General features: G+C 38.1%; 6 protein-coding genes and 1 pseudogene across 11 annotated transcripts; 4 read left to right on the forward strand and 3 right to left on the reverse strand.

Moving 5' to 3' along the window:
• Positions 1-2,443: 2,443 nt before the first annotated feature.
• Cep164 (centrosomal protein 164) lies at positions 2,444-32,389 on the reverse strand. 3 transcript variants are annotated; one of them, XM_034977032.2, is made up of 22 exons: positions 32,197-32,389; positions 28,526-28,637; positions 26,993-27,140; positions 24,845-25,301; positions 24,110-24,323; positions 23,245-23,549; positions 22,398-22,587; positions 21,187-22,111; positions 20,624-20,801; positions 19,939-20,096; positions 19,168-19,329; positions 15,250-15,350; positions 14,253-14,430; positions 13,521-13,635; positions 12,875-12,946; positions 12,240-12,309; positions 10,616-10,749; positions 9,856-10,013; positions 8,952-9,089; positions 5,482-5,626; positions 5,061-5,125; positions 2,444-4,521 (listed from the first exon to the last, which is right to left on the reverse strand). In XM_034977032.2, exons 1-22 carry the CDS (start codon positions 32,261-32,263, stop codon positions 4,438-4,440), a joined length of 4,176 nt encoding a protein of 1,391 aa, XP_034832923.1. In that variant the 5' UTR covers positions 32,264-32,389; the 3' UTR covers positions 2,444-4,437. The 3 variants fall into 3 exon arrangements, 2 of the variants coding, with proteins under 2 accessions (XP_034832923.1, XP_069359803.1); XM_069503702.1 differs by lacking the exon at positions 8,952-9,089 and having other exon boundaries at positions 2,445-4,521; XR_011237641.1 differs by lacking the exons at positions 2,444-4,521; positions 5,061-5,125; positions 5,482-5,626; positions 8,952-9,089; positions 12,240-12,309 and having other exon boundaries at positions 9,874-10,013.
• Positions 32,390-32,599: 210 nt separating this feature from the next.
• Positions 32,600-36,251, forward strand: Rpn12 (regulatory particle non-ATPase 12). The gene is made up of 5 exons (XM_034977036.2): positions 32,600-32,814; positions 32,950-33,125; positions 34,253-34,460; positions 35,378-35,548; positions 36,050-36,251. Exons 1-5 carry the CDS (start codon positions 32,707-32,709, stop codon positions 36,191-36,193), a joined length of 807 nt encoding a protein of 268 aa, XP_034832927.1. The 5' UTR covers positions 32,600-32,706; the 3' UTR covers positions 36,194-36,251.
• Positions 36,252-38,396: 2,145 nt separating this feature from the next.
• Positions 38,397-58,451, reverse strand: LOC117989794 (nuclear RNA export factor 1-like; annotated as a pseudogene).
• smid (nuclear valosin-containing protein-like smid) lies at positions 39,225-42,441 on the forward strand. The gene has a single exon (XM_034977035.2). It carries the CDS (start codon positions 39,335-39,337, stop codon positions 41,924-41,926), a length of 2,592 nt encoding a protein of 863 aa, XP_034832926.1. The 5' UTR covers positions 39,225-39,334; the 3' UTR covers positions 41,927-42,441.
• Positions 58,452-60,453: 2,002 nt separating the features above from the next.
• On the forward strand, positions 60,454-70,100 carry LOC117989641 (insulin-like growth factor 1 receptor). 3 transcript variants are annotated; one of them, XM_034977033.2, is made up of 8 exons: positions 60,454-60,483; positions 61,722-61,930; positions 63,443-63,671; positions 64,396-64,536; positions 64,903-65,108; positions 67,076-67,222; positions 67,827-67,989; positions 68,136-70,100. In XM_034977033.2, exons 2-8 carry the CDS (start codon positions 61,905-61,907, stop codon positions 69,990-69,992), a joined length of 2,769 nt encoding a protein of 922 aa, XP_034832924.1. In that variant the 5' UTR covers positions 60,454-60,483; positions 61,722-61,904; the 3' UTR covers positions 69,993-70,100. The 3 variants fall into 3 exon arrangements, with proteins under 3 accessions (XP_034832924.1, XP_069359965.1, XP_069359966.1); XM_069503864.1 differs by having other exon boundaries at positions 60,462-60,483; positions 61,759-61,930; XM_069503865.1 differs by lacking the exon at positions 61,722-61,930 and having other exon boundaries at positions 60,462-60,483.
• Positions 70,101-79,436: 9,336 nt separating this feature from the next.
• On the forward strand, positions 79,437-85,666 carry LOC117989795 (odorant receptor 4-like). Its single transcript, XM_069503941.1, has 9 exons — positions 79,437-79,651; positions 80,009-80,066; positions 80,777-80,929; positions 82,309-82,516; positions 83,416-83,512; positions 83,940-84,044; positions 84,235-84,323; positions 84,804-84,870; positions 85,398-85,666. Exons 1-9 carry the CDS (start codon positions 79,469-79,471, stop codon positions 85,452-85,454), a joined length of 1,017 nt encoding a protein of 338 aa, XP_069360042.1. The 5' UTR covers positions 79,437-79,468; the 3' UTR covers positions 85,455-85,666.
• A 22,228-nt stretch (positions 85,667-107,894) lies between these two features.
• LOC117989399 (uncharacterized) lies at positions 107,895-126,259 on the reverse strand. Of its 2 annotated transcripts, none has more exons than XM_034976755.2 (2): positions 126,209-126,259; positions 107,895-110,108 (listed from the first exon to the last, which is right to left on the reverse strand). In XM_034976755.2, exon 2 carries the CDS (start codon positions 110,103-110,105, stop codon positions 108,729-108,731), a length of 1,377 nt encoding a protein of 458 aa, XP_034832646.1. In that variant the 5' UTR covers positions 110,106-110,108; positions 126,209-126,259; the 3' UTR covers positions 107,895-108,728. The 2 variants fall into 2 exon arrangements, with proteins under 2 accessions (XP_034832646.1, XP_034832647.1); XM_034976756.2 differs by lacking the exon at positions 126,209-126,259 and adding an exon at positions 112,522-112,580.
• Positions 126,260-144,179: the final 17,920 nt, after the last annotated feature.

Raw genomic sequence — 144,179 nt, forward strand, 5'->3', positions numbered from 1 at the left:
GTGTGCGTTATTAAGAGTGTAGGTAAATAACGACGCTTATTTCAAAATCTAAAAATAACAAATTTGGAATATTAGATTTTTTGTATAAATGTGTGCGTACGAAGTACGGAAGTGCGCAATCCAAATTAATTTTAGTGGGATTTATGAATAATAGGTATGTTTACGAACTACGATTATTATCACAGTACCTTTCTTTCCTTCGCACTAACAATTTTCCTATACCTCACGATTATACAGACTAGCCGAAACCCAGGGGATGAACACAGGTGTACTTTCTATTCCCTCACTCTCATAATCCAATGGGACGGCAATTTGACACGACCAGAGAGAAATCAGGCGCAGGACAAGCAGCTAGCTTTACGTCCTCTCTGAGGTACTTACATAGCACTGCCAGCTTCCCAACTCCGTGGAGTTTTTAAACCCAATCAGCCCCCCGATTGTGTCAAAAAAACGTATTCATCGTTATCGTAATCGTCAACAAATTCTGCCTTTTGATTGGGTGTGAAAAAATGTAAACAGCGAATAAACCAATCAAAGAGCAGAATTTTTTGCCGATTACGATGAATACGTTTTTCTTACACAATCGAGGGGCAGTTTTGGTCCAATCCCGGAAGCCATGAGTCGGACTTTATGATCCTCAGACAAAGCCAAAGAGGCATTCAATAAATTCGAATCTTTAAGTATAGGAAATTGTTAGCCGATACAAGCTCGTAACAATAGTTCAGTCTACTTGATTAAGGGTTAAACCTAAAACATTCATTCTAAAGGACTAGAAATATTGAGATATTTTAGGCTAAGATCTAAACAGCGCACTTTGACTTTACTCTGAGTTACTTTGAGTTAATACGAGACGGTTTTTTGTCTCTTACGTATACCTCGTTTTAACTTCAAAGTCCAATGTATGACAGGCGGTTAAAATTGCGTAACGTTAAACTTTGACTGACAATAAAAGCAAAACGGGTTGTTAACTGGAATAGATATTGACCTACAGTACGTGGCAGAAAATAATATACATCGACCTTTAGAATGAGATTTCAGATTTCATGTGACGATTTCTCGGTCTCAACGACATAAACAATGCTCTACAAAACCGCTATCGACCCTTATAAAGATCTAAGGGTCGATTTACATTACTTTCTTCCGCGTACTGTACCTTAAATTATGGAGGTATGAATCCAGACTTGCACAACCCACTTTGCTTTTTATTGGTGGTCAAAGTTTAACAGTAACCGAAACGTAGCTTTACTTGCAACTGGCCTCTTATGCTCCGGCTACATTAACAGGAAACGCCGTTGATAAACGCGTTAATGGCCGTTAACCGTAGGTGTAACCACGACCTCACGCGATAATTTGACAACGGCATTAACATTGCCGTTTAGCGTTAGACGATTTTAACGCCAGTTCAATTGGCATTAGACGTTAACCGTGTGGCCACTCAGTTTAACGCGTTGATTATCAGCGGAATTATCGTGATAATTATGGCGTTGTTGGGTATTGATGTTAACGTTAATGTGGCCCGAGTATTAAAGTTAAAACGAAACAGATTTCTGAAAGAGACATAGATACATCTGTCTCGTTTTAACTCAAAGTAAAGTCAAAGTACCGTCTATATTATTATTTTCTCAGCCGTAGTATTAACACATAGTAGGTACATAAATATAAATAAGCATTTACATAATTGTTTAAAGGACCCAGAGTTCTAGGCTTTAGTACTAAAAATTGTTTTAAAAATGTATTATATTATGATATATCAGACATTCAAACTGTCAGACACCACAACTTAAATATATTGTATATTTATATAATAACACATTTATTAGATTTTCAACAAAATCTGAACCTTAATCGATAAAGAATTAAGAAATAATGACTATTATCACCATACACCACTAAATACAGACGAATTTGAATTACATAATATTATCATAATTATCAATTATCATAATTAAGCTAAGAAATCACGAGTTGACTAGTTTCAAACCTCCACACACATTAATTTTTAGAAACACTTCATTTGTATCCTAGAAATACTTCATTTATTTTTCTAGAAATGCTATAGTATAATTTGCGATACGATACGATACAATCAGTCAATTGACTAAGTACAATTTACTAACGGACTAGTTTCGATAGACATTTCGAGAAACATCTGGATTATCTCGCAAGAGATTCCTTTCACTACAACCTTATTAGTTACAATCGCAACCGTTGTGATTGGCTGAATTTATGCCTATACTTGTTGCAACATGCATTGTAACCAATAGTGAGCGAGCATCAACCAATCAAAGGTGATTGCGATTGTGACATTATAGCTGTCATTTTACCGTAATTGAGCACCTGCAGCTCGATTGCGGTAGAATGACTGCTACAATATCACGATTGCAATCACCATTGCAATCGTGATTGGTTTGGCAGATTGGTTGATGCTCGCTCACTATTGGCTACAATGTATTGTTGCAACAAGTACATATAAGCAAAAATTCAGTCAATCACAACAATTGCAAAAGTAATAGTGCTTGATGCAGGTTTTACGGAATAGACCTACTGATAAACTAACATTTTAGTGACTAAAGTAAAGCTGGCTTCAGACAACCGACAACAGTACCAAATACCTTGTACACAAAACATAGAACTTGGAACTATAGGTAAAGCGCCGGAAACTTGGCCTCCCTTTTTTGGCCTGTTTTTAACTACGACATGGAAATCCTTATTTTATTTTATCTGATTGAGTAATGTTTAAATTTATGATTTCGTAAATGTAATGAACTAGAATAATTTTAATGTGATTGTAATATTCTTTAACCATTTGCACACCAGGATCTGGTAGAATGTGTCAGGCAACTCAACTGATGTAACACCTACATGTACCCACATTCCAGCGAATAAACGTTTATTTATTTATTATTTATTTATTTATCCCTGATAGTTTGCGGGGCAAGGGGCGGGTGATGCGCGCGGCTATACACGATTCAACGTAATGACTTTTTTCTTGAGATCTAGGTAAGTCTTAAGATTAAATTCACCTTTAACACTTTTTTAATGGAATATATTTATTCGTAGTTTAAATGTTTTTATACAGTTTATTTAACATGTGTTAGAACGAATTAATTAGATAGATTAATGATATCGTGTGTATCAGTCGCTAGAATAATATCACTTGCGAACTAGCGGTCACTACGTCAGTCACTGCCGGCGAACAACAGCGGCAGACTAACTGATTGGTTGAGCGCGCTCCCGCCCCGCGTCCCGCAGTCGATCAGAAGGGTTAAGCTTACAGCGGTTTACCTAATGGCAATGACCTGGGCGAAGCGCCATGTTGCAACTTCAGTTTGAACTAAATTTACTTGTTTTGCGCGCACTATACATCTCCTGCCAATTTTATGTACAGCAAGGTATCATGAATTTTACTGTATCATTTTATCAACAAGTTATTTAAAAAGTTTTAAAAAACCCCGACTGCGGTTTTCACTGCATTATTTTCAGCCCGCACATAAGAGCGCATAAAATACGCCATTTTGAAACTCGCGACATGAAGACGAATCTAATGACGTATCATTTATCAAAATAGTTCGAGCCGTTGAGTAGTTACGAGAGGGCATAGGAAATGCAGCTGTTTACATAACCCATCTTCGCCGCAGTCGGATAAAAAGTAGTGAATCAGACACTTAAAGGTACAAAGAAACTAGAAGTCGTGGCGTGTCGTACTGCGTCAGAAATAATCGGACACAGGACCTGGCGCACTCCTATTGGTCGGAGAACTTATCGACCATTGGATTAATCGATTATTATCTATCCGGCTGGAACTACACATAACATATTTCTGAATTCATACAGGGTGTCAGCAGAACACTAGCAAAAACAAAGGCAGGTGATAGCACTGTTAAAAACTGATAAGATACGACAAAAAACGCGTTTTTTTTTTGGAAATCCTGTATTTTTTTGAAGTTCGCAATGAATCACTCCTATTATAAATGCGAAAGTGTGTTTGTTTGTTGGTTTGTCTTTCAATCACGTCGCAACGGAGCAACAGATCGACGTGATTTTTTGCATGGGTAGTCAAAGACCAGGAGAGTGACATAGGCTACTTTTTATCTCGGAAAATGAAAGAGTTCCCACGGGATTTTTAAAAACCTAAATCCACGTGGACGAAGTCGGGGCCATCAGCTAGTTGCAAATAAAACCTGACTGACACTAAAGGTCAACGAACGTTGCGTAGATAAGTGCTGCAGGGTCAATACCGCGTCGTAGGCGGGGCATTAACCCTGAGTTTTGCACGCTAAAAATACTAAATTACAAAAACTACAAGTATAAGGCAAATGGTTATTGGTATTGGATTGTGTTTATGTAGTATAATAATAGCGCTGAGTTTTTCCTAGCGTTCTAATTACACTCTGTATTTATAATATACAATACTGAATGATATTCGTATCGTAATGATTATGGAGCAGTTTGTAGCCAGGCGCGTAATCCTTTAGCTCTCTCCGCCACACCGTCTGAGTTGTCCTGCATCACGGGCTCTGGCTGTAAAGTTTCATTTCGGTATAACTCATGCCAATAAAGAAACGAAACGAAAATGGCGGCGTTTATTATTCCCTCTATCTACGTGATCAAATCAGAAATGAGGAGATCCGTAGAAGAACTAGAGTAACCGACATAGCTCAACGGGTTGCGAAGTTGAAGTGGCAATGGGCAGGGCACATAGTTCGTACAACCGATAGACGTTGGGGTCCCAAGGTGCTGGAATGGCGACCTCGCACCGGAAGACGCAGCGTTGGAAGACCCCCCACTAGGTGGACGGACGACATCAGACAAGTCGCAGGGAGCCGCTGGATCCAGGCGGCGCAATACCGTGGCGTGTGGAAGTCCCTACAAGAGAACTACGTCCAGCAGTGGACGTCTATTGGTCCATATCATTGGACGATGATGATGATGATGATGATGATGATGATGATGATGATGATGATGACGATGATGATGATGATTATTCCCTCTCAGTTACACACCATAGGTGTATATAGTGTGAGTGAGATAGAACGATTAAAAATAAAGCTGATACTTACAGCGGATAGTGTCATTCTGGTCTGGGAAGTCGTGGGCATATTACAGGAACTAGTTTCCGGTGAAACTGAAACAAAAAGAAATTGCCCATATGAGTGAGCGAGACAGAGTACTGCTTCGCTTCTATCTGTGAATAAGCTTTGAGGTGTCGTATAGATGCGATTTAGGTCGTCATGTCGTAGGTGGCACATCACAGCCTTAGGGTTCCGTACCTCAAAAGAAAAAAATAAACCCTTATACGATCACTTCGTTGTCTATTTGTCTGCCTGTCAAGAGTCAAGACCCGTCTTAGGAATCAAAACCTTAAGGGTACTTCCCGTTGACCTATCGAAGCGAGCGAAGCACCGCGCCGCCGGCTTCTGCTTCACTACCCAACGACGCTTCATTCGTCGATGCTTCCTGGTTGACAATTGATATACACACCCGTGTTAAGTCTCCTGGCGTCCAGGGCTCGCCAAATGTCCCGCACATCTGCGTGCAAGGCGCGAAGCGAGCGAAGCACCGCACCACCAGCCTCCACTTCATTCCCCGCTTCGCTACCCGAGGATGCTTCGCTAGTCGTCACCTCCTGGAATTGATAAAATATGACGTAAATTCGAGAAAGACTGCAATGTTAGAGCGTTTACAAACTCTGCGGTGCGATGACGCATCGCAATAGGCTACTTGACTCATATCTAATTTCGTCCAATAAATGATCATTTATTATAGTATTTTGCTTAAGACAGCGAAATATATCAATAACAATTATTAAAAACGCAGGATGGATATATAAATCCAATTTAAAAAAATACAATTTTCATTTTTATTTGAAACGCAGAAAACGCTGTCAGCCATGATGTGACGTCATTAAATATGTAAACAAAGAAATGTCATCCCTATGTCACGCGTGGACTAACGTAGTATCCATATATTATATAAAATTTAAAGTCCGTAAAAGTTTGTCAGGACTTTAAATTATCTACTTTTTTACATTCTCGGATGATACAATAACGATAATTACTATATTTTTCATGTAAACTAGTATAGAAGTCATGTTTATTAAACTTTGGGAGGTTATGCTGTTGTATACAAATGCATGACGTCAGAGCACAGATAATCTATCGGCCAAACATGGCCGACAGTGTTTTCACCTGTCTAAGAAAAATATATTTTTAAATTAAAGTTTTACGGTTTTTAGGGCGCAAAAAAATATAGTGTTAATTTTTTTGATCTAATAGGACAAATATTAACCATTTAAGACCTACTTAAAAAAAGTGTCAACTAGCCTATTACGACGTTGCATCATAGTGGAATAACGCAACGCAAAAAAACGCATTCGGAATTGTTCGACAACACGTTAACTAGTTCATCAAGTGAAATATGGACAGCACTATACGTGTCCTACTTCGGAAAAAAGCAGAAAGCACTGGATACATCCGTTGACTGCAGGACTGAAAAATAGTGCGTCATCGCATCTCATTACGTTTGTGGCAACGTATCGGAAATATCCAGGACGCGTTTTGTGCGTCGCAAATTTTTGTGATGCGTCGTCATACCGCCGTGTTGTGTAAGCGCTCTTAGTAAAGGGATATAAATTGATTTTCTTCCACTTAGTTTTTTTACATTTATTTTGCGTTATGGGCGGAAATTAATTACAAAGATTATTGTTAATTCTCGGTCTTTACATACAAAAACTAGATGATCCTACACATTCGCCACTGTAATCAAGACCAAAGTGATGTGCACTCAACCGTAACAATAAGTACAGTACGCGGTCGAAAGTGATGAACATTTAGAATGACAATTCATCTTTGTAGAGCGTTGTCTCTGTCACTCATACCCATATGACGCTTTTTTCGATCTCAACGAGCGAGACAGTGTTCTACAAATCAGCGGTCCCCTTCTAAAGATCGATGTTCATCACTTTTGGCCGCGTACTGTAGAACTACCTGCGGACTATTTTCATGTTCGAGAACGCAGCTAGTCCGATCGTTGTACCTTGGAACTTGTAAATATATAGTGCTCCGTACAGAAAACTTCGTTACCGCGATTTAAGATCTAAGGCGGAGAAGTTGAAGACCCACTGGCGACATCTAGTTTCTGTATCTGGAGACCGCCACAATAAATAATTACCTATATATAAAGAGAGCATATTTACAAGCTCAAAGCTTAGTAAAAGTCACAAATAAAATAATTTTAAAACAAATTACATATTATCGTCATGGAAGTTGAAACTTGAAACTACGTAATGTCCTTTTTAAAGTATCGTCGAAAGTGGCATTTAGGCATTTGTCCAACAGACTTGGCCAGTCGGCTAATATGTACAGGCTCCTAGCGCACATTTGCCAATTCTCACATGTGGCCAACGCTGACTCGCTTGCATTTTCAGAGGGTTTTTATACAAACGTCGAAGAATTTTGACGCAATACTGAAACAGTTTTACACGCCGCGCCGCGCGGCCCAATATGTACTGGAGCCTTAAGTTAAATTCCTTAGGCTACAGTTATGTTTCATCAGGGGCAGGAATAACCAGTCAGCAAAACTTCCATCTTTTTCAACTTTCGTGACGCGCATTGTAAGCTAAAGTTCTAAAGTTCGACATAGAAAAATGCGACATCCAAAACAAGCAATGAAAAAATAACTGCACAATCTTCCAAAAACATGAGCAAAACAAAAATGTATCAATGAATGGACATGAATAACATCACGAGATAGACAAGAAAAATAAGTACAACGAACCAAAAGCTTAATTTGCTACAATCCGCTGAAACCCCCCGCCCTCCCACTGCATACCGCATGCTGTATGTTGCACCATACAGATTTTTCCTATTTCCACGGATTATAGCAAATTAAGTTTTTGGTTCCTTGTATATCATGGAATTCCACTAAGTAACCCCTGCTACTATACAAGAAAAATAAGAACAGCAATCTTCAAGCCACTCTTTTTGTTGCGGAATACAAAATCTAAAGAAAGAACATGTATGACCATGATTGATGACAATGAAAGCCGAATGAGCGAATAAAGACGAAACATGAGAGCTATAACGGAAAAGGCTGGATTGGATCACCATGCCTAGTTTGTATACGTGAATACGCAAACGTGTCAGAGATATCAGTACTTTTTTACAATAAATTGCTATTGGCTAAGGGTTGGAGCAAGCTAGGGCAAAGTCGAAGCGCATGTAAGCGTCAAATTCTTCACAATAAATGAGAACCTGGTTGTGGGGCTACAAATTGTACGCGAGGATTTCGTCGAATGAAGAAAAGACGATCGTGATTTTGCTGAAACGTATAGCGATTATTGTGTTTACAAGATACTGTGTGCGTATATTACACGCTTTTGGAACACCCTGTCCTAGCAGGTGTGGATGCAGGGAATCGTGCCATTTATAATTTTGGAACTAAAGAAACTCGCTTCAACGTTGTCTTAGCGGATATGGATGCAATTTGGTCACTTGTTTCAGTACCGAGCAAAAAATACCGATACAAACATACCGATTGAGGCTACCTCTGGTGCCATCTAGTGAGATCCTAGCCAATCAGCACAAGCTGCGCGCATTTACGTGAAAGTGCGGCGAAATTGCGGGTAAAAAAAGGGGCTAGGGGGCTACGCCTCGAGGCCCTTCAGCCAATTGGAGAACACTGTCGTCTGTTGTCGATTCACGTGAATGTGCGTGCAATCACTCTTATTTCGATAGATATTTGAGCAGTGCGTTGTAACTTGTAAAGATAGATGTCAATTTATACGCCATGACAATATTTTGGTTGACGCTTCTATGCGCTTCGACTCTGCGCTAGTATACCCTGACTTTAACCTTATTGCTATTAAATACTGATCTTGACAATGTTTTTTTTTTGTTTTAAGTTTACAAAGGCGTATTCACGGCGACAATCAAGCGCACAGTAAAATCCACCTGTATCAAAGGCGGTGGCTGCGCATCGGCGAGCTTGCGCAGCGCGCGCTCGATGTGCCGCAGCCTTATCTCCTTCTCCCCGAGCAGCGCGCGCGCTCGGTGCAACGCGACCTCTAGCTCGGTGGCCTCACGCTCCTCCTATGTATGAGTTACAACTTACGATGTAACGAGTAATAACTTACGATGTAACAAGTTGTAACTTACGATGTAACGAGTTATAACTTACAATGTAAAGAGTTATAACTTATAATGTTGTACTTATAACCTAAAAGTTGCAGCTCCGTAAAACCTAAAGGATCATTTAAATGAAAATATAGTGCAGAAAACCTAACTGTAATTTTTAAAGGCCTCTTCAATGACACCTCACTTGCTATAATTTATCGACAGCTATAATGGTGCGCTTACATGGGCAATTTTTTAAGCAATTGTTGCTCGGCCACACGCATGGATCGATCTGTGGGGTGATTTTCTAACACAGTATCTAACACTGAATGATAGCCAACGAGCTCAATTGACATTGTTTGGTTCTACATTGCTGCTTCACTGAGTGATATTCTAATATCGCAATAATTTTTCGTAGAAAACTTTCAATTAATTAAAAATAAATGTCAATTGAGCTTGTCGGCTGTCATTTAGTGTTAGACACCGAGTAAGCGAATCAGTAGGCTGGAGCAATCTGGAGAAATTATTGTGCATAATATTGCTGAGATTTTCAGGTATTGCAGTAAATTTCTTCATGTGGTCGTGACGTCTTAATTGACTAAATTGCCTGAAATTGCGAAATTTCAATTGCCCGTGTAAGCTTGGCACATCTATTACAGCGTACTTGTATATTATGTCCATTTCACTGGTTGTAGCCTTCTTATCTTCTTTGGCCTAGTTTCAGAGGAAAAGATAAACTTACCGACGGTGCTCTATGCGGCGACAGCGAAGCCCTAGACTCCCTCAGCGCAGCCCTGCGTCGCTTCAGCACTGCCCGCGCGCGACGCATCCCCTCCCGCTCTATTAGCGCGCGGTGACGGACAAACTCTAATTCCGGCGTGTCGGTGGTTGCGACCGCACCTATCGAGGGTAACAGTTTAATTGAACGCATTTTCTGCAAAAAAAGGTCCAACCCACAATCAAATCCAAATTGAGATATTATGAAACCCCCAATTACAATTGGGCGAAATGACAATAAATACAGGATGTAACTAGAACGCTGACAAAAACGAAGTCAGGTGATAGTACTGATAATTACTGATATGATACCACAAATAGAGGTCAACGAACCCGAGTTTTGCACGGTATACATTGCGGGTTTGAAAAATACTAAATCTAAAATAACGAAATAAGGCAAATGGTTATTGGTATTGGATTGTGTTTAATTAGTATAACGATAACGCTAAGTTTTAGCTAGGCGTTATGGTTACACCCTGTATAAAAAAATATTTTATTTCAGACAGCATACTACAAATACTCCATTTTTTCCGAAAAGACTTAAAAGGTAAACAAGCAGCTCTCGCTGATATGCGACGGATCGACGTGATTTTTTGCGTGGTTTTATCCCGGTAAATCAAAGAGTTCCCAGGGGATTTTTGATAATTTAAATCCACGCGGACGAAGTCGCGGGCGTCAGCTAGAGCATTATAATTACAGTCCATAATTCGTGTTTGTGTACTTACCTAATTCGGAAAATGGATATCGTAAACTATAAGCCGGTTGGCATGCCAAGTCCGGGAACTGGTCTTCTAAGTCGTCTAACTTGCGAAGTTGCTGTCTTAGGGACTCTAATGGACTGGACCAACCTTCGCCCCGCCTACAGAAGAACAAACTATGGTCAAACATTGATATACCGGAAAAGTCCAATAAGGATGTGTCCACTAAAGCGGAACGGAGCGGAGTCGTGTTTAACACCAAACAGATTAGTAGGTACACAGAGATGACGTAATAAAATGAACAAGTCATCTAAAGTCCGTACAAAATGGGTTTTTCACGCGCCATTTTACTCTATGTGTCAACTGTCATGTGAAAAGTACGGTTCACCTTTACAATAAGGACTAAAATCGTACTTTTGACTTGCTAGTTGACACATAAAGTCAAAATGGCTCGTGAGAACTAATTTTGTACGCATTGTATCAATAATTTGATATGACCGCTAAACACGAGTTCGTTCAGCTTCGCTTCATAGAACAGCAAGGGTGCTTGTCCGCTAAAGCGCAGCGGAATGGAGATATGTTCAGCAGACCAATATTACATTATTAAGAGATAAGCGTAATAAAATTTTGCCGTCATCTAGCAATAATTTGATTGGTCTGCTGAATATATCTCCGCTCCGCTCGGCTTCAATGGACAGCTACGGTTTCCCAGGATAGCGGTGCCAGTACATAGTGGCCGTACTATGACGGTGAAATGACAGACGTAAAAGACGGAAGATAATAAAATGTGAAACTTTCAGCGTATTGTGTTTGTGTCCTACCGTAGCTTATCGGCCGCCATTTTATTATTTTTGTGTAAACCTGTCTTTAAACTTTATATTATAAACAAGGAGACGGAGGTTTATTCTTGAATCCCAACCAAAATTAAATTTTTCATCCTCACTGCTCATTCATTTTTCACCGCTTTTGAAAAAATCCGTCGTAAAACTGTTCAGCGCCGTAAAGATGGCCGTCATTTGACGTTACAATCGATCACGAGCGATGCTTCATTAGCACCGCTATATGGAGGCACCGCTCTCTTAAGAAACAGAAAAAGAGAAATAGAAAAAATGTGAGAGATATTTGAAAAGGCACTGTGCTGTATTTGAATTTGACAAGTATGTTGCTAACAAAAATTTAGTTTTATTGCCGTCAAATAACGGCCACAATTTGACGGGACCGCTAGAAAGAGCACTTTTGACTCCGATGTCAAAAACGCCCTCTAGGAAACCATGTTATCTTGTTTCAATAGATAAAACTTTAACTTAGTCTTTCGACTTTAAGTACCTCTTTTAGACAAAATTCCCTTTTTTATTTGAGTGCTAGATATGACTTTAACCCACGAGGTAGTCTCGACATTTTTTCATATTTACTATAGAAAATATATTATTGACTTTGCGAAATATTCTTTTTAATTAAATTTTTACTAACCAGAATACCAGAGTTTTACCTAATAATAAGTATATAAATATATTGATAGAAGCACGCATTTTTTTTAATTTATCGAGCGAATTATAGCAAAGAAAGCTTGTAAGATTCCTTGGAAAAAAAGAAGTAGGTAAATGTATAGAATTCGAAAGGAAAAAATGCTCTTATGTATATTTGCACATACTTAGGCGAATAGTTAAGGCGCGACGTGGACGCAGATTTTAATCTTGTAAAACACCTACGTCGGCCGTGACCTGAAAATAATTTGTACCTTTCACACAAATAATCTAAACTACGAATATTAATGTGAAGGAGTTTGTCTGTTTGTGTGTTACCTCTTTACTTGAAAACTGTTGATTCTATAGTATATTTTTTGCATTGATAATAATATAATTAATATCAGCTAAATAGGTCACATACATTCAATATGGCGGATGTTTTAAGATAATAATTAGGCCCGGTCTCCACCTAAGCGAAGCGAAAATGTGTGCGGTCGACCTATCAGATTTAAAAACAAACGTGATAATTTTTTCACGTCATTTATTATTAATCTGATTGGTTGACTGAACACATCTTCACTCCTCTCCGCTTAGGTGGAGTCCGGGCCTTATAGTTATTTAAGAAACTTATTAAGTAAATACAACAAAATAAATCTACGATTTTTTATCTAAATGTTTATCAGTATTTTCTTCTAAATTACTTAATGATTTAATTGTATAGAACCATAACAATCGAAACAATATAGCGTGTGTGACGTCATTATGAAATCAATATGGCGAATTATTAAAAATGGCAATTTGCAATTTTTTTAATACGTACCATTTATTGCCTCTTTTGGCTTTTCATCCGCAGTCGTAGCGTCTGAAGAATCTTGGCAATCGGTTGTGGCACCTGAAAAAAAACCCAATACAGTCCGTACAAACTTTTCAAACCCCTATTTTAATTTCTTAGAGGTTAATTTTTCAAAATCCTTTCTTAGCGGATGTCTACGTCATAACAGTTACCTGCATGCAAACAGCCCGATCCACCAGTAGTTTGAGCTGTGCGTTGACAGATCAGTCAGTCAGTTAGCTTTTCCTTTTATACAGGGTGTAACCAGAATGCTAGCAAAAACTTAGCGTTACTGTTATACTACCTAAACACAATTCCAATAACTATTTGCCTCATTTTGAAGTTTTAGTGATTTGGTATTTTTCAAACCCGCAATATACAGCGTGCAAAACTGGGGAAAAAGCCCCGCCTAGGACGCAGCATTGACTCCGAGTGGCCTACTTACGCAACGTTCGTTAATCGTTGACCTCTAGCATCAGTCAGATGTTTTATTTACAATATATCGTGAACTTTTACAAAATATAGGTTTATTCGGCTTTTTTTTTTGTGGTATCCTGTCATTCATACCTGTCTTCGTTTTTGCTAGCGTTCTGGTTACATCCTGTATATTAAGATATTTAAATTAAAAAGGTACCTGCATCTCTATCTCTCTCTCGCCTTCGCCTGGGCGGTTCTCGGAAGGCGACACTGGTTCTCTTTGATCGAGGCTGCTTCACCGCCGATATCTGTGACGTGTCCGATTGTAAGGTCTGCGCAAATTAATAAATAATAGAACATTACTGTGCAGGCCGGAAATAAAGGCGACCTCCCTGGCGCAGTGGTATAAGCGCTGTGGTCTTGTGAATGGGTTATGTCAGTCAGTCACCTTTTCCTTTTATATACGCTGAAATTTTAGTGGTTGAAAAACTTAAAAAAAATAAAAATGATTTTGTTTTGAAATATTAAAAAAAAAACATTAATTCGAAAGTGTGAGAAACAATAGTAATTCACTAGACGTAACGTGAGTAGTATGTATAGGTAGTACATCCACTCAAACCGCACTGCCATTAAAGTTAAAAAGTTTAGAGCAAAATAAGCTCTCGTGCTTAGTGATACGGCATAAACTAGCCTGTACGCACGCGGTAGTACTATTGGTTCGAGGTCTCATTAAATTTTTGTTATTCTCGATTGTAAATTTGCCATTTTTGACTCTAATAATTATTTATATTTACAAATCGATTGTAATACCATGACAAAACCATTTCGCTTCGGGAAAACAACCATTACAATTTCAGCGTGTATTTATTTACATATGATGAAAATTTTATTTTGTCTGTTTATTAGTGCCAAATTACAATTTTATATTTTTACCAGTTTTTGTACTTACATTATCCCTCCTAAGCTTCCAGTCGTCGTTATTATTGTCCCCAGATTTGGGCGCATTGCTCTCCGAATATGACGTCTCGTTGTCGTTGAACTTGATCGTCAGATTGTTGTTCCTGAGTCTACTGGGCTCGGCTTCCACCACTACGCTGACTGATGTTGTTTCATTCAGTTCTTTACATCTACAACAAAAAATCTATACTTTAATAAAACTGACTGGACGATTACTGGCGCCGATTCTCTTGTCTTTCTCTAAACTAAACTAAATTAACAGGTCTAAATCTAGTGCTATCCTTTTCCGCAAGCAGTATTATGACAGGGATAGCAATAGATTGAGACGTGTCATTTTAGTTTAGTTTAGACATTGTGTACAAGAGAATCGTCCCCAGTATCTGCATCTTTTTCATTTTAATATTGCTAAAAAAGGCCGGAACATGAATTTTACATTTAAAGACTCTAAATTTTAGTGCACGCTACGAATTTAAACTATAGGCTCGCGATTGGCAACTAAAGTTACGAGGTTTGACGGCTCTAAATTAAATTTAAAACTGTCAAACTGTTTTCATATTACATTAGTAAGAAGAGGATGCAAATACTCTAAATTTTAGGTGTACTCAGAATCAGCACCACTGTCCATGAAAATTATGATTTTGATCGGAGAAATAGCCAAAACAACTTTTTTAGGGTTACGCACCTCAAAAGGAAAAAGGAACCCTTATAGGATCACTTTGTTGTCTGTCCGTCTGTCCGTCGTGTGTCAAGAAAACCTATAGGGTACTTCCGGTTGACTCATGAAATTTGGTAGGTAGGTAGGTCTTATAGCACGAGTAAAGGAATAAATCCGAAAACCGTGACTTTGTGGTGACCAAAAAAAATTAAAATGCATTCACGAACAAATCATTAGTATTTTCAACTTATAAGGAATTTTGATTTACGCGTCTGTTAAAATTTATTTGGCTAAAGTCGATCGTAAGGTTTATTTTTATTTCAATGTGTGTTACCTTTCCAAGGACTGGTTGGCTTTGTGAGAATTAGATTTTTCAGTCTCCGAACCGGTTGTCATACTCATCTCGCGTCTTTTGTTACGCCTTTCGATTGACATCTGTAATAACATAGATTTTTTCAACGACGTTGTCCAATCGTGAACGATAAAGTATTGTACAAAAATTACTTTATTACAAACTAGATGGCGCTGCTTTAAATTACATCAAGCTATTACTCATAGCTGAACAGTAGAGTATATTAAATTGAATTTTACCAAATAAATGTCTTCGCCTATACTACGGGTTTTATTCATGGCTCTTCGAGACCGGATGTCAGTGCAGTCTGCGACGACAGTGGCGCCCCCTGGTGGAAGTACTAGCAACAAGTGGTGGTTAAGTGTGTGTAACAGTGTGCGGAAAACTGTAAGTACATTATCTAGTTATAAAGTTTAATGCATGGACTTGTAGAATTTTAAGAGAAAAGTGGTTGAGACGGGGAATCCATGCCCGATTTCGGCTAAGTGTTTCATGTTTCAAACACTTAGCAAAATTTGAAGAATCTGGGACATAGAAGAATATCGATCAACTTTGACATAGAATTTTTTTGAAAAATATTTGATGAATCTCGACTCAGAAATTTAAACATAAACTGAATTTTTAAGAAATTTTACCTTGAAATAATTTCTTGTAAACCACACTTAGAAATTATTATGTACCTACATCGTTACTTAGAACATTCTTCACGTACATAAAAAATGGATTCATTCGTAAGAATACAGGAAAATATTAACAAGAAAATTAACAAAGGATTTTTGAACTTTAAAAAATCTCCGAAAGAGAGAGTGACAGAAGGTTACATAGAAACAAGATTAGAAGTTTTAGAGAAAGAATGGTCAACGTTTTATGAGACAAATCAAAGAATCATGTCGGAATTTGATAGAAAAATTTTCGAAACCTCTGAATACTACTTGAAGGACATTTATAACTTAACAGAAGAATTGTATATGGATTACAAAACTGAACTAAAGGAGCGTCTTTCAAGATTCAGAACGACAAGAGAAGCTAACAAGCTGTGTTCAAACTCATCATGTGATGGTTGTCAGCGCGGTGTCCAACTACCTAAGATTACTATACCAAATTTCTCAGGTAACTATTCTGAGTGGACTACCTTCCGAGATCTCTTTGTGTCGCTCATACACAACAATGAATCGCTTCAGAACGTTGAAAAGCTTCACTACCTTAAGAGCTATATAACCGGTGATGCTGAACAGCTGCTTCGTCATATACCGATTACGCACGAAAACTATGCGATTTGTTGGAACCTTGTAGAACGTAGATATAACAATAAGAGATTTATAACCAACTGTATCTTTAAGCGATTTTTTAGCCAAAAGAACATTACTAACGAATCATCAAACGCAATAAGGGAACTTTTTGATACAACTAACGAATGTATGAATGCTTTAGCAAATGTAGGTATTAACGTTGAAAATTGGGATATCATAATAATTTATGTCTTGTCATTAAAACTAGACAATGAATCCCGTAAGCAATGGGAAGCAAGGGTTTGTAGTTTAACCGATGACTTGCCTACATTAAAACAGTTTCTAGAATTTTTAGAGCATAGATTTAAATCACTTGAATTTTTAAGTAACAAAGTTGTAAAAACTTCTCGGTCACATCATGCTTCCACCAATGTTGATAATGATCAAGCTATTTCTTGTGTTTATTGTTCTAGTACCGAACATAAAATAGGAAATTGTGAACGGTTTTCTAAAGAGAATTTAACTACACGCCGTAATTTTGTCCAAAATTCCCGGTTGTGTTTTAACTGCTTAGGAAAATTCCATTCAGTGACGTCATGCCGTCTACCAACCCGTTGTAGGATTTGTAGAGGTAAGCATCATTCACAAATTCACAGCAGTGCTAACGTGTCAACTGACAATAGAGGGGCTAGCAATCAATCAGTTGACAATAACAATGTTGTTGCTAACAGCTCAACAGATCAAGGCGAGACCAATGTAGAAACCATTACCACTTGTTTTTCTAACACTAACGATCAGGTTTTATTGGCGACAGCCTTAGTAAAGGCTGAAACCATAACAGGGTCAACTATGACGCTGAGGTCCTTATTGGACCAGGGATCACAGGCTTCCTTTATAACGGAGTCTGCAGTTCAAAAACTTGGACTGAAGAGAATAGAAAGTGACAGTGTCATATCTGGAGTAGGGATTACAACACTTGAATCTAAACATGTAGTATATGTAAAATTACAATCTTTACAGGATCCTACCTTTACCATTCGTGTTAAATGTCACGTGCTTAAAGGCTTAACTTCTTTCCAACCTAAAAGAAAATTTGATGTCAAGTTGTGGTCTAATTTAACAAAACTGAAGTTAGCAGATCCAGAATTCAACATACCACGTCAAATTGATATGGTACTCGGAGCTGAAGTCTATTATTCTAGTCTTGAGTAGGAAGTATTATCTTTAATCTTATTGATGTTTGTTTTTTATTTTGTCACATGTTTGTAAATGTTGTATTAACTTATAATTGGCGACTGCACTTAGTAAGTAATATTTTCAGAATTAAGTTTTTTTTTAAATGTATTAGTGTAAGTAGCCGTTAGTTAATTTAATAAATAAAATAAAAATAAAATAAAATTATCAAATCTTAGAAGAGGGCTTGATCAGAGGTACTTCAGGAACACCAATGGCTCAGAATAGCAAACTAGGCTGGATCTTATCTGGAAAGGTCAAAGATCATGATGAAACCAATGATCCTTTAGTCCACTGTAACTCTTTTATCAGCATGCATGCGCAAATTAACAATCAGAAACGATCGAACAACAATAAAAAACAGAGACGTGAAATAAACATAGAAAATAAAACGGGTAAACTTATCTCATTCAAGCCTAGTTTGGGTGGTTCACACTCTAGAGCATTTCGTGATAGCAGAACTTGTGAGTCTTGGTTCAAAAGCCAAGTTCATAACTCCTCTCAGTTCATTCCTCAAACATTGGCAGTTGACACGAAACATGTACCAATACTGACTGCGACTTATTATAACGAAATTCACGGGCTTGGACAATATTACATGTTGTAAGTTTAATACGTAAAGTTGCACAAATAGTTATCGCATCATCTTAATGAATTAGAATGTCAAAGCACTATTGTATCTTATCTATCACTATGTTATTGCGTGTTTTTCACATTTTTTTGTCTAATTATTGAATTTGTAACGAAAGGTTGTGTATTGTTTATCTCGAAATCTTGTTATTTTTAACCGAATTGTTTATAATTTGAAGCATGCATTTGTCAATTTTGTTTATTAATGTACCTTGTAATTACGTTTTTTAAACTCAATGCACTTTACCCTGTTGAGGTTAGGATATCATATCAGGTAAAACTGGTAGTGTTACTTTAATTTAATTTTATTAAGAGACTGAACCTATAATGCTTTATAAACTTGTATAATTTATTCTATATTTAAATTTACCATTTTTTTGTAAAGCATTAGCGCCATCTTATTCTTACTCACTATGATTCTTAACAAATGCAGATTACTTCAGTTTTTTTTATCAATCATACAGTCCATTTTTTGTCGAAGTTGGATCATGGTGGGCGGAATGATGGACATACTGTCCATGGTGGGCGGTATGTCCAATCGTGAACGATAAAGTATTGTACAAAAATTACTTTATTACAAACTAGATGGCGCTGCTTTAAATTACATCAAGCTATTACTCATAGCTGAACAGTAGAGTATATTAAATTGAATTTTACCAAATAAATGTCTTCGCCTATACTACGGGTTTTATTCAGACGTCGAATATAATTGCGGGCGGTACGCGCAGCTGACACTATCCACATTTCTTTAGCGGGCCCGATTCAGCCGATTCATCCAGTGGCTTCTAACCTATTAATGTTGATGTACCTTAACATCGTGCTTCAACCTCGCGTACTTCTCCTTCAAGCACTTGTATTTCTCATTGACACCCCTGTCGTCGTGTATTCTGGCGGCGGCCGCCCTCTCGCCCGCCAAGCGAGCCCTCAACTCTTCCAAATGACACCCATGTTGCGTTCTTAGACGTTCCACCTGAATACAAATCACTTTTTGGATTACTAACAACATTTATTTGTCATATTTGCCATATTGAATCTTTCATGATATCATATAGCCTTTGACATTGGACTCGCTAAGACAAGGCTTACGGTCCATTTTACTTTAACGCTCATGTTCAGAAAATAAATTATATTATGTTATATTATATTATATTATATTATATTATACTAGATGATGCCCGCGACTTAGTCCGCGTGGATTTAGTTTTTTTGAAATCCCGTGGGAACTCTTGAATTTTTCGGGATAAAAAGTAGCCTATGTCCTTCCCGGGATATAAGCTAACTTTGTACCAAACTTCGTCAAAATCGGTTGACCGGTTGGGCCGTGAAAGGCTAGCAGACAGACAGACAGACAGACACACTTTCGCATTTATAATATTAGTATGGATTATATTTTAGTATTTCGACGCTTGAAATGTCATACTGAGCTGGAAACAAGACTCAAGTGATTGGACGATATAAGGAGTTGGACAGGGCAAAATTAAAAGAAGTGGCTTTACATAGATAGATAAACATATTATGATGGCCACCAAATTTATTTCGATTAAAATGATGATGATGATTTATACAATTTAATCCTTACCTCAGCTCTATAGTCGTGTCTCAAATCAGTAACTCTATTAGTGTGCTCTTCCCGCAGCGTTTCCAAAGTAGCTCTGTTCTCTTCTATCATACGCGATCTCTCTCTATTGAGATTCATTTGTAACTGACTGTGCACATCCGTTAAAGCGCGTTCATTGTCTGTGAAAAATTAACGTTAACACTTTCCTTATCATCCAACCAAAAAAAAAAAGACAATATTTAAAAAAAATGTCTTATACAATACGGATCGTTTGATAAAACCTATTAGAGATAACCTACCTATTAGAGATTGGTTGGTGCTCACCAAAGTGTTTTCAATAAATCACGTTAATGCCATTGCACTTTAAATGCCAACTAAAATTTATCAATAGCTAAGCACAATTTTGAAAACATATTATCATTTATTTTAGAAAGGCCTTTGCTGGCGCATAATACTAACTGAATATCAATATCAACAAAAATCTAAATAAAGTAACTACCATTAATAAAATTCGTGTGAAAGCTGATTTGGGACCTTAAAATGAATGGTTGAAGCAAAAGAATCAGATAAAGTATTTAAAGTTAGCAATTCAAAACTATTTAATTTTATGAAATTAATAGAACCGCACCATATTAATTGTAATGCAATTTTAAAACTACAACAATATCATTAAATCTATTCGCTCTCAAATAAACTTTAAACTTACCTATTTCTAATTGTTCCCGTAATTCACTAAACTTTTTGCTATAATCATCTCTCAACTTCGCTAAATTGAGTTCATGTTGCTTTGCAGCCATTTCGGCGTCGCAATGATATTTCCTTTCCAATTCCTTTAATTTATTTTGCAGTTCCTGTCTATGAGATTTGTCTGCTTCTGCGAGCGCCTTAAAAATTCACTACACGTTAGTCATAGATATTATAAAACTCCAGATAGGCAAAGCTCATAAATTCGTGCTTTAAAAAGTGAAGACAAATTCGTACGGTTATCTGTGTGATAGTATGCGCGTAGTAACTACATAGATACTGGTGCAGTGTTCACGCATCTTTGGATAAAACGACACCTAGGAGCATGCTACAAAATATAGCGGTCCATTACCAAATTTATAATAGATGTCGTTGACTTTTAGTCAGTAGTCAGTAAAGTAGTAGGTAATTAGATTTAACAAATGTGCGAAAGGGTAATAAATCTTTCAAGATTTTCAGGAATAAGGTAGATTAAAATTCTAAATATTGAGGTACATTTTAAAAGATATTTATGTTTGAACTTACTTCCTCCATCTCTCGTTGATGCCTCAAAGCCTGCTCAGACAGTCTCACTCTCTTATCATTCAAAAATTTCTCCTCAGCTTCCTTTAGCTCTTCTTGCAACTCTGCCCTCATTCTCTTCTCTTTAGCCGTGAACTCCATGCGAATTAGTTCCAACTCCTTTTGCATTGACAACTCTAATCTTCTCCTTTCGTCTTGCTTATTCCTCTCGATCATTTCTCTTACCCCCATATCAGGGATGAGAGGAGATTTTATAGGTTTCGGAGATTCATCTTGAGTTTCAAACTGGTAAACTACTACTACATTATCAGAACTAGATTTCCCTTGAGATAGTATAACTCCATCTAATCTAGGACTTGTCAATCCTTTTCCTAAACTCGACGCCGAATCCGACGATTTTAAAGGATTAATACCAGGTTTATTTAAAGGTTTAAAAGTAGATAGAGGACTAGACCAATTTTTAGTAAATTCCAATCTAGGAGACCTATCAGAACCTAAACTTGGAGTAGGGGATAATTTAAGTTGTGTTTTAATGTCTTTAGGTATATCTATACTATTAGATCTAGCATTATTTTTATGTTCATCGTCTTTAGATTTTCGGGAATCTTCTGAGTCGGAATGTGTAAATTTGGCTTTGTTTGGCGTGAAGTCTAACTTAGGAACTCTTATTTGAGGTATTGGAATGTCGCGAGATCTTTGTATAGAATCAGTGGCTTTGGAATGTGATTTTTCAGAGTTATCTTCTAGTCTTGGACTTTTTTCTCTTTCGTTGTCTTTTAGTTCTATTATATCTTGTTTGTTAGAGTCGTCTAAGTCATTGAGATCTAGATTAGCGAATTCTCGGTCTGGAGAGTCAATGGATGTTTCCGATTCAATACTTTCCATGAGGTTTATTGATATTTTGCTTTTGAGAGGTATTAATGGTGACCTGAAGAAAATTTCAATATTTGATACAGAAAGCTGCTATTTAGTTGTATTACAAAATATTACAATTCATGACACAACTTACACCTACTCTAATTGACTAAAATGGACTAATAAAAAATATTTCCTTTTCGAAGCAACCACTGGAAAATGTAACGTTGAGGTTGCCTTCTCATTAGTTCAATTAAAATTTTGTGTTCATTCGAATTTAACACCATTAGAGATCGAATTTGTCATTTGAATTTTACTTTAAACACGATTAATAATAATGGTCAAATAAAACATCATACCTTGGTCTACTCCCTTTTTCTGAAGTAGGTTCTTCTAAAGTAAGAGAAGGGGGATCTATATCCGCGCGTCGCACCAAATCGGCTATCTTCTGGAAATTCTTTTGGAATAACTCCGGCTTTATATATTCAGCCGGTGGTGGCTTTATAAGGCGACGACGCGGGGATGTGCCACGGTTTAGACTTTCGCTGTCTAAAAACATAAAAAAACAACATTTTTAGGGTTCCGTGTCTCCAGAGAAAAGGAACCCTTATAGGATCACTTTGTTGTCTGTCTATCTTGTCTGTTCAAGACGTGTCAAGGGAATCAAAACCTAAAGGGTACTTCCCGTTGACCTAGAATCAAGAAATTTGGTAGGTAGCAATGTCTTATAGCACAAGTGAAGGGAAAAATCCGAAAACCGAGAATTTGTGGTTACATTAAAAAAAAACCGGCCAAGTGCGAGTCAGACTCGTGCACCGAGGGTTTCGTACTCAGGTATTTTTTTCGACATTCTGGATAGATCGACAACTATTATGCAGAACATAAATAAAAATCTGTTTTAGAATATGCAGGTAAAATCCTTTCATATGATATCCCACTTGGTATAGTTATCTTACATTGAAAATACTAATGATTTGTTCATGAACACATTTTAATTTACTTTTTGGTGATGTTACCACAAATTCACGGTTTTCGGATTTTTCGTTTACTTGTGCTATAAGAACTACTTACCTACCAAATTCATGATTCTAGGTAACGGGAAGTACCCTATAGGTTTTCTTGACAGACACGACAGACGGACAGACAGACAAGCAATGAAGTGATCCTTTAAGGGTTCCTTGTTTCCTTTTGATCTTAATAACTTACCTAAAGAATCCCTTTCAGAGCCCGATATGCTTTTCACTTCCCTCGGACTATCAATACGGGGAGGCAAAGGCGGTCTCGCAACCAACGGTGACAGCGTATTCAAAGGCATGGGGTGTGTGATGGGTGTGAGTGTGATGTTGGACGTGATAGGTGTGATAGGGGACGGCATGATGGGCGATGAGGGTATGATAGGGGAGGGCATGGTTGGGACGGCGCTGATGATGGAGCTTTGACCGTCGTTTTGCTCTGAGGAACTGTTTGAGCCGGGACTGACTGTTGGTTCGGGAAGGTTTTCTAGTTTGAATCTGAAAACAATTGAAAACAGAATGTAGATTTTATTCCAATTCTCAAGACGTTTTTTCAAAACTTCCATGGGAAATCTTTGATTTCCCAGTATAAGAAGTAAGTCACTCTCCAGGTCTTTAAGTATATCCATGCAAGAAGTCATGACCATCTCCCCATTGCAGCATCATTAAAGGACATGCCAACAAACAAGCTCACTCTCATTTATAATATTAGTAGGTAGATGGCAGACAGACGCTTTTTAGTTTTACAAAATTCTCAAAATGCAAATTGTACCAATATTATAATACCTACCCTACTACTTTTGATTAGAGATTTATGACGAAAAATCGCGTATGAAATCCTGTGCTCTGTAATTTTATCTGTGAGCAGAGCATTATTTGTGAGCAGAATTCCGCTAGATGAAACTTGCATGCCTGAGAGTTCACCATAATGTTTTCAATTGTGCGTGAAGTCTGCCAATCCGCACTTAGCCAGCGTGGTAGACCATGCCCAAACCTCATCCTGAGAGGAGACCCGTGCTCCGCGTAGGCCGGGGATTGGTTGATCATGATATACTAACCTAACACTCTTTTTATCCTCTTCAAAGCTAGGGATTTGTTTAGTCTTCCCAAACACCACGCTTTCGGATTTCCTCTGCAGAGAATCAGATGTTTTCTCTCTAAGTATGCCTTTCGGTGGATCACTTTTGGTAACCGAGTCTAAGTGTAAGGATTTCTCCGTGTCTGGGCTGGGCAGGTTTGAGCGAGATATTTTGAGGAACATACTGCCTTTACCTAAAATCATAACATGGAAATTATGATTATTTTATTTAAATAAACTATTTTAGAAAGAAAATGATCTGAATGGATAATGCATATTCGGAAAATAGTTTTTGTAATTTTCCAGAGCAAATAACTATTTATGTCAATATTCTCATTTTTTTAAATTGATACGAAACACAGCATTCTCTAAATGGTTCTAAATAATTTATTAAAACAATAAATTTATTTCACGAGTTATTAAACGATACTGAAATAAATAAATAAACTTTTTATTTTCAAAAAATACAAGATTCTAGTTATTATTAAGGCATGTCAAATAAAAATCTCTTTAAATTCGATTACTTTTGCTACCTTATATACATTGTCAATGATAAGGGGGAGTTTCCACTGAAACAGAGAGGAGCGGGGTTTCTGACGCATCAGATTATTGAATATTATCACGTATAACAATAACATGATTGGTTTATTGAACACGACCACGCTCCGCTCTGCTGCAGTGGAAACGCGCCCTAAACAGAAAGCAAAGAACATACCAGTCAAAGGCAACCCCTTTTCAATTTTCGCCGAAGCCAGTAAAGGGCTAAAATTCTCTTCTTCGGGACTAGTTAGCACATGCATTTTCAAATCAATTATTTCGGACTGCTGTTTGAACAACATCTTAGGCCTTTCGAACGTCGGTCGACTCAATATATCCCTATCAGATATGTTTCTTACTAGCACCGGTTTTGGGGATATTGGGCTTTCTGTGCTACGTCTTAAAGGCGATATTCGTAGATCACTTAATTTCTTATCTAGCCTGGAAAGTGGTGCTAAAGGTGGTCTGCCCAAAGGAGCTAGGCGTCTATTCCCTGGTAATAAGGTTGCGTTTGTATTGTCTTTTATGTCTGAGGGGTGTTGCTCGCTGTCTGTGCTGAGGTCTTCGTCTTCGCTTTCCACTTTGGTTTCGATTCGTTCGAGGTTTTTGGTGTATTCTTCGGACGTGAGAAGTTCCTGTAAAATGAATGGTGCCTTAGTTAAAGCCTCATATCTTGAAACACCACCAGATGGGCTCTGATCATGACACCCGCTTGGAGGAAGATCTCCCTATTGTTACGATCGAGCCTACAACACGCCGCTCTCGTACTAGTCTCAGTCTCGTTTCTTCTTAAGTAAAGCAGGATTGCAACAAGTTGCCGGCGACTGAATTTCGAACGTCCCAAGGTGCTGGAATGGCGACCTCGCCGAACACGCAGTGTTCCGGTGCGGTTTTTCTTTCTTCTTCTTTCTTCCATCGGTTGATGATGATGATGATGAAATTTGGGACGTGCACGGGTTACGCGTGCGAACGTAAAGACAATAACTCGCAACTGCCGTGTGGTTGCGGAATCGCCACTCGTGGAAAAACGTATGAACGTCTCATCGTGTGCTGCATGTCGTGTGTCTCATTGTTATGTCATCGTGTCTGTATCATGACCTGACATGAGCCCGGCAGTTTTAGATATGTGATATTGATATTTCTGTCCTTATCTGCCCTTAGCCCCTTCGCACACGGCGTCGTAGCATAAGCGTATCGTAATCCGCGCGCGACGATTCGTTTGTGTAACATTGCAGGTCTCGTACGCGTCGTCGTAACGATACGCTTACGATACGACTACGCTTACGACCTGTGTGCGAAGGTGCGTGTTACTCGTACATTCTCGGTCTGTTCTCGGTACTAGCCGGTACGTTGATTGTGAAATGTGATTATCACATTTGAAACTTTTAAAAAATTGTTGTGATTGGATGAATATCATGATATTGTTGCTGCGACATTGAATTTTGGCCAATAGCGAAACAATATTAGCTAGTAAGATATTACAATTTTCAGCGATCATATTTGAAGTATGAAAGTGTTGAGATAATATTGCATAATTCTCTTTTCAGCTCTGATATATTCACTGGCGACTGGCGAGCCGAGAATTTCATAATTGATCTTGTCCCAGATACATAAATTATGATAATTTGCCAGTTAACGACTTTTTAACAAGTTCTGAAGCTTTGAGATTATAACCTGGACTTACAACTCTGAAGCGTTGCTTGCAACTTCACTCGCGTGGATTTAGGGTATTTAGGTAAAATTCGTACGAAGCAATTTGCTTCCTCGTTTCTATTTCGAACCGCTAGGGTATGACATCTCTATCCAGCATCAGTTTTCCCCTCCACCTTTAATATAGGTACTTTCAAGTCAAGAGTGAATAGGCATCTTCTAGGAACGCACGCTCTATCTTAGGCTGCATCAATACTTGCTAGCAGGTCTGATCGCAGCATAGGGCTAGTCTATAAATAAATAAAAAAGTAACGCGTGCTTCTATCCGTCAGTCCTATCAGTGTATCGATCGCGACAAGTGGACATGGCAATCAGGTAAGTACTAAAATATAGATAGTAATAAATATAATCTTGTAAGTTTACAAGATTTTGACTAAGTATGTACCTAGGATAGAATAACATTTTTGTTAGGAATTTTATTTAGAGTTATTTCATACTAAGTATAGTCCGCGCCAGGTTGAAATGACAATCGGGGTATGAGGCGGGGGGGATGCCCCGCACAGGCCACACCGCCCGCGCTTTCTCGCACCGGGTTTGCGCGGGGGCCGTGCGGGTAATGCGGGGGCGTCCCCACCCTGATTGCCATGTCAACTTGTCGCGAATCATAGTTAAGTACCTGCACAGAGGCGCAAGTATCATCTTGCATGGACGCATCGCGGGCCTTCTTCACCAGTTCTCTGTACACGTGGTCAAGCGGATGCTCCCACTGGGTCTTTTTCGTGTCTTCGTTATAGTAGTAGTGGGTTTGCAGTTTCTCGTCGAAACTGGTGACAAAGGGGAAACTGTTAGGCAGTGTACACACCTAACGTCTGTAATAATGAGCCAGAGTGACTTTACATTCACACTGGGGAGTGTGAATATTTTTCTACATGCGCAGTCATATACATACGCATACCATATATATCATATTTATTACGTTTTATTTATTAGTTGATTTTTATATTATAGAGAACACTTTCGTTGTCGGGTCGTGACACTAGGGCTCTGCCTGAAAATCAGCGCTGCAGTAGTCAAATACTGCAGCATCATGCTGAGGCAGTAGCCTTTTCAGCTCAAACAAGACATCATTTTTCTTTTTAGTACTGTCGAGCTCGTAGTTTTAAGCTTACCTAGTTTTAATTTTTTTAATTTGTAACATTTGGTTTGTATGTTTTGCTTTTTTTTTTTTTTGTATTTTCTTGTTTTGTGAGCTGAATAAACTTTTATTTATTTATTTATTTATTTATTTACCAGGGGCGTTACAGATATTCGTATCCGCAAATGCGGAACATTAGCATTGATTCAGACATCGGCATCCGCATCCACATTAATTAATGCGGAGCTTTTACAGATGCAGATTCTTATTTGCACGTGCCTCGCGCGCGTCTTTGCTAGTTGATATCTTCGCTCGCTAACTGACCAATCAAAAAGTGTACTGTGGTACCCAACAGGGGTGCTACGGATATACGCAGCCGTAAATGCAGAACATTCGCATTAATTCAGACATCTGCATTCGCCTCGATACGTCTCGTGTTCACATTGTACTACTTATTTTGCGCGATTGTGACAACACTGCTCTGTTCATTCTTTTCATTATACATATTACATAAGTATAGTAATAATATATGGATGACTAGATGATGCCCGCGACTTCGTCCGCGTGAATTTAGGTTTTTAAAAATCCCGTGGGAACTCTTTGATATTCCAGGATAAGAAGTAGCCTATGTCCTTCCCCGGGATGTAAGCTAACTCTGTACCAAATTTTATCAAAATCGGTTAAACTGTTGGGCCGTGAAAGCTAGCAGATAGACACACTTTCGGATTTCTAATATTAGTATGGATTCGTGATCCGTGTCCCGTCCTACCCAAAAAGCTCGCGTGTTTAACGTCCACGTGAGCTTTAACTAAATACACGCCACCGTTCGTGCGAGTCAATTCACGATAAGATAATATAATCTGGGAAAGATTTTTTACACTACACATTACATTACTTGCCCTAAGAACGCAAAGCTTACATGATTATTTTTTTAACTAAGCGAGCAGGCGGGTCACCTGATGTTAAGTGATTACCGCTGAGTTCACTTACTGTCAAATGCTGAGATTTCAGATATGGATTTTCTTGAAGTGTCGGTAAAAACTAAAAACACTGTCATAAAAATTCTGAACTTACTATGCTTTCCACGGTGCAGGTAGTGCTTGCATGAGGCCATCTCGAGCCAGCGGCAGGAGATGGCTCTCGCTCTCGGGATCAATGCCCAGTTGGCATGCATAATCAGATATTTCTGCAAAAATGTACACAATATGGATATTATTATTAGACCAGCTGATGCTCGCAACTTCATCCGTCTAGAATTAGGTTTTTAAATCCCATGAGAACTCTTCTATTTTCCGGGAAAAAGAAGCCTATCTCACTCTCCAAATCTTTATCTATACCCACGCAAAAAATCACGTCTATCCATCTTATATTATTATTTACTAACTAGCTGACCCGCCCCGGCTTCGCTTGGGTGGAGTATTTCGGACTGGGAGTGTCATCGTGAAGCCGTTGCTTGTTACCTAAAATATCAATTCACTATCAGGAATTCTAAAATCCCCACGATTTAGGACTTTAGTACTTTGCAGCATCAGAATTGAGGAGTTAGGATCCGAAGTTCAATGATGTAGCCTATGCTTGGTACCTAAATTAATTTTGCATCATCCGTAGTTACTGAAACATTATAGTTTAGAAGTGCTGTACCCTACATCATCAGGGTTGAGGAGTTGGGACTTGAAGTCTGAGAATAAAGTCGTTGCTTGGTACCTACAATATGAATTCACTATGAACACTTCCTGAATCTTGATAACTCAGGCGGGCAGTAACCCTGCAGCATCAGGATTAAGGAGTTGAATCCAGAACTTTTTATGTGACCACCACGAAAACTTTTTTTGTTGATTAAAAAAAAAAAATTGCAAATCCGTCCAGAAACCTCGAAAAAATCGATGTAGAAAAAAGAACCACCTCCTTTTTGACAGTCGGTTAAAAACCGATGACCTTGAAATATTTACGGAACAATCTTTAAAATATCCCCTTTCTAACAAAAAAAGAATGAATGAAATCGGACTACGCGTTAATGAATTACAACTCAGTATACATTTTAACTTTCATCCCCTCTCCTACAGGAACCATGCTGAATTTCGGAATAAAAAGTATTTTATATTCTTCCTCATAGTATGACTTCAAATCGTACCAAGTTTCATAGGAATCCATTCAGTAGTTTCAGCGTGATGCGCGGCCGTGATACAGACAGATAGACAGACAGACAGACAGACAGACAGACAGACAGATAGACCGACAGACAGACAGACAAAAATGAAAAAATTACAGTTTTGGGTTCAGTATCGATTATAGATTGCCCTCGAAAAAAAAAATTCAAAATATCTTCAATGTACAGAATTTGACCTGTTACAGTTTTATTATAAGTATTGATTAACACCTAACTGATGATGTGTTACAATGTATCTTTTGAACAACTTGCATGCCACCTTTTTTACACTGATGGTACTATATTACAAGTCTTCACAAAAGTGTCAATGACAATTGTACAAAGTTTCAATTCGATCAGATGAAGAATAGGTAAATAATAAATACATAGGTACAGAACAGAGACAGACCAACATTAACTTTTATAAAATAACTAGCTGATGCACGCAATTTCGGCCACATGGATTTACATTTTTGAATATCTTGCGGGAACTCTTTGGTTTTCCAGGCTAAAAAGTAGCCTATGTGTTAATCCAGGGTATAATCTATCTCCATTCTAAATTTCATCCAAATCCGTTCAGCTGTGTTTTGCGTGATTGAGTAACAAACATCCAAACTTCTCCTCATCTCTGTCTCACTCCAACTTGGACGATTTAACCTATGGACTTGTAACGCGCCTAATATTACGAATAAAAATTTCTGTCACTTTTGGTGCGGGACGAGGAAACACTACATAGACAACTTGACACACTCACTCAACAAAGTTTTGTGTCATTATTAACACACACATATCTAAATCTTCAACACTACTACATTTTACGCACACTAATAAGTTATATACATCAACATACAAAGACATTACGAGTGTAAGACAGTCAAATTGATTTGCGATGCTACCGTATCGATATTTTAAAATATATCGATAGTTTTTCAGAAACAAAAGTAGAAGTTAGAATTTATTACTCGTATTTAATTACTTAAAACCAGTGTTTGGTCAGCGTAGCGTATTCATCGTAGTATTCGATCGCACAATTGTGCCCACTTCATTTTAAAGTGGGCGTCTTTAGGAAATCTGTAAAAAATAAAACGATTATGATAAATTATTACCTGATCCTCATCCTTGAGAAAGGTACACCTTTTAGCTACATATTACCCAGTTCAGAGACACCCTACCCCGTTTCGCGCCTATCACTAAAATTGCGTTGCTTTAATTTATTTTTTTTAAATGTATTAAGTACGTGAAATCACAGAAATCGACCAGTTTTATTACAAGTACAGGTAGCGAAAAAATTGTGGTAATTAATAATAACTATTCTTTACTTGACTTGAAGACGGTAATTTAGTCGTTAATAATAAAGAAAATGTTTTCATCGATATCGATAATCGAACCGCAATCACTATCGTACTACTACGTAATTTCATGCTGTTCACGCGTATTCAAATTTTAACCTAATTTGTATATATCGAGGGTTGCAATTGTTTAGAAAAAACAAAATATAGTCGTGAGGAGTGTGACTCGTTTCTACCGAATTGTTACGTACTCAATTACTGAATCGGTAAAGTTCTCGATTGTTATTTTATTATAATAATTTATGTAATTTAATTTATAGAAAGCGTTTATTACACCAAAAATACTTACTTATGAAATGAAATTCCATCTTTTTGTAAATTTGATGTGTTTGATTTGTTCTTGCACTCACTAACGGCACAATCAGGCATTTTTCACCCAGCGTGTAAGACGTCGTCACACATCGAAAACGATTCTGACAATGACAAAATCGATTCCGCAAACAGTGTTTATAAACGCAGTGGATTAAAAATCCATTACTATTGACAGAGGGGAATAATCATGCGAGGCGCGTCCTTAGGTTAAATCGTCCAAGCACTCCAATCACTTTCACTTCCAATCTATAAATTTACTAGCTGATGCCCGCGACTTCGTCCGCGTGGAATTAGTTTTTTAAAAATCCCGTGGGAACTCTTTGATTTTCCGGATAAAAAGTAGCCTATGTCACTCTCCAGGTCTCTATCTATACCTATGCAAAAAATCATGTCAATCCGTTGCGCCGTTGCGACGTGATTGAAGGACAAACCAACAAACAAACACACTTTTGCATTTATAATAAGGGTACTGATTAGGATAGACTAAGCATTAGCGAAAGATCCTAGGTTGCTTGGTGAGGATTAAATTGTCATATAAAATGGAAAAGCTGTGACTTGAGCTTAAGAATAAACAAAAGTGGCAAGATTATGGTACTCAATAAAAACTTTACTATTTCAAATATACTTCCCATTACTGACACTGATTTTAGCTGGCTATTTTTGCTCCTTAGTTGGATATTATATGTGATGTACGTAAGCGGTCCATAAAGGGTTAGTAAATTCTGTGCTGAAAATTGAATTAGGCCCTAGCCCTGTTTGTATAATAGGGGCAAAGCATACAACTTTATGAATATAAATCTATGACTAAAAATTTTACAGTAAACCAGTAAGTACGTCATGGTTTTTACTGTTAGTGGTTTTCTAGTCCTCATTACATATTTAAATAATTTTTAAGTATAGAAAAAGGTAGTTTCATACAAAATACAAACAATACAAACCCTCCGCGGAAGGCTGGCTGTTTTCATCGAAAATCTCGCGACACACCACCGCAGACGGTGAACTCATATTTTGATCTCATACTTTTTCATTTCACATAAATGCCGCTACTAACGCAGCTGTAATTATTACTAAATGAATTTAAATCCATTATTGAATAATCGACGAAAATCGCGACGTATCCCCATGAAAAGAAAATTTTGACAACTAATTGACATTTCGAACTCAGGGTTACTATATAAAAAAAATGTTTTAAGTGCATTTAACACGTTTAGACTCCACAACCTCCACCCGACTTATCATGAAAAGTTATTCGTCTGTGGCTGTAAGCAAATAATAGTTCTGGCTCAAAAAAGCTAGAGTTCAGAGCCGTAAAACAACATCTACGAGTTATTCTCGCTTTGGTTTGTCTATGATCAAGTGATCAAAATCAATCAAAATAAAGGAAAAATCACAAAAATTGTCGCGTAATTTTAAAAGATTCCTGTAAACACATAAATAATTAAAATAAAATGGCTTCGGTTAAAGATGTTGCTACGCTGTATCAAAATCTCAAAACTGAATGGGCAAAGAAACCACGCAAGCTCGAAAAATGTGGCGAACTTTTGAACAAAATCAAGGTATGATGACTCGTCAAAACTCAAAACAATAATAATTCTTCTAAATTTAACCTAATAAGCTTTTAAAACTAATAATATTCTTATTAGCATTGAGATAAGTACCTAGTAATTAATATCTATTTTATTTATTTTCAGATTGCACTAACGCAGTTAACCTTTTTACCAAGTAATAATACGGTTGCAAACCAGAAGGAATTAATATTAGCACGCGATGTGCTTGAAATTGGTGCCCAGTGGGCTGTGGCTACTAAAGACATGAAGGCTTTTGAGAGATACATGTCCCAGTTGAAATGTTATTACTTTGATTACAAGTAAGTCTGTAAAACTAAAATATCACTATCTTACCTAGTAATTATTTTGAATTTTTGGATCTAATAAAATATACCAATGTAGTTGGCAATGGTGCTAACAATTAGTAGGACTGTCCCAATATCCTAAAGGGACAGTCATATGCTTCTTCAGTGGTTGGGACAAATTCAGTGATAATAATCATTATTTTATGCTATGACTATATAATATATGCTCTTCATCAAACATCAAAGGCAATGGGTCATTTTCATAGGTCAGTTGATACGATACTCCACAAGTATTGCAGTTCTTCTCTAGAGGAAATATTGTTAATAGCACTATTTTTAGACCTACAATAATTCACAGATTTGTGTGAAACCAAAATAGCCCTTGTGTTGGTACAGTCACAAGATATTGCTTTTTATCAAAGACTAGTTCATTCTTGAGGTGAATGATACAGAGGAGTATATACCAAATGGGGTATCATATGAAAGTACTTTACCGGCACATTCTAACACAGATTTTTATTTATTTTTATGCACAATTGTTTTTATTCAAAATATCGAAAAAATACGACTAGTATGGAACCCTCTGAGCATGAGTCTGACTCGCACTTGGCCTGGTTTACAATAATTTACTAAAAATCCTCTGGTTTAGATGTGTTGTCTGTCAGTTAATCAGTGTACTGTTATATTTATTGACTAGCTTATGCTCGCGACTTCGTCCGCGTGGACTACACAAATTTCGAACCCCTATTTCACCCCCTCAGGGGTTGAATTTTCAGAAATCCTTTCTTAGCGGATGCCTACGTCATAATAGCTATCTGCATGCAAAATTTCAGGCAGATCCGTCCAGTAGTTTGAGCTGTGCGTTGATAGATCAGTCAGTCAGTCAGTCAGTCAGTCACCTTTTCCTTTTATATATTTAGATTACTAGCTGCCCCGGCGAACTTCGTACCGCCTAACAGTTGATTCTATTTCAGGCAATTTTTTTAATTTTTCTCTCCATAAGGACCATCCTCGTTCTTCAAGGAATATTATAAAAAAAGAATTAGCGGTTCAGTTTAGCTGTTCTCAAGATTTGCGATCAGCAACACATTTAGCGATTCATTTTTATATATAGAGATAATCAAATATGATTTTACTTTCAGAGAGCACCTCCCAGAATCAGCCTTCATGTACCAGCTGCTGGGTCTAAACCTGCTGTTCCTGTTATCTCAGAACAGAGTAGCAGAGTTCCATACGGAGCTCGAACGTCTGTCCGTAGACGTGATTAGAGTAGATCCCTATGTGAGGCATCCCCTAGCATTGGAACAGTATCTCATGGAGGGGAGCTATAACAAGATTTTCTTGGCTAAGGTACTGAACTTAAAATCCATACCAATACGTATTCTAAATGTGAAAGTGTGTCTTCTTCTTTTCAAGACAAAGTCAAAGTCAAATAATGTAATCAAAATCAGTTCCCTTATTATGAATGCGAAAGTGTCTTTGTTTGTTGGTTTGTCCTTCAATCACGTCGCAACGGATTGACGTGATTTTTTGCATGGGTATAGATATAGAGTAAAGACCTGTAGAGTAACATAGGCTACTTTTTATCCCGGAAAATCAAAGGGTTACCGCCTGTGTTAAGCGCTGTGGTCTTATTAGTGTGAGGTCCCGGGCTCGATTCCTGGCAGGAATTAGAGATTTTATAATTTCTAAATGTCTGGTCTGGTCTGGTGGAAGGCTTCGGCCGTGGCTAGTTACCACCCTACCGGCAAAGCCGTGTCGCCAAGCGATTTAGCGTTCCAGTACGATGCCGTGTAGAAACCAAAGGGGCATGGGTTTGTTAAAAACTGCCACACCCCTTCCAGGTTAGCCCCCATCTTAGACTACATCGTCACTTACCACCAGGTAAGATTGCAGTCAAGGTCTAACTATAGATACTTATATATCATCATCATCATGATCAACCCATCACCGGCTCACTACAGAGCACGGGTCTCCTCTCAGAATGAGAAGGGTTTTGGCCATAGTCTACTGCGCTGGCCATGTGCGGATTGGTAGACTTCACACACCTTTGAGAACATTATGGAGAACTCTCAGGCATGCAGGTTTCCTCACGATGTTTTCTTTCACCGTTACAGCAAGTGATATTTTATTAATTAAAACGCACATAACTCCGAAAAGTTAGAGGTGCGTGCCTGGGATCGAACCCCCGACCTCCGATTAGAAGGTGGACGTCTTAACCACTAGGCTATCACAGCTGCTTATATATAGATTTGATATATTCACAGGACAATGTGCCAGCAGAGAGTTACACCCTGTTCATGGACACCCTACTAGACACAGTGCGAGGGGAAATAGCAGCTTGTATCGAGAAGGCATACTTCTGCATTTCCTGCAACGAGGCCGCCCGCCGGCTCAACCTGCCTTCACAGCAGGCTGTGCTTGAATATGGCAAAAAGGTAACATATTTACAGTACAAGGTTATCTTGGCGCGTGGCGAAAATCGGAACTAACGTTTCCGTCAAGTGTCCCCTTTGTTCTTGTTTGAATATTCTTAGCCTTTGTTCTCTAACAGCGCCCCCCTGTCAATGTCATTCAAGTGCCATGAGAGCCTTGTCGCACTGTAAAGTAACGTTTATCCGTGACTTTGTACATTTTTTGTTTGCAAAAATGTATTACTAAGTTACAGCTAAGCGTTATGCGGGCTTAGATCACACAAGCTATAAAAATAATACACTTGTGACTTGAGCAAATTGTCTATTACTGCACCAACTTACGCCGTGCAATAATGAAATCTATAGAGTGTACTCGGAATTTACTTCGAGTTAAAACAAGACAAGAGTTGTGGCTCTTACACAAATCTGTCTCATTTCAAAGTCAGCAAATTCAAAGTATGCTCTATAAATCGCAGCCTTGGTCTAAGTCACGTGACTTAAGTAACGTATGATGTACTATTGCAGCGCAACTGGACGTTGGGCGCAGACAACTGCTACCATTTCTCAGCCTCCGAGGAAACCAACGCGTCGGCCGCCGACGTGTTCCCCTCGCTGGAACTGGCCGAGCAGACCATAGAATATGCTAGACATCTTGAGATGATTGTGTAGATTGTAGTCTTAATTTAAATATTATATTGAAATTGTATTCTTAAATAAAACATTTTCACTTTTTTCACTTCTCAATTCTCACGCTCGTAAAGTTCTTCTTTCTGCTTGCTGTAAGCGGACTAAAACTGCTTTTCATGCTCTAGTGCTTAAAGTGTTTATAGATAAACAAGAATCTATCTGATGGCATATGGATGCCACAAAAAAATGAAAGTACTGTACGTGGCCAAAAGTAATATACATCCTTTAGATAGTAATTTGTAGAGCACCATCTCGGTCGTTGACACCGACAAAACGTCATATGGGTATGAGTGACAGAGACAACGCTCTACAAAGCCGAAATGTCATTCTAAAGACAGATGTAGGTACATTACTTTCGACCGCGTACCTACTGTATGTAATTTTTATAGTGCCAATAACATTTGATGAGCCAATAAAATTTTTGAATTTGCCGTAATAATGTGCCGTTCTTTCTCACTGCTCTTCCACCTCCATTAAACCGTAGATATATATATTTTTTTTTTATTTTTTTTACGGCCCTGGATAACAGTCCCTTAAGGCCTGAAAAAAACTGTAGTTTTTTTTTTTTTAATTTGTTTTACGGCCCTGGATAACAGTCCTTTAAGGCCTAAAACTGTAGATACTAGATAGAATCCTTAGACTATGCATTAAACAAATTCTCAAAAAGCTGGAATCCAGAACCATAAACTCTTAAGTTAAGAAGAAAAAAACAGTGGAAAAAAATATAAAGCCCTCTACACACGGGGAGGATAAAATATTACGATACACTGGATTTTTAAATCTATCTTCACCTTTGAACTATTAGTTTAAAACGAATTTTTAAGGCGCCACCTCAACAAGTCTGATCTACTATCGTCGACGATAGTATCAATATCGTCCTGTGGATTTAAATATTGGTAACTGGTTTGGTTAAGGTACATTCAAATTAATTATTAGTGACTAGCTTATGCTCGCGACTTTGTCTGCGTGGACTACAAAAATTTCAAACCCCTATTTCACCCCCTTAGGGGTTGAATTTTCAAAAATCCTTTCTTAGCGGATGTCTACGTCATAATAGCTATCTGCATGCCAAATTTCAGCCCGATGCGTCCAGTAGTTTGAGCTGTGCGTTGATAGATCAGTCAGTCAGTCACCTTTTCCTTTTATTAATTATTAGTGACTAGCTTATGCTCGCGACTTTGTCTGCGTGGACTACAAAAATTTCAAACCCCTATTTCACCCCCTTAGGGGTTGAATTTTCAAAAATCCTTTCTTAGCGGATGTCTACGTCATAATAGCTATCTGCATGCCAAATTTCAGCCCGATCCGTCCAGTAGTTTGAGCTGTGCGTTGATAGATCAGTCAGTCAGTCAGTCAGTCAGTCAGTCAGTCAGTCAGTCAGTCACCTTTTCCTTTTATATATTTAGACTAGTAGGTCGATTTCGTAAAAACTGCATTAATCATTACATTTATTACAATTCCTAATAGGTCGATTTCGTAAAAAGTGCATGAATCATTATATTTATTAAAGTTCCAATTGATGTGATTCCATTCCATTCTTGTTGCAACAATGCATTATAGCCAACAGTGAGTAAGCGTCAACCAATCAGAGGTGATTACGATCGTATCATTCTACCGCAATCGTGCATAATAAAATGACAAGTAAAGCGTGAAACAAACTAAAGGACGCGTCTGTGAGCCGTGGCTGACAACCACAACAGATATTTGGAACGCAGCTTGCGAGATATCTGTTGAGCGTCCAAGCGCTCAAGGCTATGTCCGCGACTTACGTCTGACAGTTTGCACAGTTCAATGTACTACGTACTATTCAGAGAAGTCACGGCCATCAGCCGCATCCTATAATGTGCGATGGGCGATTCATTGGAATGATTGTTATTCGAATAACAATCGAACTATCGACTGTTGTTATTATTCGATAATAATCAAATAGGTAATTGAAAAATCGAAAACAATCGTTTGTTTTCGATTGAATGAAATATTGAATAATAGAATGCAATTGCGCAATTCGTTTTAGACCGTGCGCTCAGTATTCGTAGACCTAATAGAAAAAAAAACAATCGATTTTTTAATCGTTTTTTTTTTATAATAATCACCCATCACTAACTCAAAACTAGGTTTACTTATATTCATAGATTCAAAATTGGAACCCCTTTTGTAACAAGAGGAGTTTAAATAAAAGTGACACTGAATTAAAGGCTTTTTATTTCATAAATTACAACCTAGTATTTACAAATTATTCAGGACTGAAATAATTATATTTTTAAAGTCAAGTCGTACTTTAATTTTCACCAAAGATGCAAATTATTTATATATTATTATCGATTTAATACAAAGAACGATAATTCATTAATTTTTGTAAGTTATCTGACTTAAGAAGCTTCACAAAATATTCAAGTGCGTGCTTCATGTGCCAATCTTTTGCTTCCAAACACCTGCAATATTTAAATCTTATTAGTAAAGTGTACAAAAGAACTAAGTACTTACTTACATACTTTTAATAAATAGTAAAGTCAGACATAAAAGCTATATGTAACTTTTTTATATTATAATTGTGATAATATATTATGCTGGTAGTAAATAATTATTGCAATATTATGATGCTGTCAAAACAGTGAATATCTAAAAAATAAAAGTTGAATGATAAATAAAAGCACCTCTCACTCGGCAATTTTTCTAACTCTGTTATTTTCATGAAAATTTCTACAAGTCGCTCTTTAGTGTCATCGTCTGGAGGTGATTCAAATTTAATATCCAATACGTTCTTCTTTGGGACCTGAAATAAAATAAAACAAATTAGGACTAACTTTTTTTAAAATAATAATACTTAATTAGGACCACTTTTTAGCAACCACTCCATGCTCTTGCCAAATTACTTAAATCAGTAAACTTTTCTTGTGCAATTAGTGGGCCTTAATGTATTCTAATGACGTCCTAATAAATTTCTAAAAAGTCGCCACGTCTGTAGGAAGCTTTATTTCAACACCAAAGCAAATACATTTTTAAACATGGCAACGAATCGATTGATTCGAAGACGCCGCTGTCAAACATTGCAATCTGCGACGAAGACAGTGTGAATGTGAAATTATTTTTGATTGTATTACTAGTATAAAACGAGCGTAAAACATGAAGAAACACCAAACAAGGCAAAAATCTTTAAACGATCCGATTATAGTGTCGCGGGTGAAAAACTACCTCGCGGAGAACGTGGATAAAACGTTTGTCGATGTGAGTCAAATGGCGCGTTCTCTGAAAGAGCGGTATCGCGAATACAACAACAAAAGCGACAACGTTTTCTGTCAGATGGTCGAGGGTGCGTACAAAGTGGTGTTGCATAGCTACGGGCTCGACGGCCCCTCCACGTCCGAAGGCTCCGAGGAGGAATCCGACTTGGAGTTATTAGACGAGAACAACAGTGCGATGAACGACCGCTTATTAGCGATGTACAAAAAACGGCCGACGGCCACCCGCCGCGCGACCGACAAGTCGGGCGAGCCTATTGACATACTTAGCAGCGACGAGGATGGCGGCGCAGCGGCCAAGATACCGAAGATCAACGACCAAATAACCATCACTCCACACATACCCAATCGTAATGCCAACAGCACGAGCGTGGAGCGCTCGGCGAAACCGCAACAACACCAAAATACGACCGATAAAAAACGCAAAGTAGAATCAATCAAAAGTGCTATGGCAAAGAAAAAAATGGAATTTGCTGCTGCCAAAAATGTTAAGGTTAGTTTTGAAGACATTGGAGGAATCTCTGAAATTATTACACAGATCTGTGACCTCGTGTTGCACATGAAACACCCTGAAGTTTACACCCAACTGGGTATAAAATGCCCCAGAGGAGCACTATTGCATGGGCCTCCAGGTACAGGAAAAACCTTGCTGGCTCATGCGATAGCTGGCAAACTTCAATTACCGTTAATAGCAGTTCCAGGAACAGAGTTAGTGGGTGGTATGTCTGGGGAATCTGAAGAGCGAATAAGAGAGCTGTTTGAGAGGGCTGTATCTGTGGCCCCTTGCATTCTGTTCATTGATGAAATAGATGCGGTCTGTGGCAATCGAATACATGCTCAAAAAGATATGGAGAAGAGAATGGTTTCTCAGTTACTAGCCAGCTTAGATAGTTTAAGTGAAAACAGTGCCTCTGTGTTAGTACTGGCTGCGACAAACAATCCTGATGTTCTAGACCCCGCCTTGCGAAGAGCTGGGAGGCTCGAACAAGAAATCACTTTAGGAATACCTTCATTGAAAGCTAGGAAAGAAATCCTTTCCATACTATGTAAAAACTTAGCTCTAGCAGACGATGTGGAGATGAACACTCTTGCCCAAATAACACCTGGTTTCGTGGGAGCCGACTTACAAGCACTTGTAAACAAAGCCAGCACATATGCTGTCAAGAGAATATTTGCTGAAATAAGACTACAGAGCAAAGCACTGAGTCCTAGTAAAAGTGAGAAGGACGCAAAAACCAATGATGAAACCAGTACCCTCCCCAATGGAGATAAGGAAAGTGAAGAAAATGTACCCACAGAGCCAAATGCAGATAGTACTGAGGAGAAACCTGTGGAACCAGAGAGCACAGAGCCTGCGACACAAGATGCTAATAATGAAAATGGAATCATCTCTAACCATACAGCCAATGTAGCAGACAAACCAATGGATCCAGTCGATGAAGTCGTGAGTCTTCTGGAAGACACTATGCCTTACTCAGAAGAAGAGCTGGTAGGTCTCGCAATCAGACAAGATGACTTTGTAAAAGCACTGAAAACAACCAAACCTTGTGCAGTCAGAGAAGGTATCGTCACAGTTCCTGATGTGACGTGGGATGATGTTGGATCGTTGAATCAAGTACGCAAGGATTTACAGCTAGCTGTGCTAGCACCTGTTAAATACCCTGAACAACTGAAAAAGCTAGGCCTGGCTGCACCTAGTGGCGTGTTACTCTGTGGTCCACCAGGATGTGGTAAAACATTGCTGGCTAAAGCTGTTGCCAATGAGGCTGGGGTGAACTTCATATCCGTGAAGGGCCCTGAACTACTGAACATGTATGTGGGAGAGAGTGAGCGGGCGGTCCGTACTTGCTTTAGACGCGCGCGGAATTCCGCTCCGTGCGTGATATTTTTCGATGAATTCGACGCGCTGTGTCCGAGACGTAGTTCTCATGATAACAATGGAGCTGCTAGAGTAGTGAACCAGTTGCTGACGGAAATGGACGGCATAGAAAGCCGTGAAGGAGTCTTCGTACTGGCTGCTTCCAACCGACCTGATATTATCGATCCAGCAGTATTACGACCGGGCAGGTTGGACAGGATAATGTATGTGGGGATGCCAGCGACCGAAGACAGATTTGATATACTACAGAAGATAACCAAAGCGGGCACACAACCTCAACTAGGCCCAGATGTAGATTTGCAAGTGATCGCCAACTTGACGGAGGGTTACACTGGTGCGGATTTGTCTGGTTTAGTGAGAGCAGCCGCAACTAGTGCTTTGACGAGTCATATCGCGAACGGTACACTCGAGGACGATATATTTGTAACGTTCGAAGATTTCAGGGCTGCGCTCTCAAAATGTAAGCCATCAGTTTCGGCAAAAGAACAGTTGCACTATGAAAAGTTAAGACTGAAGTACGCTGGCGGCAATGACGAGAAAGAGATGGAAATGGAAATCGAGCCGACAAACGAAGAATCTATGGACACGGTAATATAACTAAGAAATATAGTAATATAAGTTATAGTACTCCATTTTTATCATATCCCATGTAAGTGTGTAAAATGGATAGTGCCAATTTGAATGCAACTATTTTGAGGCATAAAATGATTTACAGTTCTTGAGTTCAAAATACTTTTAGTACACAATCACATTAATGTAAAAGTTTATTTTATTAAAGAAAGATAATATAATTTTGTCTTTTTATTTTGTAGTGAGGTTGGGTGATTGTAGTAGAATAAATGTAAGATAATTATTTTTAAATCACTTGAATGCAGGAAAACTATACTTATTCAAGTAAACAAGTTTTTTTAAAAGCTTTAATGGGAATTATATTATACATACTTATGAGTTATGTTACAGTAAACTAGAATCAATCTTGTAGTATAATGAATTTTTCTTTAAAATGGAATACCTACTATTGTAGATTATTTTGGGAAGCCATTAAACTTATAAGGTTATGCACATTTGAAATTCAATGATGAATAAAATATTTTAATAAAATTGTACTCTATTATTTATCATAGCCCTCATTTAAAAACCTTTTATTTTAATTTTGACATATTGACATTATGTTTATTTGAGTACTTAGATTGACTAATAATTGTACTTTTTATTGCATAACTAGGTACAGTACACAGCCGAAAGTGTTGAACATCAGCCTTTAGAATGACATTTCAGGTTTGTAGAGCGTTGTCTCTGTCACTCGTACCCACATGACGTTTTGTCGGTCTCAACGACCAAGATCTACAAAATATGCCATCTCCTTCTAAAGATCGATCATCTCCTTCTAAAGATCGATGTTCATCACTTTTGGCCGTGTACTGTACCTCTCGTTAGAGAGTAGTATATTCCTTCGTAGGTACTAGGTACCATAGAACAGTCATTTTATACTTCAATATTCTCAATAAAAATTATGGTTTAGGGTTTTTGTAGACAACCTATCAAATTATTTAATTCTATAATGTAGTAACCATTCTTATATTCTATTAAATAAAAGCCAAGATGTGTACAAAGTTTATTCCAAAAGTCTTCTCTTAAACTAGGGAAAATAATAATCGCACACCCCGATCGCAATCGGGGTGTGAGGCACGCCCAGCATAGCGCCCGCATCGGGTTAGCATGGGGGGGCGTCCCCACCCCGATAGTGACTTACTGATAGAATGATAGGATGAGAGGAAAGGCAAATATTAGTTGTTTAATATGGCTAATATAAGTCCCGCAAATTGCTATTACGGATCCATGACTCATTAACATCGAAATGACGTCAGCCGAGACAAAAATATACCATCAGCTCATCAGTCTAGTGCTGACTTCACTAAAATGGAGGCCACAAGCATTAGGAATTTGCGGGACTTATATTCTTTTTCCTGAATCCAGCGGCTCCCTGCGACTCGTCTGATGTCGTCCACCTAGTGGGGGGTCTTCCAGCGCTGCGTCTTCCGGTGCGAGGTCGCCATTCCAGCACCTTGTGACCCCAACGTCTATCGGTTGTACGAACTATGTGCCCTGCCCATTGCCACTTCAGCTTCGCAACCTGTTGAGCTATTTCGGTTACTCTAGTTCTCCTACGGATATCCTCATTTCCGATTTGATCACGTGGAGAAACTCCAAGCATAGCTCTCTACATCGCCCGCTGAGTGACTCTTTCTTCTGAGCCGCTGGATCCAGGAGGCGCAAGACCGTGGCGTGTGGAAGTCCCTACAAGAGACCTATGTCCAGCAGTGGACGTCTATTGGTTGATGATGATGATATTCTTTTTAAGAAAAAAAAATGAAAAACTCACCGAAAGCATCTGGAAGGCCCTTTTGGAAAACTCATGCGTAGGCTTGTCCCAGTACAGCATCTCGTTGTATATTTTGTATTCGCACCCGTTCTTGGTGTGCAAACATATGGTGCGGGTGAACGCGAGCAGTGTTTCGTCTTCGGCCAACGATTCGGCGGTCAGCTTGAGGATGCCGTTTATACGGAGGATTGTTGACGATTCCTGCGCCAAATTGTTGGTTAAATTGGGTGTTTGACTCCAATTTTTTTATTACTTTATAAACTAGGATAAAAATAATGACGTAAGCTGAAAAAACTAATGAAATCGATCAAATAACAAAAAAAGTTATAAGCATTTAAATATTTCTGATTAGACAGAAATAGCGATATAGCATTTTGACGTCACACCTTACTAATGCCATAGTAGCTTCATGCGGTTTCATACAAATTTTCGTTTTGCGAGAAAGGGATAGAAAACCCTCCCACTCCAAATTTAAAATGCCTATAACTTTGTAAATCTTAGTTGGATTTTAATATTTTTTTCAGCGTACGTCATTATTTTTATCCTAATAAATAATAAAGTAATAATATTTATCAATTTCAAAAGTAAGAAAACACCCAATTATTGTTGGTTAAATTAACTAACTTCATCATCATCATCATCATCAACCGATAGACGTCCACAGCTGGACATTAGGTCTCTTGTAGGGACTTCCACACGCTACGGTCTTGCGCCGCCTGAATCCAGCGGCTCCCTGCGACTCGTCTGATGTCATCCGTCCACCTATTGGGGGGTCTTCCGGTACGAGGTCGTCATTCCAGCACCTAACTAACTTAGGCTGAGATTTATAGAGCGCACTTTGACTTTGCTCAGACTAAAGATTGCGTTAAAACGAGACAGATTTATGTGAGAGATATAATATATCGGTCTCCTTTTAACTCTGACTTAAGTCTAAGCAAAGTCAGAGTGCGCTCTATAAATTTCACACTTAGAATAGATTATTATAGACCATAATATGGATTATACAAATTTTATAGCCCTATTTTACCTTTTAGGGGTCGAATTTCCAAAAATCATTTCTTGGCGGATGTCTACGTCATAATAACTATCTGCATGCCAAATTTCAGCCCGATCCGTCTAGTACTCTAGTAGTTTGAGCTGTGCGTTGATAGATGAATCTGTCAGTCACCTTTCTCCTTTTATATACAAAAAAAATTATGCACCTGGTCATAATCGCCTTCCAGCAACACTCGGCTCTTTATTACAAGGAACAACACCCGGTATCACTCACGGTATGGAACATAACATCGATAGTGAAGGTGGCCGGGTCGTGTTGTATGTTGGGCCACTTCTTCAACAGTTTAACGATGCTGCTCGCGCCGTGCACCTCGTCATAATCGCCTTCCAGCAACACTCGGCTCTTTATTACAAGGAACAACACCCGGTATCACTCACGGTATGGAACATAACATCGACAGTGAAGGTGGCCGGGTCGTGTTGTATGTTGGGCCACTTCTTCAACAGTTTAACGATGCTGCTCGCGCCGTGCACCTCGTCATAATCGCCTTCCAGCAACACTCGGCTCTTTATTACAAGGAACAACACCCGGTATCACTCACGGTATGGAACATAACATCGACAGTGAAGGTGGCCGGGTCGTGTTGTATGTTGGGCCACTTCTTCAACAGTTTAACGATGCTGCTCGCGCCGTGCACCTCGTCATAATCGCCTTCCAGCAACACTCGGCTCTTTATTACAAGGAACAACACCCGGTATCACTCACGGTATGGAACATAACATCGACAGTGAAGGTGGCCGGGTCGTGTTGTATGTTGGGCCACTTCTTCAACAGTTTGACGATGCTGCTCGCGCCGTGCACCTCGTCATAATCGCCTTCCAGCAACACTCGGCTCTTTATTACAAGGAACAACACCCGGTATCACTCACGGTATGGAACATAACATCGACAGTGAAGGTGGCCGGGTCGTGTTGTATGTTGGGCCACTTCTTCAACAGTTTGACGATGCTGCTCGCGCCGTGCACCTCGTCATAATCGCCTTCCAGCAACACTCGGCTCTTTATTAGGAGGTTCCGCGCGTCTTTAAACGTTGGGTCGTGACCTGAAATATATTTTTTTGATAAAGAGGCCAGAATAAAGCAGGAGTGTAAAAAGTAGACTTTACCGGTTTTATTTCTGACTTGAGTGATATTGACAAATCCAACATGACAAAAATTACATATTTTAGGCAATAATGGTGCGCTTACATGGGTAATTCTTTAAGCAATTGTTGCCCGGAAACACATATGGATGAATCTGGAGCAATATGGAGCAATTATTTCGCTTAACATTTTTGAAATTTTCAGGTATTGCTGGGTATTGAAGTAAATTGCTTCATATAGTATGGTAATTACCTGGAATTGCGGGATTTCTCGGAAAAAAATGCGGAACTGCCCGTGTAAGCGTAACTTTAGGCATTGATTTTTGATTGAATTGAGCAAAACTTTACTACATACTCACGCATTCTGTTCCTATACGTGATGGTCATAACGGCTTTGTCGGAATACATCGACTGTATATCTTCCCTGTCCTCGCGCGGCAACTCCAGCAAGGGGAAGAATATCTCTAGAAACTTCTCCACGACCACCGCGGCGTCGGGTGGACAGTAGTGTTTTTGGATATTAGGCATGTCACCTTTGAGAACTATTGGTATATCGTCCTGAAAAAAACTGGGCTTAATGGAAAATTCGAGTTAGGCTAGGGAAAATTTCGCACGGAATTCCAGTGTGTAATGTTTCACACATTGAAATATTAGAGCCACGCCATATCTGCATGGACAAAAATATGGGTATTCGAGGTTTAATATGTTTCACCAGCTTATGCTCAGGACTTCATCCGCGTGGACTACACAAGTTTCAAATCTCTTTTTACCCCCTTAGGGGTTGAATTTTCAAAAATCCTTTCTTAGCGGATGTATAGCTGCATGCCAAATTTCAGTCCGATCCGTTCAGTAGTTTGAGCTGTGTATTGCGTGCGTTTATATTGAGAATCGAGGTTGGAACGCCCCGCACAGCCCCCGCGCTAAGCCAGTGCGGGCGATCGCGGATGTGCGGGGCGTCCCTCGCCTCATACGCCGAGTTCCATCTCGATCTGACGCGTACTATACTTACCAGTTCTCTCAAAGTGGGGTATATAGTCTTCATGACAGTGACGTAACGTTCAGGATCCGTGTAGTCAGTGCAGAGCGGGTTGCCTTTTAGATGCAGTTATTTTAGGGGCAGTTGTCTGCTTTTTAAGGAGTTGATGCTGTGATATACTCACCATATTTCACCAAGTCTTCATGACAGTGACGTAACGTTCAAGATCCGTGTAGTCAGTGCAGAGCCGGGGTGCCTTTTAGATGCAGTCGTTTTAGAGGCAATTCTCCGCATTGCAAAGGCTTGATGCTGTGATATACTCACCAGTTCCTTCAAAGTAGGGTATGTTAGTCTTTATGACAGTGGCATAACGTTCAAGATCCGTGTAGTCAGTACAGAGCTGGTTGCCTTCTATATGCAGTCGTTTTAGAGGCAATTCTCCGCATTGCAAAGGCTTGATGCTGTGATATACTCACCAGTTCCCTCAAAGTTGGGTATATGATCTTCATGACAGTGACGTAACGTTCAGGATCCGCGTAGTAAGTGCAGAGCTGGTTGCCTTCTAGATGCAGTCGTTTCAGAGGCAGTTGTCGGCATTTTAAAGCCTTGATGCTGTGATATACTCACCAGTTCCCTCAAAGTGGGGTATATAGTCTTCATGACAGTGACGTAACGTTCAGGATCCGTGTAGTCAGTGCAGAGCGGGTTGCCTTCGAGATGCAGTCGCTTCAGAGGCAGTTGCCGGCATTGCAGCAAAGGCTTTATATTTTCTATACAATTGTGTGAGAGATCCAATGTTCTTAGTCTAGGCGTTGTCGATTCTAAGTTGAAACCTTCGAGTGATCTGGTAAATGAAAATAAAGACAGGTGTGAGTTTGTAGAGGTGTGTCTACGCTAGGCGAACCGAGCACGAGCCGAACACAATTCGTCTAGTGTGGACCGACTTACAAGCCTCGAACGATTGCGCTGCGAGCATTTCGTTCGTGCTCGGCTCTTTCCGCCTGTTGTCGGTTTTTTGACGAACACAAAGGGATTTGCTTCGCGCTCGCAGTGATCGAGGACAATGAACGTTGTAGGTTCGTTCCACACTTGACGCCGCGAACGACGAAGCCGAGAACGGCTCCGCTTGTGCTTCGTTCGTGCTCGGTTCGTCTAGCTTAGACCCACCTTTATGAGTTCAATTGCTCCACTTCTTCAGTTAATATACTTACAGCCGTACTCAGAGTCGCTTAATCGTTACTTACGTTTAGTTAAAACGAGACAGAGCTATATCTCTCACATAAATCTGTCTCGTTTTAACTCAATCTTAAGTAACGATTAGCGACTCTGAGTATGGCTGTTAGACAAAACAATAAAAGAATGGTTCGTCTATCGATTAACGTCGGTTCGTCTAGCGTAGACCCACTTTTATGAGCTCAATTGCTCCACTTCTTCAGTTAATATACTTACAGCCGTACTCAGAGTCGCTTAATCGTTACTTACGTTTAGTTAAAACGAGACAGAGCTATATCTCTCACATAAATCTGTCTCGTTTTAACTCAATCTTAAGTAACGATTAGCGACTCTGAGTATGGCTGTTAGACAAAACAATAAAAAAAGAATGGTTCGTCTATCGATTAACGTTAAAGTTATAATTATCAAAAAGAGACGACACGCAGTCACAACATGTAGTTGTTCGCTAACAGACAAGGAAGTGAAAAGTGTCCATAGACAACTCGAGCTGTCAGAAGCGAGAGTGGCGGTTTGGATATCTATGCACGGTCGGATACGCGTTACACAGGTAGTTTTTTAAAACGACTGCAGCATGTCTAGTGTCTATGACATAATGGATATCTGCATGCCATATTTCAGCCCGATCCATCCAGTAATTTGAGCTGTGCGTCGATAGATCAGTCAGTCAGTCAGTCAGCCACCTTTTCTTTTTATATCCTATTTAGATTTAGATTTAAGAGGATCGGAGTAAAAACACTTGGAACTCACGTAATCTTATTGTGAGACAGATTCAGTTCGGTGAGGTATTCCCAAACCACGTCGCTCTGTATCCGAACTATTTCGTCTTGGTTCCAGGACCGATTCAGCGGGAAGTAAATAAAATGGCTTATATCTGGAAAAAAGCGTCATTATTTATATAGCGTGTGCTCGGTAGCTCCAGCTGGGCCGACGGTTGTGTATTGAAACTTCTATATATACTCCAGATTGCAGAAAACTCCGTTAGTGCGAGTACTGTCAACGGTACATTTTGTTCGGGACTACTTCATGAAATGATATCAATTGAATAGCGCCATCTAGTTATCTAGATATTCAACAGTGGACATCCTCAGTGGATGATGGTGAGACAGAAAACTCATAACTTACCATATTTAAGTGTAAACTCGCTCAAATCCAACACCCGCTCGCCGTCATAGTTCATAGCAATACGTCTCTTGATCACATTCCGCGGGTGGAAATCCAGCTTTTTGAAGGAGATATTGGTGAGGGATATAGAGATCTTTAGTTCCACATCGTCTCTGAGCATCACGAACCCCAACCAATGTATCGTTAGGAGAGCGCCACGACAACGAGTCACGAAGAATTTGCACTCCTTTGAGTTGAACTAAAAAAAACACGAATTGAGAACCCCTTTTTTAGGATAATTTTTATCAAAAACAGGTACCAATCGGCACATGGCCAGCATGGTAGACTATAGCCAAAACCCTTCTCACTCTGAGAGGAGACCCATGCTCTGTAGTGAGCCGGCTAGGTTGATCATGATGTTGATGATCCGGCAGGAAATATTGTACATGGACCTTTAGAAAGAGATGTTGAAACCGACAAAATGTCACAAAGGTATGAGTGACAGAGACAACGTTCTACAAAGTCGAAATCTCATTCTAAAAGTCGATGTATAATATTTCTTGCCGGCTACTGTAGTAATTAAGTCATTACCAATGATGAAATAAAAATGTTAACCGGCATTAGACATGCAACGATTAAAAAGGCTAGAACCCGAAGCTGTGAGAGAGTGCGGTCTTTTTGCGGAAGTGGAAATCATGATCAAGCAAAAATCTATCATTTTTAGAGACTTTTGTTCTTAGTCATGGCTCCCAGTGGATTTCCCAGCTTTTTGTACGAGATATTGGTGAGGGATATAGAGATCTTTAGTTCCACATCCTCTTTGCGCATCACAAACCCCAACCAATGTATAGTTAGCAGCGCACCTCGACAACGAATCACGAAGAATTTGCACGACGCGTTTTTTTTAGTTCAACTCAAAAGAGTTGAACTAAAAAAAACGCGTCGAATGTGATTACCCCTTTTAAGAATTATTTTTTATTCAAGAGGAGCTTGCACTTTTTGATTCCGTAGATGTGGGAAATATTTTGACACACAAGGAATGATGATTAGCTTGAAAGAAAGAAAGAAAGAAAATGCATTTATTTGTTGTTTATCTGTGACACCAATCACAGATAAAAACAAAGTACAAATGTAACATTTTCATATGTGACACCCCAAGTATTGCTTGCAATTACAATAGGCTACTTGACTCATATCTAATTTCGTCCAATAAATGATTATTTATATAGTATTTTGCTTAAAACAACGAAATATATCAATAACAATTATTAAAAACGCAGGATGGATATATAAATCCAATTTAAAAAAATACAATTTTTATTTTTATTTGAAACGCAGAAAACGCTGTCAGCCATGATGTGACGTCATTAAATATGTAAACAAAGAAATGTCATTCCTATGTCACGCGGGGACTAACGTAGTATCCATATATATAAAATTTAGAGTCCTGACTAACTTATATATCAACGCACAGCCTAAACATCTAAACAGCTGGGCCTAGATACATGAAATTTGGTGAGTGTGTTCTTTGTAGGTAAAGAGAAGGTATCCACTAGGAAAGGATTTTTTGAAATTCCACCTCTGAGTGGGTTAAATGGAGGTTTGAAATTTATGAAGTCCACGCGGGCGAAGTCACGAGCATAAGCTAGTTTTTATATATTTCTAAAAACTCATAGTAAACGTAAAAAAATATCGTTTTCTCTTTATAAATTGAATAAGTTATTAAGTAAGACTTACAACAAAGTGATCTTTGCAAAAATAAATTTGGGTTGAAGTCGTTAGTCATATAGGATCCCTTTAAGCAAGTCTTTGCGTGTTACGTATATTTATTTCACTGGGCACTCTAATCCACAACTTTCCTGTGGTCTTTATCGATGCGTTTTTTACATTCTCGGATGATTCAATAACGATAATTACTATATTTTTCATGTAAACTAGTATAGAAGTCATGTTTATTAAACTTTGGTAGGTTATGCTCAGTATATATAATGTACTCTGTGGTTATGCTGTTGTTTACAAATGCATGACGTCAGAGCACAGATAATCTATCGGCCAAACATGGCCGACAGTGTTTTCACCTGTCTAAGAAAAATATTTTTTTAAATTAAAGTTTTACGGTTTTTTAGGGCGCAAAAAAAATATAGTGTTAATTTTTTTGATATAATAGGACAAATATTAACCATTTAAGACCAACTTAAAAAAATTGTCAAGTAGCCTATTGCAAGCAATACTTGTGCATTGTAGAGTCTACATCTCCTGAGGATGCTCAGGTGTCGATGTCTGAGTGAAAGTATGTTCTGAGTGAAAATGATGTGTAGTGTGTTCTAGCACCGGAATTCAGACAAATATGGGCTTCTTTAGAGAACGAATCAGAAGACATGACGTGTCATACACAACGTTAAGGCATTGCATGAACGTTGAATATGACACATGTCGTTTGAATCGTCCTCTAAAGAAGCCCCTATCTTGACTATGAATTCCGGTGTAGAAGATTTGTGTACAGTGCGAGCGACACTTGACGGCAACGTTAGTTGCGATTTTCGCCACGCGCCAAGATAGCCTTGTCGCACTGTAATTATTCTAAGCCGTAGATAGAGTAATAAAGGTAGATGCAGGAACGTTTGCTTTCTCATTCGCACTAAAAAGAGAGCACAGATAAAGTTACTAATGTGATAAACAGAGACGCAGCTAACCTATATTTTGTCCCTTATCGTGTAACTGGTTTTTTTAAAGAATCCATACAAGAAGTTGCAAAACAAACTTTGAGAATTCGTGGCGTAATTGTATTTCTCATGAGTTATTTACTTGTTTCCACATAAAAAACGTTTAATACAAATATTGTTGATCGGTTAATACAAATATTGACTACTAAACAATGGTAATAATTGTCGTGTTATTCATCGTTACGTCGTGCTATCGCTATCGTGGTAGATTCATCCGACTATTCGCAAGCACTTGGAAAAGTTTATACGAATAAAATAAAAAAAAGATTTTCATTTCATTTCATCTCATACGCGGTTACACAGTACTTACATCTACCTATTATTCTATCTACGTTCTAAGCTCACCTCTATGAAAAAAGGAACAAAACTTTTTCCTTTTAAATTGTCGAGCATCATATCCAGTACATCTTCTTTTGTCCAAGATGGCGGGTATCCTTTTACCTAAAATAATTTCCAAATTTCATACTTATTCCAAATACTAGCTGATGCCCGCGACTTCGTCCGCGTGGAATTAGGTATAGCAAAGTGTGAAACGACCGAATAAACTAAAGCGGCACCCCATTGGCTAGGCATCGCGTATCGTTCCTCATGAGTGAGCGAGATGAAATACAGCTGCGTTTTTAACGCTCTAGTATATTTTAGATATTTTGTGTACTTTTCCATAAAAGTGAAAAAAAAAATACTACCCTATTTTTGAACCATCCGAAACTTACCGTGATTATAAAACAAGCATTATCTTTCTCCATAGCGTATATTTCCTCCATTTGCTCTTGTTCCATCATCATGACAGTCTGGAAATACCAAAAAATATAAATTGAAAAGTCAAGACAGTCTTTTTGGCGACTACATGTTTCTTCCACGACTAAACCGGCGGGGTGATTACGTATCTCGCGACAAGCTTGCGACAGGCGTAAATCTCGCGATCATTGCTGTCAAACGTAACACGTAATAGCGGCTAGAGAGAGACAGCAATAGCCACAAAGCAAATTAAGAAGAAGAAGAGAGACAGCAAATGAACTATCGCGTTGCTACTGCTGTCGCGTTGTCAGTAATCACCCCGCCGAAGTCGTCTGTGCTGTTTATTATGATACTAATGATACTAAGGGTGAGATTTATAGAGAGAGACAGATGTATATCTCTCACATAAATCTGTCTCGTTTTAACTCAATCTTAAGTCTGAGCAAAGTCAGAGTGCACTCTATAGATCTCAGTGCATAAATTTTGAGAAAGGACTCATCATATGTTATGCTATATGTGTTAACTGTCATGCCAAAAGTACGATTTAGTATAATGCGTAAAATTTAACTCCTCACACGCCATTTTAATTTTATGTGTCAAAAGTACGATTTTAGTGCTTATTTTAAAGGTGAACCGTACTTTGACATGACAGTTGACCCAATGGCGCGTGAGGAGTCATTTTGACATGTCGATTGACATATAGAGCAGATATGGCGAGTCTTTTCTCAAAATTTACGCATTATATGGATTTTAAACTAAATACAAACCTTGGAAGTTCTAACAGTGACAGTTTTCTTGGCAACTACATGTTTCTTCCACGGCCAAACTGGCAGGAACTTTATGACAGTTTCGTCCGTGCTGTTTACTATTTCCTCGTTGTCATGTACTGGGACATCCTTTTTAATTTCTACCACTTCCCTGCAATCATATATAGACCCTCATATAATCATCCAATGAGGTTGATTCCGTTGTTCACAATGGTACTGATTCTGAGCACAACCTAATTTTACAGTATTCGCATCCTCTTCTTACTAATGTAATATGAAAAGGACATACGCAGTTTGTTAAGTTTTAAATTTAATTTTTAGATGGTAAAACCCGTGATTTTAGCGCACAGGCGCGAGCCTACTGTTTAAATTTGTAGCGTGCACTAAAAATTAGAGTCTTTAAATGTAAAGTTCATTTTCTGCCCCTTTTTAGCATCGTTGAAAAGAAAAGGATGCAGATACTCTAAATTTAGTTTAGAGAAAGACAACGGAATCGGTGCCATTCTCTTAAACCAAACTAAAATGACACGTCTAAATCTAGCGCTTGGCTGCAATCAGACCTGGTGGCAAGTGATGATGCAGCCTAAGATGGAGCGCGCTTGTCTAGAAGATGCCTATTCACACTTGACTTGAAGGTACCCATATTATAATTGGATTACTTAAGGTACTCATATTAATTTAGCCGGATAAAAATAGTATTGTTCTCACCTAACAGCTTGGTCCTTGCTCAAACTGAGATTGATGGTGAGTTTAGGCTTCTTCGGTTGCGCGAGAGGTCCTAGCCTTTCGAAAGCGCTGAGTCGCTTTTGACCTTGATCCATGTCTGGGGATTCTGAGCCTTTACGATCTGGAATTTAAAAAGTTCATCGTTGGCGGACTCCCGACAGAAGCGAAGCTTCACACGTTATTCAGTGAAAGTAATATGGAATGGTGCAATCCGGTTTTATCCGGTCTGGTCTGGTTCTCAAGCCAATCTTTTTTTACGACACTCAAGCCTGAGAAACAGAGCAATGATGAGGTCTATGTTAGAGCGCGCTTGCCTAGAAGACGCCTATTCACTCTTGCCTTGAAGATCAAATTCAGTCGAATGTGGTAGTTTTTGGTCTTCATTTTAGACGCGTGCGTAACCTATCTACAGTAGCCAGTAGAAAATAATGTACATCGACCTTTAGAAAGAGGTTTCGGTTTCGTAGAGCGTTGTCTCTGTCACTCATACCTATGTGAGGTTTTATTTTATTTTATTCGTTTATTAGTAATCAACAGCGATACAGACAATACAATTTTACATAATATCAGACTGAAAATAAGGCCAAATAGGATTACAATTTTGTTTGTCGGTCTCAACGACAGAGACAACGCTCTACGAAACCGCTAACTCTTTCTAAATGTTGGTGTACAATTTTTTTCTGCCACATACTGTACTTCTACTTTACTTATATTTAATACTAGATGATGCCCGCGACTTCGTCCGCGTGGATTTAGGTTTTGTAAAATCCCATGGGAACTCTTTAATTTTACGGGATAAAAAGTGGCCTATATCCCTTCCCCGGGATATAAGCTAACTCTGTACCAAATTTCATCAAAATCGGTTGAACGATTGGGCCGTAAAAAACTAGCAGACAGACAGACAGACACACTATCGCATTTATAATATTAAGTATGGATGGATAGTACGGATTAGTATGTACTAGTATGGATAGTATGGATCATTGATCCTACCTTCTTTATTTGTCGGAGAATACGCTTGGTGTTGGCCCTTGCTGCCTTTGGCTGTTTTGTCCAACATATTTTGTGACTCATATCCAGGGACGGGTTTATCCATCGGTGTTTTTCTATCCCATCTCGACATAGATGCAGGTTTGTCCGAATAATCTAGAAATGTCAAAATTAAAATAGCTTTGTTTTAAGGTGTGCGTATTCCCAGCAGAATAAAGTTGAATTAATTTATCTGCGTTGACGCCTTCGTCCACCATTGGCTCTCCTGTTCGAGAAGCGCTGGTCGCTTCTCTCGCCATAGTACCCTTAACGACGTCATCCGGAGGTCCGCCCATGTGCCAGCTGTAGTAGAACCTATTGGTTTGGCACGTAGCGATGGCAAGAGACCTGATGGTATGACGCTCGTACCGTAAAAGATGGGCAGGTCGCTTGTTTGGGATGCAACGTGTGCAGATACTTTAGCTGCATCCCACATCAGCGCCGAACAGGCCAAGAGGCGCAGATATGAAAACCTCGATGAGATCTTCATATTCGTGCCTTTTGGTTTGGAGACCTTGGGGCTGTGGGGCCCGGGGGCCCGGGGGCTCAAGCTCCAAAGAGGTAATGCTGCCAGCATCTTGGGTACAATATGCCTCGCTGCGGTGGTCTCGATGAGGTTTTAGATTTAATTTAATTTTTTTTAGTTTTAATTTAATGTTGTTTTTTTTTTTAGATTTAAGTTTATTAAATAGAATAATTGTATTAATTTACTGCAGCTTAAATACTACTTATAGTAGATTTTTAGGGTTCTGTACCCCTAAAGGAAAAAGGAACCCTTATAGGATCACTCTGTTGTCTATCTGTCTGTCCGTTGTGTCGGTCGAGAAAACCTATAGGGTACTTCTCGTTGACCTAGAATCATGAAATTTGGTAGATATAGTACGCGACAGGTCGAGACAGCAATAATAAGATAATATACACATTAAACTTTATATTACACTTATAAATTATGTTTTAAATGTATCTTTTTTTTCACCTTTCTGCGGTTCGATGGCGCCAAACTTATTTTGATTAATCAAAAAAGTTTTCGGGACACCTGCTGGGAACTTGTTAGGCCCTGAAAAAAAAATACAATTTACTTATCAGGCTCTATGGAAATCTAAATATGTGTGTATTTGTTTGTATCTTCTTTACACGCTCAAATATAGCGTACACTGACTGCACTCAGCAGGGTTGATAAGAAACAGTTTAAAAAACATTTTTGTTTAAAACTGGATTTAAAACATGTTTGAAACTTTATTTTTAGGGTTCTGTCTGTCTGTCCGTTTGTCGTATCTGTCAAGAAAACATAACCTAAACAATGTTTACGACAAAAATGTATTTTAAACTTTGAAACATCCATACTAATATTATATTATGCGAAACTGTGTGTCTGACTGTCTGTCTGCTAGCTTTCACGGCCCAACAGTTTAACCGATTTTTATGAAATTTGGTATAGAGTTACATACATCCCGGGGAAGGACATATGCTACTTTTTATCCCGGAAAATCAAAGAGTTCCCACGGGATTTTTAGAAACATAAATCCACGCGAACGTGGTTGCGGGCATCACCTAGTGTTTTATATATTACTAGCTTATGCTCGCGACTTCGTCCGCGTGGACTACACAAATTTCAAACCCCTATTTCACCCCCTTAGGAGTTGAATTTTCAAAAATCCTTTCTTAGCGGATGCCTACGTCATAATAGCTATCTGCCAGTGGCGTGCACAGAGTTTGAAGCCAGGGTAGGCATTAGTTAAGCAGGGACCTGTTTACTGGCAGGTCATAATGAAAAATATGCATTGAGCTACAACTGGGGTAAGCAGTGCATTTATGCCTTTATGACCTGCACGCCACTGCTATCTGCATACCAAATTTCAGCCCGATCCGTCCAGTAGTTTGAGCTGTGCGTTGATAGATCAGTCAGTCAGTCACCTTTTCCTTTTATATATTTAGATAAACTGTTTTAAAGATGTTTTCAATCCTGTTTTAAACAAAACTGTTTTTTTATTCAACCCTGGCTTCTTCTTCTTCTTCTTCGCTCTGGGCTGGTTTCCGCACTTAAACGTTTCCGTCTGTTGTGCGTGCATTGCCCCAATCAACCCTGGCTATGACCGTAAAGTGCGTATAAACAACAAGGGCGTAATCACACTATATTTGTAGAACGCGACAAGTCGAGATGACAATCGGTTCACCCACACAACCCCCGCGCTAACTCGGTGCGAGATAACGCGGGTGACGTGCGGGTGTTTGGGGTGTCCCTCCGCCTCATACCGCGATTGCCATCTCGATCTGTCGCGTACTATACCTGTAGTCTTACTATGGGTAATGGGTATGGTTATATTTTACCGTGATCATCGCTAAACATATTGATATGCTCATTCATGTTTTGTCGAATGTTTTCTCTAACCACTGTTTTCTCTAACCACTTCTCTAATATCAGAAGATAAACATTCAAGAAGTTCTTGATTTGCCTTTTTCCTTGATTCCTCTGAAACAGTACATTATGATATGTTGAGTAATCCATAGTTAGCCATAATACTTAACTGTATATTGGTACTGATTCTGAGCACACCTAAATTTTAGAGTGTTCGCGGCCTCTTCTTACTAATGTAATATGAAAAAGACAGATACAGTTTGACCGTTTTAAATTTAATTTAGAGCTGTCAAACCGGGTGACTTTAGCTGCCAGTCGCGAGCCTATTGCTTAAATTTGTAGCGTGCACTAAAATTTAAAGTCTTTAAATGTAAAATTCATGATGAGGGGTAATAGGCTGGAATGGTATGGGCATATAATGCGGAGGGTAGAAAGCCATGTCACTAGAAGAATGTTAAGTATGCATGTGGAAGGAAAAAAGAGGAGAGGACGACCAAAGAAAAGGTGTATGGATTGCGTGAAAGAGGATATGCGTGAAAAAGAGGTGGATAATACGTTGACGAATGACAGGAATGAGTGGAAGAAGAAGACATGTTGTGCCGACCCCACGTAGCGTGGGATAAGGTAAGGAAGAAGAAGAAGAAATGTAAAATTCATGTTCTGTCAAATTTCAGTCTGTCACTCAGTCAGTCACCTTTTCCTTTTATATGTAGGTATATTTAGATTTTTCTAACAAAACAATGCTTGTTTTCATTCATTCATTTCATCCAAATCGCCACTCGCTAGCTGACAATATGAGTATACATAAAAATGATTTAAGGTACCTGGTGTAAGTTGATTTGAGGACTCTGAAAGCCCTCTATTCCTTGTTTGTAGTTTCTTGGCGTACTTTTCTTGCAATTTAGTTTGAAAGCTTTGTTCACTTAGTTTGAATGTGTGTTTGAATGTATTTCTGTAATTTAAGTATATAAACATGAAATTAGTATTTTCATCTATTAATTGAAAACGTTCAATCTCTCCACAATAGCAGCTACCGACAACAAGCCAGCGTTAAAAACTTACGCTAAATTTTGTCTTGGAACTTCAGAAGTTTCAAGTTCATCCACAGTGGTTTCAGTTGCTGTGATTGTATTCCCTTTGGTTGGAGTATTAATAGCTGGGGTATCCGACATTGAACACACGCGTCTGCGATATTTGAGCTTATGAACGTGCTGGACACAGAACGCAATTTATTATTGTTCAATATCACCAAATCAAGCTTTTTTACAATTATTCCACACCAAAACAAAATATAATTTTGAGGGGATATTTGTTATGACAATTGAGCTTGCAATACATGACAGTTTGACATGTGACAGTGACATAATATGACTTGACGTTAGGTACAGATAAAGCTTATAAAACATAGATATTTATTCATCCAAGCGTTGGCCCATAGATTAATATGTTGGCCTTACTGCCATGATGGATGGCACGCACCTTTTTGGAGTTAACTAACTATCATTGGTTATCATGCGCGTTTTGTTATGGTTTTAAAGGTGAAGGAAATATCTTGAGTTTTGGTCTAATGAAGTCTGCCAAAGTCAGTCTGAGAGGAAACCAGTGTTCAGTTGATGTGACCCCTGAGTTGATCATGATGATGATGATGAAGGGTGCCAACTGTTACTAAGTCTCCGCTGGCTGTCCGCCCGTCCATCCGTAATAGGTAGAGATTTTTTTAAATAGGTACCTACCTACCTAGTTACCTACTTAATAGGTATTTTCACAGACTGAAAGTCGCTTATCTAATGGTGCCAAGAATACTGGCTGCATTTCCGCGCTAGACTGCCAGACTGATCCTTTGCGCAAAAATTGAACCAGCCCTTCTGTCACCAGGATATAATCTTATCAAATGTGATCTTAGCATGATTTTGTGCTAGAAGAGGCTAGAAATTAGAAAAACCAATGAGATAGATTAGGTACGTCATTTGTCAACTCGATTCTTCTTCTCGATCTCCACTATTGGAATTTGGAGGTTGGCCGTCATTCGCATCTCATCATAATATAACTGTCTTTCGCCAAACGGCAATAAGTTGAACTACGGTCAAGTTGTCAACTCGATATAATAGGAAAAGACAAATCCAGCTCAACCATGGCTCAACGTTCTAGTACAGCAATTTGGGAGACGAAAAATTCGCTCGCACAAGAAAATCCCCTCCTAACCGTTGTTTTAAAGCATGCACTCAAAACGTCGTACATCCGAGGCACGGGCACGAAATGCAATATTACTTGTTAAGTCCACTTGACCCGCAGGCCTCTTGTACAGGCTGTTTTATTACTACTCGACGACGGGGCTATGATATTTTGTGTAAGAGAACATGAGAAGGACGTAAGATGAGAACAAACTCCAGGTTTTATGATTAAACACGGCTGACAAGGCTTTAAAAAATTAAGGACTGGACTCTACCTAAGCGGAGCGGAGAGATGTGTACAGTCAACCAATCAGATTTTACAAGATGACGTGATAATTTTTTCACGGGACCACCCGAATATGAGGCTGAAACATGATTTTCCGGGATACAAAAGTAGTTAGTACGGGTCTCCGGATGCAAGCTATCTCTGCACCAAATACCTAGATACACCTAGATAATACCCGCGACTCCATTGTCGTGGATTCTGGTTTTTTAACAATTCCATGGGACCTCTTTGATTTCCCTGGGATGCAAGCTAACTCTGTACCCGTCATAACTCATTGCGGTGAGAAGCTAGCAGACAGACATAATACTTACAGTCGCATTTTTAATATTAGTATGAAAGTATGCATTGCTCCTAAATAATAAGATTATCCTGCGCCTTTTTCAGATCACCCCGTGTAAGAATGACCCCTTCAGGTCAAACTCCTAAATTAGGAGCCTATCGAATCTTCATGGGCGTAATTAAATAATTTGCACCAATACCGACTTCAGTCTGTACGGTGGCTTTACTTTGATCGGCCGCAACCGCAAGTACCTAACAATTATATTATTAATAATAATTTTAGTAATTCTGTCGTCAACTCAGTATTTTTCCTTGTACCTAGTGCATATACCTAGTACCATACCTAGTGCCGCGATAATTTACTATTTATACCTACCTGCATTGCATATGCATACGTAAATGTTTAATTTACAAAGCTTGAAAAAAAATCAAATATAGGTATTTTTAGGAGATTAGTGTGCGACCTGCATTGCAAATGCACTTCACTGCAGTTTCTATACAAAGTCGAAATACTTTTCTAACGTAGGTACGTAGGTATGTTTGTGTGGTTGGTTTGTTATTTCACTATAGTAGATTAGTATCTCTACGTGATCAAATCAGAAAAGGGAGATCCGCAGAAGTTTCAGAGAAAACGATAGCTCATCGAGTTGCGAAGCAGAAGTCAAAGTGGCTTTGAGCAGGGCACATATAGACGTTGAGGTCCCAAGGTGCTAGAGTGGCAACCCACATTAGAAAGCCCAGTGTTGGGAGGGCTAAATTATGTGGACGAATGATTTCAAGCCAGTAGGCAGTAGGTACTCTGGGTTCTGGTGATGTACCTACTCAACAATAATAATTATGTTTTGTGGCAAGCGATCCATCAGTGGACCTCTCTCGGTCGAGACTTCGAATTGTTTTGTTCATTGTTGATTCGACGCAACATTTCGAGGAAAACTTACGTCCTCTTATCACCAAAATTTTTTACCATCAGCTGCTGCATAAAGGTGACACGGTGCATAAAAGCTTTGCACCCTTAATATCTACTCGTGTGCCCTTAGTTAGTTTGCACATCTCGACAAACATTAATAGATTTATTGGATCGAAACACTCAAATAATATTATCTCGGGAAAAGATCACGTCTATTTTAGCGTTTAAACTATAGTGAGTGATTTCCATTATACATAATAATATATCACACACACAAAAGGACCCCAGATGGGTTCGAAACTAGTCGGGCTAACGTCGACGAAACACGTGAGTAAAGCTGGTGTGTGATATTATATGAATAAGATCGTCTATTTTACAGTAACGATTTTAATTTTACAAAACTTTTGCTGAGCTGTAGATGTAATACCTATGTACCTACCTACTAACGAACTCAAACCTCAACACATCACAGCTTAGGTCAATAATAATTATTCTACTTTGGCGTAAAATCGTTTCGATTTACTAAATCTCTCAACGTTGTCGTGCAAACTTGCACTAAGAGTACTGGTCTCTCCCAAGCTTGAAAACCAGGAAATATTAAACTAACTTTCTATAGTGCAATGGAAAATTATAGACCTGCAGAAATATGTGTTTTTCAAGTGGAACTTTTTTAAAATATTTTGGTCGGTTCGTTCTGAAGAGGCGTTTTGCTCGAAAGCAGAGGAAGTATAAAAGATTTGACGCCAAGAAACTCAAGGTGACATGGCTAAGGACACGTCGTTGATGTGGTAGGTAATTATTTGCTGCAATAATAGGTACTTAATTATTATTCCGTTGATATGACCTAATTGCGTGGGTCATAGCCTTATCACAATTATAATAACGCAGGTCCTTATAGGTTTTGCTAATGACTTCTATTCTAACACTACGATAAATTAAAATACCTAAAAGCACGGTAATGTTATGATAATATTACCGTGCTAAAAGTCTAGTAATACCCAATAATAATAATTGTATTTTTAGGGTTCCGTACCTCAAAAGGAAAAAAGGAACCCTTATAGGATCACTTTGTTGTCTGTCTCAATGTACTAGCTGTGTGTCTGTCTGCCCGTCGTGTCTGTCAAGAACACCTATATAGGATACTTCCCACAGACCTAAAATCATGAAAAGCAGCTGTAGGTCGGTCTTAAAGAGGAAAAAAATCTGAAAAATGTAAATTTCTGGGTACATCACAAAAAAAGCTAAAACATGTTAACGAAAAAATTAATTTACTAAATCACAAATAGATGTTACAGTCCGTCATTAACTTGCAGTGTTCTACATAAATGTGTTAGGTATATTTTGTACGGTGGTACGGAACCTTCGTGTGCGAGTCTGACTCGAACTTGACCGGTTTTTTAAACTAATCATTAAAATACCTAACTTATATCTGAATAAAACCTAACTTGTATCTGAATAAAAAAAAATACCACCTACCTACCTATAATAGGTTATAAATTAATCGAATTTCTTTAACCTTATAAAATCCTACAGTACCTACTTAGTATAGCAAAACGAAGACGCCTACGTCCAGTCTGTCCGTCTGTACTGTATGTAACAGCCATTTTATTTACCTACCTACTTATTAATTTGGTTTTTTGCTAATTACTCATAGAAACTTTCGATTTTCTGAAAAAAAGGAGCCTGTCCGTCACCGGGATGCAAGCTATGTAGGTACTTACCTTCATTAAAATCGGTTAAATGGATGGGCGGTGAAAAGCTAGCAGACAGACATATTATTTGCTCTGAGAGATAGACGGACCGACCGACAGACAGACAGATAGACAGACACAGACAGGTGGACGTAAGGACGGACGAACAGGCGGACGGACGGGTAGTAATGGATATTGTCTTTGTTTGTCTTTGTCTGGTGGGACTGGAAGGCTTCGGCCGTGGCTAGTTACCACCCTACCGGCACAGCCGTACCGCCAAGCGATTTAGCGTTCCGGTACGATGCCGTGTAGAAACCCAAGGGGCATTAAGGGGGGGTTAGCCCGCTTCCATCTTAGACTGCATCATCACCAGTGGCGTGCAAAGGGTTCCAACCTAGGGTAGGCATTAGTCAGTTAGGTTACCTATTTAGAGGCTGTCATGATGAAAAATGACCATTGAGCCATTTCAACTTGGGTAAGCAGTGCTTTTATGCCTCTATGACCTGCACGCCACTGATCATCACTTACCACCAGGTGAGATTGCAGTCAAAGGCTAACTTGTATCTGAATTTACAAAAAAATGCTATTTTAAACCTTCAATTTTTCTAGGATAATTATCTACAGTACCATGCTCAGTTTCTCCCACGAAGTTAAGAGTACGAGAACGTTCGAACCAGCTGAATATAACGGATTTTGTATTGACATGTTTATACATAGAAAGTCACTATTGTCGAAACTGGAGAACTGTACTATCGTGATTGGCGATCTGAAAATATCACCGCTAGACAGAACAAAACCGGAAGACTTTAAAAATATTACGTTCCCTAAATTAAAAGAGGTAAGTAAGTTTCTTACTTTGTAGGGTAACAACAGAATTCAAAATTACTGAATAGATGGTACTGAAATTTTTAGCTAATTCACAAAATAATTTGAAAACATAAATTACTTACTTATCTCTAGCGTCCAAGTTAGCGTAAATTAAATTATCATGCAAGTAAGTCATAATATCATCATATCATAATATTCGATTTTACAATCGACTATCCAAGAGAGTAGAGTTTGACCTAAATGGCTCCTTTATTATAGGTAGGTAAGTACAGTGAACTGAGATGATGTGTGACTGTGATTTACTAAAATGTTTGTTTCAAAAACCACAGATTTTTCACTAGACTTCACGTTGTCTCCGCGAACAAGTTTGCGCTCCTTTCCCACTTCTTTATCATCATGATCAACCCACTGCCGGCGCACTTCAGAGCACGGGTCTCCTGTCAGAGAGTAGATTTTGGCCATACCATGCTGGCCATGTGCGGATTGGTAGACTTCACACACCTTTGAGAACGTTATGGAGAACTCTTAGGCATGCAGGTTTCCTCAGGAAGTTTCCCTTCACCGATAATAACTCCGAAAAGCTAGAGGTGAGTGCCCAGGATCGAACCCCCGACCTCCTATTAAAAGGTGGACGTCCTAACCACTAGGCTACCACAGCTTTAGCTTTCACTTCTATATACCTTTATTTTCTGAATTCTGTGGTTCAATAAAGAGATTTTTGATTAATTTTTCAGGTGACTGGATTTATGGTTGTTTACCGTGTATTCGGATTGGAGACTCTGGGAAACTTGTTCCCAAATCTAGCCCGGATTCGGGGGAACACTCTTTTATATAACTACGCGTTGGTTATATACGATATGGCGGGACTACGGGAGGTTAGTGGCAAAATATTCTTGAAGATGCTCTGAAAATCATTAATTTCTGTAATACTAGGGAGTAGGAGCCGCCCACTGCCTCGCCCTCGTGGGAATTTAGAAAAATCGGGGCATATTCCTTCCGGCACAAACCTTTGAGAATATTATGGAGAACTCACAGGCATGCAAGTTTCCTCGCGATGTTTTCCTTCACCGTTAGAGCAAGTGATATTTAAATGTCTAAAATGCACAAAACTTCGAAAAGTTAGAAGCGCGTGTCCGGGATTGAATCCCCGATCTCCCGAATATGAGGTGGACGTCTTAACTACTAGGCTACCACGGCATAGTTGCTAAACATCACCTAAAGTTTAATATTCGTCATTCCAGGTGGGGTTGCCTAATCTTCTTAAAATAGACAGGGGCGGAGTTATAATCTGGGGGAATCCCCTAACTTGCTTCGTGGACACGATCGACTGGGATGCCATCGCGCCAAGTTCACGACACGTCCTCAGGATACCCGACAGAGAGGCCCGCTGTAACTTCCCTTGCACCTGCTCCGACATACCGTCTCGGAACCGCTGTTGGAATAATAGGTACGTACTACGTAGGGTACCCAGACCAATGGATGAACACTTAAAATTGACAGGGGCGGAGTAATAATCTGGGAAAATCTCCTAACTTGCTTCGCGGGCACGATCAACTGGGATGCCATCGTGCCAAGTTCCCGACACGTCCTCAGAATATCCGATAGAAAGGCCGGAGTCCCGCTGTAAAATCCCTTGCACCTGCTCCGATCCGATGTACTGTCTCGGAACCGCTGTTGGAATAATAGGTACGTACTACGTAGGGTACCCGGACCAATGGATGAACACTGAACACTTAAAATTGACAGAGGCGGAGTAATAATCTGGGGAGTAATTCACGATGTCACGAATCATTTGCCGAATCCCGATTGACTACTTAAAGAAGCTTAAAACAAAAATAAAATCAATATCATCTCAATGGTAGGTAGGTAGTAGGTAGTAGGTACCTACTAAAACGGTAATTCACTATAGCGTCCAGTGAAGCTAGTGGTATTTTGATTATCCAAATCTCTTTAAAAACAAAAATTCCGATGAATTGAGAACTTCCTCCTTTTTTAAGTCGGTTAAAAATAATGATCTCTTAGTTCTTACTTAAATAAATAGCTTTAGTATGCAACAGGTCACGTAAAGGGAAAAAATCTGAAAATCTGAATTTGTGATTACAATAAAAAAAAAATTAAAATGTGTTCATGAACATGAGTGAGTACCTATGTTCAACTTTCACAGAAAGATTAATACACCAAGTGGGGTATCATATGAAAGGGATTTACGTGTACATTCTAAAGCAGATTTTTATTTATTTTTATGTACAATAGTTTTTGATTTATCGTGGAAAATGTCGAAAAAATACGACTGTAGTGCATAAGTCTGACTCTCATTTGGCCGGTTTTTTTGGGCTAGGTATATCTAATAGACACCATAGGGAGGGTTCGTTTGAGCATATACCTATCTACATCTTTATAGCCGCAACGATTCCTTCTACATCTATGTTTGGCCCCAGTGTGGTGGTAGATACATGGGTGGCACCGCATTCTTAGGAAACCATACTTTTATCTACTTTGATTGATTCTCTTGACTCAACTCTTGTTGAACTCAGTTATTAACCGACTGCAAAAAAAGGAGGAGGTTCTCAATTCGTCGGAATCTTTTTTTTTTTTTTTATGTATGTTCCCCGATTACTCGAAAACGCCTGGACCGATTTTGAAAATTCTTTTTTTGTTTGAAAGGGTATACTTCAAAGTTGGTCCCATTTTAATTTGGTGAAGATTTGATGAACATCTTCGAAGATAGACACTGGAACTCCTCAACGGATAAGAGTAAATTGCTCGCGATCAGTGTAATAGCTTAGTAAACAGTAGATTTTTAACCAGTCATAGCATAATTCCATGGGGCCACTAAAAATTGTAAAATAAATTTTTTTACAAAAAAAATAAAAACCGACTTCGTTACACAAACACTAAAAATTGAAAAATAATTTAATTTATTACCGAATATATTATATATACAAGAGTTAATATAGTTTCATAATAATATTTTTTGGGGTCGGTGCCAATGAGGTGCCATTGTGGAGTCCCATAAAAATATGAAGTCTAGACGATTCGCGCAGCTAAAGCTAATTGGCACCGGCACCAAAAAGTATTATTATGGAACTATATTAACTCTTGTATATATAATATATTCGGTAATAAATGAAATTATTTGAATAAAAACTTTATGATCGTCGACTTATATATTACTTCGTATGGACAGGGTTATTGAACAAACAAAATGGCATCGACTCATTGGTGCTTATGCACCAATACAATTTCAGTGACGTCTGGATTTCAAACGGGTCGTTCATTAGTATCTAAGAGGTGGCGCTGATTTATTTGGTTTCTAAACCGTGAAAAATTTTGTTCGCTTGACCATATCTTATCATTTATATCGATGTTTATGATATTTTACTTGGTATTTTAAAACAACGGTGTTCCTTACAGAAAATGCCAGCGTTTCCTGGAAGGGGCGGAGCGCGAGAATTGCAGCAGCGAGTGCGTCGGGTGTCGCAACACGAATCACAGCAGCTGCTCCCTCTGCCGGAATTACACGTTCCGGGGCGAATGTGTCCCGCGCTGTCCGGGTGGCACGTATGTTTGCTGCAATTTGCTCAAATATTTCTAGACACGCTGTCTCATATTATAATAAGTACAGTTTTGATTGCAAAACAGAAAAAAAAAAATTTCAAGTGAAATTACCGCCGACGAGCCTAAGGGACATCACCCACGGCGACATTTTGTAGCGATTCGCATCGCTACTGTATCGCGTCCCTTTTGTGGCTGTATCGCTACTGAATCGCTGCAAAAAGTCATCGCGGGCGATGGCCCTAAAACACTTCCTTTGTAATGGAATCCACAGATTTCCTTTATAATGGAAACAACGAATAAGGCCGGATTTTCCGAAATTCCCACGTGAATGAAACTGCGGGCGATCGCTAAGTAGTTTGTAATAAGTTGACAGTCGACAGAGGTACTTACTTAGGACTTAATTAAATAAAGACTTAGGTATAATTTATATGTCGCTGCCAGTCCTAAAAGTGTCATAGGGCTATCACCCACGACGACTTTTTGAGCGATACAAGCGACACAGTTGCAAAAAGGTCGCGAAATATAATTTAGGAAGAACTAAGTAATTGTTTACTCTATAACTGTAAAGTTATTTTTGTCTGTTTCAACTTTACATTATTATTTTTAGCTATATATTATCAGCAAGCAATTATTGCCTTACAAAAGACGAATGCTTACATTTGAAACACTGGACTTTGAACGACAAGTGCGTCTCAGAATGTCCTAACAATTACAAAGAGGTAAACAAGAATGGAACTGTCAGCTGTATTCCATGCAAAGATTGCCAAATGGTAAGACAACTTTAGACTTTAGAATAGAATACCTAGATAAATAGATACGTGGCCGGTAAATAGACTCATTTACCGGCCTAGGTGTTCTGGTTTTTAGCGTTGAAAAGCATGCAAGATGCATTATAAAAATTATGTTTTTGTTTCAGACATGTAAAAATCTCAATCTACAGGATTTGTCTACAATTCAGCTTGCAGAAAGATGTGTCTACGTTGAAGGTTATTTGAAAATCCATATCTGGTCTATCCCACAAGTGGTCAATGAACTAAATTATTACTTAAAAAATATTGAAGAGGTGTCAAAGTATATTCTCATCTATGGTTCTATCCAACTAAGTTCCTTGCATTTTCTTTCATCTCTGAAACGGATCAAGGGGGAAGTACTGTATAACGGGAGTTATAGCCTGGTTATGTACGACATGCAGAATCTTCAAACCATGTTTTTGCCAAATGTAACGCAAAATCTCCAAGTAGATAAAGGTTCTTTAAGAGTATACAGAAATAGAATGCTATGTATGAGTGAAATAGACAAGGTGAAAGAAGCATTTCCCGTAGCACCTCGTGAAATTGATGTACCCCCCGGATTAAATGGATATAGTGCAGCTTGTGACGAAGTCTACCCTAATCTAAAGATTGAAGTAAAGAATGAAACCTATGCCATAGCAACATTTTATCCCCTACCCAAAGATAACGTTCATTATGCACTTCTGTATGTGAAAATACCACATGGCATACATTCATCGATGGTGCCAGAATCGTGTAGTGATTCAGAATGGTCTGCTGTTAATATTCCAAACACAGCTGGCAGCACTGTCAAAGTGGAATTATCAGCGCTGAGGCCAGCTACAACCTATGCAGTTTGTATAGAAAAGTATGACCCAACAACTCGACATCTCGCGCGAAGCAATATCACAAATTTTACAACGGCTGTAGGTAAACCAGAACCACCTTTTATATTGGAACTTGTCGCAAAATCATACAATATCATTGTTATCAGATGGGTAAATCATTTGGATTATCGACCTTATATTACTAAATATGAACTAGATGTTGTTCTTGTTGATATCAAAGATCATGACATCACTGTGCGAGATCATTGCATGTGGATGGATGATGATTTGTTTGAAATAGATTATTCAAGACATGCAAAAGTAATGCGTCCGCCGAATAACTATGAAAAAGGATGTGAGTCTACGTGTGGTGTCTTGTCTTCGGTCACTCAAGGAGCCATGGTCGAAGAGTACTTTGACGTATGTAGTGCGATAAATGGCTGTGACCATGAGACTGAACGTCCTAAAAATTCCAGCTCTCGCGGTGTTATTAGGAGTTTGGCTTTAGATTTAGCCAGTCCTAGAAATAATAGCTATCAAGTTGGAGGTTTACTTCCATTCAGAGATTATAGATTTCATATAAGAGCTTGCACAAAAGATGGATGCAGTACATCCGCTAGAGGCGTCGTTAGGACGTTGCGGTTACAAAGTGCTGATAGAGTATCTATTACATTTGCCAGTGCCAATAGATCTGGTTTTATTGACGTGAAATGGGACCCTCCGACACGTACAAATGGACCTTTGCTATCCTATACACTTGAAATTTATTCAAATCAACAAATTTATGATATAAATCATTTGCTACCTCAAACTTGGTGCGTTCTTGGAAATGTAACAAGCCTAAAAGTAAAATCATCTGTTGCCGAGAAGTATTTACTGAGGATATGTTCCACGACACTTGGAAATGCTTACAATTGCAATGATTGGAAGAAAGTGTCGACTTTAACTCAGTATGAATTAGCTTGGTGGTGGAGCGGTCTGTTATTTGGAGTCTTCTTACCCATGTTCTCGTGCATTATAGCCTGGCGTCTGACTGAGAAGTTGAGAGAAACTGAAAATATACCGTTAGTTGATATTACTTCTACCCAGAGACAAGAAACGGAGCCTCCAGCAACTATGTTCTCAGACTTTATGCCAAGTAATTACATTTCGTTGAGCGATTTGCATTTTGAATAATTTTTAAGTACCTAACTAGATTTTATTTATGTTCTTAGGCAATTAAGATAAATTTTAAGAATGGTGTGCAGTGCAAGGAATAAACGGAGATGATATTTAATAAGTGTACACGAATATTTCGTTTGATTGAATAAGTACCTAAATAAAATATGATTTAATATACCCTAGTTAGATTACGCTCAGTCGAATCCAAAAATTACAACAGTAATTTCTGATTTTATGATTTCAAGTATTGTATCTGTAGGGCTTACAGTATCAGCGATACGCACGCACAAGTACGGTTCGCCTTTAAAATAAGGACTAAAATCGTACTTTTGACATGAAAAGGGATGGCCACTCTCCAATACATTGTTTGCCCCAGAAAAAAAAGTTTATGCGTCACGATGAAACTTTTACCTTTGGGTTGGTTTTCCTGTGTAAATTAATAATGAATAGTATTTTTGACCCTAGATAGTGGGGCTTTTACTATATACTAGCTGTAAATAAAATGGCAGTAAACAATAACGGAAATGAAAATACTTCTTTTCCTTTGACACAAAAAGTTAAAATGGCGCGTGAGGAGTTAAATTTTACGCATTATACATTAGAAGTTTTGCTACACATTACACGAAACAAATGAAAATGAACGACCCCACAAAATATTAACATATTTTTGCGCATGTTTGACAAAAGTTTTATCTACATAAAGAATTTCCTGTCTCCGAATCCGCTTAGTGCCCTAATCCGACACTATCTACAGAGATTCAGACGAACGAACGCCCGTTTGACAGTCAACCGAGAAATCACGGTTTATCTCTATTCAGCAGATCGTCCCGAGTTTAATTAAACCTCCGAGCGTTTGCTCCAAACGTTTCCGTATCCGGTTCTCCTGTTTTAATATTGTGGTCGAATATGTTTTTTGGTCACAATATTAAACAGTTTCTTACTTATATATTAGATTTTAATTTGCATACTCCATGCGCATACTTTCTCTACGTGATCAAATCAGAAATGAGGAGATCCGTAGGAGAACTAGCTTTGAGTTGCCGAATGACATGGTTTTTTGAAACTGTTTAAAATATTTGAATGAAATTTTGATTTTGGATAATGATTTACTTTCCACGTTCTAGATTTGTGTCATCCTGGTCCTGTGGGAATAACGGAATAACAAGGTTTTTCGTCATTGGCTCTAACCATTTTGGGAACAATTTTGTATTTAGATAATGTTTTACTGTCCAAGTTTATCTAAATAAGTGTCATCCCTGAGTTCCCACAAGAATTGGGGGATCAAACCAATCAAATCTAAATACATAAGACCAAGATGAAAATTCAGTCATAATATATTCAATGTACCAACAGAGGCTCTAGTTGAAAATAAGTAAGTACTCACTATTAGATGTAGGTACAAACAAAACACTAAGCAAACACCCGGATGCTTAATTAATGCCGGGGGAATACGCTCTGTCGAGATAAGTCCGGATTTTACGGTTGATTGTCAAACGGATGCTCGCAGTCCGGGACACCCGTAAATAATGGTAAACTAGGGTAAGTAAAGCCACATTGATTGTGTTGCTCGGCTTTTTATACACGTGGATATACGTTTTGATGACCTCCCTAGTGAGGGAATTATAGGAGACGTCTATTTCATTTATTTTTTATTTTTATTTTTCATGTACCGAAATTGTAGTTACATAGTAGTAATAAATGTAAGTTACATTGGTAATGCTTATCTCTAAATAGAGATTTCTTGGAGGTATGAAAATGATACTCTGAATCTAGTAAGTTATTTTAACAATATAGCTGACTCTGGTGTTATTTCTCATAACCCCGGCCCGTAGTGATGGAATTTCCAAAAGATTTTGAAATCCTGAATCACACATTATTTTCTTCATTTTAAATGAAAGCCTAAATGCCAATTTTCATTAGTACTTTTAACTTGAAAAATGACGGATTTTTCCGACAAACTTTAAATCTATTTCATCTCTTAGGGCCCGATTTTCCACGAGCTCTTTGGGCATAAACTCCGAACATTCAAATAAACAGTTGGGAGTTTATTTATATGCAAGAATATCTGTGGAGTGGAGATAAGACGCGATTATACGGGCCAGTGTCAAACGGCGTTTGCTGTCTCGAATTTGTGTAGGTAGTATTCCTATTTCCTATTCCTAGAATACCTACTGATAGCTGTTAGAGTTTTAGGCAATAACTCTTATGTACGCTTAGTAAAAGAATTTACTTCTGCCCAACGTTGAAAGTATTTGAGAGTCGATACACTTTTGAATTTTGCGGGCAGACTGTGTCTTCCACCTTAACATGGTTGTCCTAAACAAAAGAATAATCACCTCACTCCACAAATCTGTGTCTCACTCTAATTTTTAGGTTTCAATAAAAATCAATAAATCAACGGTTCAGGATATAGCTACCCGTAATATTACTTTAACACATGGATGGACGGACGGATAGACGGATGAACAGCGGAGACTTAGTAATAGGGCCCCGTCGGCACCCTTCTAGCACGGAACCATGACAGTTCACTATCCAATTTACTCGCTTTTCGGTGCAGTGCAACTATTCTAAATTTTTTACGCCATAATAACTTAGTTCGCAAAGTGAACGTAGCCATGTGCCACATTAATCCTTCTCCAGACTCCGTGTGCACTTCCAGAGAGTTTCCTAAAGATGTATGTGCTCAATTTATATCAAGTATTCACAGTTATACCTACCACTTACTAGCCGACCTTTATTTCTTTTTTTATTATTATTCAGATACAAGTTGGCCCTTGACTACAATCTCACCTGGTGTTAAGTGATAATGCAGTCTAAGATGGAAGCGGGTTAACCTGGAAGGGGTATGGCAGTTTTTATTAAACCCATGCCTCTTTGGTTTTTACATGGCATCGTACCGTAACGCTAATTCGCTTGGCGGCAAGGCTTTGCCAGTAGGGTGCAGTAACTAGCCACGGCCGAAGCCTCCCACCAGACCAAACCAGAAATTTAGAAATTATAAAATTCCAACCCCCTGCCAGGAATCGAACCCGGTACCTCCCACTAATAAGACCACAGTGCTTCCCACTGCGCCAAGGAGGTCGTCAAAAGGTTTTGCTGAGGCAAAAAGCGGGTATGTAGGACTCACTGGCATTGCTAGGATACCCACTAAAAATCCCAGAGGCGCAGTTCGTGTCATGGATGAGATCTCAGGATCCCGGATATCGGATGTGACTGAGATTGTGACATTGAACCTGCACAAGATTGCACCTTTTTTTAAATCCACGCTGGTCTTGAAGATGCCTATTCAGTCTTGACTTGAAGGTACTGCCTAAGGGAAAACTGATGCCGGAAGGGTGTTCCATATCGGTTCGAATTAGAAACGAGGAGGCAAGTCGTTTCGTAGGTAAGTAAGTATCCGTGGAATTTCGACTATGTACGGATGCTTCTTCTCTGTCCTGTCTCTTTCTGCGGAGCGGGTGGGCGTCAGAATCCATCTCTGAGGAGAAGAACCAAATAGAAACTCGGCGGTTGCTTTTTTCAAATGAAAATTATAGTAAGTCTATAATATACTGAAGGTATGGATGGAACTATAAAATAAAGCTAAGTCTTATAGTGGACTGTAGACATCTAATACATTGAGATTATTAAAATTTAGCTGTCAAAGTTTGGTGCTAAGATTGTCATCCCAAACTCACAACGCCTTGGTAAATATCCAAGATTTCGAACTACTTACTATAGGCAATCATGCCTCTTCAGGAAATACTGAATGTGAAAAATATGAATAATATCGATTGTTATGCGCGAGGCGAACCTTAATAGAGCCTGTCGTAAACAGATCCACTTATTACGCTTGTACCTAATATATAGGTTTGTTCAATACTTCCTGTGGTGGTAATTGCGTAATGCACTTGCAATCAGCAATGAAATGAAATGCAATGAAATGATTACGTGAACGCAAAGTTAGTTTCTTATATTTTATTAGCTTATCTATATTTAATGACTACACAAATTTCAAACCCCTATTTCACCCCCTTAGAGATTGATTTTTCAAAAATCCTTTCTTGGCGGATATCTACGTTATAATAGTTATCTGTATGTCAAATTTCAGCCTGATCCGTCCAGTAGTTTGAGCTGTACGTTGATAGGTCAGTCAGTCAGTTTTTCTTTTTACATATTTATTTTTATTTAATTTTATTTAATAGGAAGCCAACGGTATACAAAGAAAACTAATTATGACGACTTATATAAACTTAGGACTATCAATGTATACTCACTTACAGGCTAACTCAACATGCTTAATCTAGAACTTCTACTTAAATAGTAAAACTTAAACTATCTTTGCTTAAAATCTATAATTATTAAATTAATTACTTAATAAGCTAAAAGTACAATAATTCTTACAACTAACAATAAAAACCACAATAATAATTAAGACTAACAATAGTACCCTACAATAATTTCAAAATGAAATTATAATATAACTAGCGACCCGCCCCGGCTTCGCATGGGTGGCAGTGTAGATACTTATGTAGTGTCACTTCTATACAAATATTATAAATACCGCCTCCGTCTCGTTTTGTTGCGCGTATAAATATTTGTTAATTTTCGATGGAAGCTTGATTTCGTCCGACATTTCGTTCAAATATCGTCATATTTCAACAAATTAACACAAACCAATATTAAACTATACCAATAAACCTTTCTCTTGAATCACTCTATCTATTAGTGAAAACCGCATTAAAATCCGTTGCGTAGTTTAAAAGATCTACGCGTTCATACATACCGACAGCGGGAAGCGACTTTATTTTTATACTATGTAGAGAAGTAGGTACGGTGTGTTTGGATCAAAGAGGAGATCTCACGGGATTTATAAATACCCAAATCTACATGTATCTATTTGGTACGAGATCATTAGAGATCATGAGATCATAACGAGTGTGATACGACGTTATATATCACGAAAAACAAAGAGTTCCCACGGGAGTCTTCGGCAACCTGAATCCACGTGGACTAATCTTGGGCATCTATTAGGTATATTTAAGTGCGAAAAGTTGTGGTAGAAATTCGGCACAAAGATGTTAGAAAAGATTTCATCAATTCATGATCCGATTTCCTATTCTAGGGCAACTGCTTCAGTAAGGCGATTGTACTTATTCGTGTTCCAACAATTGTATTGGGGCGGCCGTGTCCGATTTGGGCAGGTAATAATGTAGCAGTGTTTACAGCTCGCCTGAAAGCTCTCTGCTAATGGATGTAAAAGCCGGCTCACTGCCGCTGCCTGATACATACCCAATGTACAATGTAAGAGAAAATAAAACTTACGTCTATTTTTGCGGGCTAATCAGGTATCCTTTCCTTTGTATGGTTCCTTACACGTTCTCTTCCTGGGTTTCTTTCCTACATTAAGAACGTAGCCATCCGTTGTACATATCGAAGGGTGTCAACGGGACCTTATTACTCCGCTGTCCATCCGTCTGTCTGACACCAGTATCTTATGAACCAAAATAGGTAGAGTGTTGTCACAGTGTTATTTCTATTGCCGCTAAAACAACAAATAATAAAAAACCAAGATGGTGAATTTTGAAATGGCCTAATCTAAAGTTTAAACTTGCATGGTGCAAATTTAAACTTTAGATTCTTGTACGATCTTTAGAAGATTATCTTAATAGAGATTATTTTGTAGGATGCATGGTATGGAAACTTTGTACGCGAGTTTGACTCGAACGTATTTTTTTATTACCAAAAACCAAAGTTTCGACAATGCGCACTAATGTGCTTCAGCTAGTCAGCAATTACTACATACGTATGCACGTGAAGCAGGTACCTATTAGATGCTCCTTCATCCCTCTCCCCCCTCTCTTACCCCGCCTAACTTGAGGATAAGTCAAGGCCGTATCATTTCAGAGATCTCAAACAAAAAATTAAGACGAAAAATTACAGACGGGACAAGAGACTGGAGAGAAACAGCATTAACATTCAATCAAATAAACGAAAAATGCTTTATTGCGGGAGCTTTTATGCAATTCTCATTTTGTAAGTAAAAATAAAAAAAAGCTTTAATTAAGTTGAAAGTAAAGTAAACAGCCGGGAAAATTCTCGTTGAAATTTCCTCGCCGATACAGACTACAGAGTGTACTTGAAAGGTCGGTAATAAAATAAAGCGAGGTACGGTCGGCGTACCAGCATCCATCACTGGAATATTTTATTATTTAAAATTATATATATATGTTACCGAAACCATATCCGCACATGGACAGCGTGGTAGACTATGGCCAAAACCCTTCTCATTCTGAGAGGAGACCCGTGCTCTGTAGTGAGCCGGTGATGGGTTGATCATGATGATGTTACCGAAAATGTACCTATATAACTCAGTGATTCCATAGAATACCTAGTCACTTCATGAAATAAATATGCAATCTGTCACCATAACCATGATTATCATGATTTTCAGTTTATCTGTGTTTTATTTTTCATGAATTTCAAATAATAAAAGAAAAAGGTGACTGTCATACTGACTGACTGACTGACTGACTGACTGATCTATCAACGCACAGCTCAAACTACTGGACGAATCGGTCTGAAATTTGGCATGCTATAGATATCCGCTAATAAAGGATTTTTGAAAATTCAACCCCTAAGGGCGTAAAATAGGGGTTGGAAATTTGTGTAGTCCACGCGGCCCGGGCATAAGCTAGTACTTATACCTACCTAATATTCTAAGTGGATGTCTGCGTCATTATAGCTATTTTGCTCTGTGCGTTGATAGATCAGTCATTCATTCAGTCAGTCAGCTTTTCCTTATATATTTAGACCAATAAATAAGAAGCTACCAATAATAAACAAAAGGACGTTATAATATATTTAAATGTACTTATAGTTCCACTTAAGGAAATAATATATTATGATTCCCATCCAGAACCATTTATGGCGGTAAAAATTCCCTTTTTGTTTGTGTTGATGGGCATAAAACTTTCACGGTGACCTAAATAAATACAGTTCTTTGTTCTAGCAAACAAGAAAAATTGTTATTTGCCCAGATAAAGTTGAAGGCATAATGGCCTAAGAGCCAGAGCGTGCCAGACCTTCCTTATTTTATAAAAGCGGAAAGTTTCTTTGTGTATCGTCTTCAACACTGCGAGGAACATTTGTTTAGATGTTTGTTTGGATTATGGGGGCTTTGGGAGATAACAGGTAATCAAGGTGTAAAAATCTTACTAAATTTTTTTTTAAATATTTTCTTCAGAATAGTATTAGAAATCGAGTCATGCATTGCCAGACAAATAGTATGGTGGCACCCCCTGCCAGACACCTTTAAAGTTTAATAAATTATTAACGTTTAAGGGTGTCTTATGTCTAGCGGGGGTTACCACGACACTAAGTGTCTGGCAATACATGACGTGATTTCTAATACTACTCCGAAGAAAATATTATTAAAAAAAGACTTTATACTTTGACGTAAGATTTTTTACATCTTTATTACCTGTTATCTCCCAAGGCCACCATTATCCAAAAGAACATCCAAACAAACGTTCCTCCCAGTGTTGGTGACAATACGCAGAGAAACTTTCAGCTTTTATAAAATAAGGAAGGTCTGGCACGTGCTGGCTCTCTCTCTCTATAAGGAAAAAGCTTAACATATAAACAAAATAAGGGTAAACGCTGAAAGAGGTCAAGGCATAAAGGGTAAAGAGGCGAAAAAATACCTCTCGTGATGTTTGCGTCAGCATCTGCATTTTTTGCGGATGAAGTACGGAAACAAAGGAGAAACGAATAAAAGGAATAGTGAAAGCAGCAAGGCGGAAACTGATTCTAGTATCATTTTGTAACATGTAGATGTACCTATTCTCCGCGACAGGTTGCGATGGCAATCGGGGTATGAGGCGGGGACGCCCCGCACACCCGCACGTCACCCGCACTCGCCCGCCCGTGTGTGGGGCGTTCCCTCCCCGATTGCCATCTCGACCTGTCACGAGCTATCTCGACCTGTCACGTTCTACTCTAGCTGTAAATGGTCTGACTTGGCTGCAAAGTTATTTACTCTTTCAAAGCCTTGTCTCGGAAAATTATGAAAATTTAATGCGAATCATCTTTCTTAATATTGAATTTTTTGAAGAACAAAATATCTTCCGAGATTGTGGTCTGTTAAACCTGCTCATTCGTTCGCCATTTTACTATTTAAAAAAAATGCTGCTCCTCGCGTGAGCCAAATTATAAAACACTGGCTCGAGATCGTCCGTGTAATTTTTGTTACTTTTTATCATTTATATCCATACTAATATTATAAATGCGAAAGTATGTCTGTCTGTCTGTCTGTCTGTCTGCTAGCTTTTCACGGCTTTTATCCTGGAATTTCAAAAACCTAAATCCACGCGGACGAAGTCGCGGGCATCATTTAATAATTATCTAAATGTGTCAAAATAAAAACGAATAAACAGCATGAGTTTTTTCTGGACCTCGATAACATTTTTTTAACAGTGTCCGGACCCGGAGGTCGTAGTATGTTTCACTTTCAATACTGTTTTTATTGTACTTTTTCATACCTTTTCATTTTCAAATCAAATCGTACATAAAAAGGGACACGCCCCGTTAATCTGTTCATTTGCTATTCACAAAGGCTCTATCGGTTTGTAATTTGCGATGATGAAAAACGGCGTGAAAATAACACACACAAAATGGTGGCAGGCTGATTTTTATATAAGCATTCATGTATTTTTTATTAAAACCACGTATGAAATAGAAACATTAGGCAAGAGCAACGTGGTTCCGTACAGATTTTCTATTAGCCCTTTACTTGCTTTGGCTTTGCGGGTAGGTTGGTACGTAACTAGTCATGACTTAGGCTGCTTTTCCACCTATGCTATGCAGCTATACTGAGAAGAGATCGGTCGCATCGTTTTGTAGCTTAGCTTTGACTTCAAAGTTAAGTTATGTAAGCTATGTGATAGCTATATTAATTAAGCTATATATTTTACTAGCTGCCCTGGCGAACTTCGTTCCGCCTAACAGTCGATTCAAATTTTTTAAAAAATTCTCTCCGTAAGAACCATCCTCGTACCTACTTCAAGGAATATTATAAAAAAAGAATTAGCGAAATCGGTTCAGCTGTTCTCGAGATTTGCGATGACCCATTTAGTGATTCATTTTTATATTATAGATATAGCTATCATTTTTAGTTAGCAGATAGTTTAGCTTTAGCTAGCAGATAGTTGTAAATTTAAATATGGACTACTGGTCTGAAATAAAAGATTATTTATTTTATTTATTTATTTTGCTTAGCTCATATTAAATTGGGTGTAAAAGTTACAAAAAGAACAAGAAGAGAAAATGTTATAACTAAGATATGTAAAACAATGGGTAGGTAATTTACGAAGAAACAAAATAAAATGTATTCGAATCCATTCCACCAAACAAACGGATCTCCAAAACGGTTACATAAAATAATAAGGACTCGAATAAAAGGACACGCTGTTTCGCTTCGGAGCGAGCAAACAAATATCGCGATAGAAAAAATGGACGGAATGAAGAATTTTCCTGTCGAATTCACCAGGCCTTTCTCCGTCCCTTTCAATTATTTAAGGAAATGTAAAATTGGATATTTCGATGACAACGTGCCCTTTTGCCAGAAGTACTGGCGCTTCATCATTAAGACCTTGCTAGCATTTTTGAACTTAATCTCTATGTGGATGTACTTGGTTAGCGTTTTTGGGTCACAGATGAATATTTCTGATATCGCATTCATGGCGACTGCTTGCTTGATTGGACTCCAAAGTAAGTTTACGTACCTCAAACGGAAAAAAGGAACCCTTATAGGATCACGTGGTTGTTTGTCTGTCTGACAAGAAGACTTATATGGTACTTCCCGTTGTCAATTCGTCAGATCGGTCACATCAGACCGTGCCGTTTCTGAGGCTTCCGAGCCTCGTCCGTGGTCCTTGGACGAACCCGTCAATCGCCTACGCGTCGGACGCGCCTCGAATGTGACATGGCTCGGGTCCAGCACGGTCTAGCATAAATCACCCTTAAGCATAGACCTATAATACTCCCTTAAGGTGACGCAGTACGATCGACCGAACCTGTTTGCTTTTCACTTGACATTGTATGAGAAAGGTGAGAGGCACGATGATTTTCACCGAAATCAAGGGTTTAGGAAAAGTATTTTTGAGAAAAAACTACTAGCTTTATGTTTACAAAGTATAGTTATTTCAACTAATGAATAAATAAACTATGTCTAATGTTAAATTCCTTTACAATTTTCATACCCCTAATCTTATTTATTAACGCCCAAAGTAGTCATAAATTTTGTATTAAAATAGGAATCTTTTGAGGCTCGTAACTTTAAAACATAATAATTCTTTTAATGTTTCATATATCAATAAACCTAGATAATGACGAGATTAGTCGATATAATACTTAGTTTTGAGCATACAATATCAAATAATGTAGTAATTACCCTCCTACGTTTGTATGAAGAAAGCACCGAACTGAGCCCACTTAAGTAGGTAATCCGTGACAAATCTTGATAAACCTAAAGAAATAGGTACCTACAACAATTTGAAGGTTTCATTATATTGAACTACCGGCGGGGTGATTACGTATCTTGTGACAAGCTTGCGACAGGCGCAAATCTCGCGGTCATTGCTGTCAAACGTCCGGCTAGAGAGAGACAGCAATAGCCACAAAGCAAAATAAGAAGAAGAAGAGAGAAAGCAAATGAACTGTCGCATTGCTATTGCTGTCACGTAGCTGTCGCTACTGCAACGTTTTACGTAATCACCCCGCCGATATACTTAGCAAGTGTTGATAAACTATATTTCTAGGTGTATTAAAAGCAACCGTTCTGTTTCCAAAGAAGAAGGACATCGAAAACCTAATAAGGGGTCTCGCTAGGATGTGGAAAACGGAAAATCTTAGTAACATCCAAATGAAGCAGAAAAACCGTCGTCTAAAGCAAGTGAACATTGGTCTGAGAGGTTATTCATCATTATTATCATCTAACCATCCCTGACTCACTATTTAGAACGGTGGAGTGATTACGTACAAAGTTGCAGTAGCGACAGCAGTAGCATGTTTGATTTTTATTTTTATCTTTATTGAGACACAAGTTCTGACTTGACTGCAAACTCACCTGGTGGTAAGTGATGATGCAGTATATGATGGAAGCGAGCTAACCTGGAAGGGGTATGGTAGTTTTTATTAAACCCATGCCCCTTTTGGTTTCTACACGGCATCGTACCGGAACGTCAAATCGCTTGGCGGCAAGGCTTTGCCGGTAGGGTGTTAACTAGCCACAGCCGAAGCATCCCACTAAGACGAGAAATTTAGAAATTACAAAATTCCAAACCCTTCTATGAATCAAACCCGGAACCTTTCACTAATTAAAGACCACAGCGCTTAGCATTACACTTGGCTGGTTTTTGAGGATTATTATCCTATGGCGATGGGCTTCCAAATCCATTCGCATAACGTACGGAATTCCGATTCTTAATTTATCACATGATGAAAACTTTAAGCTATTGAGAAGCCGAGGCATGAAGACTCGTGGAGGAAACCAAATCGTATAACACTCGTAATAACCAGGCAACGTAACACTGCACCGCACCGGTGCGGTGTAAACTTTTTAAGTTGCGAAGTTGGTTCGAAAAATTCTTTGTTTCAGTTTTTTACTGGGCAACCATGGCTTCACTGGTTCTAAATTTAGGTCTTCAATTGATCTACACCGTAGTCGGGAAAATTCGCCAGCAGGACTTTGATTTTATATTGCCTTTCGGATATGTGTACCCCTTCGATCCCGTCAGGAATTGGGGGCGATACCTAGTGGTGTACTTTTTCCAATGTTACAGCTGTAAGTGTTGAACTTATCATTTTTTTTCTTAGCTTACTCACTGCTGTCATACAGGGTGTAACCAGAACGCTAGCAAAAACTTATTGTTATTGTTATACCACCTAAACACAATCCAATACCAATAACCATTTGCATCATTTTGTAGTTTTAGTGATTTAGTATTTTTCAGACCCGCATTGTATAGCGTGCAAAACTCGGGTCAATGCACCGACTGCAACGCAGCATTGACTCAGACTGGCCTACATACGGAACGTTCGTTGACCTCTAGCGTCAGTCAGATGTTTTGTTTGCAATATATCGTGAAATTTTACAAAATAGGTATCAGACGCCAAGACGGGCCAAATAGGTTTTTTAATTTTCTTTTGCTTTTTTATCGCGTTTTTATAGTATCATAATATCACTGATCATCAGTATTATCACCTGTCTTTGTTTTGCCAGCGTTCTGGTTACACCCTGTACCTATTGGTATTAAAAAATACGGTACCTAAGTATATTGGTATTTTTCAGTTGTTCACTTAACCGACTACTACCTTGGTGCACAATGTTTGGCTGTAACTTTGTGCTCGCAACTTAGTACGGAATTTGCTCTTTTACGAGAAGACATAAAAAATGCTATACCGACGACTAATAAAAACAAAATTACACATGGGACGAAATATGTGAGGAAACATATTACGATCGAATCAATGGTCAAAAATCACCAAGAGTTAATCAAGTAAAATTGTTTTATTAAATTTCATTTCTATACGTTTTTATAATAAGCTTCTCTCAACAAGTTCAAAGTTTTCATAAAACGTAAACTTATTGAAAAATCCTATTACAATGTAAAGGATTATTTAAATGATAAGAAAGTTTGGGAATGAGTTGCTTAACGGCTTTGTGATAGTTCTAATAAGTTTAGTTTATTTTGTAAAGTGTTGATAATAAAAAAATATACCCGGCTGAGTTTGTTGTTGGCTCTTTGGAACCGTTTGGAACCCTCGTAGCTTTAGTTTTTAGTTCGCGTAAAAATTATCACCACTATATTATTATCATCTTACAAATGCAACAACCGAACATCAAAAAGTGAAATTGATTACCTACTAGCTGTCCCGGCGAACTTCGTACCGCCTAACAGTCGATTCTTTAATTTTTTTAATACTTTAAATTTTTTTCTCCGTAAGAACCAACCTCGTAGTTCAAGGAATATTATGAAAAAAGAATTAGCGAAATCAGTTCAGCTGTTCTCGAGATTTGCGATCAGCAACACATTCAGCGATTCATTTTTATATCTAGATTTTAAATAAAACATTTGACTTTGATTTTGACATTCTTTTCCATTATATTCCATGCCGTTTTTTCAAAAATTTTGTCTTCTTATTTTTTGTTAGGGCTTATCTACAAAACGCTGAATCAATTTTGATAAAACCTTTACTGGCAGGTAGATGGGAATCATCCGTTTTGAGATAAATATAAATATTTTACGGCTTAACAAACGTGATTAGTCGGAGTATGCCCGACCATTTTCGAACCAGTCAAAAAATATTTATACCTACTAGTTATACTACTTATAAATTCCATATTTTGGAATAAGCATTAATCTTTACCTTTTGAAATTGCTTATGTTTTTCTTAGACTGGCGGAGTTATTGAATTACATTTTCAATCAAATGGTTTTCATCGACTTGAGTTTCTTTGCTGTCATACTCTGTTTTTTCGCCGTTAGTATATCGGTAAGCAAATTATTTCGAAATTCATCAGACGATCGTACTTAGTCGGGTTTCAGTTTTCAACTTTATCTTGTACTAGCTGATACCCGCGACTTCGTCCGCGTGGAATTAGGTTTTTTGAAAATCCCGTAGGAACTCTTTGATTTTCCGGAATAAAAAGTAGCCTATGTCACTCTCCAGATCTTTATTTATACCCATGCAAAAAATCACGACAATCCGTTGCACCGTTGCGACGTGATTGAAGGACAAACCAACAAACAAACACACTTTCGCATTTATAATAAGGGTACAGTACTGATTTTGAAATTGACATATTTTGCTGACCAATGTGCTGAATTGGTGAGATGGAAAATCTCGCACTAAGCACGCTGGTGCTTATTGTTATGGTTGAGCTATGACACTAATTTTATTTTACTTTGTTTGCTCGAAGGTATCGCACGATGTTATGGATAAGATCACTCATATAACGACTTTACTAACTGTTCTGTCTATGGTTTATATAGTCTGCTACTACGGAGAAATGCTGAAAGAGGAGGTGAGCTATCAAGATGTGATCCAGCAACTTTATCCGCTCGGAGTTAGGTTTTGAAAATCTGGTGGGAACTCTTCGAATATTCGGGATAAAAAGCAGCTTATGTCACTCTCCGGATCTTTACCTACCTACCTATATTTACAGCTTAACAAAACTATCTGACAGTAAGTGATACTTAGTTATAAAATTATAGAGTGCGGCAATAGCAGAATCTGCGTATGAAAACCCATGGTACAAGGGAGGCACGCACTACCAGAAGACCATCGCATTAGTCATCATGAGGTGAGCAAACTAATAACTGTTTTATGAAGTTGGACAGCCGCAGGGAGCCGCTGGATTCAGGCGGCGCAGGACCGTGGCGTGTGGCCCTACAAAATACCTATATCCAGCAGTGGACGTCTGTCAGTTGATAGTGATGATGATGACCACTTTAGTAAAATAATTATAAATACTTCATCATCATCAACAACCGATAGATGTCTACTGGACATAGCTCTCTTGTAGGGACTAAATGCGAAAGTCTGTTTGTTTGGTGGTTTATTGGTTTGTTGGTTTGTCCTAATCACGTCGCAACGGAGTAACGGATCGACGCGATTTGCATGGGTATACATAAAGATCTGGAGAGTACCTAACATAGGCTACTTTTTGTCCCAGGAAATCAAAGAGTTCCCACGGGATTTTTAAAAACCTAAATCCACGCGTACGAAGTCGCGGCCATCAGCTAGTACTTAATATGTACTAAATTAACTTTTTCTATTGCAGAGCTCAACGTCCCTGCCATGTGACATCCTTGAATTATACACCAATAACCCTCAACACGTTTACTAAGGTAAGCTTAAAGGTCTTCGCACATTACACAGACTCGACGTCGACTCTACTCCGACTCGACACACAATACCTAAAACATGAAAATATGGAACGGTGGATTGTTTGCTATGGAGTGGTAAGCTTTATGTCGTGTTCCTTGTGGTGGAATTTTCTATATTGAAGTGTGTAAGTGGTCCATGCATCGTACACTTCTTCCAATTAAATACTTCTTGAAAATTTCACCGTAAGAAACGGTGAGTCGAGTCGGAGTGGAATCTGCGTCGAATCTGTGCAGTGTGCGAAGAGCCTAATTGTAAGTACAGTACGCAGAAGAAAATGTGCATCGGCCTTTAGAATGACATTGGGGCTGATTCTCTTGTTCACAATCTCTAAACTAAACTAAATAAACAGGTCTAAATCTAGGGCTATCCTTTTCCGCAAGCAACATTATGACAGGGATAGCAATAGATTTAGACGTCATTTTAGTTTAGTTTAGAGATTGTGTACAAGAGAATCGGCCCCAATTTCTACCTAATCTATTTATTTCAGGTAGTCAGCACTACATGGTCTTACTTCTCTTTGGCTATGACAATAATGCAGAAATAATTTACCAAAATACTTAGAAGCACGAGAATACACTTTCTATTTTACTATTTACACAATGAAAAATAACTTTTGCAAAATTATACTTTTTTTATTTTTTTTTATTATAATTATATTGAAATGTGTGAAAATGTAAAATTTATTTTTTGCAATATTCAGTCTACACTAATAACGATTGATTAAATTAATTTTGTCACTAAAATGTGTACTTAGGTCTGTTCACATTTATTATTTTGCTTTTATTATATTATTTATCATTGTGTTTGTTAAATAAATGTTTTCTATTATAAGAATAAAATAGAACACCTGCTATATTATTCTTATGTTTATTGTAATATAAATAAAAATAAATAATATACACTAGTTGGGTAGCGACACTGTTAGTGAACAGACTTACTACCTACGGAATTCAATCCGTCTTTTCTCCTGAGCTAATGCGTAATTCGTAGTCACAGAGCTAGTCACTACAAATCCTATTTATCCAATACATTTCCCGCTCGTCGAAGCGGTTGGGGTAAATATTGGACTGCATGCGGAGTGTTTGCCTCTCGTGTTCCGCACTCATTCCCCGACGTCTTCACAAGTTAACACAGGGAATCCTAAACGCATTTATAGAGTGATTTATTCACCTTAATGTGCATTTTGTGGGTAGTAGGTACTTTACAGCTATCAGCTGTGCTATTTCTAGATCTACATTTTTGCTTTCTGTTCATAATAACTCATCTGCTGCATTTCTACAGTCTTTAGAAAGGAGTACTGTGTCATCAACAAATCTTAAGTGTAATGGGTACTTTCCATCGTTTACGTCCCAGTCTATTTTTTTGAAGATTTTCTCGAGTACAGCAATAAAAAGCTCCTAAGCTTAAAGTAACGTATCGACAGTTTACGATGGTCATAATTAATATACTACGGAATTCAATCCATCTTTTCTCCTGAGCTAATGTGTAGTTTGTAGTCACAGAGATAGTCACTACAAATCCTATTTATCCAATACATTTCCCGCTCGTCGAAGCGGTTGGGGTAAATATTGGACTGCATCCAGTGTGTCCAAAGCTCCAAAGTGGCCAGTAGGTAGATACTTTGCAATACATACGCCTGACTTTTTTTGTTTGCTTACTTTAATTGATTAATGACCTTGATGTTGTTTACTGTTCATAATTCTTTAATAAATTTTGTAAGCACAAAAGTGACTTTTAATTTTTCCTCTTCCCACTTCTTAATTAAGCGTGAAATTAGAGCTAAGAGTGGATACATCGACATTCGTCCAAAGGTTTGAGACTGAGTTGGAGTTCGGACCAATGTAAACTCTGGATCCGTTAATTGTGCACTGCTACTGAAACTAGACATCGAGTGGCAAGACAATGTTGTTGCTGCTTGTGTGGTAGTCTAAGTACGAGTTCACCAAATGCATTCGTGAAGTTCGCAGAGCCAACGTGTACAAGGTACCTAGGTACTTGCTGGCTTTTTCGTTTTGAAGTCCACAATTGCAGGGACAAGCCGACTGCCATTGACACACGCCGTTCGACAAATATACTCGTACATAGGCCAAGTGGTTTGCCAAGTGTATTCTGCGAGTTGTTTGGGCCAAGTGAGCATACTATGGTAAAAAGATAATAAAATGTACCTGACAACTCGAATAGTCGGCGAAGACAAAAACACCCAATTTGTACCAACAATATTGCGTCACCAGATTCGATAAAGGAACAAGCGGTAACAGGAAAAAACAATGTAAAATACCCATATCAGTAACCCAATTGATTCCCCTAACTTCCGTCCCGGCTTCATTACATTGGGGTTCACCGTGTCAGGGAATATTTCCATATTCTGCAAGCTTAGGGAACGCGACGTGAAAAGCTTAAAGTATTTTCATTTTCGAGCAAACTTCGCTCCTGATATTGAATTTTTATAAACTTTTTTTTGCTTTTTAATAAATTGGTTGCAGATAATTAATATGTTTTTGATGTATTTCGACTAAGTACATAATGTTTTAATGAGATATTACTTTGTGAATTGGGGAAACTGAATCTAGTCAGTAAAAAAAGTCAAAATCAAAATCAAAATTATTTATTCAAAGTAGGTACTGGGGCCGATTCTCTTGTACACAATCTCTAAACTAAACTAAATTAACAGGTCTAAATTTAGTTCTATCCTTTTCCGCAAGCAACATTATGAAAGGAATAGCAACAGATTTAGATGTGCCATTTTAGTTTAGGTAAGAAATTGTGTACAGCGGAATCAGCCTCAATGTTGTACTCTTTTTAACCGACTTCAAAAAAAGGAGGAGGTTCTCAATTCATCGGAATCTTTTTTGACAGTCAGTTGTTGGATTTGTCGGATGATTACATACTTAGTGGCGATAATTAATTACGTAAACTCAAGACTAAAACTACGAGGGTTCCAAACGCGCCCAGGTGTGAGAAGAGCCCACAACAAACTCAGCCGGGTATTCGTTTTATTATCACCACTTCACAAAATAGACATCGTCTTTTAACTTTATGATGGTGTTGGAATGACGAAGGACTAGACATTTGGTAAATAAGTAAATTAAAATTTTCGTTTTTAATATTTGGATGTCTGGTCTAAAATAATACATTTTTATTTATTCATTTATCAGGAATCGGCCGTCAGAAACAAAAGCGAACATCTTAAACCCCTGCTTCAATTTTCTAACACAACAAATCGAGTTTCCAATACAAATTGTTTACTCGGAACGTTGAGCTTGTCCGACATACATAATCTCTCTAGCAGCTAAGAATCGATAAAGGGAATCTACACAGAATCGGTGTTATTAGAACGCTAGCAAAAACGAAAACAGGTGATAGAACTGATAAGATAGGTACCGAAAGAAAAAACTGGCCAGGTGCGAGTCAGACTCGCACACCGAGAGTTCCGTACTCGCCGGGTATTTTTTTTACATTATGCACGATAAATCAAAAACTATGGGATATCATATGAAATAGCTTTACCTGTATATTCTAAAACAGATTTTATTTATTTTTATGCATAATAGTTTTTGATTTATCGTGCAAAATGTCGAAAAAATACGACTGTAATACGGAACCCTCGGTACGCGAGTCTGACTCGCACTTGGACTGTTTTTGGTAAGTAGAAACATTGCCATGTAATTAATGGAAACACGCCCAAGAGAATCGTTAAATTTGCATAAAACAAAGAAATTGTGATTGTAATAACAGACTTTGGTAACTCATTTGCGAGTCAAACTTTGTTAAAACAATCAATGATTTTAGACAGATATTTATTTTAGGCATTACCATAATATAGTAATTGCCTATTACGTCGTAGGTACTACGTATTATAAAGTTAGGGCACCTTACCTATTGTAATCGTAATCAAGTTATCTTGAAGTACCTAAAGTAAAGTATACTTAACCCACTTTATTTTAGACCAGTGAGATAATATGTATAAAGTTATTATTTTTCTAGGAAATTAACTAAATACCAAGAAAAGTAGCAAAAAAATCTAAATAAGTAGTTACTCCAAAAAAAACTTCACTTTTATGGATATGGATTTTGTTAGTGTAATATGTACGTACTTAGCTTATATCACTCGGACCCTAATCGATTGATAGTGACACCTTGTTAATCAAAAAAAGATTTCGACGAATTGAGAACCTCCTCCTTTTTTTGAAGTCGGTTAAAAATAGGCTCAGTAGTTTAGGCACTACGGTAGAACAAGTAACGTTCCTTTTGGCATTGCCGTACACAGAGGCGTCTCTAGCCTTTGTGGCGCCCGTGTGCAACCAGTACCCTGGCGCCCTCTAGTCTAGTAGGAGCAGGGTCAAAATGGAATACTAACAGTTATATTTTCAAATGGAAATTCGGATGCAAATGGTGCAATTTTAAATGATGATTTTAAGTGATGACGGCGTCGGCCATAACACGAGCGCAGGGTCTTTGAGAGCGCCGGCATCGACGCATCTTTGGAGGTGTCGCATTAGAGAGGGTTCGGCGCCCCCTTAGACCCGGCGCCCGTGTGCGCCGCACACCCTGCACCATAGGTAAAGACGCCTCTGGCCGTACAGTTAGGCAAAAACACATCCACTCGGATTTTTTTAAAGATTTCAAAAATCAAAAACAATTCAATACAGTAACGATATTTTAATAAATAATGTTCCAATATCTAAACTGAAATATTTCAATCGTAGCATAGCTGAAACCCTTGAAAACGTGAAAAGGTTTCAGTTCAGGCCATTATAGGTGCTCGAAGTTGGAAGGATCGGATCCTAGTTTCAAAGTCAATTGACCGGCCCGAGTGGTACAAGACTGAAGGATCCTTGTGGAGCATTTGAACCGTTTCTATTCCGGATTGGACTCTGAAAAATCAGTTCACCGCAATGAAAATAAATTTTTCGATGAATAAAGTTGTAATCTTTTTATTGCCTTCATAAATCTACGGTGTTTTTGATTTCCCGGGGTTTTATGCAAAAACTATACGAGTAAATAGTTTTTGTAGCTAAAATTAAAAGTCCTAACTTGCTTCCGATATTCAAACAGGGTAATGCTTTAATTTAATAATAACATAAAAATTGAATAAGTGCAATTGCATAATCAAAATATTATATCCGGAAAATTATTAATAATGCAGGGTGTAGTAACCAGAATGCTGCGCTGGCAAAAACGGACGGACAAAACTGGATAGTATTGATGATTACTTACCTACTTATATGATACCGCAAAAAAATAAAATAAAATGTTCTGACTGATGCAAGAGGTCAATGAACATTGCATAAGTTGGCTATTCGGAGAAAATTCCGCGTCGTAGGCGGAGCATTGACCCGAGTTTTGGACACTATACATTGCGGGCAGTGATCTAGTATCATAAATCTATGATTGCGGGTTTGAAAAATACTAAACCACTAAAACTACAAAAGGAGGCAAATGGTTATTATGGTATTGGATTGTGTTTAGATAGTAAGGTATAACTATAACGCTAAGTTTTCGCAAGCGCTCTGGTTACATCCTGTATAAAGGTTCATTATAATGTCGCTAAAAACCGACATGCGACATTCTTCACAAAAGGATCCTGGTGGAAGGGGTGACGACCCTCAATAATACACGAGCAAAGGGAGAGATCCCACTATAGAGTTTGTCCCAATTAGGCACCTATTGGAAGAGTTCTATAAATAATCTTGGCCGATTACCTATGCCTCGTCAAATACGACTAGAAATAATAGCAATAATTCTACTCTAGAATTTTTCAGACTTCCCTATAGTAGTTTGCTAATTTATCGAAAGATGCGGGACGTCCAATTCGCTTCATTTTTTATTTTTTATTTTTTATTCACTTTTAACAAAAACGTACTTAATCCATACTTACTAATATTATAAATGCGAAAGTGTGTATGTCTGTCTGTCTGCAAGCCTTTCACGGCCCATCCGTTCAACCGCTTTTGATGTAATTTAATACAGAGATAGCTTGCATCCCGGGGAAGGATATAGGCTACTTTTTATCCCGGAAAATTAAAGAGTTCCCACGGGATTTTTAAAAACCTACCCGGACGAAGTCGCGGACATCTAGTACCTAATATAAATAAGCTAGAATGAAAACGTCTGTAACAGTGAAAAATATCATAATAATATGTGAAGCACTAAAAATTGCTTCCTAGCTCTCTGCTAACACTACAAGGCTAGCTTTAACTTTTATTATAATACTAGCTTATGCTCGCGACTTCGTCCGCGTGGACTACAAAATTTCAAAACCATATTTCACCCCCATAGGAGTTGAATTTTCAAAAATCCTTTCTTAGCGGATGCCTATGTCATAATAGCTATCTGCATGCCAAATTTCAGCCCGATCCGTCCAGTAGTTTGAGCTGTGCGTTGATAGATCAGTCAGTCAGTCAGTCAGTCATTCACCCTTTCCCTTTATATATTAAGATTTTCAAATTAAAAAAAAAAATCTACAACAAAATTAGTATCATGACCGAGTTTATATACCACTTTTCAGTTGTAGTTTTCAAGTGTACATAAATAACTTCTAGCAATAATAATGTGTTTTATATTTTGTACGCTATAAAACACAATTTTATGAAGCTCCTAGACTGCCATAATAAATAATTTAAAATTTTATATCTCCCCGTTCAATTGATACCGTTGGAAATGCAGTATATTGAAAAATTGATCCTACTTTTAGGGTTCCGTACCTCAAAAGGAAAAAAGAAACACTTATAGGATCACTTTGTTGCCTGTCAAGAACACCTATATACAAGAAAACCTATAGGGTACTTCCCGTTGACCTAGAACTATGGATTTGCCATGTAGATAGGTCTTATAGCGCAAGTAAAGGAAAAAATCCAAAAACCGTGAATTCGTGGTTATATCACAAAACAAATTAAAATGTGTTTTAAACTAATAAGAGTATTTTCAACTTTCAAAGTAAGATTACTCTATACCAAGTGGGGTATCATATGAAAGGGCTTATCTTTACTTTCTAAAACAGATTTTTATTTATTTTTATGCATAACTAGCTTATGCTCGCGACGTCTACGGCGACTACACAAATTTCAAACCCCTATTTCGCTCGCTTAGGGGTTGAATTTTCAAAAATCCCTTCTTAGCGGATGCCTACGTCATAATAGCTATCTGCATGCCAAATTTCAGACCGATCCGTCCAGTAGTTTGAGCTGTGCGTTGATAGATCAGTCAGTCAGTCAGTCACCTTTCCCTTTTATATATTTAAAAGAAAAGATAGTTTTTGATTTATCGTACAAAATGTTGAAAAAATACGACTGTATTACGGACCCCTCGGTGCGCAAGTCTGACTCGCACTTGGCCGGTTTTTTTATTGTTTTATTGTTCGACTCAGCGGCTGCACGTTCCTGCTGTTTATTCAGGGTCTACTGAACAGTTAAAATCTGCACATTGTTTGTGGAGATAATAACCGAGATTTATCAGAAATACTGAATTTTTCTTTATGCAATGAACTACTCAATTTTGAACTACGACTTAGCCTTAGTTTTTTAGGTTTCCGTAGTATAATTTTACCATAATAATTATAATTTATTTGTACCAAAAACATTTACAATAAAAAAAAAAGTAAAAGTGGACATAATAATGCATCATTAGACAAAATATCATGATACCTATCTTACCTACTATTTTTTTTTAATAATAATATAAAGAAATGTTGTAGTAGTAGGTTTTTATGACGTCGTCAATACTCCAATGGATGCGATTGGATATTTGTAGTTAGGTAATCATCTTTTTGACCTTCATTTCTTTTACAACGACCTCCCTGGCGCAGTGGTAAGCGCTGTGGTCGTATTAGCGGGAGGTCCTGGGTTCGATTCCTGGTGGGGATTTGGAATTTAATTTCTTAATTTCTGGTCTGGTCTGGTGGGAGGCTTCGGCTGTGGCTAGTTACCACCCTACCGGCAAAGCCGTGCCGCCAAGCGATTTAGCGTTCCGGTACGATGCCGTGTAGAAACCGAAGGGGCATGGGTTTATTAAAAACTGCCATACCCCTTCCAGGTTAGCCCGCTTTCATCTTAGACAGCATCGTCACTTACCACCAGGTGAGATTGCAGTCAAGGGCTAACTTGTATCTCAATAAATAAATAAAAAAAAAACAAGGCAGATAAAAAATATGGCATGGCAGCCGTGTTTTTTTAAAAAATAATAAATTCAATTTGTTTTGTGGCATTGAACATAAATCGTCTTCAAAGGACTTTAGAAAATATTTTATTTATGCAACGTTCTATGGCCGGTAAAATCGATGTTCAATGTTGTAAATAAATTCAATTACTCTGCAAGAGGCAGGAGCTAATAGAGCTTGTCATAAACACTCCCACTTTCCGGTGAAATTGGACTGCAGCTCTCTGCAGTACTCCTCGGATACCACCTAGTTTATGCACAGCTACCTATACCTATATCAATATATATATAAGTCCCACAAATTGCTAATGCGCGTGGCCGCTATTTTAGTGACGTCAGCTCTAGACTGAAGTTTCGAGCTGATGGTATATTTTTATTTCGGCTGACGTCAAAATGACGACATTTCGATGTAAATGAGACATGGTTCCAGCGCAATAGCTATTTGCGGGACTAATTAGGTCTCTATTCTAAGTTCTGGGTCCAAGGGTTCTGGGTGCACGTACTGGGCCTGAGAATAAATTATCTTGAGCCAGTATACAGTTCAATTATGTAGTTCTACGTTGTTAGTAATTAAAGGCTGTATCATATATTTTGTAAGAGCCTGCGACTTCACCCACGTATATTTCGGTGGAAACTCTTTGGATTTCGGGATAAAAAGATAGAAAGATCCGGCTACAGGGTGCATGTACAAATGCTCTGTACTAAATTTCATCAAAATTGGTTAAACGGATGGGCGGTGAAATGCAGACAGAGTACAGAGATACCTATAATAAGTATATTAAGTCTGGATTTTTAGATTGGATTTGCTCACTGGTAGCCTAGGTACTGATTCTGTATAGTATTCGTATCCTCTTCTTACTAAAGTACACAGTTTGACAGTTTTAAATTTAATTTAGAGCTGTCAAACCTCGTGACTTTAGCTGCCAGTCGCGAGCCTATTGTTTAAATTCGTAGCGTGCACTAAAATTTAGAGTCTTTAAATGTATAATTCATGATCCGTCCTATTTTAGCAATATTAAAAAGAAAAAGATGCAGACACTCTAAATTAAGTTTAGAGAAAGACAACAGAATCGGCGCCAGTAGGTAGGTATAGTTAGAAAAGGTATTTGGGTATTATGCTAGGGTTAAAGCTAAGTTGATATCCTGAAAGGCGCAACGTAAGCCGTGTCAAGCCTTCAGATGAAACGAGCGGGATAAGTTGCTTGGCAACGCGCCACTACAGACATACCTCGAATAGAAGTCAAGTAAGCAGGAACTATGAATGCCGAACGGAAACTTTTATGTGTCATGTACATTCGGCCTAAGTAAAGGTGTGCGCCTACTGAAGACTCATACATGCTAACAACCTAATGCTACAAAACTTTTTTCATTTGACGGTAAAATCATCTGGGGTAAAGATGGAAGCGGGCTAACTAGGACGTGGTATGGAAGTTTAATTAAACGCATAGGTTTTCGACAAGCCCTCATACTGGAACCACATGAGTAGACAGGATGACGCATGTAAATTTTTGCCCCTTTATTGACCGATTTTACTTTATAGATCAGTTTTCTTTTGCCCGGATCAAGTTATTTTGGTGATTCTTTTTAGCCTTGGCAGTAAGGTAGGATAGGGTTGTATTTTAATAAACTTTTAACCTCAAAAATTTTGGAACTAAGTACCTACATATTTTAAAGTAATAATCTAAGTATATGAAAGGAAAAGGTGACTGACTGACTGACTGATCTATGGACGCACGCACAGCTCAAACTACTGGATGGATCGAGCTGAAATTTGGCATGCAGATACTTAGCTATTATGACGTAGGCATCCGCTAAGAAGGGATTTTTGAAAATTCAACCCCTAAGCGAGCGAAATAGGGGTTTGAAATTTGTGTAGTCCACGCGGACACAGTCGTAAGCATAAGCTAGTAAGAAGATTATATTAAGTATCTTTTGCTTTAAAGATGAAGAAAAACATCGCGAGGAAACCTGTATGTCTGAATCTGAAACTTATACATATTAAGTATTCTCAAAGATATGTAAAATCTGCCAATCCGCTGACATGACGTTTCTCATTCTGATTGATGATGATGATCATGAAGTTCGTTAAAAGTTACAACCCATCTTATATTTATGGATGTATTATACTAATTGCTAAGTAAGAATACTGAGAGTGATTTTACCTGTGCTGAGTGTATAGTTGTATACATACTCAGTCCTATTACTTACTACAGGTCGCAAGTGTGTGAAGACCCTTAAACAAGATAAAAGTACGAAATGGACATCACAATAAAGAAGTACCAAACGGCAGTGTTCCTGCAAAACGGGAACCGTGCTAGTCGAAAAATTCGATATTGCATCTCTTAGTGAATTGAAACAACAGGGATTTTGTGCGCTCGCATGAAAAATCTTTCATTTCGTACATTTTTTGTGCTCGCTACATCTGTTAGTATAATGCGAAGAGGAAATAATGCTTCCTATTATTCTAGAGTTTCTGTGTGAATATATTTTTATGTTTCTGAGTTTCACTATAATACCTTCCTAATATAAATTTTTTAACTGAAATTATTACACTTACAGAAATTAATACAAGTTGTATTATTATTATTATTATTTATTTATTTATTATTTAATTAGAACGGCCATAAAGCCAATTACACTAATTAAACTACGAGTACAAACTAACATAAACATACTTACAAAAATTGTTAAAATTATAAATTTTAAAAAGCCAAATTATAAATTTTCATAAAAGTGCAAGATATGACCCATGAGGTCAGCCCATTTGTCAGCAAATATGTCACAGCGAGGGGACTCCTTCAGCAGCCCGTTGAGCGCAGCCAAAGTGCGCGGTATGGGTGACCGAGCGCGCTACCGTGCGACTAAACGGACCACAACGGACTAACGAAAAATTTGCGAGCGGTGGCGAAGATAGCTGTAATTAGAGGGTGCATAAACGCAGCAGAGCTTGTTGTGTAGTTCAGAGCTGTCGATCACACCCCTAAGAATCATGCAAATTGTACCAATTTGGTCGCAGTCTCTTCGGGTTTTGAGCGAGTGTATAATATATACAAGTTGTATTACAACTTCGGGAAAGTTTCCGTTCCGTGTGTTACAATATTATATTCTAAAAGTATCTAAACTTATGCCTTTGTGATGTAAGTTACATAAAGACGTAAAGGGTTCACCCTTACGTAATTCCCCAAAAGCGATGACGCAGTTAAGCTAAAGCGTTCATCCGGAAAGAGGTAGGGGTACGGCAGTTATACGAGATCCATTTTCGTAATTGGTTACTATGCGCCGTAACTGATACAGGATAAGCTATACCGACACCGGCTGATTGGAGTTCCATCCATTTGTGCTAATGAGTATGAAAGGTGCAAGGGTGTTTGGTGAGTTCACATAGGTCATGTCTATTCTGGCGAATATAATATACGAGCAATTTCGCAGGCGATAGGCATAGTTTTTGAATTATCCTACAAAATGTCGAAAAGATACGAGTGTAGTACGGAACTCTCGTCACACGAGTAGATATACCCTGGTTGCGCGAGCCTGACTCGCACTTGGCCGGTTTTTTATAAATAGAATGCGTACCTACTAACTTAGTTGAAATTTCTGTTTACCTGATTTGATTAAAATATTCATGCAATATCAAAACGACGCATAGATTAATAATTTCATGCTGAGCATAGTTTGTGATTGAATCTCCGTAGCATAATAGCCATTTGCATGTCTTGAGGTCAAACTTGTGTAGAACTTAGATTATATTACGAGTCGCAGACGAACCCTCTTGGCGTATTAGTTCACTGATTAAGAGATGATTTGTTTGAAGTAGTAGTTTCTCTACAGAAGTTAGCCCTTAACTGTAATCTCACCTGGTGGTAAGTGACGATGCATTCTAAGATGGAAGCGAGCTAACCTGGAAGGGGAATGGCAGTTTTTAATAAACCCATGCCCCGTTGGTTTCTACACGGCATCGTACCGGAACGCTAAATCGCTTTGCAGCATGGCTTTGTCGGTAGGGTGGTAACTAGTCACGTAGCCTCCCATCAGACCAGACCAGAAATTTAGAAATTATAAAATTCCAAATCCCTGCCAGGAATTGAACCCGGGACCTCCCAGTAATAAGACCACAGCGCTTACCACTTACCTTTCCAATTAGCAGAAATTATTATTCGGACAAGAAGCCTAGCACACTGTATCTTAGTCCTCAGTACCTAACTTACCTAAGTCATTGATGTCAGAGGAAACTGTGTAGGTACGTCGTGGTATCTTCAGGCGGGTTGAGCCGGCGTTTGATGGTACCTACTTGAAGCGCTCGGATTTAACCCAGTGAAGCTATAGGCATTGACTTATATGTCGGGGTTGATTCGGTAGTAATCGGAACACAAACGTTGTCTAGCGACGTTGATGGAGTCTGAGCATTATGATACGGTCGGGGTTACCAAGGAGACGTAAGAAAAACAATATGGTTTGAATATGGTAAGAGAAAAGACTTTAGCCTACATAATAACCCTGTAAATGAACGCCCAATAGAAGGAAATAAGACGGTCGTAGAGCTCTGCCGTTATATACCTACCTACTAGGATTATTGAACAAACAAAATGGCACGGACTCATTGGTGCTTATGAACCAATGCAAACTCAGTGACGTCTGGATTTCAAAAGGGTCGTTCTAGTATCTAAGAGGTGGCGCTGATTTATTTGGTTTCTAAACCGTGAAAAATTTTGTTCGCTTGACCATTATTATCTTGTCATTTATATCAATGGCTATAAGAAAGTTTACAAGCATGAAACGCAGCTCTGATTGGATGCTCGGCGTGATTGAATACGGTCGGGTGTTCCAATAAGTTTGCTTAACCTAAAATTTTTACAACTGCAGTGGAATGTTGAATCAGTTTTAAAGGGGTCTCATTGCTCTTCGAATCATACGAGTATATTCCAAATACATTAATTGTGCGTTGTAACGCACACTCTTTAATCTCTTGGTAGATATAAGTAATTATAATTCTTTTTCTGTATGAAGTTTTCATTAAACTTATGCTTCCTACTAAAACTAACTTGGATACAAAAAACTTTCTTAGTTACAAAGCTGAAGTTAGTCAACGGGAAAGTTACATAAAGGAACAAATAACAAAAACAAAAATTAAAGGAAAAAGTGCGAAACTTTGGCTGATACTTAATGATAGAGATTGTCAGGAAAATTTTGGATGAAAAGACAATTGGGTATTTTCCTACTTTTGAATTTGATAAATATTATTACTTTATTATAAACTAGGATAAAAATAATGACGTAGGTACCTACGCTGTAAAAAATATTAAAATCCAACAAATACATAAAATCCAACAAAATAATATACAAAGTTACAGGCATTTTAATTTTGGAGTGAGAGGGTCTGCTATCCCTTTCTCGCAAAACGAAAATTTGTATGAAACCGCACGAAGCTACTATGGCATTAGTAAGGTGTGACGTCAAAATGCTATATCGCTATCTCTGTCTAATCAGAAATATTTAAATGCATATAACTTTTTTTTTAAATCGATTTAATTAGTTTTTTCAGTTTACGTCATTATTTTTATCCTAGTTTATAATAAAGTAATAAAAAAATTGGAGTCAAATACCCAATTCATTTAATGTGCCTATTTATTTATAGGTCACTAGCTGATGCCCGCGACTTCGTCTGCGTGGAATTAGGTTTTTTAAAAATCCCGTGGGAACTCTTTTATTTTCCGGGATAAAAAGCCTATGTCATTCTGCAGGTCTTTATCTATACCCATGCAAAAAATCACGTCAATCCGTTGCACCGTTGCGACGTGATTGAAGGACAAACCAACAAACCAATAAACCAACAAACAAACACACTTTCGCATTTATAATAAGGGTACTAATATCAAATAACTTACTTTCGCCCACAGTTCTATCCACATTGAACATCAATCAAATCTACGTCATCAAAATCTGAATTACGTCATAACTTCCGTAGAGTAAGCGTTGCAGTCAAATACAGTTTATCTAAGTGAAAGCCCTCACCCGTGGCTAGTTACTATTCTGCAGACAACGGCACCGCCAAGCGATTTATCGTTTTGGTAGACAGTAGAGTGTAGACTGCCGTGCAGAAACCAATTAGGGATATTAGATGACCTGCATACAGTCACTGTGGCGTGCAGTTTTAGTCAAGTTATGTAAAAGGTAGGAAGAATACTTCTAGGTTAGTTTCATGGTTTTACTACAGACGCTACAGACTTCGTTGTTATATCCTGTACTGTATATAGAGACTAAGTTAAGAATGTAACGTGTTGTAATAATGGCATCTGACATGCAAATTAAATGACAACCCTTATGCTAAGATGATGTTACTGCATAATATGAGCGTCGTTGCCTTTTAAATTCTGCAGGCGCTTCGTTCTATATACTACTTTAAATATTTTGCAGCAAAGATTTTATAAGACATTGTTTGGAGTCTTTTTAGGTTAATTCTATGGTGGAGGAAAAGTGTGTTGTGATTTTTAATTATTTCTTACCATAAAACATATTTTTCGTGTGATTTTTAAACTTATTGTGGGTTAGTAACCCTTAGTTGCATCTTATTCTACTTTCGAGGTGTGGCTGTCCAAGTCTTTAAGATCCTATATTACGTCAATCCTTTCCTATCCATTGTGATCAACGCCGATTCTAAGAATTGCTCCACCAATTATGTGGCCACCACAGACACACTTTCCCAACTGGAAAACGATTAACTTTCTTAGAGTGTGTGTATATTTTATTTTCAGAATTAGATGCTACAATTATAGCATAACAGTGCTATAACAAAGATATATAAGAGTCGTGGCAGACTTCTGGCATAGTCGTCACATAATGCATCATAATATAAAAAAGTAAAGTAAAAAATTGTGGTTTATTATGCTTTCCGGATCTTCTCAGTAGAATCTGCTTTCCCAACGGCTGATGGAGTCCTGGCATACCATGAGTGGTACAAGTTGTCCCACATGAAATAAATTCATTTCATATCAATAATTTTACTAACTTGTCTCCCAACAAGTTCAAAGTTCTCATGAAACGTAAACTTATTGAAAAATCTTATTACAATGTAAAGGATTTTTAAAATGATAAGAAATCTTGGGAATGAGTTACTTAACGGCTTTGTGATAGTTCTAATAAGTTTAAGTGATTTTGTATAGTGGTGATAGTAAAAAGAATACCCGGCTGAGTTTATTGTGAGCTCTTCTCAGACCAGGCGCATTTGGAACCCTTGTAGCTTTAGTTTTAAGTTTGCGTTATCACCACTATATCGTCATCTTACAAATGCAACAACCGACCATCAAAAAGTGCAATTTATTACCTACTAGATGATGCCCGCGACTTTGTCCACGTGGATCTAGGTTTTTAAAAATCCCGTGGGAACTCTCTGATTTTCCGGGATTTTGAATAAAACATTTGACTTTAACTTAGACTTTGACTAACAAGATGCCTTAAATGGATAAGTTTGATATTATTACTTAATTTGAATTCGAGCCACAGTTTAACTCTGCCAACAACCATAAACTTCGTACAAGCGATATCATAAACCCGAGGCAAACAAACAGTACAGCACATTGAACACGAACTGATAACCTATCGCCCATCAATAATCTAACTTCGTTAACAAGCTACGGCCTCCATTTATCTACAATCCAACAGATTGAGGCTTAAGGTGATTACACATATGTGGACCAATTACATTAGGGTCCCACTAATTTTCGTATCGATCAAAATTATTGCCATAGCCCTAAGAAACTGGCATAAATAGAATTACATATTGTACATTATTTTAAGTATTATTCTAGGATTAATTCATTTTCGCGTTTAATTTTCTAAGTGTACCAATGTCTTGCTATACTAATTTTGCTGTTGTCAATATAAAAGTATTCATTCTAATGTTATAAATGGAAAGTCTGTTTTATCACTCACGCAGTACCAATTTTAAAAATAGACAAACATAGGATACTTTTTATTTCAGAAAATCAAATGATTTTTAAAAGCTAAACCTGCAACATCCGCTTTAGCGTTACATAAAAGTAATTTACTTCGATACAATTTACCTTCTTTCATATTATACATAATATGCCTACCTACATCTTATCAAGAAAGCCAAGTTGCTTGAAACGGGCTCGTTATCTAATATAATCTAATTAAAACATACGGTTATAATGATGGCGCCACAAACATACAGACTATATAATAATGGCAAGATAATTTACCACTGCTCTGTTACGGGTTCTTTGAAATACGTTGATATTATAGTAATAAGTAAATACTTATTGTAATGTAATGTGCTTAACTCTTTACACCAAATAATGCATGCGCAAATATTATTATGGTCTGTGGTTTGCTGATAAATCTGGTTCGCAAAATTGTTTGTGCGATCCGCAAAATGAGGTTTACGGGCTCTACAAAGAATTGAAAGGGAATATGAAGTGGATAATTTATTGCGAGATTGTCATTTATCTCTTTAGCGGCTTTTTTCGATAAGCCGAATTTATGACCCTTTTTTACGGTTGGGCTTGTGTGAACCATATTTTTTGTGGTAAATTATGGAGTAGCCAAGGACGTTGTAATTCGGATTAGAGATACTAGGAGAGTACCTATAAGACATATTATTATACTTAAGACATATCTCGCAGGTTGTTTTCTTTCTTCGTCAATATTAATGGCTGTACTAAATCTTATAGATTGGCATCAAAACTAGATCTGTGATTGAAATATTGGATATCACTTTTAGTATTTCTGAAAAGGAAACGTGTGATCATATTTCAAAAGACTGTTTCTTTGTAATAAAAATACTAAGAGTTATAAAAGTAATCGAAATTAGACATTGATTTTTATGATTTTTTAAATGATAACCATCACATTAATTTTTCTAAGCCCGGAAAATTACAGTCATTAAATTGGAGTGTAAAAATATGTTTTCCACATTTTAATTGTACGAAGAAAACATTATTGTTAAAAAAACCATTTTTCATGCAATATGGAAATAACAGATACACACATTTATGACAAGGGTTATGAATTTTATCGGATCTTTGTAAGAAAAGGGTATCTGTCCGTTTCAGGCTTAGCTTGAAAGTAGTTTAAGATGTTTTCCCAGAAAAAAATCGCACATCCTCGCAATAACTTTAAGATAATTATAATATTATTATGATTATGATTGAAGGGAAGTTATATCCTTCACAGTTTAATAATTATCTTTCTCCATATACACATTTTTCATACAGTTTCTCATACATGAACAGTAACTATACAATCAACGTTAAAAATCCTCAACCATTTAGTAGATTGATTGTTTTTCTTGTTTATTCGATGACTAGTAGGCCTTGACTGCAATTTCACAATTTCACCTGGTGCGTTAAGTGACGATGATTGATGATGCAGTCTACGATGATTGATGATGCAGTCTACGATGATTGATGATGCAGTCTGCAATGAAAGCAGGCTTGCTTAGAAGGGGTAAGACAGGTTAAGTTTCTATGGTACATTTCATGCTGGAACTCTGATCGCCCGGGTACCACGTCTTTGCCGTTAGTATGGTAACTAGCCACTATATTGTAGCGTAAACGCCTAGGTTTGCATCTGTTTGATTGTAATTGTTGTAAGCACTCCTAGCATAAGCTTTATATCGTATATAAGGAAGGAAAGAAATATTTGCTTATAAATATATATGAACTAAATAGCAAAATATCTTGCATACAATTGCTATTTAATTTTAACAGGCGCAATTTTTTTAAAGTTACGTCGATATACATAACTGAACGTTTGATGACTAAGTAGCAGTGGGTTTGTGAAATTTGTTCCAAGTAAACTTAGTAAGCAAATGCGAAACATGAAAACCAATTTAACTTACGACAGTCACACTTTCAATTAATGAGATTAGATTAATAATTTTACTTCAAAGTGGAACACTTTGCAGCTTAATACGTAAGTAAGAAGGTATCACGGGTAGTCTAAACAGTTTACCAAAATTTGACAGTTGTTTGTTTATGAAATGGGAGTTTACTCAAATTAGATTTTCGTGACGAAATGACGTCAGAACTCAGAACTTTGTCTAACAGAATTAGTAGTGTAGGTGGATTAATCATTAGGTAATTTTAATTAATTTCAGATATAGTATAAGAAGAGAAAGAGAGAGAAAGAGTAATAAGAGACAGAACAATACAGCCGTGAATGAACCTGAAAAGATGGCGGGTAGCGTTTTCGCGGTGTAATTTGACATGCAAAATTTAAATGCATTTTTATTGCTCTTATCGATAAACTTTTTATATTTTTTTTGGTAATTTATTATCACTTTTGGATCAAATTAAGACATTTTTCAAAAAAGGGTAAAATACCCTATTCTAATAGTCTATTGGAGAGGTCAGAGGTTCGATCCCGGGCACGAACCTTTAATTTTTTCGGGGCCAAGTGCGTTTTAAGCAATTAGAAATCACTTAAATTGAAGGAAAGCATCGTGAGGAAACCTGCATGCCTGAGAGTTTTCTATAATTTTCTCAAAGTGTGTGAAGTCTGCCAATCCGCTCTTGTACTATGACCAAACTCTTCTCATTCTGAGACCCGTGCTCAGTAGTGAGCCAGCAATGGGTTGATCATGATGAATTAATTTAAATGAATTCTATTTCTGAAAATGTGATGCTCTCGCTGAAGTCCTCTTTGTAACGATAATTAAAGTATTATGTAGGTATTCCTTCCTTAATAATTAATAGCTAAAATTGAATAGTATTACATGATCAATTCCTACAACAAATGATATTATTTAGTACCTACCTAAATGAACCATAGTATTTAACCATAATAATACCGGAATTTGATGGTGCAATTTCGGTTAAATTAGAGCTTAAAATACAGGCTTAGAGATTATCTCTGTACTATAGGAGTATTATTTTCCGTTGTTACTAAATTAATTATTAAAATATGTATAGTACGCGACACGTCGAGATGGCAATCGGGGTGGAGACGCCACGCACACCCGCACAGCCCCCGCGCTAACCTGGTGCGGGATAGCGCGGGTGACGTCCAGGTGTGCGGGGTGTCCCCCCGCCTCATAACCCGTTTGCCATCTCGACCTGTCTCGTACCTACTATCAAGAAGATATAATAGTACTAACGTACTACTCAGGAAAGCGATTTAGTTTAGTACTAGCTTAGGCTCGCTGCTTCGTCCGCGTGGACTGCACAAATTTTAAACCCCTATTTCACCCCTTTTAGAGGTTGAATTTTCAAAAATACTTTCTTAGCGGTTGCCTATGTCACAATAGCTATCTGCATGCCAAATTTCAGACCGATCCGTCCAGTAGTTTGAGCTGTGCGTTGATAGATCAGTCAGTCAGTCAGTCAGTCAGTCACCTTTTCCTTTTATATATATAGATTAGGTACTAGGTAAGTTTTCACTGTTGCAAGAATTCTTTGGAGTTACCTACCTACGGTATGGTATAGAATATGGATAGTAATTATTTATGGATAGGAGTAGTGATTGCCTCTTAAAACTTTGATAGATATACCTCAAACAGTCGAGTTTGATGTTGGTTTGATGTTAGGCGCAACACAACGTTTAAACTAACAAAATATATAGGTAAGTACGAATTTCCACGGTACTAGCCCGTCATTATAGACGGAAAGCTGTTTACGGAAGTGCATCTACATTATCTTGCTACTTGAAAAGGTTCAAAAAGCCTTTCTAAGGTATTTATATTAAAAATTGCATAGGTATTACCCATTTATGTATCCCACAAAATTTCTCCAAGGCCACTTGGGTTTCCACTCGCTCAAAACCCGAAGAGACTGCGACCAAATTGGTACAATTTGCAAGATTCTTAGGGGTGTGATCGACTGCTCTGAACTACACAACAAGCTCTGCTGCGTTTATGCACCCTCTAATTACAGCTATTTCCGCCACCGCTCCAAATTTTTCGTAAGTCCGTTTAGTTGCACGTTAGCGCGCTCCAGATCACCCATACCGCGCACTTTAGCTGCGCTCAACGCACTGCTGAAGGAGTCCCCTCGCTGTGACATATTTGCTGACAAATGGGCTGACCTCATGGGTCAGATCTTGCACTTTTGTGAAAATTTATAATTTTGCTTTTTAAAATTTATAATTTTAACAATTTTTGTAAGTATGTTTATGTTAGTTTGTACTCGTAGTTTAATTAGTGTAATTGGCTTTATGGCCGTTCTAATTAAATAATAAATAAATAATAATAATAATAATAATTAGTGCCTACCGATGGGTTACAAAAATCAGTTGAATTCAAATGCCGTAATGATATCTCCAGAGTCCAGCCATTTAAATTGCAACTCGAATTGCATCTGACATCGGTAACTAGATTGCTCGCTCCAAAAAATTTACTAAATGTCATCTAAATGTAGTGATAAAAACAGTGAAAAATGTGAAACGGCAACTAGACAGTGTGACTATCATCATTAAAACGATATAATAAACACCATCTTAAGCCACTACTACTTAAATAGGTACGGGTCTCCTTTCAGAATGAGATGGACTTTTGTCAAGTGCAGATTGGCAGACTTTACACAACTTTGAGAACCTTATTTAATTAAAGCTTAAAACGCATATCACAACACCGAAAAGTTAGAGTTGCATGCCCTGCGCTATTAAATCCCGGTCTCTCCGAAATTTTAAACAGTAGGCTATCACCGCTTTAAAAAACTGCCGTCAAATTTGACGGGCCGAGAATACAAAAGGCTTGGTAAGGTTGATACAGTGGAAACTCGCTATAATACTTGTGAGGTTGTAGATAGCACCAAATGCTCATAATTTATGTCAAAACATTTGAGTTTGTAATACTTACGACCAAGTTTGAGATGCTGGTGACATATTGAATCGAATTATAGAAACTTTGCAAGTAGTTCTCGAGGTCTTGAATAAGTTTATTTATGCTTGTCTACAGTGAAAGTGTTTATGTGGAAACAATTTACAAGATACCCTGTCATCTGTTACGTAACATACTGGAATAATAATCATAACTTAATAATTTTTTAGTGATAGTAGTTAGGTAAAAGCTGATTAAAATTAACGCAGTCTATCTTGGAATGTTAACTTGTAAATTGTAATAGACGTAGCAATTATGTAATAGACTTCATTATTTTTATGTCAAATATTATTGTTAAAAGATGTCAGATTGGTGAATGAAACTAGATTTCATCATTCATCATCAAAAATTTTTATGCAGTGGATGACTTCGTACGACATATTATTTATAATTAATTTATTTTTAAGTTAATATGAACATGCACTTAAATAAGACTATTATAGGTTTTCTCTGACATCATTTTTTTTATTTTTTATTTTTTTATAGTATGTTGTAACTGACACTATTGTAAAATTGCGCGCCATTGATGGCAGATTGTAATTGGACTTCTATATTTTTAAGACCCTATGTACATACAATTTTTGCAATTAATAAACTTATCTTATCTTATCTTATCTTGGAATAAACATTATAAAGTATTATAATAGAGACAGTGTGTGAAACATTATTCCTGACGAAATTTAACACAGGGATAGCTTGGATCTGGGAGACGAACGCAAACTTCTTCTTATCACAGAAGTATATTATTATTTTTGTCCCAAACGAATTTAAGGACCTTTAAAAACAAGTACATAATATTATGAATTCCAAGAAGATGACATTAAGTGAGTGCAAAAAATAAAGGGAGATAATTAAAATACAGTAATCAACATAATTTATTTTAAAAAACCATTACAGTCAAATCGAATCAAATCAAATAATTTATTCAAAATAGGTACTTAATAAATTACACTTTTTGATTGTCGGTTGTTGGATTTGTAAGATATAAGTGGTGATAATTTTTACGCGAACTTAAATTACTAAAGCTACGAGCTACAATAATTACAGCGCTATTTACAATTTAACAGATGATCTAAGGCTTCGTGCACATTAGCTTCTATCACCTAAGCATCAAGCCGCTCTAGTAGCTATAGCGTCTAAAATAGAAGTTCAAAATTATTTATATACGTATCAGGTGTATCATATACTATAATATTTTAAATACAAAAATGAGTCTGTTTGTCCGTGTGTCTGTCTGTCTGCTACGTTTTCACGACCTGTCTGTTTAACAGATTTTAACAAAATTTGGTACAGAGGTAGCTTGCATTCCAGAGACGGTTATAGTATACTTTTATCTCCCAAAGTGAAAGAGCTCACACGAAATTTGTTAGGAACGAAGTTGCGGGCATTATCTAGTTGGTCGTTTTAAATATTACAAAAGACATCTTGGAAGGGATAGTATTAATATAATATTATTAGGGCAACCATATGCACCCAGTACAGTACAACATCCAAACGGCAGAAATTTAACAGCAGCTATGGAATACTTCCTTACGGACGCGCGCCCGAGCTACCCTTTGAGCGACTCGATAGAAACATAAGCTGCAAAAACAACTGCTTAGCTCGTGAAAAGAAATGACCGCTCAGGTGATAACAACCAATGTGCGCTTAGCCTAATTGGAGATATACAAAGTCAGTGTAAAGTGTATATAGAGAGAGCCAGCGCGTGCCAGACCGTCGTTATTTTATACAAGCTGAAAGTTTCTTTGCGTATTGTCCCCAACACTGGGAGGAACGTTTGTTTGGATCATGGTAGCTTTGGGAGATAACAGGCACTAAAGGTGTAAAAATAACTTCAAAGTACCTATATAAAGTTTTTTTAAAACTTTTTCTTCGGAAAAGTATAAGAAATCACGTCATGCATTGCTAGACACTTAGTATCATGGCAACCTCCTGCCAGATGCCCTTAAAGTTTAAAAGTTTAAGGGTGTCTGGCAGGGACACGTGCCATGACACGACGTGTTTGGCAATGCATGACGTGATTTCTAATTTTATTCCGAGGAAAATATAAAATAGACTTTACACTTTGACTTCAGATTTTTTTACAAATTTATTACCTGTCATCTCGCAAAGCCACCATGATCCAAACAAACGTTCCTCCCAGTGCTGGGAACAAAAAAGTTCAGCTTTTATAAAATAACGAAGGTCTGGCACGCACTGGCTCTTAGTCCAGTACGTCACACGCGACGATTTCGCTCCTTTTGCTTTCATGCCCGCTTTGGTCTAGTAGTCACGACCTGAATGATTACATTCCTGTGCATTTCACTTGAAAATGTAACGCTTGTATGTCCCTCATTACATGCAAGGTTGACAACCTTGATATAATGAAAGTATTTTTACAATGGTTTTATACTTGATCACTATCTTTCTAATTGATGGCAAGATTATCTATGTTATAAGTAAAGTGTAAAACCGTTCTATCTTTAGACTATCTAACTATAGAATAGAATATGTACATAATTGTAGAGAGTGGCTGTTGACTTTACTGGGCGTATAATTTATACAGAACCAAAATATGTTGACGATTGTACGGATTTAGTAATAGACAATTTTTTTACTATCTACTCGTGCTACTTACTCCATTGTGGGTAAAGCTAAATAATAAGAGTACGTTTACTAATTCAGATTTTGTTTCGATCACTATCATCAAAATTAAATCCTAATATTTTTGAGCTATCCAGTTGTAGTTTATCACACGAGTAAGCGCTGTATAACCTTGAATATTTCTTTCATCTACGAAACCTCACTAAAATCCCCATTAGACTAGAACACTACTCAATGTTTTTGAACACATCACGGTACATTGACAGGTAAGAACATTTGTGGATCACCAAGTTTCGGTTCGAACCGAATGTTCACTTTTGTATCACCATCTCCCACTTCTAGAAAACTGTTCCAATCTACCATCCAGTAAAAGCCATTTTTACGTGGCGGTGGGAGTTCTGAGTCTCCCGGTTCTGCAGGTACAGCTCCACCGAAAGAATCCTCGAGATCGGCAATAGATGCTCCTGCATCTGCATCTGAAGCGACAACATCTGGCTCAATAGCTGCTGAGTCTTTTGCGTCACTTTCAGTATTCGTAGATTCAGTAGTTGTTGTGCTTTCACTATCAGGAGCACTTGTCTCATTTGTCTGTCTCTTATTTTGATCCGGATTAGCATTTAAAATAACTTCATCCTCCACTGGATTTGGACCTTGCGGTAGTGGTATAACTTTAATAGAATCGTAATCAATAGGTTCATAATTAGGTTTTCGTGGTTCCTGAATGGCTTTGGTTTTTCTCGGTTTTGGTAAATCGAGTGGTAGTACGGTGTGTTTGGATTCAGATGATGAAGTGTCCAACTCAAAAGGTATTTCAGGTCGCAAAGGCTCATATAAGAAATTTGTTTGAGCAAGATCTTGATCTTTAGTTGATGATTTCGTTAAATCTGATGGTGATATAAGATCATAAGTGAGTAATAAGTTTTCTGGTAGTTGTACATTTCCATCTACTATTTTAGCTGGCGGCAAAGGCTTGAACCCGTCCAGGGGTAGTAAAAAGTTGTCTTGTCCTGGTTTACCTTTTAGCCCATGTGCATCTAGAAATGCCTGTAGTTCAGCTGGGAAATCAAATTTCTGTTTGTTGGGACCTTTTCCGTGATTTTTCACTGTCTGATCAACTTTTGTACCTGATTTCGATGGCTTAACTGGTTTAGGTGTAACTTCCTCAGGTACAAGTTGGAGACGAGGAGGTCTCGTATACAACTCTTGCAGTGACGATCCGTCACGAGGAGTATAAGGCAAAACTACTGTTAGAGTAGCCCCACTAGATTTAGTAGTAGATTCAACTGGTTTAAAACCATACTTTCCGTTAACACTGACATTAACTGATTCTGATAGTTTTGATGACGTGTTAATTTCATTATCTCTTTCATTTGAATGTGGTATAGTCGTTACTTCCACAGGCTTCTGTTTTGTGATCGTAGTTTTTTGTCCAGAAACTGGTTTACTTTTAGCGTCTTCTTCTCTTATGTCATTAAGTAGATCTATTATTTCAGCTCTTGTTAATCTTGGTAATAAAGCATTCGCCTTGAGTATGCTCTGCACTTGTTGTACTGTTTTCTCGACGTCGACCGCAGCGCTGGTTATTGCTAGCAATACCGCCGCTACACAGCACCAGAACAGCTTCATGGTCTGGAAATATAAAGAAAAGAAACGTATTAATAATGCGCTGTCATCATCATCATCAACAACCAAAAGTCCGTCCACTGCTGGACATAGGTCTCTTGTAGGGACTTCCACACGCTACGGTCTTGCGCCGCCTGGATCCAGCGGCTCCCTGCGACTCGTCTGATGTCGTCCGTCCACCTAGTGGGGGTCTTCCAACACTGCGTCTTCCGGTGCGAGTACTAACCACAGAAAAGATTGGTCCGTCTGCGTCCTAAGGATAAATCTATTTTTAATTTTTAATTTTTTCTAATATCTAGTTTTAATTTTTTAATTTGTAACATTTGGTTTGTATGTTTTGCTTTTTTTTGTCTTTTCTTGTTTTGTGAGCTGAATAAACTTTTATTTATTTATTTATTTCGGTTTACGTGATGGCGTAAGAATAACAGATTATATTATGTTAATTTATAATAATCTATTTTCTGAAAATGTTATTTTGTTCTAGGACTCATATTTGCATTGCGTAATGGAAGTCCTCTGTCATCTATTGTGTAACGATTTTTTCTACCCTCTTTTTTGTCATAAGTTTCTTGCGTGAATAATTATTGTGTGATAATCATAATTTGTTTTCGGTGTGGAAAAGTAAATTTATATCTGCTTTTTGGGTTCAGTACCTGCGAAGTGCTGGTGGGATCCTATTACTAAGCCTCCGCTGTCCGTCCGTCCGTCTGACTGTCTGTCTAAAATTCTCATAGAGCGTGTACCTATTGTTCTTGTCGCTATAACAACTAATTATAATAATAATATATTCATTTCGAAATGGTCGCCCTGGAATTGCAGAACAGTGTGCAAGCCTGACTCACACTTGACCGTTTTGTTTTGTAATGGTAACATGTTTGGGCTATACGAATATTTTAATTAAAAAAAGGTTGATAATGATGATTTTAGATGGAAACACGAATCCTTTGCAAGAATATAGTTCAAGCACTATAGTTTTATGCTAACGATCAAGAGACATCGAAGTCAAGAGTCATTGTGTTTCTACAGAGGAATAAAGAGGAACTTATCTAATTAATTTTATATTGATTTCCTTCAAGGTCCTATGATTGTAAGCTAAGTGATGAATTTAATGATGCATTTAACCTTAAAGAACCGTGAGAACTTTTCGTTCAATTAATAACAAATAATTGATTTTGGAATTAGTTATTCCAATGAATTTTAAATTCCGGAACTGTTCAAATCAATCATTAGGTACTTGTAGCATTAGTACATTACCACAGAATAATATAATAGTACCTTTGACGACCTCCCTGGCGCAGTGGTGAGCGCTGTGGTCTTAATAGTGGGAGGTCCCGGGTTCGATTCCTGGCAGGGGTTTGGAATTTTATAATTTCTAAATTTCTGGTCTGGTCTGGTGGGAGGCTTCGGCGGTGGCTAGTTACCACCCTACCGGCAAAGCCGTGCCGCCAAGCGATTTAGCGTTCCACTACGATGCCGTGTAGAAACCAAAGGGGTATGGGTTTAATAAAAACTGCCATACCCCTTCCAGGTTAGCCCGCTATCATCTTAGACTGCATCATCACTTACCACCAGGTGAGATTGCAGTCAAGGGCTAACTTGTATCTGAATAAAAAAAAAAAAAAAACATTACATACAGCACTACTACATTCAGCTTATAAAAAACTAGACGATGCCCGCGACTTCGTCCGCGTGGATTTAGGTTTTCAAAATCCCGTGGGAACTCTTTGATTTTCCGGGATTTCCGGGAAAAAAAAAAAAAAAAAAATATGTCCTTCCCCGGGATGCAAGCTATCGCTGTACCAAATTTCGTCAAAATCGGTTGGATGGGCCGTGAAAGGCTAGCAGACAGACAGACACACTTTAGTATTTATAATATTAGTATGGATAAGTCAGTCGTAATTTAAAATATTATAATCACTACCCATTACCCATATTATAAATGCGAAAGTGTGCTTGTCTGTTGGTTTGTTAGTTTGTTGAACAACGGATTGACCTGAGTTTTGCATGGATATATATAGTCCAAGACCTGCAGAGTGACAAAGGCTGCTTTTCATCCCGGAAAATCAAAGTGTTCTCACGGGATTTTTAAAATCCTAAGTCCACGGGGAAATCGTCTAGTCCATACTTCCATACGTATAATATAAATGAGAAAGTGTGTCTGTCTGTCTGTCCGTATGTCTGTCTATCTGCTAGCCTTTAACGGCCCAATATCCGTTCAACCGATTTTGACGAAATTTGGTACAGTGATAGCTTGCATCCCAAAGAAGGACATAGGCTACTTTTTATCCCGGAAAATCAAAGAGTTCCCACAAGATTTTCAGTAACCTAAATCCACGCGGACGAAGTCGCGGGCATCATCTAGTACACTATAAGTTAGCGAATCAACAGTTATGCAACGAGTGCGGTTTGAACCGTCAACCTTCGGATTTCAGTCCTTAACCGTTGAACTATTGAGGCTCATTCCAAACACGTTCGCGTGTTCACTTTCGATGCTAAACTAAAAGTTCATTGAAATTCTGCGTGCAATGATGCAACGAGGTTATTCCCACGTTCCAACCGCAACGGCCTTTGACATGCCTATTTATAATTTATTGCGAGATTACCTTTTGACCACGTTATTAATCATCATCATCATCATCAACCGATAGACGTCCACTGCTGGACATTAGACATGTGTCCGCTATAGCTTAACTTAACTGAAAACCGCTGCCGTGCCTATAGCGTACCGTAGCGTTATTGTCGTAGCTAACAACGGTTATTAGTTATCATCTATGACGAACCACCTGGCAACGCAACACTGCCAACTGACAATGCATTGTTTGGTTTTTTGGTAACTAGAAACGCAATAATTATGCCTTCTCTTTCTTTCTTTCACTGAAAGCTGAGAAGGAGCGGTTATTGGCTACCGGCTTAGTAACTAAGAACTTGGTAAACCAAAGCCGACCTTATCTCTATTACGCTAAGGCTTAACTGTACAAGTACCATTACACTTTGATCTATCAATCTTAATACAGTTAGCCTTAGAGTAATAGAGATAAGGTCCTTTTCAATCTTCATGAAATGTTTTTGGTTAACTGGACTGTGGCAAACTATTCGTGCAGGCGTCCACTATAGTTTGACCTATGTCAATGATCAAATTAAACTCTGCTGCTATGAACTTAAGGTTGTGATTACTTCACGATATTCATCAAAGTAAAATTGGTTTTATTTTAGTGAATATGCGCGCGCTAGCTATACAGACGGTATTGATACGGCAGCTAGCTTAGTTACTACTACGGAAACCACTGCGCGTTACGCATATTAAATTAGTTGAAACACAACTCTGATACCGATATTCGGCAACGGTTATCAATATCGGTATTGAAACTAAATAACTGTTGATTAACAGTTGCCATAAATAGCCAATAACGCCCATCTTTACTGGACATAGGTCTCTTGTAGGGACTTCCACACGCCACGGTCTTGCGCCGCCTGAATCCAGCGGCTCCCTGCGACTATACTCTATACTAATAAGTAAAATTACCTAAGTACCTCATATTAAGCTCATGAGCAGGCATCTATATATTATGTAGGTAGGCTTTATAATAATATACCTAGATGTTCGTGGAATTCGGAACATGCATTTCCATCTATGCAACATAATTATACAGAGTAATCAGTAGATAGTCGCAGATTAATTGACGTTGTGTGCCTAATGGCGACCCAGATATTATCTCTGGTGACCTAAAAGCTAAGAACTAATCTTAGGTGATGACAGTTAATGGTAAGGCTGATGCCTCATAAGTGCGTTACCACAACGGATCAACGCATTGTATGGCACACCTGCGTTGCGACGTCGCGCCGCAAGAGGACGACGCACGCACCTCAGTCAGTCTCCACAATAGATCGGAACAAACGTGTTCTACAGTGAGCTGGCAAGAAATATTGCATATCGACCTTAAGAATGAGATTTCGGCTTTGTAGAGCGTTATCTCTGTCACTCATACATATGTGACGTTTTGTCGGTCTCAACGACAGAGAAAACGCGCTACGAAACCGCTATCTCTTTGTCAAGGTCGATGTACAATATTTCATGTCGGGTACTGTACTATTGCTTATATTGCGTCACCACCGAAAGGAACGTAGAAAAATTAAAAGTTTTTCTGGAAAGATTAAGTGGATATCTCCCTTGATTGGTCCCTCGTCGCACCGGAGCTCCAACAGCGCAACGCATCACCCTCCGACCGATTCGCCTGTCGTCCGTCGATCCGGTGAAACGACGCGTGCGACGACGCAACGTTTATTTAACATGGCAAGTCATTTAAAACATAATATGGACGGGGCGTCAACGCAACGCACTAATGAGGCAGAGCGACACATTCGCGAAAAAAATTCGCGCGAACGGCATCATTGCAATCTCCTGTCACAGAATTCGGCGCAAAATGTCGCGTGGGAAAATTTCGCAGTGTGGGCTTACCTTAAAAGCTGATGTGGATTTTGGATGAGTGATTATAATAACAATATTAAGGTCTTCGCACATAATACACACTTAGGAGTCGATACCAATCCAAAAACGTTCCAACTGTAATTTTTGATTCAGCATCAACGAGTCATCGTCTAGGCGATATTTTATGTAACAGTGAAAAAAATAAGAAATTTTTTACGAGATTCTACGAAAGAAAATGTGACGTATGTAATAAGATACACAATACTTGTTTCCTTATTATAACTCATACGATAGTATGCCTGAGCCTTTGATCCTATACAGAAAAGGGTCTTACCTGTTATATACATGAAAATGTTCACATATTTCGCTCTTTCATGAACTGTCTTATTGAAAATGAAAAATGTTTATAAATGTTTCATTGTATATTTTGGCTATAAATAACTCTTTTGTATCACTTAATACTTGAAGTAGGTATCTACGTGATTGTGAAATTTAAAGAAAATTTCTTGTACAATTTTTATGTTATATTTTATTATCTATGTGCCTGTTTTATCCATTTAAAAAATATCCTTTTGTAAGACTGATCGTATTTCGACAAAAAAAATTCAAAGCAAATTTCTTGTACGCTTTTTATGTTATATTTAATTGTCCATCTCTATGTGCCTGTTGTACCTATTTAAAAACTATTCTTTTTTATAAGACTTTTTTTTAATCAGATACAAGTTAGCCCTTGATTGCAATCCCACCTGATGGTAAGTGATGATGCAGTCTAAGGTGATAGCGGGCTAACCTGGAAGGGGTATGGCAGTTTTTATTAAACCCATACCCCTTTGGTTTCTACACGGCATCGTACCGGAATGCTGAATCGCTTGGCGGCACGGCTTTGCCGGTAGGGTGGTAACTAGCCACGGCCGAAGCCTCCCACCAGACCAGACCAGAAATTTAGTAAAAATTATAAAATTCCAAACCCCTGCCAGGATTCGAACCCGGGACCTCCCACTAATAAGACCACAGCGCTCACCACTGCGCCAGGGAGGTCGTCAAAACTCAGACAGATCGTCAGACTGATCGAATTTCAACAAAAAAAATAAGAGTTACAATAACTGAAACTGAAGTTTCAAATTAGAAAGTGAGATTTAATTCTCGACTCTAGTATCATAAGGTCGGATGTGTACTTCCGACCAAACTCACTTTTTTACATAAAGGTAATGAGCATTTCGGGCTCTTTCTGCCAAGCTGACACCAGTATTTCTATCTCTTTTCGTTGCAAAGATAAATACATGCATAATGTCGTATCTGAACACATTCTAAAAATTTGGAGAACCATAATTATATTTTTTGACTTGCGTATGTATGCACCAAAGCAATGGAGAAAAATGATAGATGTATTTTGAGTTCGACCATTATGCTACGAAATAAGTTTATTTGTAATACTAGCTGGTACTGCAGTTACGCACTTCTGCTTCAAAAATATGTAATAATTTTGTTAGGTAAAATCACAACAGATGTTATGCTTCGAATTTTTTGTATTAATATTTGGACTGTGAATCATTTAAGACTTTTTGCCTTGTAATATAAATAATTTTGCAATAAAATTCATGGAAGTAAGTTGAAATAAAGCTTTTTGTTTGTGACTACATTAAAGTTGATGTGATTAATAGGTAAGAGATCCATCCTATTTCACCAAAATTTTGGACTAAACTGCGGGAAAAAAGTAAAGAGCCAGAATAAAGCTCTGAAAATGTAGACTAGAAAATCTTTTAGGACCACGAAAATTACACCATGGAAATCTAGACATATATTATAATATAATAAAACCCCACTAAGCAAAAAACCGTGCATTTATGGTGTTTTTTATGAATCACAGTTCAAATCATCAGTTCAAAAACTAGGTTTTTAAGGTAGCCTTAAAAAATTAGAGTACCTAATCAATTATTTTCTTCTTTACCCGTCTTATAATCGACCGAATTTGATATTAATCGAGAGCAGAAATTATAAGGTACCTACAATATATGATGATAGTGATTCTAATGAAACATACCTAATTATAGGAAGCTTTAGATTATGTTAATTTAAATATAAATGTAGTATAAATTAATTTATTAATTAAACAACTAATAAAAGTGAAAGTAAAAAAATAAAAAACTTAACTAAAACACGAAAGAAACAGTTTAAATAAGTATCTGTTAAAAAGAACAGTCAAAACAGAAGCAATGGAATTTTCAAGAAAGCAGAAAGTATTTTTTTTATTACAAAAGTGGCAATGCCGGATTTGACTAACAGTAAATCCTTATACCTACGTAGTTTCTGCACCTTAAAAACGATTCATGATGCTACCAGCAGTGTTGCTACTTTAATGTGGTCTGCAAACATCAGCTGCAGCGGAAGGAATAAAACAGTATCTTGTCTTATTTCATTAATCTACTAGAGAAGAAACAAAGTATTCTCGAAATTGTTGAAGAATTGACTTTGTGGTCTGATAATTGTGTCGGTCATACAATACGGTTATGGCTTACTTATGATTATTATAAGGATTACCACACTAAAAGATGATAAATCACAAGCTTTATGCTAAAATGCAAAATGTACCTACGTGGAGTAAGATGTAATCCATGCACAAATAGAAAAAAAGGGAACAGCTGAAAACAATGCAGATTACTAAACTAAGAAATTGGTCACAGTTTACAAGAACATGCGAAGGAAACAAAACTTTTTGATAAGTTTGATTTGGCACTACAACATATTTTTAAAGACCACATCCCTTTACAAAGGTGATATATCAGGACCGTTTGTTATATAAAAAAAAAAAAATAAGAACGGCGGGGATTTTCAGATTTCGGAATATATTACCTGGCTACAACTAACGCAATAATGCTGGGTGTTATTATTTTATAAAAACTACTTTAAAGAAGACTTTTTGTATTTCATTAGTATGTTATAGGTACATAATTATAAACTTAAAATTCTTCCCCGCTTTCGCCCAATATACGACATAATGAGAAACCATTATCCACTGTAAAATATAACCAACTTTTGCAGTAGGCACCTGCTGACCTCCATTCTTACTTTACGTACCTAATCATTATAAGGAAAATCAGGCTATGTTGGCATGTTTTAGATTTCTATATTGATGTAACCGTCATGTATGCAATTCCACAAAAAATGTTTGGCCCACTGTAGGTTTCTAATTACTTTGTAATTTTTTTTTCCAATTTTTGGCCGTTGTTTTTAGTTAATGGGCTTTATTTGTGAATTTGTAAATGTTATTTTCATTCATTCAGAAGTCACAAGGTTTACACGGATGCAATGGTCAGACTATCGGGCGAATGCAATTATTATGTTTCAGATCTAACTAATCAGTTTCAGAAAAATCACATAGGTACATTGTTGCTATCTCACAAAACTCCTAAATGATTTTTGTGAGATAACTACTGTGATCTTTTGTCCGAATATTACGTATGTATAATCAGTTAAGACGTATTATGAAATATTAAGTAATAGATCCGACTTTTATTTCAAATTTGTAATAGTAAAAATTGCAGCCATAAAGTCGGTTTACAACTTATGCACACAATTTTTTAGCACAGTTACGAATATTACCAGCATAAAGTCGCATATCGTCCATTTTGAAGAAATTGTGAGTTTATATTTTATTTATTAATGATAAAGTATTTCTAGTAATGGTTAGTGATAGGTACAGTTAAGTGTTAAATATTACAAAAACAACTGAAATTGTATCTCTAGTAGTTAAGAAATTATGACCCGATTTCCCTAGCATTTTTGTTTTGGCTCTCCTGAAAAGTAGCAAAAATCCACATCCGACCTTATGATACTAGAGTCGAGAATTATTTCATTTAAGAGAAAATAGATACTTAGTAAATAAGAAAGAGTAGGTAGTAAAGTTCAGGAAATTATGTATAAGAACAATCATGTTGGTTTAATGAACAAAATGAATGCCAACCTATACGTGTTTATGGTTAACAATAAACAATAGCGATTGTGTTTACGATTTAACGTGTGGTTTTTGTTATCTAACTGTTATAATAAGCAAAAACAACTGACAAACTGATAGCCGTAAAACAATCGTAAAACATGCGTAAAACGCATTGAAAGTGAAAGGGGTCTTTCAACGCATCATACAGACTGATACTCGATAGCATGACGTTGTCTAAATAAAATAGTTTGCCGCATGCTGGGGTCCCAAAATTGTTTATTAATTGTTGTAGCATGCTGCATTGTCGCATGTTGTTGCTCAGGCGTAAAACAGCCTTTATAAGATATTATTTAAGGTTATTTTACCTGAAGTACACATTCATATTCACGTACCTACAGTACCTTTGTTTTAAAATTGAGTTCGCGTATGAATAAAATTATGTGTACATACGATTTTATAATGCTTAATGTATGCGTATTGAGTTTCATGTGAACGAATTACATTTCCACTGAATAACATATTCGGATATTGTGAAAGAGAAATGGAAGCGGATAAATGAAATGTATAATTTAATAAAAAGTAATCATTTTAATACAATTTTTTCCTTAATCGAATTTAATTATTTAAATATTCAATAACTAGCGAAAATTAAATAACTTTAAGTATACTAAATCTACCAACCCGCACATGGCCAGCGTGGTAGACTATGGCCAAAACCCTTCTCACTCTGAGAGAAGACCCGTGCTTTGTAGTGAGCCGGTGATGGGTTGATCATGATGATGATGTTGATGATGATACTAAATCTATACAATATAAAAAGAGGAATTAACTAACTGATAATAACAACGTAGATGAAAATGGAAAGGAAACCGGCAATGCCGTGCCGGCACGAGCGTTCCGGTACGATAACGTGTAGAAACCAAGGGGCATGGGGTTAATAAAAACTGCCAATACCCCTTCCAGGTTAGCCCGATTCCATCTTAGACTGCATCATCACTTACCACCAGATGAGATTGCAGTTATGGACTAGTATCTGAATTTAAAAAAAAGGTTGTAACTTGGTGGTTTTGTACAATACGCTGTATGTTGCGAGCACTAAGTATACCTTGTATGAAGCTCAAACCGCTGGGTCTTTTGTACGAGAAAATGCAATGAAATCTATAAAAAAAACCTGAATCCACCCAGATGAAGTCGCGGGAAAGAGTTATTTATTTCATATATGCACAGGCCAAGGTAGACTAACGAGCCACCATCGGGCCGAGCGTCGATTGCGGCGCACTTGACCGCTTTACGCCGATGATGTCGGTGTTGCGAATTTATCTATGAAATTATACCGTGCATTTTCAGTAGGTATAGATAATCGTGACAATTGGAGCGTAATGTGGAGTGGCGTATTCGATACCATCGAGAATATTGAGTGGTATCGCTATCGGTTCATTTATATAATCGATTTTAAACTCGAGGAAGTTTTATATACCTCTTGAGTCTTGATATTATGTTACGAATTGAACATCATCAACATCTGAACCCACGCGGGCCCTATACTAAGGTTTCTCCTTTCAGAATGAGAAACTTTAAGTTCTTTAAGCCTTAGTCCACGACACTGGCCAAGAACTGATTGGCAGAATTCAAACAACTTTGAAACATTGAAATCTCTTAGACATGCATAATTCCTCTCGATGTTTCCACTTTTCCTTCGCTGTTAAAGCAAGTTTGCTTAAGCACAAAAGTGCGTGCGACTACATACATCATGTCAATGGCTGAAGTTAAATTAAACTGTCTAAAATTCGATATCTAAGTATACTTGCCCGATAAGTTCGACCTTTATTCATCTGTTAAGGTTACATTTTAGATGCGCTTCTCCGCACATACGTTTTACGATGATAATTGTATTTTTTATTGTTTTAGGTTCTGCTCTAAGAATCAGTCGTACATCAGTATCGCATTTTGTTGCTCCGGCGTAAAACTACCTTAATAAATCGTTCATTCATATAGTGTGATTTTCCAATAACTATCTATCACATGACGTATGCTAAAAATGCCATCGCATTTCGCGTCTGTTTTCAGACCTAACTTATAATGATTTGTAGCTAATCGATTGGCACATTGATTATGAAATGATATTCACGTTTGAGTTTGCGCCATCCTACCTAGACATCTTTGTCAATGGTCAATGAATGTAAAAGTGCTAAAAACTTTTAGTTAAATAAGCAGTGTTGGGAGATTTGGTAAGATTTTTATGTAATTTATAAATTAAGGCGTTGCAGTTAAGATCGTTAAGTTCTAATGAACCATCCCGACTTAATATTATAAAGTCAAAAGTTTGTATTCGTGTGTGTGTGTGTGTGTGTGTGTGTATGTTTGGTACTCCTTCACGCAAAAACTACTAGACGGATTTGGCTGAAATTTGGAATGAAGATAGATTATACCCTGGATTAACACATAGGCTTTTTATCCCGGACAATCAAAGAGTTCCCGCGGGATTTTGAAAAACGTAAATCCACGCGGACGAAGTCGCGGGCATCAGCTAGTACTAAAATATATTAACAAACCACAGAAAAATATCAAGTGCAAAATTTTAGTGAATATAGTAAGGGCTAATTTTTAATAGCTTAATTTAAAAAATCCTATACCTACCTATATTATAAGAATTTGATTGAGAGATTTCCTATGCAAAATTCAATCATTAATTTTGTCTGTGACATATACTTTTCTGTTTATTGCAATTACTATATTTATTTTAATTTTTTTGCTATGTTATGGTTGTAAGGAATTTAACTTTTTCTATGTTTATTTAAACCCTTTAAACCCCCTTGTAACCAAATTGATGTAAACAACAGTCATCGCGCTGTAATTTTGGCGATTGCAATATCGGTCCTAAATACACTAATTTCATTAAGATAAACCCTTTATTTTGTAACCACAGTCGACTAAGGCTGAGATCCATAGAGCGCACTTTGACTTTGCTCAGAGTTAAGATTGAGTTAAAACGAGACATATTTATGTGAGAGATATAGCTCTGTCTCGTTTTAACTCTGTCTTAAGTCTGAGCTAAGTCAGAGTGCGCTCTATGGATCTCACTATAAGAGCCAGCGCGTGCCAGACCTTTGTTATTTTATAAAAGCTGAAAGTTTCTGGCACACGCTGGCTCTCTTTTTACAGATATGTTCTTCCTTTTTGTCAGCGGACGACCGAGTTCAGAACAGTTGACAAGTTGCTAATGTTTTCACTAACTAGCTATTTTGCAATTTTAATATCTTCACTTTACGCTATTTCACTTCGGACCCCTAATAAACGCCGGAACGAATAAAAATCATATTACAAAGTAAAATTTCCGGCTCCAAGACGCAAAACCTTACCTTTGTTATTGAAATTGTTTTAATTGGCCCTCGCAGGTAATTACCATAACCTTAATTACGGACCGGCTGAAGAAATAACTAGCTTTTACTATCTAAAAGGTTTTGATGTTCTATTTTTCTCATAAAAAACCAGCCAAGTGCGAATCAGTCTCGCGCAACGAGGGTTTCGTACTACAGTCGTATTTTTCGACATTTTGCACGATAATTCAAAAACTATGATGCATAAAAACAAATAAAAATCTGTTTTAGAATGTACAGGTGAAGATCTTTCATAAGTATGATATTGATATAGTTATCTTACTTCGAAAATTGAAAATACTAATTATTAGTTCATGACCAAATATTTTTTTGTGTGATGTAACCACAAATTCATGGTTTTCAGATTTTTCCCCGAATGTCTGCTATAAGACCCACCTAGTTACCAAATTTCATGATTCTAGGTCATCGAGAAGTACCCTGTAGGAGGTGTTTCTTGACAGACCGACCGATAGACAGACAGACAACAAAGTGATCTTATAAGGTTTCCGTTTTTCCTTTTGAGGTACGGAACCCTAAAAAGCTGGCTTCTTCTAGCAGTTTCCTAGAATTTTACCTGGTATTTTTTTCGATTATCATTTTAACGAATTTAACAAAATGGCAGGGTAGACAAACTCCAGTTCGATGCGTAAGTAGGTACTTATAGTACCTACGCGACACGACCTGTATGTACATGGCAATCGGGGTATGAGGCGGGGGGTTGTACGGGGCTTCCCCACCCCGATTGCCATCACGACCTGTCGCATACTATACCTAATTTGATTTTTTTAGGGTTCCGTACCTCAAAAGAAAAACGGAACCTTTATAGGATCACTTTGTTGTTTGTCGGTCTGTCAAGAAACCTATAAGGTACTTCCCGTTGAAATTAATGGACGGAGCGGGCTGAAGTTTGGCATGCAGATAGCTATTATGACGTAGGCATCCGCTAAGAAAGGATTTTTGAAAATTCAACCCTTAAGGGGGTCAAATAGGGGTTTGAAATTTGTGTAGTCCACGCAGATGAAGTCGCGAGCATAAGCTAGTACATTATATTCTTGTACCCTTGAGCTGTAACTACGTCACATGCTCTTAATTCATGTAACATGAGGCTATAGGCATAGGTAACGCTAGGTTTATTAAATTTAACAAAAACAAGAACTTGATTTATATCAAGCATATATTATTATATAAGGACAAAAAGAGGTCCTATATTTTATAGTAGATTTACGAAGCGAAGCTTTTTCAGTGTAAATGACTTTCGGCACGTAGGTATAGTACGCGACAGATCGAGACGGCACTCGGGTTGGGGACGCCCCGCATACCTGCACAGCCCCCGCGTTAACTCGGTGCGGGATAGCGCGGGTGACGTGCGGGAGTGCGGGGCGTTTCCTCGCCTCATACCCCGCTTGACATCTCGACCTGTCGCAGACTATAGGTATTTACCTACCTAACATAATATTCTAGCAACATAAAAAGAATATTAGCCATGTTGAATGACTAATATTCCCCTTTCCTCTCCAACTAAGCGTAAAGCTTGTGCTAGGAGTACGACAATAGTGCAACGAGCGGGGTTTGAAGTTTGAACCGTCGACCTTTCGGTTTACAGTCCACTCCTTTACCAGTTGAGCTATTGAGGCTCTAAATTCTGAATTCTGGTAAGTCTGTATAATGTCTTTCTTTCCGAGAAAGGCATATTTTGTCGATGATGATTTATATCATTAAAACATTATAATATACAAAGCGAAAGTGCTCATGCTAGGTACGTAATGATTAACGAGACATTTAATAACAATTACGAGACAATTTAATTTGCTCGCTGTCACATTATAATTATCCGACGACGTAGCTATTAATTGCAACTAATTACACTTAAATAGTTGAGTATTGTTCATGATTTATCTTTAATTTAATCTGCACCTCGATTGCGGGAAACCTGCATCAAGAATTATTAGTTATTACAATCTCAATTGTTGTGATTGGCTGAATTTGTGCGATTCTTGTTGCAACAATGCTTTGTAGCCAATAGTGAGCGAGCGTCAACCAATCAGAGGTGATTCCGATAGTGACATTGTAGCTGTCATTCTCCTGCAATCGCGCAGCAGAGACTACAGTATAAACGATCTGTTGGACATTTTTTACGACATCAGCTTCAGCCTATTAAATTAATTCATGCTTAAAAGAAGAATGTTAATTGTTCATGTTTCGTTAATAATGTTACAATTACATTAATTTACAAAAATAGTTAGAGATATCTGTATATTATGTATGTACAGATTTACACAACGCAAGTTGTTTCAGAAATTGCTGATCTAAAACACTGTTAATTATTTTAACAAAGTTTATCCAAATTACAGTTAGTTTCATTTAGCAGAATATGTTTTATGTCAATAATCGCAAATTTTAGCGTTCTGTACCTCAAAAGGAAAAACTGAACCCTTATAGGATCACTTTGTTGTTTGTCTGTCTGTCTGTCTGTATGTCTGTCTGTCTGTTGGTCTGTCAAGAAACCTACAGGGTAGGTACTTCTCGTTGACCTAGAATCATGAAATTTGGCAGGTAGGTAGGTCTTATAACAGACATTAGGGAAAAAATCTGAAAACCGTGAATTTGTGGTTATCTCACACAAAAAAAAAGTAAATTGTGGTCATGAACTAATAATTAGTGTTTTCAATATTTGAAGAAAGATAACTATTTCAAGTGGTGTATCATTTGAAAGGGCATCACATGTGAATTCAAAAACAGATTTTCATTTATTTTTATGCATCATAGATTTTGAATTATCGTGCAAAATGTAGAAAAAATAGGACTGATGTACAGAACCCTCATTGCGCAAGCCTGACTCGCACTTGGCCGGGTTTTTTTTAGTTAAGAATCGAAAATTTATTTTCAAGAATTGTAAAAGACATTTGAAATAATTGTACATTTCAAGGATGCCTGCAGTCTAGAAGAATTTAGCAATCGGTAAAATTCAAGATAAATAGAAAATAATGGTTGAGGAAATATTATGTCGTATTATAAATATTAAATCTTTTACTGCTAACTACTTAACCACTATTATAAAATTATACTTACTTAATAGTTTGTCTGTTCATTTGATTGTGGGCTCTGCGCGCATCGCCCAAATACCCTTGAACCGATTGAGATGAAACTTTCAACATTCAAAACCGCTTCTTTTTAGCAATCTATCACTCTCCAGGGTCCTACTTAAATACTCTACTGTTTCAACTTTAATTAATATTGGTCTAGTACAAAAACTCGAGATAAAGCTTGACCTGAATATCATACGAAGCTGAGCACAAAAACAAGTAGGTAGGTAGGTATAAGGTATTAAAGTATATTTTTATTAAAGTATCTGAATAGGTAGCTCACAATTTAATATATTTTGTTCCATGAGATACAAAAAAGAGATACATACCCATTGACTTATATATTACTTCGTATGGATAGGGTATTGAACAAACAAAATGGCACCGAGTCAATGCAACCTCAGTGACGTCTGGATTTCAAACGGGTCGTTCATTAGCGTCTCAGGTGGCGCCGCTGATTTATTTGGTTTCTTAAACCGTAAAAAATTTTGTTCACTTGACCATAATATATCTTGTCATTTATATTGACGTATCTACCGATTCCAAATTTGAAGTTCAAATGTATGTTTGGTAAAATCAGGTCAGCTCAAAAGTTCATATCTTGATTCTTCTAGGTTTAATAGCTGGACAAAGTCCGTGATAAAAAAGGCCTAAACCAGCCCGCGTCGTTAGCAACGGGTTCAAACCACTTTTTGAACCTCACTCCGATGTTATACTTACTTACTGGCATAATAATTACTATAAAAATATAGCACAATACAAATCCAACAAACAATAACAAAACATCACAATCACAAAATGTAATTACTAATAAACGACTAGACTCACGTGATTAGTCGACGTAAGCCCGATCACAAAATGTAATTACCGACTAGACTCACGTGATTAGTCGAAGTAAACCCAACCAGTTTCGAACCCGTCCAGGTTCCTTTTTCAAAGCGCTCAACGTGAGCAGAGGCCCTTTGAATGCTTGAAATAGGATTCCGGACGGGTTCGAAACTAGTCGGGCTTAAATCGACTAATCACGTGAGTCTAGTCGGTTATTAGTTATATGTATAATGCATATCACTCGCGATAGTTTGAACGCTAAAATCATAATATAAAATACGCTATTAAAGATATACGTAGTACGGAGTCGGGCTTAAATCGACTAATCACCTGAGTCTAGTCGGTTGTTAGTTATATTAATAATGGATATCACTCGCGATAGTTTAAACACTAAATCAAAAAATACGCTATTAAAAATATACGTACTATGAACAGATAACGTAGGTAACCCAACCTACCGTGAAAGTTGCAAAGGCCACCGTACCGTTGGAGACCGCTCGCGATACTGTTACCACCACCAATCTACCAGTTACCAGTTACGACATGCTGTGAGGTAACAGCGATTACCAAATGGCGGTCGTTTGTGACAATCAAAGTTATTCGCATTATGCAGGTTGTTTATTGATTCAGATTTTTAGGGTTCCATAACTCAAAAGGAAAAAGGAACCCTTATAGGATCAATTTGTAGTCTGTCTGTCGTGTCTGTCAAGAAACCTATTAGAGTACTTCCCTGATGACCTAGAATCATGAAATTCGGCAGGTAGGTAGTTCTTCTAGCAGAAATAAGGGGAAAAATCTGAAAACCGTGAATTTATGGTTACATCACACAAAAAAAAATTATGAGCATAATATACTAATATTAATTAGTATTTTAAATTTTCAGAGTACGATTATACCCAGTGGGGTATCATATGAAAGGGCTTTACTGTACATTCTAAAACAGACTTATTTATTTTTATGAATTTTGGATTTATTTATCGTGCAAAATGTCGACAAAATACGACTGTTACAGAACCCTCGGTGCGCGAGTCTGACTCGCACTAGGCCAGTTTTTCTATTAATCTACTAGATGATGCCCGCGACTTTCTTAATTCAACGGGATGATCAAATAGCTTAAATCTGGACAAAACTAGTCCCAAATAAATTTTTCATTTTCATCTCATTCAAATTTTTTTTTTTTTTTTTTTTTTTTTTTTTTTTTTTTTTTTTTTTTTTTTTTTTTTTTTTTTTTTTTTTTTTTTTTTTTTTTTTTTTTTTTTTTTTTTTTTTTTTAAAGAATATTAGCCATATTAAATGACTAATATCCCCCTTTCCTCTCCAATTAAGCGTCAAGCTTGTGCTAGGAGTAGGTACGACAATAGTGCAACGGGCGGGATTTGAACCGTCGACCTTTCGGTTTTCAGTCCACTCCTATACCGGTTGAGCTATTGAGGCTCAAAATTAGTTGATCCAGAAGTAGATCGTCACTCACCTTGAGGGCTTGAACTTTTGGAAGCGAATAATTTGGCTTAGAATGCCATTAACATTACCATGATTGAAACATGGACGGGCACTTGGAAAAAGATGGAGTTACGGGCATCTTCTATTTGGTACAGAGATAGCTTGCAACCTCGGGACGCACATAGGCTACTTTTATCCCGGAAAATTATAGTGTTCCCACGGGATTTAAAAAAAAACCGAAACTTACGCGGAGGAAGTCGCGGGCATCATCTAGTCTATATGTATCGGAAAAGGTGACTGACTGACTGACTGATCTATCAACGCACAGCTCAAACTACTGGAAGGATCGCGCTGAAATTCGGCATGCAGATGTAGCTATTATGACGTAGGCATCCGCTAAGAAAGGATTTTTCAAATTTCAACCCCTAAAGGCGTAAAATAGGGATTTAAGTTTGTATGAAAGTCTGTCAGTTTTGATGTGTCTATAAAGAAGTTTTGTAGTTAATATTTTTGCAATTAGCAGTATGACGTATTTTATTAAGCTCATATGTTAAAATTTCATAGTTAAAGATCAACCCTAAGGGTGTAAAATAGGGGTTTAAAATTTGTGTAGTACACGCGGACGAAGTCGCGGGCATAAGCTAGTAATAAATAAGTCTTAATCAAGAGCTAACTCCTGTTTAACTTAATTATGTATCACGCACGCCGAGTGAAAGTCCCAACTCGCAATGTCATTACACGGATATGACGTAACATTATGTAATATTAACCTTAACTCGTCCGTCTAGTTTGTTTATTGTGTAATTTGTGAGGCCAAAAGATACCAATGATAGGATGGTGCCGGAAATAAAGTTAGGTTACTAGTTATGTTTTTTTAGGGTTCCGTACCTCAAAAGGAAAAATGGAACCCGTGGGTAGGTAGGTAGAATAGAATAGAATAATTCTTTATTTGCCTAATGTGGTACTATATTATAGGATCACTGTGTTGTCTTTCTGACAATAAACCTACAGGGTAGGTACTTCCCGTTGACTTGGGATCATGAAATTTAGCAGATAGGTAGGTCTTATAGCAGACATAAGGGGAAAAAATCTGAAAACCGTGAATTTGTGGTTACATCACACAACAAAAATTAAATTGTGGCCATGAACTAATAATTAGTATTTTCCATTTTCGAAGTAAGATAACTATATCAAATGGGGTATCATATGAAAGGGCTTTACTTGTGCATTGTAAAAAAGATTTTTATGCATCATAGTTTTTTAATTATCGTGAAAAATGTCAAAGAAATACGACTGTAGTATGGAACCCTCGGTCAGTGCGCGAGCCTGACTCGCGGCGCCATAAGAGGGCCCGTTCACGGGCGAGCTCCTCCGTGGTGCGCGCTAGCTCTAAAGGTGTTCATTACTTTCGGCCGGTACCTATTGTCGTGGTAATTAGACACGTGGCAGCCAGCGGCCACAGAGACGACTGGACCGAGCACACGTGAGTTGAATTGATATCGTGTTGCAGTAAAGCCCGAAACAAATAGGTTCAACTCATACGTATACGAAAGCAGCGCAGCAGGACAATAGACAGCATAATTCACAATTAACGCACATACACGTGTGCTCCGGAAACCCTATTATAAATGCGAAAGTGTGTTTGTTTGATGGTTTGTTGGTTTATTGGTTTATTGGTTTGTTGGTTTGCTTCTTCTTCTCGCGTCGATTCCTCAATTTTGAGGATCGTGGCTCCCTCGAGACACCACCTTCTTCACGATGTTGCGCCATTTTTCCCTGTTGGAGGCCGTATGGAAGGCATTGCAGTGTGTCGCGTGGAATGGTGCCAAGAATACTGACTGCATTTCCGCGCTGGACAGCCAGGCTGATCCGTTGCGCAAAAAATGAGCCAGCCCTTCTGTCACCTAAATAAAAAATATGTAAGTGCATAAATAATTGCAGTAGTTACGCATTGCCGGAGCAAATGATGGTTCCTCCTTCACCTTTCTACTATCGTACCGTAAGGCATCGCCAAGGTCGAAATTCCTCGAATACGCACGAAGCGATTTGCCTCCTCATTTCTAATTCGAACCGCCAAGATTTGGAACACCCTTCCAGCATCAGTTTTCCCACCGAATTATAATATGGGTACCTTCAAGACAAGAGTGAATGGGTATCTTCTAGGCAAGCGCGCTCTATCTTCGCCTGCATCATCACTTGCCACCCAGGTCTGATTGCAGCCAAGCGCTAGTCTATAAATTAAAAAAAAAACAAATCCACGTTCTTTTATCTTCCAAGATTGTACCTACAAATAGACGTGAAAAATTGAACACCATTTAAGTTAGGTAACAAAGGAAAAGCATTTATCTTAACAGAAAGGCACACAATACATCCGATTATCGACTCGATCCAGCAATTATGTGATGAAGCTTCGTATTCCCCGCGCGTGATCGCGAACTAATAATAGCTGATGTCCCCTCTGAGGTGTGTTTAATCATCGCAATCGGTGGCATTACTCCTGGCTCTAATGCGCTAAGACATTGTGGCCTAGGGATTCGGCTTTATTTTACCCACATTTAGAGTTTTTCTTAATGAAATAGAATCACCGACAATGAACCATGATGAATTTTTATGGCGGCCATTTTGAAATTTCTATTATTTGTTGTTATAGCGGCAATACAAAAACACATTCTGTAAAATTTTTAACTCTCTACCTACCTATAGATAGTCGAACGGGCGGACAGAGGGGTGGACAGCGGAGTCATTATATTCTGTGGTAATAGAGTAACGTTAGCACTCTTCGGGTACGGAACCCTAATAATAGCTGATGTCCCCTCTGAGGCACGTATTTAATCGCAATCGGCGGCATTACTCGTGGCTCTAATGCGCCAAGACATGGTACTTGGCTTTTATATTTTTACCCACATTTAGAGTTTTTCTTTGTATGTTTATTTAATAAAATTGAATCACCGACAATTAACTATCTAATTCCTGCATAAGAATATGTAAAAACTTCGTCCGCGCGTCCCCTTTTAACCCATTTAGGGGTAGAATTTCGAAAAACCCTTTCTTAGGGGACACCTACTTTTACAAAGGACACACCCTTCAAATTTTATGGATCTAGGACCAGCGGTATAGGCTGTGCGTTGATAAATACCTATATATGTATAAGTCAGTCAGTCAGGACTTTGAATTTTATATGAACAGAATAAATTGCATATTTTATTTGCGGAATTAAGTATTATTATGATTCATTGTGGGTATTCGATTATTTTTCTCAGCTCTCTTAGTTGATGACGTTTTACACTTGCTATTGGCACATTAGGTAGGTACATATTTGCTACCACAATTTGAGAGGATCACTAACGTAGGTATTTTCAACTCTATTTTTAGCAAAGCTTTGATCACTTCGGCAATGAAAGTGTATGTTAGTGCTTCTCTCAAATTAATTTTAGCTAACTGGTAATATAGAGGGGCTGAAAAAGCTTCGTCACTAATTTATGCCGGTCATTCACTAATCGGTGTCCCCTTTAGAGGCATGCCATACCGTCAATTATCGGAATCGGCTTACGGCTCGGCCGCTCCGCCCATGAGCCGTCCGCGGCAAAGTGTCGCTGTTGCATGAATAGTGCTGTTGATAGAGTCACCATAACAGCGTCGCATTTCCATAAATTAACTAGCTGACCTAATCCGTACAGGATTCACTCGAGTTTCCTGAACCAACCCTTTGACTAACTGGTTAATATAACTAGTAAAAATTAGAGCCGTGATAGCCTGGTGGTTAAGACATACGTCTCCTATTGGGGAGGTTGGGGTACGCACCTTTAACTTTTTGGAGTTATATTTTAATCAATTAATTAATATCACTCGCTTTAACCGTGAAATAAAACATTCTGAGAAAACCTGCATACTTGAGAGTTCTCTATAATGTTTTCAAAGGTGTGTGAAATCTGCTAATCTGCACTAGGCCATTCTGAGAAGAGATGCGTGTTCAGTAGTGGGCTGGTGATTGGTTGATGATGATGACTTGTTAAACAGAGAGGCTGAAGCTTTGCCACTAATTTATGCCGGCCATTCGCTAATCGGTGTCCCCTTTAGAGGCATGCCATACCGTCAATTATCGGAATCGGCTTACGGCTCGGCCGCTCCGCCCATGAGCCGTCCGCGGCAAAGTGTAGCTGTTGCATGAATAGTGCTGTTGATAGAGTCACCATACAGCGTCGCATTTACATAAATTAACTAGATGACCCAACCCACCCAGGCTTCACTCGAGTTTCCTGAACCAACCCTTTGACTAACTGGTTAATATAACTAGTAAAAACTAGAGCCGCGATACCCTGGTGGAGCTCTTCGTTGAATGAAACTCACGAAGTATCAAAATCTCAAGTTTTTAGGCCCAGCTCGTTGATATATAATATTAGTATTGTCAGTTAATTATTTTAATGTGGATTTTCTAAAAATCCTTTCTTTGTGGGGGTTTATTATTATGGTAAGATTAAGAATATAGATTCAGTCAGTTCAACTTTTACTAACTGAACTGCCCCAGCTTAACCAGGGTGGAATTCCTGAAAATCCTTTCTTAATGGATTTCTTTCATGGGTGTTCATAGTTGTTAATTGTAGGCAGTAACGCGTCACGCGCACCCTCTGAGTGTCATCCGTTTTGACTGTGGTTAGTATCAAAAATACTCATACACATACCTACATTTCTACACGGAATTGTACCGGAACGCTAAATCGCTTGGCAGCACAGCTTTGCCGGTAGGGTGGTAACTAGCCATAGCCAAAGCCTCCCACCAGACCAGACCAGATATTTTGAAATTATAAAATCCCAAACTACTGCCGGAAACCGGGACCTCCCACGCATAAGACCACAGCACTTACCACTGCGCCAGGGAGGTTGTCGAAACATGACGTTGCTTACGTCCGTATCCGTAAGAGGGTCACTAATTAATGGAGCGATTCATCAACTAATCTCCTAAATAGGCTCTATAATCATAAAACGGCATGGCTTTATCTCAATCCCCGAGCAAGTGATGAGCAATTTGCAAGGATTAGGGCAAATTGTCGCGCAAAATTCTTGAGATCTAAACAACGGGGTCGTTACTTCGAGATTATGTTTGGATTGTATTTGCATTTCTCGTGGAATGGGGTGTGGACTGAAATTAGACCATTTCAATATAATTTTATAACTTTTAAAATGTAGTAAGGACTATAGGTATTTTTTTTAAATATAAAACATATTATTAAAAAATGTTTATGTACAAAAAAGGGGTTTTCGGTGTCGTTTACTAGTGGTCTCCAGACTAGGTAACCTGTATCGTGGAGACCATATTATATGAGTTCCTAGTCGGTTTTGCTGAGGACTAGAAAAGTTCCTTTAGCGATTAGAATATTTTCCATAATATTACTATAATTACGAAAATACAATCAAATATATATGATGAGGAAAAATGTTATAAATAAAAAAATATTCATCATTATCTCAACCCATTGCCGTTTTTGTAAAGCCGGTTACTTAGTATGAAAATTTTGTTTCAGCAAAGATTCAAGGTAGGTAATTAAAATGGTTTCGATAATTAATATCAATAAAAATCATCATCATCCTTCCAGAATGAGCAAGGTGAGGTCATAGTTCACCACGTCACGCTGGCTAAGTGCGGATTGGCAGACTTTACACATTTTTGAGACCATTATATGGAGAACTCTCAGGCATGCAGGTTTCCTCACTATGTTTCCCTTCACCGTTAAAGTGATATTAATTGCTTAAAACGCACATAACTCCGAAAAGTTAGAGGTGCGTGTGGAATCGAACCCCCGACCTCCGATTAGGTTGCGGACGTTTAATCCACTAGGCTATCATAGCTCACGTAAAACGTATGCTCACCCTAAAATGTAAAACTAAGCCCTCGTACACAAGTTCGCACGTAACCATAGTAACAGATATCGGGAAGCATTTCATCCCGCATGTTATGTAAAGCTAATTTCCGACTCAAGATGTGGGTGAAACTTTTCCTGAACACGCTCTAATATCTGAGCGTTTCCTCCGGAGATTTAGATGTATGTACACGGCCTAAATATAATGATTTAGTTCCAACAATTTCTGTATAATATTACTAGCAGTTGCCTGCGACTTTGCGTAAATTTTCTGGTTTCTCATGAGACTACTTTTTAGCCCGGAAAATTAAAGAGTTCCCATGGGATTTTTAAAATACCTAAATCCACGCGGACGAAGTCGCATCATCTAAAAATAAATAAAATAAAGGAAGATAATAATAACTAACTATAGGTAGTTCATAATAATATTAGGAAGTTATAAGTAAGTACCTAAGTAATAAAATTAAGTTGTACAGTATTTACTGAAAGTCCAAACCTAATATTTTAAAGCACTTAGCTCGGAAGAGAGTTATTACAGCTATAAAATATCTCAGAAATCAAGACCAAGTTGTTTAATATTAAGTACTAGGTTATGCCCGCGGCTTCGCCCGCGTGGATTTAGGTATTTTAATATCCTGTGGGAACTCTTCAATTTTCTAGGAAGCAAGCTATCTTTGTACCAAATTTCGTCAAAACCAGGTGAACGGATGGGCCGTGAAAAGCTAACAGACAGACAGACATACAGACACTTTCGCATTAGTATGGACTAGGTAAGTGAAAAACGGAAAATTGAGTTGAATTATTATTAATAGTCTACTATTTTCCTAATATGTTTTGTGCTAAATCTGTATAAGTTATACAAAATTTATAGTCCCGAACTCACAGCTTATGTCCAGGTTTGCAACTAGCGTGGCCTCCTCAGTCCCTCTCGCTCAAGCAGATTTTCTAACTTGTGAAATGTCATTCCTTCTACACTTCACGTTGTTTGCCAAATACTCACGTACAAATACATTTTGGCAAACAAAAAAAAATTGGCCACGATGATAAGGACAAAACATAATCATTTTGTCACGTTCTAACAAGAGCTTAAGTGCATTTAGCTATCTCGCTCTAACAGTAAGTGTCACAATAGGGCTACTTCTAACTTCTATTAGTCCTTGTTCTGAGCCTGAACTCCTGACTGACAGCCTAAACCGCTGGTCCTAGAGACATAAAAATTAGAGGGTGTGTTCTTTGTAATGAGTAGGTATCCATTAAGATAGGATTTTTGGAAATTATACCCCTAATAGGGTTAAACGGGGGGTTTGAAATGTATGCAGTCTAATTGTTATTATTACTACCTAACCTCCCAATGCCTTGATGATCACTTCGTGACAGTGCGGGTGTGCGGGGCGTTCCCGCCCCGATGGCCATCTCGACCTGTCGCGGACTATAAGTGGAACTAGGGTTGCCAGGTCGCCAAACCTAATTGCCGGACAGACCAGCCAGTTTGGCCGGGCATTTAGGTAGAAAGGCCGGACACCCTACATTATTGAGGATTTTAATTAGTATTAATAGGTACCTACCTACCTACGACAAAAAAATTGTATGTAAAACCTAACAAAACCTAATAAAAACCGGACAAGCCGGACACCGTTTATTTTGGCCGGACACGCAATCAAAAAGCCTACCTATGTCCAGCTTTATCCGGACGCCTGGTAACCTTAAGTGGAAGTCGCTACAGGTAAAACAGCTAAGTCTTAACTTAAATTTAATGGGTAAAATTTTAAAGTGCCCATCGAGATCGCGTTCAAGATCCCACCTTCGAAGCCTTCGTTTAGAACTTTGTGATTTCAAATCGTAACGTACCTAATCTATATAAAATAACCTCTAGTACAATGTAATAAGGGTGGCTGATTGGATATTTGAAACCGGCTACTTTAACTGTTCGAGTGCTTTTATACTGAGAGATATTTAACTTCAAGTTTAGTTTGCTTGTAGGTGGGATTTTAGCAGTGGGTAGAAAATTTAAACTATTTTAATCAAGTAGAGTTTGTACTTTGTAGTTTGTACAAAGGAACATTTGCTAAACCAAGTGGTTATGTGACTTTAATTAATGACTTTACTTAGTCCGGGTGCATCATAGGCTGTTAAAGTTATGTTACGGTTAATATTAATCTTTGATCACCAATAAAAAGCTAAATATTTAAGTAGGTATATAGATACAAAAAGACAGCGAGAGTTTAGAAAGAAAGGCGATACCTAATTTTGGCATCAGCGCCGCTGTGCAAGCTGAATTGCACTTCATTGCGTCGTAACAAGAATCGCTATTTATTTAAGCGTCTTATTTTAATAAAAATAGCGATTAAACGCGCAGGCGGGTCGGGTCACCTGAAATTAAGTGATTACCGCCGCCCATGAAAATTTGCAGCTCAAGTTCCACTTGCACCGCCAATGCGTTGCCGGCCTTTCAGTAGTTTATTTCAGTAGGACGGAGGTATCGTATTGTGTAAATGGTTTGATCTTGGCCTGATTTGGTGCGACCCGAAGTGAGACAGTCAAGTACTTTCCAAACACGCCGTGGTTGTGTGTCTTGCAATTGTAACCGTGATGAAGTTTACCATCAAATACATACCTACAGAGTACCTACAGATGATTTGAGACTTAATGTCAATTACTGAATCAATAAATTGAAATTGTGTAGGCATAATCTCTAGAAAATGGCGTTTGGACTCGGCAAAGACGCATCATCATCATCATCAACCGATAGACGTCCACTGCTGGACATAGGTCTCTTGTAGGGACTTCCACACGCCACGGTCTTGCGCCGCCTGAATCCAGCGGCTCCCTGCAACTCGTCTGATGTCGTCCGTCCACCAAGTGGGGGGTCTTCCAACACTGCTTCTTCCGTTGCGAGGTCGCCATTCCAGAACCTTGACGCAGCATTAAGACGCATAGGTACAGAGAAAGATTTTACGAGTCGCATAGAAAGAAACAACAAAAGAAAGCAAGAAAAATCTTTATCTTTATAGAGAGAAAAGGAACTCTTATAGGATCACTTCGTTTGGCATCTAGGTAGGCCTTATAGTACAAGCAAAGGAATAAATCCGAAAACCGTGAATTTGTGGTTACATCACAAAAAAAAAATGTGTTCATGAACACATAATTAGTATTTTCAAAGTAAGATAACTATTCCAATATCATATGAAAGTACCTCAACTTTCTTAAACATTTTTATTTATTAGGGTTCCGTACCTCAAAAAACGGAACCCTTATAGGATCACTTAGTTGTCTGTCTGTCTGTCTGTCCGTCTGTCTGTCAAGAAACCTACAGGGTACTTCCCGTTGATCTAGAATCATGAAATTTGGCAGGTAGGTAGTTCTTATAGCTGGCATTAGGGGAAAAATCTGAAAACCGTGAATTTGTGGTTACATTACACAAAAAAAATTAAATTGTGGTCATAAACTAATAATTAGTATTTTCAATTTTCGAAGTAAGATAACTATATCAAGTGGGGTATCATATGAAAGGTCTTCACTTGTATATTCTAAAACAGATTTTTATTTATTTTTATGCATCATAGTTTTTGAACTATCGTGCAAAATGGCGAAAAAATACGACTGTTGTACGGAACCCTCGTTGTGACCCTTGGCCGGTTTTTTTATGCTTAATAGCTGTTTTTGATTTATCGTGCAAAATGTCGAAAAAATACCCGAGTACCTACGAAACCATTCGTGTGCGAGTCCGACTCGCACTTGACCGGGTTTTGATTGAAGTCTTCCTTTCTGCCTGTTGGCTTCACTTGGTTTACTAACTTCTGTTTTGAATAATCGTATTTCTCCAGTTATTCTTGTTTTATTCGTTTAGTTATTTTTCTCGTGCGATAACGTCCAACTTCTTGTTCTACACTCTACAGTAATTTGTATTTAACTTGATTCTCTTCGCTAATGTGAATTCTCGGGTGCGATCCGTCAAGTCGTTGTTTTGTTCGCGAGATTTCTGAATAATGGGAAAAGTTTTCTTTCTAAATATGTCCCGGCAATGTCGCTGGATTTTACCTTGCTATTTTTTTCGCAGGCGCTGTTTTACGCTCTGCGAGAAAATAATACGCTATTATAATAGTATCACATGGTACTATCTAGGTGGACGGACGACATCAGACGAGTCGCAGGGAGCCGCTGGATCCAGGCGGCGCAAGAGCGTGGCGTGTGGAAGTCCCTACAAGAGACCTATGTCCAGCAGTGGACGTCTATAGATTGATGATGATGATGATGATCATGATAAATAATCCTTATTAAATTTACTAATTTAGTGGTTAAGGATAATTACAGGCCAAGTTTAAGCATCAAACACAGCAGTCTTTTGATGCTAAATCTCTTCCGGAATAGTAAAGGCCCAATAAATTATATTAATAAGTTCTCCATTAGCCCGTTTTACATTCGGGTCAGCAGCATGCTCGGCCCAAACTTTTAATTAACACCGACAAATGAGGATTTAATTAGTCACTACTTAATTAAAGTGACCGGATTTGTGACCGCCTGAGTTTATATTAAATCGAGGCCCAATAAGGCATTTATATTATAAATGCAGAAGTGTAATGGCTTATTGGTTTGTCCTTCAATATCGTTGACGCGATTTTTTGCATCTTAGTTAAAATCCTGGAGAGTGACCGGGAAATCAAAGAGTTCTCACGGGATTTTAAAAACCTAATTAGGTATAGGCTATAGCTAGGCGGACAAAGTTGTAGGCATCGACTAATGATGAATATTGTTATTCTTATATTGCCGTGTAATTTCTTCAACGAGAGAATATGAACTTTTGTTTTTCAGTGCTAAAATTGCGAGTGACGTCACTAGGTTAAATCGTCCAAGCGTCACCAGTATCCTTCCAGTATCAGGCGAGTCGTAAAAATGCATTCGCAGAAGTTATGTCAGTGCAGACATCTGCTAACGTCATGAGCATTTTTCGATGCGCCGGATGCGACCGATTCTTGTCGCTGACGTCATATCACACGCTGCACGCATTTTCGCCAGACATGCGCGTCTCTTGAGGCCAATAAAACGTCCAATTCGGACTAACGTAAACAGTGAAATGAATTCATTCACGGCCAATTTAATTCTGAGTGACGTACAATTACGCTTGCCGGTAGAGTGCACGCTGCTGGAACTATAGCTGTTGTGATATTGGCGTGTAATTTCACCAACGAGAGAATATGAACTTTTGTTTTTCAGTGCTGAAATTGCGAGTGACGTCACAACAATCAGGCACGCTACAAAAATTCGTGAGCAGAAGTCATATCTATATATATAAAAGGAAAAGGTGACTGACTGACTGATCTATCAACGCACAGCTCAAACTACTGGACGGATCGGGCTGAAATTTGGCATGCAGATAGCTATTATGACGTAGGCATCCGCTAAGAAAGGATTTTCGAAAATTCAAACCCTAAGGGGGTGAAATAGGGGTTTGAAATTTGTGTAATCCACGCGGACGAAGTCGCGAGCATAAGCTAGTTATTATAATATTATCAGCAGCGATGTCTGGTGACGTCATCTGGGTTTTTTGATGTGTTATATACATGCTCTTATATAGGTAACCGATATAATAATTAAAAACATAATAGGCAGGTACTAAAGACTCTTGGAATGTACAAAGTATTATTTCGCAAAGTTACAAGCTTCTACTAATGAAGTAATTTCCGTGGTTTTTGATACTCGAAGGTGGACTTAAGCGTTAAACTGGAAGCATGCCAGCTGACCGAGAGCAATTTTCCCCCAAATTCACTTTTTAGTCCGTTTGTGCATTGCAGAGGACAATGAGAATATGTTTTTGATTACGCCCGTGGAAACGGTAAGGGTCAAACCATATTGCCGCGGAGCCGAAGCGACGCGTCTTTTCGAAAAATACTCCATAGTTTCCCTGAACTTTATGTCCACTACGTTTTGTACGTGTAAAATAATATGACAATAGACCCATGTGAATGCGTGTCACAAGAGTAGACAATATTATGTACTTACTAGCTGACGCCCGCGACTTCTTCCGCGTGGAATTAGGTTTTTAAAAATCCCGTGGGAACTCTTTTATTTTCCGAGATGAAAAGTAGCCTTTGTCACTTTCCAGGTGTTTATCTATACCCATGCAAAAAATCACGTCAATACGTTGCACCGTTGCGACGTGATTGAAGGACAAACCAACAAACCAACAAACATACACACTTTTGCATTATTTTTTTTAAGAATATTAGCCATTTTTCAAATGACTAATATTCCCCTTTCCTCTCCAATTAAGCGTCAGGCTTGTGCTAGGAGTAGGTACGACAATAGTGCAACGGGCGGGGTTTGAACCGTCGACCTTCCGGTTTTCAGTCCACTCCTATACCAGTTGAGCTATTGAGGCTCTAAATATGCATTACTAGCTTATGCTCGCGACTTCGTCCGCGTGGACTACAAAATTTCAAAACCCTATTTCACCCCCATAGGAGTTGAATTTTCAAAAATCCTTTCTTAGCGGATGCCTACGTCATAATAGCTATCTGCATGCCAAATTTCAGCCCGATCCGTCCAGTAGTTTGAGCTGTGCGTTGATAGATCAGTCAGTCAGTCAGTCAGTCACCTTTTCCTTTTATATATTTAGAAGAAGAAGATGAGTGTATCTGTTTGTCTGTTACCTTTTCACGGCCAATACCGATTTTGACGAGCATCTACAGTACAGAAATAGCTTTACACCTATATGCCATAGGTTACTTTTAAACCCGAAGAATCAAAAGCTCTCGCGGGATTTTCAGGAATTGAATCCACGTGAATAAATAGACGCGAACGAAATCGCAAACATCATCTATTTGACTGTAATTTTAGTAATGTTTCTCTGCGGTACACATTATCTATCGGCTGACACTATCCTGCTTCTCAATCCTCCTATAGTACCTATTTTTTTCCTCAGTGTTGAGTGCCAATTAGTTACTCAATTGTATTATGATTTAGCCTAATTTATGACTAATAAGTAATTTCATAAACCTAAACTTATAAATTATCTTATACTAGCTGATGCTCGCGACTTCGTACGCGTGGATTTAGGTCTTTAAATCCCGTGGGAACCCTTTGATTTCCCGGGATTAAAAGTATAGCCTATGTCACTCTCCAGGTCTTTAGCTATACCCATGCAAAAAATCACATCGAACCGTTGCTTCGTTGCGACGCGATTGAAGAACAAACCAACAAACCAACAAACCAACAAACAAACACACTTTCACATTTATAATATTATGGGTACCTACTGATACTAAGAAATTGTCCATTGACGCATCTTAGTCTTTCTTGATTTGAGATACACTTTGTTCGTGTTTTTTCAGCAATTACACTATGTACCTACACTATCGCTTATCACTATACACTAATTCAAAAGGTTTGGTCCTTTTTAGTCTTCGCACTGTCTCCGTTACGTCAAGCAGCTGGATTGCTTTAACGTTAACGTGGTGGTGAACCAACGTCTCAATACTCAACAAGCTAAAAATAAAAATGAGGCTATCTAACATCTGTCTGCGGAGGACCCTCGAGTACTTCGGTCACATCGCAAGAAAGGACGCCAGCAATATTCATGATTAAAAAATCATGGTCACTGGGAAGATCGAAGGAAAGAGACCCCGCGGACGTAGCCTGAGACGTGTAGACCAAATAAAAGAGGCGGTCGACACACCTATCTGCAATGCAATCCACGCGGGCGGAACAGAGGAAAATGGAAAACCATCGTAGCAAATATTATATCAAAAGGGAGCCACGATCCTCAAAATTGAGGGAGCGACGCAGGAAGAAGAACGTGGTGGTGAAGCCTATTGGTCGTGGGCTATGGGCCGTGGCATAGTACCTACTAACATTATCATCAATTCAGTAAAGTTTAATAGCATTGGATTTCTGCATGCATTATACAGAGTACTGAAAATGGAGCGCGTCGCTCGCGTCGGCGGCTTTAATCCTAAATCGAAAACAAACTCCATTGCCCCGCATCGCCGCTGTAAAGGCGTCATTATCAAAGTTCAACTGCATATAAAATTACATTTTGGAAAATGTGTTTTAAATGACGAGAATATTATATTTGAGGAGCTGGCGAGCAAAACAATTACACTGCTGATCGAATTCCTTTTTTTCTTTGATCCCCACGTTTTTATAGCCTACTGAGTATAAATTTACAACACTTTCTAAGCAATACGGCTGAAAGCTGTTCTGAAGTTGACTCCAAGGTTCATGATTTCTTTGCACGAAATGAAATTTTACAGGAGAAGGAAAACATGAAAGAAAAAATTTTGCGGTAATTATGCCATTTTGATCGAAATCTCGAACTTTGGCCCATTTGAGCTTGATTAGCAGTTTTAGGTTGTTTCGCATTAAAATAAACGTCAAAACGTCGTCGGGATGAAAAAAAAATTATCAGAAGTGTAGTGTACACCGTTTTTCCGCCAGCTCCTCACCCAGATATTATGATATTATGTTAAACCTGCTCGTTTGTTTACTATTCATATTATTACATAAAGCTGAAAAATATATTCTTGTACAGTAGGTTAGGCCACGTCTGCCGCAGAACCGATGGCCGCTGGGGCAGACGTGTTCTGGAGTGGAGACCGCGTATCGGCAAGCGCAGTGTGGGACGACCTCCAACCCGCTGAACTGACGACCTTAAGAAGGTAGCGGGGGTGGATGAGGAAGGCAGAGGATCGTGTGTGGTGGCGCGCTCTAGGGAAGGCCTATGCCCAGCAGTGGACGCAAACAGGCTGATTGATTGATTGATTGAAAGTAGGTTTATTCTGGTATCCTGTAGATGCCCTGTAGATATACCAATAAGGTATTAAAAGATTTAACAGATGTTCCTTATTTGCAAGCTGTAAATCCAAGCCACAATTCGATTCCCAATGGCGCTTTCGGAATATAAAAGGAAGAAAGGAAAATCAGTTTAATGCGAACAAACTTTTAATGTCGGATTTACATATTTATGCATGTTTTAAAACGGCTGTCCGCCGAACAAGCTACATGGTTTATTTATCCTGCATTACAAAATGTTGCAGGCATTGCTACATGGCCGGCGGGACGGGACGGGACGGTGACGGGACGGCATGCAGCGTGGCGTGTGCCTGTCGACGTTACGCAGTCGCCACAACTCTGTTCTCATAGGCACGGCAACTTCCATATAAATTACAAATTCTAACAGTCGCCATCGACTTAGTTGCCGGGCGATTAGTCGTATTAGCCGTGCGTAATGGGTTTTACGTAATGGGTCTTACGCTGGCTGGAAACTTACCGGTATATGGCTATCAGTGTGCATGATGTCATGCGCACTTGACGGTGTATGGCTAGCACTTGACTGGATGCCACCGCTTTGTGTCCCCTGCAAACTTGAAGGTAGACTTGATCGTGTATGGCTAGCGTAACACAGCTGACGCGTGTTGCCGACTTCGCTACATGGCTGACGGGACGGGACGGCACCGTGACGGGACAGCATGCAGCGTGGCGTGTGTCACGGTCGACGTCACGCAGTCGCCGCAACTCCTTGCTCTTAGGCACGACATACTGCCATATAAATTACAAATTTTAACGGTCGCCACTCGCCATCGACTGAGTTGCCGGGCGATTATAGTCGACGCATTTTAAACTGAGTCGTCGAGTTATCTGTCTGTTTCGCTCGCACTTACAGGTCTAGATCTAGATAATGTATTTGTGTAATGATAGTTAAACTACATTTGTTTGGAGTGCACTTTATGCGGAGAGTTTATGCGAGTTTATACTGCTCTAGTCTGTAGCCATCTGAACGCACATAGCACTGATGTTGCGTCGCCTCTCTAGTCCCGTAGGCAGTGTGGCGATGCCTTTACCCTGCATTACAAAATGTCGCATTTAAAAGCGCAATTCACCCGATTACTTAATTCGCGTCAACGTTATTATCTCCCGTTGCTTTGACAGGGAAATTTATGTCCGAAAAACGTTATTCATGAGCCTTTCTTTTTGTTTTTCAGCAGTTTGGCGCGGATTTACGAATGGAACTTGGATGAAAAATAACCTGAATAACTACTCAGTAATATGAATGGATTGCTAAAGTTTTTAAAATTACTTTTTTTTTTCATTTTACAGTTAATCCCACCATCTTCTTTTACTGCGGGGCTGGTTTCCACATTTAATGACGATTGCATGACAGACGGTTAATTTTTAAAGTCTGGGTTAGTCAGTAGTCCGTAGTATTCAAGAGTGTCTGTCAATGTTAAGATGATGGCGACAGGTGCGTAGCTGTCAAAAATCGGTGCTAAATTTACTGATTCCAGTAGGTAAAATTAATGAAATAATGTTAACTGGGTCAAATCGAGCAAACTCAAAGGTTAGAAATGTATGGCGCTGCTCTTCCACTCGACCGATCAAGGCAAGTGCATGCTTCAATCGATCTTGCTCACCTACGAGTAGCTTCTTCGTAAAACATTTGTTTGAAACTGATAATAATAGCTGCGATAGCCCAGTTGTTCGCCCCCTATTCAAGAGGTTAAGAAGTTTGATACTTTTAACTTTTCCGAGTTATGTGCGTTTTAAGCAATTAAAATATATCACTTGCTTTGACGGTGAAGGGAAACATCACGAGAAAACCTGCATGCCCGAGAGTTCCTGCATTAGAAATTTAATGTATGGCACTGCTCTTCCACTGGACCGATCTAGGCAAGTGCATGCTTCAATCAATCTTGCTCACCTACCTCGCAGAACGTTTGCGATATTTCGTCGGGCTATTGTTTTTTTTTTTTTTTTTTAAGCGTTAATTAAGCGTCAGGCTTGTGCTAGGAGTAGGTACGACAATAGTGCAACGGGCGGGGTTTGAACCGTCGACCTTTCGGTTTTCAGTCCACTCCTATACCGGTTGAGCTATTGAGGCTCTGTTTCTTCTGTCTTCGTTTGAAACGACGACGCGACCTACGAAGCCTTTAAATCTATTTATTTTACACTGATAACAAAGATATTAAAAAACTCTAAACTACAGACCTCCTGGATCGAATGACAACCTCCCTGGTGCAGTGGTGAGCGCTGTGGAATTATTAGGAGATCCTGGGATCGATTCCAGGCAAGGCGGATTTGGGAATTAATAATTTCTTTCTAATTCTGTCTGGTGGGAGGCTAAGGTCATGGCTAGTTACCA

This window comes from Maniola hyperantus, chromosome 16, assembly GCF_902806685.2.
Source record: "Maniola hyperantus chromosome 16, iAphHyp1.2, whole genome shotgun sequence".
NCBI lineage: Eukaryota > Metazoa > Arthropoda > Insecta > Lepidoptera > Nymphalidae > Maniola > Maniola hyperantus.

What these genes read in the sequence shown, in the direction of transcription:
- Rpn12 (XM_034977036.2), top strand. Translation starts at nt 32,707, where the DNA reads ATGGCTTCGGTTAAAGATGTTGCTACGCTGTATCAAAATCTCAAAACT. An exon ending in TGTTATTACTTTGATTACAA is followed by an intron (nt 33,126 to 34,252) that starts GTAAGTCTGTAA and finishes TTTTACTTTCAG; the next exon opens with AGAGCACCTCCCAGAATCAG. An exon ending in ACAAGATTTTCTTGGCTAAG is followed by an intron (nt 34,461 to 35,377) that starts GTACTGAACTTA and finishes ATATATTCACAG; the next exon opens with GACAATGTGCCAGCAGAGAG.
- LOC117989795 (XM_069503941.1), top strand. Translation starts at nt 79,469, where the DNA reads ATGGACGGAATGAAGAATTTTCCTGTCGAATTCACCAGGCCTTTCTCC. An exon ending in TTTTCGCCGTTAGTATATCG is followed by an intron (nt 83,513 to 83,939) that starts GTAAGCAAATTA and finishes GTTTGCTCGAAG; the next exon opens with GTATCGCACGATGTTATGGA. An exon ending in GAGAAATGCTGAAAGAGGAG is followed by an intron (nt 84,045 to 84,234) that starts GTGAGCTATCAA and finishes ATAAAATTATAG; the next exon opens with AGTGCGGCAATAGCAGAATC.
- Cep164 (XM_034977032.2), bottom strand. Translation starts at nt 32,263, where the DNA reads ATGAGTTCACCGTCTGCGGTGGTGTGTCGCGAGATTTTCGATGAAAAC. An exon ending in AGAGAGAGATAGAGATGCAG is followed by an intron (nt 12,947 to 13,520) that starts GTACCTTTTTAA and finishes GTTTTTTTTCAG; the next exon opens with GTGCCACAACCGATTGCCAA. An exon ending in CCAGAATGACACTATCCGCT is followed by an intron (nt 4,522 to 5,060) that starts GTAAGTATCAGC and finishes GAAACTTTACAG; the next exon opens with CCAGAGCCCGTGATGCAGGA.
- smid (XM_034977035.2), top strand. Translation starts at nt 39,335, where the DNA reads ATGAAGAAACACCAAACAAGGCAAAAATCTTTAAACGATCCGATTATA.
- LOC117989641 (XM_034977033.2), top strand. Translation starts at nt 61,905, where the DNA reads ATGGCTAAGGACACGTCGTTGATGTG. An exon ending in ATATGGCGGGACTACGGGAG is followed by an intron (nt 64,537 to 64,902) that starts GTTAGTGGCAAA and finishes TCGTCATTCCAG; the next exon opens with GTGGGGTTGCCTAATCTTCT. An exon ending in CCGCGCTGTCCGGGTGGCAC is followed by an intron (nt 67,223 to 67,826) that starts GTATGTTTGCTG and finishes TATTATTTTTAG; the next exon opens with CTATATATTATCAGCAAGCA.
- LOC117989399 (XM_034976755.2), bottom strand. Translation starts at nt 110,105, where the DNA reads ATGAAGCTGTTCTGGTGCTGTGTAGCGGCGGTATTGCTAGCAATAACC.